The sequence below is a fragment of the Phytophthora cinnamomi genome (assembly GCF_018691715.1).
Source record: "Phytophthora cinnamomi strain GKB4 chromosome Unknown Contig2, whole genome shotgun sequence".
In the NCBI taxonomy this organism is placed as follows: Eukaryota; Oomycota; class Peronosporomycetes; order Peronosporales; family Peronosporaceae; genus Phytophthora; species Phytophthora cinnamomi.
In genome coordinates this window covers 1-105,251 of record NW_027150935.1, presented here as the reverse complement: position 1 = coordinate 105,251, position 105,251 = coordinate 1, and the positions used below count along the sequence as shown (strand labels likewise).

The 105,251-nt window shown below is 53.4% G+C and overlaps 14 protein-coding genes across 14 annotated transcripts; 10 read left to right on the top strand and 4 right to left on the bottom strand.

The window, feature by feature from the left end:
- Nucleotides 1-5,361: 5,361 nt before the first annotated feature.
- Nucleotides 5,362-5,760, bottom strand: IUM83_12187 (uncharacterized protein; the record flags this gene model as incomplete). The annotated part of the gene is made up of 1 exon (XM_067936794.1): nucleotides 5,362-5,760. One exon carries the CDS (start codon nucleotides 5,758-5,760, stop codon nucleotides 5,362-5,364), a length of 399 nt encoding a protein of 132 aa, XP_067800207.1.
- Nucleotides 5,761-6,321: 561 nt separating this feature from the next.
- Nucleotides 6,322-7,164, top strand: IUM83_12186 (uncharacterized protein; the record flags this gene model as incomplete). The annotated part of the gene is made up of 1 exon (XM_067936793.1): nucleotides 6,322-7,164. The coding sequence occupies one exon, from the start codon at nucleotides 6,322-6,324 to the stop codon at nucleotides 7,162-7,164; it is 843 nt and encodes a 280-aa protein (XP_067800205.1).
- A 13,622-nt stretch (nucleotides 7,165-20,786) lies between these two features.
- On the top strand, nucleotides 20,787-21,257 carry IUM83_12185 (Ribosome-binding protein 1; the record flags this gene model as incomplete). Its single annotated transcript, XM_067936792.1, has 1 exon — nucleotides 20,787-21,257. One exon carries the CDS (start codon nucleotides 20,787-20,789, stop codon nucleotides 21,255-21,257), a length of 471 nt encoding a protein of 156 aa, XP_067800115.1.
- An 845-nt stretch (nucleotides 21,258-22,102) lies between these two features.
- IUM83_12184 (uncharacterized protein) lies at nucleotides 22,103-24,088 on the top strand (the record flags this gene model as incomplete). The annotated part of the gene is made up of 1 exon (XM_067936791.1): nucleotides 22,103-24,088. The coding sequence occupies one exon, from the start codon at nucleotides 22,103-22,105 to the stop codon at nucleotides 24,086-24,088; it is 1,986 nt and encodes a 661-aa protein (XP_067800114.1).
- Nucleotides 24,089-24,159: 71 nt separating this feature from the next.
- Nucleotides 24,160-24,813, top strand: IUM83_12183 (Gag-pol fusion protein; the record flags this gene model as incomplete). The annotated part of the gene is made up of 1 exon (XM_067936790.1): nucleotides 24,160-24,813. The coding sequence occupies one exon, from the start codon at nucleotides 24,160-24,162 to the stop codon at nucleotides 24,811-24,813; it is 654 nt and encodes a 217-aa protein (XP_067800118.1).
- A 102-nt stretch (nucleotides 24,814-24,915) lies between these two features.
- IUM83_12182 (Gag-pol fusion protein) lies at nucleotides 24,916-26,640 on the top strand (the record flags this gene model as incomplete). Its single annotated transcript, XM_067936789.1, has 1 exon — nucleotides 24,916-26,640. The coding sequence occupies one exon, from the start codon at nucleotides 24,916-24,918 to the stop codon at nucleotides 26,638-26,640; it is 1,725 nt and encodes a 574-aa protein (XP_067800117.1).
- Nucleotides 26,641-36,433: 9,793 nt separating this feature from the next.
- IUM83_12181 (Exo-beta-1,3-glucanase-like protein) lies at nucleotides 36,434-37,156 on the bottom strand (the record flags this gene model as incomplete). Its single annotated transcript, XM_067936788.1, has 1 exon — nucleotides 36,434-37,156. One exon carries the CDS (start codon nucleotides 37,154-37,156, stop codon nucleotides 36,434-36,436), a length of 723 nt encoding a protein of 240 aa, XP_067800054.1.
- A 1,899-nt stretch (nucleotides 37,157-39,055) lies between these two features.
- Nucleotides 39,056-39,724, top strand: IUM83_12180 (uncharacterized protein; the record flags this gene model as incomplete). Its single annotated transcript, XM_067936787.1, has 1 exon — nucleotides 39,056-39,724. The coding sequence occupies one exon, from the start codon at nucleotides 39,056-39,058 to the stop codon at nucleotides 39,722-39,724; it is 669 nt and encodes a 222-aa protein (XP_067800116.1).
- A 767-nt stretch (nucleotides 39,725-40,491) lies between these two features.
- IUM83_12179 (uncharacterized protein) lies at nucleotides 40,492-41,202 on the top strand (the record flags this gene model as incomplete). The annotated part of the gene is made up of 1 exon (XM_067936786.1): nucleotides 40,492-41,202. One exon carries the CDS (start codon nucleotides 40,492-40,494, stop codon nucleotides 41,200-41,202), a length of 711 nt encoding a protein of 236 aa, XP_067800249.1.
- Nucleotides 41,203-42,390: 1,188 nt separating this feature from the next.
- Nucleotides 42,391-43,080, top strand: IUM83_12178 (60S ribosomal protein L10a-1; the record flags this gene model as incomplete). Its single annotated transcript, XM_067936785.1, has 1 exon — nucleotides 42,391-43,080. One exon carries the CDS (start codon nucleotides 42,391-42,393, stop codon nucleotides 43,078-43,080), a length of 690 nt encoding a protein of 229 aa, XP_067800250.1.
- Nucleotides 43,081-44,564: 1,484 nt separating this feature from the next.
- IUM83_12177 (Dihydrolipoyl dehydrogenase) lies at nucleotides 44,565-46,067 on the bottom strand (the record flags this gene model as incomplete). Its single annotated transcript, XM_067936784.1, has 1 exon — nucleotides 44,565-46,067. One exon carries the CDS (start codon nucleotides 46,065-46,067, stop codon nucleotides 44,565-44,567), a length of 1,503 nt encoding a protein of 500 aa, XP_067800065.1.
- A 10,468-nt stretch (nucleotides 46,068-56,535) lies between these two features.
- IUM83_12176 (putative secreted RxLR effector protein) lies at nucleotides 56,536-57,039 on the bottom strand (the record flags this gene model as incomplete). Its single annotated transcript, XM_067936783.1, has 1 exon — nucleotides 56,536-57,039. One exon carries the CDS (start codon nucleotides 57,037-57,039, stop codon nucleotides 56,536-56,538), a length of 504 nt encoding a protein of 167 aa, XP_067800066.1.
- A 7,666-nt stretch (nucleotides 57,040-64,705) lies between these two features.
- Nucleotides 64,706-65,122, top strand: IUM83_12175 (uncharacterized protein; the record flags this gene model as incomplete). The annotated part of the gene is made up of 1 exon (XM_067936782.1): nucleotides 64,706-65,122. The coding sequence occupies one exon, from the start codon at nucleotides 64,706-64,708 to the stop codon at nucleotides 65,120-65,122; it is 417 nt and encodes a 138-aa protein (XP_067800062.1).
- A 9,125-nt stretch (nucleotides 65,123-74,247) lies between these two features.
- On the top strand, nucleotides 74,248-85,061 carry IUM83_12174 (uncharacterized protein; the record flags this gene model as incomplete). Its single annotated transcript, XM_067936781.1, has 5 exons — nucleotides 74,248-74,454; nucleotides 74,511-74,792; nucleotides 84,818-84,835; nucleotides 84,896-84,964; nucleotides 85,044-85,061. The coding sequence occupies 5 exons, from the start codon at nucleotides 74,248-74,250 to the stop codon at nucleotides 85,059-85,061; spliced, it is 594 nt and encodes a 197-aa protein (XP_067800166.1).
- Between the last annotated feature and the right edge of the window lie 20,190 nt (nucleotides 85,062-105,251).

Sequence of the window (105,251 nt, the reverse complement as noted above, 5' to 3'; positions counted from 1 at the left end):
ATCGTTGTTAGTTCTGCTTTGGGTAGCCATCGCCGTCACAAGCGCTTTGGGCAAGAACAACACCTTGTCGGGGAGGACGTTTCCGACCAAGTCGGGCATCAAGCCGTGGGTCGACCCAGACACGCCGACAGACCGGCGGACGTACACGAGCTCCCGTGGCAGACAATGGGATCTCGTCATGAGTGATGAGTTTAACGTGGCGAACCGCAGTTTCCGACCTGGCGATGACCACATGTGGACGTCGCTGGAAAAACCGACGGGGTCAACGGAGCTTTAGAGCTGTATTCCCACAACATGACCTCCACCAAGTGTGACGACGACGGCACCTGCTACTTCTACATCAAGTCTGTGGACGAAGTCAACGTGATTCACGTCTACAACATGTACACGCACCCTCCCGGCTTCACCGACGCCAACTTCTTCTATCGCTCAGCAATGGTCCAGTCGTGGAATAAATTTTGCTACCAAGGAGGAATGCTTGAGGTGAGGGCTCAGCTCCCTGGGGCCGTGTCAAAGGCGTCGGGCAACCCCGACCTCGCCCTTGGGAAGTCAGGCAAGGTTGCCACCTCCAATTACTATCCGACCTGGCCAGGAATCTGGATGATGGGTAAGTTTTTCTTTTTGTTTGAGATGACAATGCTTGGATTACTTAGCATAATATGTTACCAGGAAACCTAGGGCGCGCTATCTTCTCGGCGTCGACCAACCGCATGTGGCCATTCTCATACAACAAGTGTGATCCTGATGTCTTCAATTCGAGCAACCAACGCATCAGTGCCTGCGATGCAAATCCAGGATACGGCCTCAACCCGAACCAAGGTCGCGGTGCGCCGGAGATCGACGTGCTGGAAGGTGGCGGCCTTGCCATATCCTCTTCCCTCCAGATTGCCCCTGGCATGCCCGACGACTATCGCCTGATTTCAGCGAACACCTCGACGGGGGACTACTACTCTTGCTTTTACAGCTACGGGTGCCAAACCCCTGGCGCGAACAATATCGACGTTCCAACAGCCTACTACCAACGACAGCGCGGTCACAAGTCGTGGTACCAAGGCCTTCGTTACGCTTCCAACAACGAATGCATGCAAAGCAGCAGTTTGAAGCAGAGTTACAACACAATTGCCTCGTCGATGAAGGCTGGCATTACGGAGAATTCGTGCTCTCTCCAGACCTGCCCGGCTTCCTTTGATGTGCACACGGACGTCAGTCTCATCGACGGAACCGAAAATGATCACTGGGGGATCAATTCGAATGGAACTTGCTTCCCTGTGATCAACTCGTACATGGGTGCTTACCTGTGTGACCCCGACAACACGAACTCGAAGTGTGCGAGTCCTCGGAGTTCTTCAACGCCCAAGTCGAGCGCCATGAGCCCATTTAACTACCAGATGGACGCCATCTCGTCCAACTGGCCGATACACCTCGGCGCATACGTGGATTTTGTCGTCTATCAACTTGAATGGGTTACTGGAAAGAAGGGCTATGTGCGTTGGATGCTTCACGGGAGCCCGCTTTTGAGGTTTCGACCACTTCTATCATTGATGTGCCACAGAACGCTGGCAAAACCAATCCGGAAAAGTTGATGCTGGAGGAACCCATGTATGTGATTTTCAACGTGGCGCTCTCTGCTACCTGGGGCGCGAAACCTCCCAACCCTGGACAGGAATGCCGTGGCGACGGCAAAGATGAAGCAGTGAACAAAATTTGTGACTCCTTCCCGATGTTCATGAAAGTTGACTATATCCGACTGTACCAGGATCATGGGGACGGCCTTGACGCGGATAATTACATGCAGGTTGGGTGTGATCCAAAAGTCATCCGACCAAGAAGTGGATCGAAGGGCACATCGACGAGTACGAGGACAACGACAACAAGTGGAAGGAAGTAGCAGGAAAGGCTTTCTGTAACACGAGTGATGACTGCACGATTGGTGGCCATTTTGGAACGACGGCTTTGAAAACGGGCAAATGTCGGAGCTCGCGCTGCGTGTGCTCACACCCGAGTTCATGGGGTGGGCCACGCTGTACCACGGCGGTATCAAGTTCTTCAAACTCTAGCGGAAGTTATTTTCACGCCACTCATACGGTCCGCCGACTGGGCTTTCAATTGCGGTGGCCGTGGTGGTGTTCGTATTGTCCTGTGTTTCTGTATACACCAACATGGCAAGAGAAAAGATGATGGCGGTCGAGAGAGAAAACGCTGTGAAGTCGACTGAGAAATCGGTTGGGGATGCGAGCAGCAATAGCACCGCAGTGCAGCACAGCCAGCACCTAGCGCAAGAATCGCAGAGCCACAATAGCAACGAGTTGCAGCTGAAAGACAACTACCGTCAGAACTTCGTGTAGTTCCCGATAAAATTTTCTGGTCATGGATCGACTTTTTTCCTGTATCAAAGCGGACAATCATTAACAAAGTAGGGTGTCGTACCGTGAACTTCGAGCCAAATGAATGTGGATAGCAAAGCCTGCATGTACAGATTGCACGATGCTAAGGTATGAGTGCGGTTTAATCCTGAGTGCCAAGAAGACGAATCCTGAGTGGATTTCCAATAAGTGTACTTGCACCGAGCTTCCATTAGATTTATGCTCAACTATGTCTTTATTCAAAAGTTGGCCGGGTCAAATTCTAGGTCACACCATTTATTGGTACGCTGCCACAACCCGCTCAAACGTTTGACGTGGGAGGCGGCGAAATGATTTGCACGAAGACGGCAGCGCTCTTATCGAGTTTACAACTTAGAGAGGTCAGTTGAAGCCCTAGCAGTATATCTCCGTGATCACTACCCTCAGCTTTGGATGTAATTCTTCGCGTTTCCACGATAGCTAAACGTGTGATGAACTCCCCGCTCAGAATTCCTCTATTTGAAATGTGTCCACTAAGAATTCATCGAAATCGACGCGGAATTCAACTTGTTCCCTAAGGTGTTACTAATCTAACATCATTCGAATGCTGTTTGTCAATCGTTTTAGGGCGGGTCATACGTCCTAGACACACTAAAGGCTGCACGATCTGCGGGAGCTCCAACTCCAGTGCGGCAAGCGGCGCCTTCACCAACAGCGCCACGCCCGACGAGTACCTGCACTTCAGCGACGCACTACACCAACTAAACCGGCTCAAACTAAACACGCACTGCGTGTCCGTCTTCAGGGTTTCCTGGTCTATTTCAATGCAGTGTTTTTCTGCGTCTCGTGCTATCGCTTCGAGCTCACACTCCTGGTGGCGACTTATAATTTATGAGGCATTATATATTTGATTCACCTTGTGCTAACGCCAAAAATGACAGAACGGTGTGTGTGGGGGGGGGGGGGGCAACGGATTAATTGCGTAATCGTAACACGTAACTCGACTTTCAGCCTGCATGATGCCGACCCAGCAACTTCAACAACATCGGCAGGAAGTTTGCCGGCTGGTGCGGAATAGCTTACATCACCATCCAGCTTCGGACAGCGAGCTGGGGCCATATCGGTCTACACCAAGTTCGCCCGTCACGGACGAGCGACTAAATCCGACTGACGCGTCATGTACTTAACACTAGCAGTTGGCCACGACTGACTGTTTTTTGTTTTTTCTCTGGAATAGCCTTGAGGCTAGCGTTCGCACAGACATTGGCTTTATTGCAACCGCTAGTGTTTGCAAACTGTTTGCTAGTGTGTTGCAAATCTGGCGAACTAGGCCCCGCCACATCTCTCGCTGCCAACACAACCGCTCGTCCCTTGAAGCTTTGTGTCTACGAAGACAGTCTTTCGTGGCGGTGTGCTGCAAGAAACCCGAGAACTCTCGTTGGGGCTGGCGTTCATCCGGCACCGCTTCGACGTGTTTCCGAGCGACAAAGTACACACAAATGTGCAGCAACGGAAGCACATGCATGGCTACTCAGTAGGTAGCGAGTGCGTTCAAATGGGTTCTCGGCGATGCAGATTTCTTGTTATCAAGCTGAATTGGAGCTTTTCAGCGAGGTTGGTCGTCATAGTACTGGCTGGGCCACGGCGACACGGAGTTTCCTCTGTTGGCCCCAATCGGTACTTGTCTTTTCACGGCTCCGACATCACCGGCGACAGCGCAGTGTGTGTGGAGTGCGTTCGCGTTTGTTTGGTCCAATCGACGGAAGCGGTTGTCAACAGGAAAGGTGGAACAACTCGTATTCCCCTACATGGATATCGCTCTCCTGGGCACGAACGATCCCACCGACTACATGCGGCGTATTGGCGAAAACTTGGAAGATGGCGGCGGTTGTCGATAAAGTAGGCTCTTGTCGACTTCAAAATGCTTTTGCGGAGAGGAAAACAAGGAAGGACTTACTGCATGGGGGATGCAGGTGGACTCTCATGTGTCCAAGAAATTCAAGCACGCACGAGTATGAGCTTCAGGGGCGTTATTAACTGAGGCAGATCGTGATACCAAGGCCCAATTGTGCAAGAAACAGACGAGTACATGTGTCCGATCTACAGTTCTGATGAGAATGAAATTCACTGGTTCACCTGATTTTTCAGTTGTCATTTTCCGGTTACTTCTCACCTCTCAAGCCCCCCCCCCCCCCCCCCCCCCCCCCCCTACTTCTCTCCCTCATTGCGCTCGCGCGCGCTCAAGCATGGGCCTGGATAGCGATGCTGCGTCAGATGAGCAGACGCTCTTTGGTGGTGATACCAGTGACCTCGTCAACGAGTGGCGGCATTCAGAGGACGAACTCTTTGCCTGGAGTGACAGCGCTTCGGAAGAAGAGTTCATACTAGATAGCGCGTGAAATGATGGCGGTACTGGGATCTGCATCGAGGGAACTCAACGACACAATTCCGGCTTTGCCTCCGTGATACCGTGAGGCCCTGGTCCAAGTGAAGAAAGTGTTCCAAGCTGGGCAATTTCAAGCCTTTCAATTGGCTAACAGTTTTGGTACACTATACTCATTTGGACCAGGAACACAACTTCCTGGAACGCCAACACGACGTTTGCCAGCCAGAGAATTTTTGTGCTAGCAATATGGATAGTGAAACTGCTGCAACCTAGCAGTTAATGCGCTCCGCGACGAATAGCGTCGACCCTTGCTTGTTGCAGCGTAGCGCCTCGAGGTGTCAGCGAGTAGTGTAGAGTCTTGACTGTCGAGAAGAGGTAGTAGAAAAAGGAGAATGTGCTCTTGTCTTGAGTGAGGCAAATTCCAAAGTGATTCATTCTTTCTCTTAGCCAACCACACTCAACTACATGCAACGTACCACACACTAGGGCACGAGGAGGAAAGCCCCAGGCACAAACTCCCCCTTTGGCCAACTGCCACGTGGACAGCGGGTCGATCCCAGTCAATACTGACGGGCCTTGACATGTACGTGAGTTTCCCGGAACTACCACCGAAAAGCTCATACTCCCCCGAACTCACGTATCCTTGTCATTTTCATCGTCAGCTTGGTGTACGTCCGTCGACGACTTCACTTGCACGATCGTCGCGCCCACACGCCGATCGACTACAGCAACGACGTCTTCAACTCCGAGTAGGCGTCGCAGCTTCTCAAACTGCTCCGGTCCAAGCGCTTTTGTGAACATATCTGCGATGTTCTCTGATGTAGGCACGTATTGCACCTTCAGATTCTTCTTTTCAACAAGTTCTGCAATCTTGCGACTCTTCTTAGCGTAGCGCTTGACACCTTCAAAGTTGCCAGCTTCACTGCATACCTTGATCGTGCTCTGGTTATCAATCTGAAGCACGGGTTTCTGCTGCCACAGCCTAAGTTCCTTCAGTAGCTTTTTGGCCCACAGTAAGTCTTCGATACACATGCTGGCAGCGACTAGCTGCAACAACGCAACTCCGTTTAGCTAAATTGCCCCCAAGCTTGTCGAGACGACGTTCAAAAGCTTTTCGGTGGTAGTTCCGGGAAACTCACGTACATGTCAAGGCCCGTCAGTATTGACTGGGATCGACCCGCTGTCCACGTGGCAGTTGGCCAAAGGGGGTGTTTGTGCCTGGGGCTTTCCTCCTCGTGCCCTAGTGTGTGGTACGTTGCATGTAGTTGAGTGTGGTTGGCTAAGAGAAAGAATGAATCACTTTGGAATTTGCCTCACTCAAGACAAGAGCACATTCTCCTTTTTCTACTACCTCTTCTCGACAGTCAAGACTCTACACTACTCGCTGACACCTCGAGGCGCTACGCTGCAACAAGCAAGGGTCGACGCTATTCGTCTCGGAGCGCATTAACTGCTAGGTTATGAGCCCAAGTTCCTTCTCGTTCTTGGTAGGGCAGTGACGGATCATTCACTTGTTGGTCGCAACAAGTGAATGATCCGTCACTGCCCTTGGTCGCAACAAGTGAATGATCCGTCACTGCCCTACCAAGTGTGATGACCGGCGGTGTGACGAGACACGCCACGGATGTGAATATGCAACGTCAGTATGACGGGTGGGATCGAGTGGCTCGCGCGACCATTCTGCGCGGACTGCGCGGATGCAAAAATGACGATGCTGCCAAGGTGTGTGAAATGACAACGGCTGCGGAAATGTGGAATACACTGGTAGCAGACAACACTCAACGCGACTTCTCCTATGCAGTACTGCTGCGCCGGCAGTTGTATCAAACCTCACATACAGACGGTCAGTCATTGGCCGAGTACATCACAACAATGACACAACTTCGACAAAAGCTGCGCAACATGGGCCCGGAGCATGGTATTACTGACAACGACATGGCCCAGCTGCTCCTGATGGGCGTGGCTGTGACTCATCCTGAATTACTGGACCAGTTTGACCTGCCTACGCACCAGGGAAATCCGCCTACACTACTCCAAGTCACCAATGCCTTGCGATCCAAGGACGAGCGGACACGCATGGCGGAGCAAGTAGGTGGATCGCGAAATGGCAACGGCGTGGTGATGAATACTATGCGAGCTGGAGGGCTCACACAGTCGCCCCAGAATGGTGGTAGTGTTCGTAAGAAGAGGAAATGCTTCCACTGTGGAAAGCCTGGACACTTCAAGCGGGATTGCTGGCACTTTAAGAAAAATTCGAAAATGGTACAAGGGGGTGAAAAGGAGGCGAAGGCAATTACCAAGCTGCCAAAGAAGAATGATGGAGAGAGCGCAGACAAAGGAAACCATGCAGAAAAGAAGGATAAGAAGCCAGAGGTGATCCAGCATATGCTGTGGCTGAACGGCAACGCTCCGGACGCCCCCAGTGATGGATCATGAAGCGATAGCACCAGTGGCAACGACGACGATGATGAACAAGAAATCCCTTCCCTAGGAATGGCTGCTGATCCCACTCGTGAAGGCGCGCCAGACTCCTGGATGCTGGACTGCGGGAGCACTACGCATGTTTGCATTGATCAAGAACGGTTCTCAAGCAGCAAGAAATCTAGGGCAATGTTCAAGGTTTGGACCGGTGAAATTACACGAGGAGTAATGAGTGGATCGGTAATGATCACGACGTGCAATTCTCGCCCAGGTTATGGCAATGGAGATATCGTTCACATCAAGTTGGAGAACGTGGAATATTCCCCCTCGGGATCAGTCAATTTGATCAGTCTCGGCGGAATGGAACAAGCAGGCTGGGTCCCTTCATTTTCTCCTTCCTCGGTGCTGCCTCGCAGATGCTGGCTGGACCGTGGTCAGGAACGATTCGAGTTTGTACAGAAGGGTCATCATTATTGGCTGTACACTACCGAGGTGCCTTCCCAAGGAGACGTGGTGATGACGACTGTTGACAACGATGCTAGTCCCCTTATGCTGTGGCACGAGCGGTTAGGACATTTAAATGTGGCTGCCATCAAAGGAATGTTGGATCGCGGCGTGGTTGCGGGCATGGAGATACCTGTCGAGTTGTTCAAGAAGAAGTTTTCGTGCATGACTTGTATGGGCGTTAAAAGGAAGCGCATGTCGTACAAAGCAAGCGCTGCTAACAAGCGCACTAAGATTAATTATGAGCGCTTGATGTCCGATGTCTGTGATATGCAGAAGTATCTCCCTGGTGTGAGAAACTATCGGTACTTCCAGCTAATCCAGGACGAGGGATCCAGGTGTATCCGCTCAAGAACAAGAGCGACTCTAACGCGAACTCGATCAATCTCATGTCGGAGCTGCTCGCACAATGCCACAAGATCAAGACATTTACAAGTGACGGCGGGGGCGAATTTGTAAACAACGAACTCAAGGCATTCCTAAAACTGTACGGGATCAAGTTCGTACCCACCCACCGACATACGCCTGAAGAGAATGCACTTGTCGAGAAGCTCAATGGAGTATTGGTGAACAAGATGCGCGCCGCGATGCATGCTGCCGACCTGCCGGAAAAACTTTGGCCTGAAGTTGTAACGGGGTTACACGTACAAGTGGCTGCAAGCCACTTGTGAATTTAACAGATAGGTTATCTGTTAAACGTTTTGGATACTTCCTCACATTGGTGTAAGACACACCGATGGATACATTGAAGTGGACCACCACAGTGAGTGGTCCACACATACCCAAAGATCCTATTGGTAGAAAGCAGCATCTTTCTACCAATCAGAGTCATGCATATTAGCGGGGCTCTGACAGCCAGCCGCTATCAACCCTTTCATAGATGATAAACAGTTTTTAGCAGATTTTAGAGGAAGATCAATTTACAAACAATACAGTTCTCATTTTACCTTAAACTAGCTACTTGGAGTCTTGTCTAAGTTAACTTATATTTGTGTATTCAAATATAATTAACCTAAGTAATTACTAAGTACTTACGCTTCCTCATACACGTTGCGCAACGTGTAAGCTAAAGTAGTGAGTCAAGTTAGACCCACTACACCTGGTAGCACTTTGTAGTCCGTCCGACGACCGACTGCTTGACGTTCGTACGCGGTGTACGAACGCGGAGCCGAGAACCACATGAGCACGGAGGTGCCCATGGAGAGCTCCAACACGCCTGCAACGCATGTTGCACGCGCTGACTGCCCCCACCTGTCTGACCCAGAGTGGGAGGCCCTCCAACGACTGTCAACAGTCATTGGAGAAGCGGCGATAGCTACAATGCTGCGTACGCTATCGCCGACGGAGCAACATGGTGTTGCTCTGGGGTTCATCATGAAGGAGCAGCGTGACGCTGCTTCCTCAGTGACGGCGTCGTCAGGGACGACACCGCGTGCTCAACCATTAAGTTGAGCGTAAGCAATTACGTGGGAAGAGAGGGCGAGCCTCTCCTCCGATGGCTTGTCGAACTCGAGACAGCCATAGCGGCTCGACGCATCGTCGACCCGCTGTCGAAGGTCGCGTTCGCCATGTCCTGCCTTGGCGGACGCGCAAGGAGTTGGGCGTATGGACGCCGACTCTCCGATCCTACGTGCTTCAGCACATACGAAGTGTTCAAAGAGGAGCTCAAACAAGCGTTTGAGCCCCCGCAAAACGAGTTCCGGTCGCGGGCGGAGTTCCTCGACCTTCAGCAGGGTAAGCATGACGTCCATGCTTACGCGCAGCGCGCACGATATTTGGTATCAAATATCGTGACTAACCCAATTGACGAGGCGACCAAGGTCGTCACGTTCATGAAAGGGCTTAGAGATGGGCCTGTGAAGACCTATCTCTTCCGAGAGTACCCGAGTACTCTCGAAGCTGCGATCACTCTTGCCATGCAAGAAGAGTTTAGCCTGCGGCAGGCTAAACTCCATGTAAATGTGCCGAGGCCGCAACCGCGCCCGGTAGCGAGGCCGGGAGGTCCAGAACCAATGGACCTCTCGAATGCAACAACTGCTGGTTACCAGCAGCAGGGAGGTAACGTGCGATGCTTCCGTTGCGGAAGGATCGGTCACTTTGCACGGGAGTGCACAGCTCCCATGCCCCCTGGAGGTGGCCGTCGTGGCGATGCTAGGCATCGCCGCGGACCAACAAAAAACGCGAACATCCAGTAGGCGCGGGGCGCCCTACTGGTAATGCAGTCGCGCGTGCCGACATCGGGCACGCGACACTGAGGACTGCAGCCCCCAGTGAGACCAGCTCTCACTGCAAGAAACAAGATGACAGGCCGAACCTAGTCATCTTGAAGGTTTACTCGAAGAGAGCGAGTGACTCTCTTCGAGCTTTGGTGGACTCAGGCGCGTCGAACAACTTTGTTCGACTACGAAGCCTGTCGAGACTTGACTTCGAGGAGGTAGATACACCTCGAAGTCTTCTGGAGGTACGATTGGCAACAGGTGCCATCGTAAAAACCGAGAAGCGCGTCGTGAACGTGCGCTTCTCATACAAACAATAAGTGTTTGTCGAACACTTATCGTCCTGGACCTGGACGATAAGTTCGACGTGGTAATGGGCATGCCGTGGCTTGCACGGCATGATCCGGTGATAGACTGGAAGAAGAGCACGCTCGTGCGCTTCGGTCGCGACTGTGGAACAGAGAGCGATGGCCCTGTTACCGCAGCGCACGCCCCAGCAGGTGCGCGCGGCTCACCAGTCGAGACAGCGCTTAATGCTGCTGTCCCGGAGGGCTCAAGAAGTGCGCGAGGGCGTGCACAAGTGAGACCAACGTCGGCAATGCTGCCGACGTCGGAAGAAAAAGATGTGTTGGTTCCGGGAACCAACACCCACGTTCAAGCGTGTAAGGGACAGTCCCTGACCCGAAGCGGTCAGGTCGACAACGACGCGTCGGCTCCAGGAGCCGACGCACCCTCGGTCATGAGGGGCTCCGCCAATGAATGGCGTCGAGGTGACGAAGGCGTGTCAACTCCGGGAGTTGACGCTGCAAACAGTGCGGACGGTTGCAAACGTACCGCACTGACGCAATTTGCATGCTGTCGTGCAGCCGGGCTGCACGACGAAGCGCCAAGCGATCAAGCCGGGCTTGATATAGCGCGCCCGCAGACAGGGTCTGCCGGCGAAGGGACACATTACCGTGCAGCCGGGCTGCATGAAGGAAAATGCGGTCAAGCCGGGCTTGATACCGCGCGCCCGCGGACAGGGTCCGCCGGCGAACGACTGTCCACGGCCGGGCCTGGACAAGAAGAACGACTGTGCGGAGCCGGGCTCCGCACAACAAGAAGACGGCGCAAGCGGAAAACGCTGCGCAAGTCTCGGTCCGGGACCGAGACGCAACAAGAGCAGTCTGCTGGGCAGACTGCGGCGGTGACGACGGATGTCGAGACGTTAAGCGTCTTGACGCGCACCGATATTGGATTCCAGTATCGTGAGATGGAACTCGCTAGTCCTCCGACGACGGCGTCGGAGTTGACTTCGCTTCCAGCCATGAGCTGGAAGCGCTTCACGCGCGACTTGCACGATGGACGCATCGAGCAAGTCTGCGTTCTTTCGGACAGCGAAAGAACGGCGAGCGAGAGCGAAGAGCTGAGGCAGCTCTTCATGGGAAATACCACTGAGAGTGAAGACACTCTCAGTGCGAAGACGAAGCGAGAGCGCTTCGAGGAACAAGGTTGGGACTCGCTGAAGTCGAGTCCCTATTACGAATTGTTGAGGGAGTACAAAGACGTACTCCCGGAAGACATTCCTGCGGAGCTTCCGCAGGATAAGGGCATTCAGCACGAGATTGATCTCGTGCCGGGCACGAAGTACTGTGTCGCGCGGCAGTGGCCACTGCCGCGAGAACAAGTGAAAGCGATCGACGACTTCTTTGAAAGTCGTCGTAAAGCAGGACAAGTGCGGGAATCAAAGTCCCCGCACAGTGCTCCGACGTTCTGTGTCAAGAAGCCACAGGGCGGATGGCGCATCGTTCATGCCTACAACAAGCTGAACGATGCGACGGTACCGGCGCAGACGCCGATACCACGAAAAGATGTTATCATCGATTCGATGGCCGGGAGCACCGTTTACAGTGCTCTCGCCTTGCGAGATGGATTTTATCAAATCCTAATGCGCGAGAGCGATGTCCCTCTCACGGCAGTGAGCACGCCAAGCGGCATGCTCTGGGAATGGCTAGTAATGCCACAGGGGCTTAAGAACGCCCCTGCGACCTTCAACAGGTGCGTGACGAACTTGTTGCGCTCGGTGCGCGACTTCGCGCCGAGCTACTTCGATGATGTGCTTATCCACAGCCGAGCTGTGGACGTGAAGACCGACGTCGAGATGCACAGGGTGCATCTCCGGAAGCTACTTGAGCTTATGCGAAAGCATAAGCTCTACGCGAACCTGAAGAAGTGTATCTTCGGGGCGAGCGAGATACCCGTCCTCGGGCGTTTCGTAGGGGAAAACGGTCTTCGCCCTGACCCAGAAAAGGTCAGAGTGATAAATGAATGGCCAACGCCTTCAAGCGTCAAGGAACTGAGGCAGTTCCTTGGCTTGGCCACGTACTTTTGCAAGTACGTGGAGGACTATGCGGGCTAGATCCGCCCGCTGTCACAGCTTCTTAAGAAAGAAGCTGTGTGGAATTGGGCACCCGATTGCCAAAAGGCATTCGATGCAGTCAAGCGGGGCTTGACTGAGGCGCCGATCTTGGCAGTGGCTGACCAAGATCGCCCATTTCACGTAGTGTGTGACGCATCCGATTTCGCGATCGGATGCGCGTTAATGCAGCACGATCACGAGGGCCGTGATCGTGTCGTCTACTACCAATCGCGTCAGCTGAAGCCAGCTGAGCGCAACTATCCGGTTCATGACAAGGAACTCCTTGCCATGAAGTATGCACTCGCAAAGTTCCGAGTGTACTTGCTTGGAAGTAGACCATTTGTGGTCTACACCGACCATGCTTCACTGCGCACCGCAGTGAAGTCGCCACACATTTCACAAAGAATGGCGAGATGGCTCTCATTCTTTGCGAAGTATAACTTCCGGGTCGAATACAAACCCGGAAGATTGAACGTGGTGGCCGACGCGTTATCACGTCGGCCGGACTATGCAGAAGCTGTTGACGTCAATGCCATTGACGCCATGCGATCGAGCAAACCCACATCATCTCTGTTGGATGATGTGAAGGCCGCGTACGCGCACGACGCGGACGCGAAGCTCTTGCTGGCCTATGGCACAGCGCCTTCTGACAAGTCCCGTCAGAAGCTGCCCAAGCACCTTCGAGCGCGTGCACACCGCTTTCGTGTGCACGAAGGACTGCTACTTTACAACGCAGTCGACGACAACGCGGATCGCGTTGTCGTGCCAAATGACCATGACCTGCGACTCAGGATCATGTACGAGTATCATGATGCCCCGACTGCGGGACATCTCGGACGTGAGAAGACTTCCGTCCTTCTCACGCGCGACTTCTACTGGCACCACCAGTATAGTGGGTGCGCAAGTACATCCGTGCTTGCGAGGTATGCCAACGCGTAAAGCCTGCGCCATTCGCGCAGGCTCCACTGCAATCACTACCGACTCCGTCGGAGTGTTGGAAGTCCATGTCTTTGGACTTCATCTTTGGTCTTCCCCCGGATAGCGGAGGGAACACCGGTGTTGTGGTCTTTGTAGACCGTTTCAGCAAGATGGTACATCTTGCTGCGGTGCCAGCAGAGGTGACCGCGAAGCAGACGGCCCGTCTGCTCGTCGACATGGTGTTCAAACACCATGGCATGCCGTCCGACATCGTGTCGGACAGAGACCCGCGCTTCACAGCGCACCTATGGCAAGAAGTGTTTACACTTCTTGGGAGCCAGCTTTCCATGTCGACTGCGGATCATCCGCAGACGGACGGTCAAACCGAGCGCGTGAATCGCGTGCTCGTCGATATGTTGAAGAGCTACGCTCACTCGTTCCAATACTGGAGCAAGTGTTTATCGATGGCAGAGTTTGCCATCAACAACTCAGTGCATGCCTCGACCGGGCATACACCGTTCTACGTGAACGCCATGCGGCATCCACGTCTACCGAGTTTACTCGGAGTGATGGCTCCCACTTTAAGTGGGGGAGGATCTACGACTGCAATACAGCAGCCGCAGAAAACCGCTGACACTTGCACAGTGTCAGCTGCAACAATGGACAAACCACATGAGTCTGCGCAGGGCGCAGACTCCCCCAACAACATGGCCAACAACCACGGGTCTGCGCAGGGCGCAGACACCGCAAAGAACCACGCAGAGGCCGGGCCTCTAGCGGAGAGCGAGCTGAATGACTTCAGCTCGGATGCAATCAGTTTCATCACCAAAAGACAAGCCGTGATTCGGTTTGTCCAAGACACTATAGCGGCTTCTGTTGATCAACAGAAGCTGAACGCAGACAATGCGGGCAGAGGCAACACAAATGAATTTAAAGTTGGTTCATTAGTTTTGTTAGCTACACAAAACCTGCCTAGACATGCAGTTTCGGATTTCGGAGCAAGCAAGCTTGCTCCGCGCTTCATCGGGCCGTTCACTGTGTTGGCACGGCACGGCAACGCATACACGCTAGACATACCATCTAGCATGCGCCTCCATCCGACCTTTTACGTCGGACGGCTGAAGCCATACCGGCAGCACGAGCCATCTAGCTCGGCTGACCCGAAGCCTCGGCAGGAGCCGAGGCAGAAGCGGAGGACTTGGCCTCGGCGACGAGCAACCTCTCCTCCAGCGCGCGGAGGCGCTGGAGCAACCCCTTCATCTGGGTCCCCAGCTCGACCTGGATGTTCGAGGCGGTCTGCGAGACCGCCGCGACTTGGGCCTTCTGGTTCGCCAGCTCCTGTTTCAGGGCGGCGAACTCAGCGCCCTACAGACGGTCCACGACGGTGACCCGGTCGTGGAGAGGCGCATACTGATCAGCCCGGGGCTGATCATACCCGGGGCGTGTTCCCACCCCCGCCACCGCCGATCCGTGACGCCCGCGGCTCAACCCGCTGGATTGTTGAGCGGATTGTTGACCATAGTATCCCGAAAACGAACCCTCAAGGGGCTCGTTTTCGTATTCGTTGGAGAGGATTTCCTCCCCATCGAGATACATGGGAGCCGCGGAACGTCTTGCTGGAGGACGTTCCGGAAATGGTGAGGGCGTACGAAGAGCAGTACGCGCTGGCGCAGCGGAAGTAACACGAGCGCTGCGATCATCGCTAGCGCCCGAACCCTCACGTGCTAAGAACTTAGCACGGAGCTCTTTGAGACTCTCGGGCACACGGAACGACGTGTACCCGTTCAGGTCGCGGTCGCTCAAGCGGACCGCGCCTGGAAAGCACTTCGTGCACTGAAAGCCCTCGGGCACAGCGCACGGCACATTTGCCTCCTCAGCAGCAACGTGGAGTTGCTCCAACTTTCCACGCTTCGAGTACGTCTCGAAGCGATCACGCGCTTGCTTAATCCGATCACGGTAAGCACTCGGCCTCTTGTTGAAGTTCTCAACAAAGGCATTCCAGCTTTGACAAAGTGCCTGCCATTCGGGCACTTTGCTGCGAGAAGAGGTCTTCTTGCTTTGAAACCATCGGAGCTCATGAAAGAGTCCGATGTAGTAATCGCGCCTTTGATGCGTTTCCGCATCAAAGTGCAGCTCGGCAGCCACAGCGTCATCTTTGATGGCGCTGCATACGTACAGCGGCACCTCATTCGGAGGTACCGAGTTCCCAAACCGGTCCGCGATCTCGGACGCGGACGGCATCCATGGAGAAAATTGAGCTTTAACATCACGCGCTGCAGGTGCAGCGCGCGGAGTACTGAGAGCCCCAGCTGAAGCGAGTGGGGTATCACTCTCAGTACGCGAACGCTTCGAACTCGAAGCGTCCGATTCGTCCCCTTCACGCGGGCGAACGTTCTTGGCGTGAGGGTCGAGCGATTCGCTCGACACTGAGTCTTTACGCTTTGAGGGCGAGTCCTCCTCGCCCTCCATGTCTTCATCGTCGTCGTCGAAGTCGACGACGTCACCATACTTCGCCTTCTGGCGTTCGAAGTAGTCGTCGATGGAGAGATGACTCCCCATCGACTTTGCGGACTTCTTCTGAGGCGCGCTCATCGTTGAATGAGCGCGGATTTCTTCTCCAAACGCGGAGAATTGACGAATGGTCAATTCCAAAGATTGACGTGCGGGGACCCCGCGCGTCTAACCTTAAGGGGGGGGGGTGTAACGGGGTTACACGTACAAGTGGCTGCAAGCCACTTGTGAATTTAACAGATAGGTTATCTGTTAAACGTTTTGGATACTTCCTCACATTGGTGTAAGACACACCGATGGATACATTGAAGTGGACCACCACAGTGAGTGGTCCACACATACCCAAAGATCCTATTGGTAGAAAGCAGCGTCTTTCTACCAATCAGAGTCATGCATATTAGCGGGGCTCTGACAGCCAGCCGCTGCCAACCCTTTCATAGATGATAAACAGTTTTAGCAGATTTTAGAGGAAGATCAATTTACAAACAATACAGTTCTCATTTTACCTTAAACTAGCTACTTGGAGTCTTGTCTAAGTTAACTTATATTTGTGTATTCAAATATAATTAACCTAAGTAATTACTAAGTGCTTACGCTTCCTCATACACGTTGCGCAACGTGTAAGCTAAAGTAGTGAGTCAAGTTAGACCCACTACAGAAGTGCTGCAGTATGTGGTAGACATTGACAACATGAGTGCAACCCGGGCACTTAACGGGAGGACTCCGTCGGAGAAACTCTTTGGCAAGAAACCCGATATCAGCAAGATTCGAGTATGTGGCTGTATTGGATTCGTATTCGTACCGAAAGCGGTTCGAAAGCACAAGTTGAGCCCGAAAGCAGATCCGGCGCTTTTACTGGGGTTTGCACGCTCAACAACAGGCTACAGACTGTTGCATTTGCGGACGGGGAAGATTGTAGAAGCTCGAGACGTGCAGTTCCGCGAAGATGCAACAGTCAGTAGCAGGTATTTGAGCAAACTCCTGGCGGGCAGATATCAGGGCGAGAAGATTCCGTATGTGCCACTACCGGTGGAATACATTGCAACGGACAGTGAGCGTGATGGTGTTAATCGCGCGGTGGAAGACAGTCTACCAAAGGAAGTGACTTCGAGTCACGGAGGGTCAGCGGGCATGGACGACGCGCACGGACCCGGGGGAGCGACTTCGTCGAGTAGCGACGAGTCGGAAGTGGACGAAGTTCACGACACGCGAGCGACTGGACATGGTGCGGCACAAGCACATGGGTCAGCTCAGCCCCTAGCACCAGGTCGGCGTCAATTGCGGCACCAACGGCAAACAACAGGACCCCCCCCCACCAGCAACTCGAGTGTCTTCCCGTGTGAGAACTCCCAACGTTCGACTTCGAGATTGCCAGCTGATGGTGGAGGAAAAATTTGTCGGAGATCCGGCGACGGTCACAGAAGCTCTCAGCTCGCCTCAGAGAGACGAATGGTGGGCTGCCATACAATCTGAGTATGATGCATTACTTAGAAACAACACCTGGAAGCTGATTGACCCACCGAAGTCATCGCCACGACATCCTATTACGATTCTCACTTCAAAGTGGGTATTACGTGTGAAACGAGACGAGCATGGCAAAATATTGCGGTACAAAGCGCGTCTGGTGATACACGGCTTCAAGCAGCGTTATGGAGTTGAGTATTCCAAGACGTATGCAGCCGTGGTGAGAGTTATCACAATTTTGCTGGTGCTACTTATTGCTCTTATACTGAAACTCGATGCGAGGCATGTCGATTTTGACACTGCGTTCCTGAACACAGTGCTGAAGAAGTTTGTTATCCTGATGCAACGGCCTGATTTCTTTGAAGACGGCACCGGTCGGGTGTGTTGGTTGTTGAAGGGACTTTATGGGCTGAAACAAGCTGCTCGTTTGTGGTATCAAATGCTTCACAAGTCGCTGGTGAAGATCGGCTTTAATCGCAGCAAGTTTGATGTCGGACTCTACTACAAGTACATTGACGGACGGATCACTCTCATCACAGTGTACGTAGATGACATAATTATCGTTGGAAAGCCTCATGACATCGACCAAATAATCGCTGATTTGATGGTTGAATACGCTTTGAAAGATTTGGGTCGTGTGCGTCACTTCCTGGGAATGGAAGTGCATTACGAACCCGGTGAACTACTGTGCATCTCTCAAACCGCGTACATCGACAAAATTCTGCACCGTTTTCATATGACGGAAGCTCGAACGGTGCGATCCCCTCAAATGATGAACGAGAAGGATCCGGCTATTGAAACTGATGAAACAAAAGTGAATGATCCGTCACTGCCCTACCAAGAATTAGTCGGTGCTTTGCAGTATTTGGCCACGTGCAGCAGACCTGATATCGCAAATGCAGTCCGAAGCCTTAGTCGCCATGCCAGTAGCTATACGAAAGAGAACTACGCAAGCGCCAAGCGAGTGCTTCACTACCTTCGTACCACTCGCACATTTGGACTGGTCTACAGGCACAGCAAAGATCGCCCGGAAACGACCTGGCACATGAGTATATTTAGCGATGCAGATCATGCGAATTGCTCGGATTCCTCTCGCTCAGTGACTGGTTTTGTTCTTCAAATGAACGGATACAGCGTTGGCTTCAAGGGCAAGATGCAGAAGAGCGTCACAGATGACACGTGCAAGTCGGAGCTAGTCGCTGCCAGCATGTGTATCGAAGACTTACTGTGGGCCAAAAAGCTACTGAAGGAACTTAGGCTGTGGCAGCAGAAACCCGTACTTCAGATTGATAACCAGAGCACGATCAAGGTATGCAGTGAAGCTGGCAACTTTGAAGGTGTCTAGCGCTACGCTAAGAAGAGTCGCAAGATTGCAGAACTTGTTGAAAAGAAGAATCTGAAGGTGCAATACGTGCCTACATCAGAGAACATCGCAGATATGTTCACAAAAGCGCTTGGACCGGAGCAGTTTGAGAAGCTGCGACGCCTACTCGGAGTTGAAGACGTCGTTGCTGTAGTCGATCGGCGTGTGGGCGCGACGATCGTGCAAGTGAAGTCGTCGACGGACGTACACCAAGCTGACGATGAAAATGACAAGGATACGTGAGTTCGGGGGAGTATGAGCTTTTCGGTGGTAGTTCCGGGAAACTCACGTACATGTCAAGGCCCGTCAGTATTGACTGGGATCGACCCGCTGTCCACGTGGCAGTTGGCCAAAGGGGGTGTTTGTGCCTGGGGCTTTCCTCCTCGTGCCCTAGTGTGTGGTACGTTGCATGTAGTTGAGTGTGGTTGGCTAAGAGAAAGAATGAATCACTTTGGAATTTGCCTCACTCAAGACAAGAGCACATTCTCCTTTTTCTACTACCTCTTCTCGACAGTCAAGACTCTACACTACTCGCTGACACCTCGAGGCGCTACGCTGCAACAAGCAAGGGTCGACGCTATTCGTCTCGGAGCGCATTAACTGCTATCGACCACTTCTATCATTGATGTGCCGCAGAACGCTGGCAAAACCAATTCGGAAAAGTTGATGCTGGAGGAACCCATGTATGTGATTTTCAACGTGGCGCTCTCTGCTACCTGGGGCGCGAAACCTCCCAACCCTGGACAGGAATGCCGTGGCGACGGCAAAGATGAAGCAGTGAACAAAATTTGTGACTCCTTCCCGATGTTCATGAAAGTTGACTATATCCGACTGTACCAGGATCATGGGGACGGCCTTGACGCGGATAATTACATGCAGGTTGGGTGCGATCCAAAAAGTCATCCGACCAAGAAGTGGATCGAAGGGCACATCGACGAGTACGAGGACAACGACAACAAGTGGAAGGAAGTAGCAGGAAAGGCTTTCTGTAACACGAGTGATGACTGCACGATTGGTGGCCATTTTGGAACGACGGCTTTGAAAACGGGCAAATGTCGGAGCTCGCGCTGCGTGTGCTCACACCCGAGTTCATGGGGTGGGCCACGCTGTACCACGGCGGTATCAAGTTCTTCAAACTCTAGCGGAAGTTATTTTTCACGCCACTCATACGGTCCGCCGACTGGGCTTTCAATTGCGGTGGCCGTGGTGGTGTTCGTATTGTCCTGTGTTTCTGTATACACCAACATGACAAGAGAAAAGATGATGGCGGTCGAGAGAGAAAACGCTGTGAAGTCGACTGAGAAATCGGTTGGGGATGCGAGCAGCAATAGCACCGCAGTGCAGCACAGCCAGCACCTAGCGCAAGAATCGCAGAGCCACAATAGCAACGAGTTGCAGCTGAAAGACAACTACCGTCAGAACTTCGTGTAGTTCCCGATAATTTTTTCTGGTCATGGATCGACTTTTTTCCTGTATCAAAGCGGACAATCATTAACAAAGTAGGGTGTCGTACCGTGAACTTCGAGCCAAATGAATGTGGATAGCAAAGCCTGCATGTACAGATTGCACGATGCTAAGGTATGAGTGCGGTTTAATCCTGAGTGCCAAGAAGACGAATCCTGAGTGGATTTCCAATAAGTGTACTTGCACCGAGCTTCCATTAGATTTATGCTCAACTATGTCTTTATTCAAAAGTTGGCCGGGTCAAATTCTAGGTCACACCATTTATTGGTACGCTGCCACAACCCGCTCAAACGTTTGACGTGGGAGGCGGCGAAATGATTTGCACGAAGACGGCAGCGCTCTTATCGAGTTTACAACTTAGAGAGGTCAGTTGAAGCCCTAGCAGTATATCTCCGTGATCACTACCCTCAGCTTTGGATGTAATTCTTCGCGTTTCCACGATAGCTAAACGTGTGATGAACTCCCCGCTCAGAATTCCTCTATTTGAAATGTGTCCACTAAGAATTCATCGAAATCGACGCGGAATTCAACTTCTTCCCTAAGGTGTTACTAATCTAACATCATTCGAATGCTGTTTGTCAATCGTTTTAGGGCGGGTCATACGTCTGTAATGGACTGGTGGCGCAATCCGGCTACTGTGGAGCAGATGCGCTTAGCGGTGAATGCGCAGACGACAGACGTGGACGTGGACGACGGGATGCAGACGTGAGCACGACCGAAGTGAAGTCAGTGTACGCTGGATCCGGCGGGTACGGCACCTTGAAGTACCTCGTGGAGGCCAGATCTGCTGCACGGAACGATGGCGGCGCACGACGGAGAGCCGACGGAATCCAATTTGCGCCGCAAGACGCAAGCAGAACCGAATTTGCGACGGGAGACGCAAGCAGAACCGAATTTGCGACGGGAGACGCAAGCAGAACGCAATTTGCGGCGGAGGACGCAAGGAGAACCGAATTTGCGCCGCAAGACGCAAGCAGAACCGAATTTGCGCCGCAAGACGCAAGCAGAACCGAATTTGCGCCGCAAGACGCAAGCAGAACCGAATTTGCGCCGCAAGACGCAAGCAGAACCGAATTTGCGCCGCAAGACGCAAGCAGAACGTAATTTGCGGCGGAGGACGCACGAAGACCGCGGCAAGACACCGGAACGACAGCGAGCGAGCTGTGACGAGACGAGAACGAGACGAGAACGAGAACGAGACGAGAACGAGAACGAGTACGAGTACGAGTACGAGTTGACCGCAGGAGACGAGCTCCTGAGGACTGCGTGACGAGAACGAGACGAGCGCAACGCGTGAAGTGGTGGCTGAGTCACTGCTGAGCACTGTTGCTGGACGTGTGGCTGGGCGACCGATTGGGTTTCAGGCGGTATCGGACGTGGGTGGGAGCAACGGCGGACGAGTACGGTCCGGGGGTGTTCCAGAAGCGTCTCGGTGCGGGATCTGGGGACAGTTGGTGGTCTAGTTGCTGAGACAGTAAGAGGAGTTGCGAACGAGTAGATTGTTGGCTTAGGCTAGCGTCTATTTACTAACGAGAAATACCAAAATTGGAGCGGACGCGGCGCAGGCGGACGCTCCGGCAGGGGGGAACCAAGTGGTTCCTGACGGCCATCGACGGTGTTAAGTTGAAGCCGCGGCGGACAAACGACCACCGCAGCGTAGCTATACGATCTGCCCCACGACCAGGCAAGATAAGAGGTCCGTTACATGGTGGTCATACAGGGGCCTCAGCCAACGAGAACGAGCACGATGACGACTTTGACGTCCACGAGAACGAAGCCCATGACGAGATCCGGCAAGACGCGCCGATTCCAGCGCACTGTCAGTGACGTGATAGCGCGAAATGATGATGACGGCGACGACAACGCGAACGACGATGAAGAGCAGAAGAGAAACGACCACGACTGGCAGGCGCGGCCACGCCGAGACCCAAGCAATGACGTTGACCAAGCACCGGCAGGCGGCAAGCATCGGCTCCAGCAGCTGACGAGACGGCGCCCACGGTGGAGGATCCTGATGACGAAGAGACGCGCGACGAGTCGTCGCCAGAAGCACCACGGACGACGACAGGCGCAGGTTGCGAAGAAAGTGAAGGACGAGCGGCACCCGCACCAACGATGGAGGTCGCGACCCTCGCGACGGCACTCCAGCAACTAACGGCGGTGGTGGCGGGCTTGCAGGCGCAAGTGATCTCCGTGACGACGCGGGACGAGCCTCTCCAGCCTAGCCAACCAACGAATGACGATCGACGCAGGACTACCGGCAATTCGATGCCTATGGCGGCGGCGGTCACGACGGACGAGCAGACTCTGGTGGGTGTGCACCAGCGTGAGATGAGCAGGCAACCTCCGGTGGCAACGGAGACGACGAGTGAGACGCGAATGACGGCAGCAATGAGTGAACGACGGGGTGAAGCGCCTCGGTCGGCGATGGTGGATGTTACGGCAGCAGCGACGTCTGGCACGACGCCATCCTCCGAGATGACGGCGATGGCTACCGCCGTGCAGCAACTCACAGCGATGGTGGCTCAGCTTCAGCCAACGAGTGGCGGTGGTCAGCAACCCAGCAACCAGCGGACGACACGACGAGTAGCACGGACGACGAGGGCCGCTGCTGGACCCCCTGACGACGAGGGAAGCGAGTCGTCCGAATCAAGTGAAGACCGCCCGAGCAGTGACGACGATGTGAGTGATGATGACGGTGATGGAGACAATGATTCGTCTGATGATGAACCCCGTGGACGGCGTGATCGGAGAGAACGACGCGGTCGACGTGAACGACGCCATGAATCGGTGAAGTGGAGCGTGAAGGACCTGGAACTCCCCACGTTCACCCCTTCGCCGACGGTGTCAGTGTCAACCTGGATTGATCGTGTAGATCTAGCGTTGAAAGGTGCTGAGGAATCGGGCCGAGGCAAGTGGTCTGACCAAGCACTGTATTTCATTATGGGCAACAAGCTAATGGATGACGCAGCTAAGTGGTGGGTGAACATGAATCGACGCTTGTCGCCGCGGAAAAGAACATGGACCAACCTCAAGAAAGCGTTGCTGAGGCGCTACGCTGAGAAACTGGACAAGTCAGCGGCAGAATGGCGAGTGAGTATGCGCCGAATGATGCCAGGAGAGACGTACGCGGATTTTGCAGCTGGGCTTCGAGACGTAGTCGGTCGCAACAGGGTCGGTGAGCGTGTGTTGCTTGCTCAGTTCTACAGATGCCTGGACAAGACCACTAAAAAGCTAGTGAAGCAAGCTCCCAAACCTGCTACGCTTGAAGAAGCAGTCGACAAAGCTACTGACATTGACGATCCGATGGACAATGTAGCTCAAGGGATGATGAATATTGGATTACCGTGGGCCACTGCACCCAGCCCCTATCTGATTCCTATGGCTGGAACTACGGGCCAGACGATGGTGGTCCCCGGTATTGGCGGCACGGGTCTCCCAACGGCGATCACGGGCTCAACTATGGCGACAACGAACAACGGAGTAGTGACGCAGAGCGAAGTGGGCCAGGTGGCGTTGTTCACCAACCCACAGGGCGTCTACAATGCCTGGTCTGGCACGTGGGACCCTCCTCCAGGTCACAAGTGGAACGGCAAATACTGGTACGAGCCTATGAAGACGGAGCGGAAGCGGTCGACGACGGCGGCTAGCAAACCAGCAGCTGCGAAGCCCCAGACGAAGACCAAGTCGAAGCGAGAGCCGATGGTGTCGAGTGGCGACGAGTCGGATACGAGGCCGAGGAGGAAACGGTTCAAAGCGGCGGTGAAACAAGTCGCTGGTGACAAGGACGGCGGAGACGCGCGAACGACGCGCAACATGAGCGGTGGGCAGAACGACGGTGGTCAGCGCGGCAACACCGCGTGTTTTCAGTGCGGCCAGTTGGGTCACTGGTCGACTCGATGCCCGAACGGATCGAAGTGTTTTGCCTGCAATAAATCAGGGCATTATGCGAGGACGTGCCCTGACGCGGAGGCGAAAGCACGCAACGATGCATACCTGCAGTCGCGAGTACGGCAAGTCAAGGCCTCGGCGGAAAACGAGGAGCGGACGCAGTTTATGGGGTTACGGCGTTCGACGCGGAACGAGGATCCCGGCGAATGAGGAACGCGAAGTGTGATGGCGGTACGGCACATGAGCAGTTGATGACCGAGATGCGGAGCGGCCAAGAGGCAATGAACGACGAGCCAGTGGCGACGGTTCGGCGGAAAAATCGCCAACAGGTGTCGAACGAGGGCTTTGCGGCCAAGGTTCGAGGAACGGACGGACTAGGATCGAGAGACGGTGACGACGTGACGGTGGCCTCAGCGCGAACGACGAGGACTACTACGAGCAGTACCAAGATCGGCGTGGACGAGATGGTGGACGAGATGCATGCGTCAGTGGCCGTGCGCGACGAAGAGCGTGCGACACGCTACGTGGATACAGTGAGACCGGCAATGGCAGCAGTACGCATCGTGCGTGGGGAACGTGAGCGTGAGCTACGAGACGACGCCGTTGGTAGTGGCAGTCGTAACCGACGTGATGGTGGTGCACGGAGTGGCGACGGAGACCAACAGCATACTGGAGAAGGTGGCAACCCGTCCAAGACCGGAGAAGGCGGCGACCCTTCTAAAACTGGAGAAGGCGCAGCGGAGCCGACGCGAGTTGGCACCGTGGTGGCGAAGATCAGCACGATAGTGGCGCCGGCCTCAAGACGAGACGTAGAGATGGACGACGAGCGCATGGGTGATGAGTGCAAGCCGCAGCTTGACGCTGGCAAGGCGACGAGCGACGGGTACGAGCAGGAGCTCGACGCGCACACGGCGGTGTGCGACGAGCATGAGTAAAAGCCCGACGCGTGTGAGAGTGCGATCGGCGAGCGCGATGTGGAGAACGGCAACCTGAGCTGCGAAGCGACGGAGCCGAGCGGCAGTAGCACCGACGGAGTAATGGTGGTTGACGAGCACGACGCGATGAGCAACGACTTCGACACGAAGCTCGGCGAGTTGGCGCAGACGACCGACGAGCGCGAGATAGCGCGAGATGAGAGCGAGCATACGATGAACATGGTGGCGGCGGACTCGGACTTGGCATCGGCGACGATGATCGGGTGCACGACTGCGCAGTACGCGGACAGCGAGACCAAAGACATGAGTGCGGCCTCGGCGAGCGACGCTGGCAACGCTGAAACGGCGGGCGACGCGCAGGACGGCAGTGATGCGTCGGGCGGCGAAAGCCTGAAGGAAGCGGTGGCACGAGTACGGCTGGCGAGACGCAAGGTACGCAAGCAAGCCAAGCGTCAGCGGGTCAAGCTCCTGATGGCACGGCGACAGCGTGTCAAGAAAGGAGATGCTGACGAGCAGCAACGAGCGGCTGACGAGCAGCGTGTAGTACGGCAGCGCGTGGCGAAAGATGCCCTGGCGCAACTCGAGGCGAGGCGGTCGCAGCGACTGCACGGCAGCGCGACGAGCAGTAATGGACGGCACAGTGGAGCCGCCAGAGTAAGTTTGGTGAAGCATCGGCGTGAAAGCGCCGTGGCGACGCGGAATGACACGGTGGAGTACGTCGGTGCGGACGACGGACTTCCCACTGCGTTGATGCAAGTGGCTGGTGTGACCCGGCAGGTGAAACTGGACAGCGGAGCACGCTTCACGGTCGCTGGTACTGAGTGGATGCAGTACGGTGATCGCATTGACAAAGCAGCCCCGGTGGAATTTGTGGAAGGCATCGGCGGGTTCTTGCTCGATGTGGTAGGCGTATGGAGGTTTGAACTCCGTAGTGTGTTTGATGAAGTGATCACCATTGAGGCATGCATTGTCTCTGGGTGCACGGACGAGTTCTTGGTAGGCGTCGACTTCATGCGGACGCATGGCGCTACCATGGATTTCGAGCGTAGCGAGGTGAGGTACATCAAGAGCGGCCGGTCGGTGGTGATACCTTTCCGCACGTATGATGGAGAAGGGCGTGGTCGAATCGCTGTAGTGCGCATGGCGAGGAAGACGCAGTTGGACAAGTTTATGGTGGCGCCCGTGGAAGTGGCGGTAACCGCGAAGGACGGTGAGAACGGCATATTCATCCCGACGAAGCATACGGGAGCTGTAATGTTGGCCCCGACGGTGACTACGGTGAGGAACGGCAAGGCCTTGGTGCCCGCGATCAACGCGAACGGTGAAGAGTCGCGACTCCCCACTAAGAAAGAACTCGGTAGATGGATACCGCTCGACCAAGACGTGACGATGCTGCAAATGAACGGTGAACTACGACGAGAGCGAGTCAGTGCTTGGCTCGACGAGCTCGGCAGAGATGGCGGTGGCGAGCCACTCGAGAACGAACAAGATGTGAACGTTGGCGTCGATGATGAAGAAAGCAAGCAGTTGATTATTAAGTTGTTACGAGTCTACCGGCAGCTGACAGCGAGCACTGGTGATTGCCCGCCAGCCACTGCCCTAGCTACTGAACACCATATTAACACGGGTGATGCAGCACCCATAATGTTGAAACGCCGACGGCAGGCACAGTCTGAGGACGAGGTGATTGAGTCGAACGTGAGGAAAATGCTAGCAGCCGGTGTGATTGAAGAAGGTGACGGCGCGTGGGGGTTTCCTGTCGTTCTTGTGAAAAGAAGGATGGAGAAGTTCGATTTTGCGTTGATTATCGAGCACTCAACAAAGTAACACGCAAGGATGTCTATCCCCTACCAAGAATTGATGAAACGCTGGAGGCATTAGGTGGAGCTTTATTGTTTAGCACGCTAGACCTAAAAGCAGGCTACTGGCAAATTCGAATGGCGGCGAGTGACAAGGAGAAGACTGCGTTCACGACCAAGCAAGGCCTGTACCAATTCGTACGGATGCCTTTTGGCCTGACCAACGCACCATCAACGTTCCAACGTATGATGAATAGCGTTCTTCGTGGATTAACATGGATAACATGTTTAGTCTATTTGGATGATATTATTGTCTACACGAGAGGCGGGATTGAGCGTCATGTAGTGGAGCTTGCGTGTGTCTTGGAACGGCTAGCAGAGGCTGGATTGACTTTAAAGCTGAAGAAGTGCATGTTCGCTACGCGTAGGATGGAGTACTTGGGGCATGAACTAAGCTCGGACGGCGTACGGCCGCTCGAACGACTTGTGTCCGCGGTGCGAGAGTTTCCGCAGCCTCAAAATGATGTCGAAGTCAAGCGATTTGTACACTTAGCGGGATATTATCGCCGATTCATCGAAGGGTTCGGTACGATTATGGCACCTATGACGAAGCTACTAAGAAAGAGTGTGGAATGGGAATGGACGGAAGCTCAACAAACAGCTTTTGAGTACGTGAAGGCGATGCTAACTACCCAGCCCTTGCTGATCTATCCCGACTTTAGATTACCGTTTCGCGTAGTGACCGATGCGAGTACGATCGGACTTGGAGCATGTCTGATGCAAGACTGTGGTAATGGATGGCAACCTGTTGCGTACGCTAGCAAAGTCAATAGCGAAACTGAAGCGAAGTATGGCATTACGGAGTTAGAGTGCCTAGCGGTGGTGTGGTCTATTAAGTTATTTCGACCCTACTTGTACGGACGTAGATTCACCATCGTGACCGACCATTCGGCCCTCAAATGGTTGATGTTGAGTCCAAACTTGACTGGAAAACTGCACAGATGGGCGTTAACGCTGCAGGAGTTCGACTTCAGCGTAGAATACCGGCCCGGTAGCACCAATGTAGTTGCAGACGCCCTTTCACGAGCACCGACGACAGTACCAGTATTGGCGGCACTTGGGCGACGACGGAGAACGAAGCAGCATGCGACGGCCCGAGAAAAGACGGCTGGCGACGCGACTCGATGGGGACGAGCGGTGGTGGCCGAGTGTGACACGGTGGCGATGGCGAAGAACGCGAGAGACACCCTGGTGACGGACGATGAGAATGTGAGCAATGGCGACGGCGAGCCATTGACGACAGCGTGGAGTGCTAGGGCGACGGTTTACAACAGCTCGACCAAGTCGAGCACGACGAAGATCATGACGGCGGTCTGCGTAGACGATGAGCACGGCGCCGGTGAGGCGAGCTTGTCCGGAGCAGCTGTGGACGGACTGGCCACGAGCACGAGAGCGGTGCCGCCGGATGAGGACAGGATGGCGACGACGTACGGACGCGCAGCGAAGACGATGGTCGCGGCGCCGAGCGTGAAGAGGTCCACGACAAGAACCATGAGAAGACCGGTGACGGTGCCGAGACGAAGACTAGTGACGGACGAAACGATGGCGGCGATGTCGCGACGAGAGGCGCTACGCAGGACTCCTGCAGAGTCTCGCGAAGTTAGGCTTGACGTAGCATTGGCATGGCAGGAGGACGGCCAAGCCAAGCAATGCCAACAGACGAGAATGAGGTCGGCGAACGCACCGAGAACGAAGGTTGCTATCCCGACGACAACGATGATGACGAGCACGGGCACGGCGAACGCCGCGGACCCTGCGACGATGACGATGATGAGTGCGGGCCCGGCGAACGCCGCGGACCCTGCGACGATGATGATGACGAACGCGGGCACGGCGAAAGCCGTGGAGCCTGTGCTGACGATGACGAGTGTGGGCACGGCGAAAGCCGCAGACCCGACGACGATGATGATGACGAGCGCGGGCACGGCGAACGCCGCGGACCCTGCGATTATGATGATGACGAGTACGGGCACGGCGAAGGCCGCGGACCCGACGACGATGGTGCTGACGAGCGCGGATGCGACGATGACGAAGGTCGCAAACCCGATAACGATGACGAGAATGACGTCGGAGACTGCGATGATGACGAAGGTTGCAACCCCGACAATGACGATGGCGGGAGACACGGACGCGACGAAGACGAAGGTCGCAGTCTCAACAACGCCGATGAGAACGATGACGAGTGCGGTCGCGACGAGAGCAGAGGCAGCGGTGCCATTGAAAATGACAGCAACGCCATGGCGACGTGAGCAACCACCTCGGGCGACGAAGACGCCGAGCAGGCAGCAGCAGGCTGAGCACCACGGCGATGACGATGACCACGAGCGGACAGTAGCCACGACTGGCACGTCGACGAATGGGCGGCGGAGGAACGAAGAGTCGACGGCGAGAAGCGCTATACGGCCGAGAAGACGGGCGAAGACGACACGGGACGACGAACGCCGGACGGCGACACCAAGTGGTGACGCAGCGAGACGAACGCCGACTGCGAGCAGCGAGAAGAAGTCGCGCCTTGCGACGAGCACCACGACGAATAGCACACGCGAGCGGAGCAGGACTACGAGTGCGATGCCGCGTGGGACGACTGGTACGGCGGGTGGCGGATTAGAACCAGCACCGTCGATACGCGGTGGAGATGGCAGCAAGACGATGGCAGACGCGTTGGCCAACAAGGTCACGACGGAACGAGTCGCGCAGCATGCGAACGAGCGCGTGCGGCAGCGAGAGCGAGAGCCTACGCTCCAGCTGACGGATGATGAGATCATGAGGGCGCAAGCCAAGAGTCGGATGGTACAACGAATAGTGAAAGCAGGCGAGCACGGAGGCATGAAGGTCGAGATGCGGCATGGATTGGTGCTAATCGATACGAAGGACGGTCGACGAGTGATATTACCGCCGGAGTTGTGGGCTATAGTGTTCAAAGAAGCACACGATTCCGTGTGGGCGGGGCATCTGCGTGCACCCCATACCCATGCACGAATCGCACGAGTCTATTGGTGGCCGGGCTTACTGCTTGACGTGAAGCAGTGGGTTCGAGGATGTCAAGAATGCGGTAGTCGGAAGGCACGACCACGTGAGGTGGTGCCTCCACTAAGAAGCATTAGAGGAGGTGATGTCGGCGACAGATGGGCCTTAGACGTCGCTGGGCCCTTGCCAGCGAAAGAAGGTGGACCACGGTATGTGATTGCCGCGGTGGAATATGTAACGCGGTATGTAGTGGCAGCGGCGGTGAAGCAGCACGAAGCAGAGCACGTGGCGGAATTTTTGATGCGCCAAGTGGTTCTACGATTCGGCCCGTTCCGTGAATTGCTGACGGATGGAGCGCCGGAATTGACAGGGAAAGTGATTGAAAAGTTGGTCGCCATGCTACAGGCACAGCAGGTGAACCCTGTGCCATACAGACCACAGATGATCGGCTTAGTGGAACGATTTCACAGGACATGGAAGGACTGCGTAGCAACCTACATGCACGAAGACGAGCAGAGAGACTGGGATGTGTGGTTAGATTTTGCGGTTTATGCCTATAACTCGGGGCAGCACACCACCGTGAAGCTATCGCCTAATGAGTTAATGATGGGCCGCAAGTTGAAGAGTCCGAACGACTTGCTACGAGTGACGAGCGTCGCGGAAGCTGGGGAGATGACAACCTACCACCGACGCCTAGTAGCTGCGATGCGAAGAAGCCATGAGATCGCTGAGAAGGCGAGGGTGCGTGAGCAAGCACGTCAAGCGAAGTATTACAACCGCAAAACGAAACAGAGACGGACGTTGAAACCGGGCGACCGGGTTTGGATGTATCGGCCGCCGAGAGGGCCCAAAACATCTAAATTCGTACACCAATGGGTTGGACCGCTACGGGTGATTGAACCAGCGGGGTACGACAATTTTCTGGTTGAGCACGAGGACGTGGAAGGAGAACCTGAGAGGCATATCGCACACGTGTCTTTCCTGGTGACCTATTATTATCCTACAGAGTTGCTAAAACGAGCGGCGACTGACATCGCCGAGCAACTGGAATATGAAGAGCATGTCGAGGCGGAACCGGAGGCTGTACGAGCAGCGGCGGCACCGGTTAACGCAGCAACTGCGCGACGACGCCGAAAACGCAGCCAACGCGCAACGGTCGGCGCGAACGCAACGGAGCGAGCAAGTGAGTGGTTGGTGGAGATACGACGACGCCGACGACGGAACCGAGCAGGGCATTATGTCCTCGAGTACGAGTTACGGCCCGCGAGGAGCGGACCGCGCGTCGCAACGCAGGACGAACGACGATGGGTTTCCGCAGCAGAGTATGATCGGCTTTTCGAGTCCGTCAGACTCTTCCACGACTCTGGGGAGGAAGAAGGCGTGTAATGGACTGGTGGCGCAATCCGGCTACTGTGGAGCAGATGCGCTTAGCGGTGAATGCGCAGACGACAGACGTGGACGTGGACGACGGGATGCAGACGTGAGCACGACCGAAGTGAAGTCAGTGTACGCTGGATCCGGCGGGTACGGCACCTTGAAGTACCTCGTGGAGGCCAGATCTGCTGCACGGAACGATGGCGGCGCACGACGGAGAGCCGACGGAATCCAATTTGCGCCGCAAGACGCAAGCAGAACCGAATTTGCGACGGGAGACGCAAGCAGAACCGAATTTGCGACGGGAGACGCAAGCAGAACGCAATTTGCGGCGGAGGACGCAAGGAGAACCGAATTTGCGCCGCAAGACGCAAGCAGAACCGAATTTGCGCCGCAAGACGCAAGCAGAACCGAATTTGCGCCGCAAGACGCAAGCAGAACCGAATTTGCGCCGCAAGACGCAAGCAGAACGTAATTTGCGGCGGAGGACGCACGAAGACCGCGGCAAGACACCGGAACGACAGCGAGCGAGCTGTGACGAGACGAGAACGAGACGAGAACGAGAACGAGACGAGAACGAGAACGAGTACGAGTACGAGTACGAGTTGACCGCAGGAGACGAGCTCCTGAGGACTGCGTGACGAGAACGAGACGAGCGCAACGCGTGAAGTGGTGGCTGAGTCACTGCTGAGCACTGTTGCTGGACGTGTGGCTGGGCGACCGATTGGGTTTCAGGCGGTATCGGACGTGGGTGGGAGCAACGGCGGACGAGTACGGTCCGGGGGTGTTCCAGAAGCGTCTCGGTGCGGGATCTGGGGACAGTTGGTGGTCTAGTTGCTGAGACAGTAAGAGGAGTTGCGAACGAGTAGATTGTTGGCTTAGGCTAGCGTCTATTTACTAACGAGAAATACCAAAATTGGAGCGGACGCGGCGCAGGCGGACGCTCCGGCAGGGGGGAACCAAGTGGTTCCTGACGGCCATCGACGGTGTTAAGTTGAAGCCGCGGCGGACAAACGACCACCGCAGCGTAGCTATACGATCTGCCCCACGACCAGGCAAGATAAGAGGTCCGTTACACGTCCTAGACACACTAAAGGCTGCACGATCTGCGGGAGCTCCAACTCCAGTGCGGCAAGCGGCGCCTCCACCAACAGCGCCACGCCCGACGAGTACCTGCACTTCAGCGACGCACTACACCAACTAAACCGGCTCAAACTAAACACGCACTGCGTGTCCGTCTTCAGGGTTTCCTGGTCTATTTCAATGCAGTGTTTTTCTGCGTCTCGTGCTATCGCTTCGAGCTCACACTCCTGGTGGCGACTTATAATTTATGAGGCATTATATATTTGATTCACCTTGTGCTAACGCCAAAAATGACAGAACGGTGTGTGTGTGTGGGGGGGGGGGGGGGGGGGGGGGGGGCAACGGATTAATTGCGTAATCGTAACACGTAACTCGACTTTCAGCCTGCATGATGTCGACCCAGCAACTTCAACAACCTCGGCAGGAAGTTTGCCGGCTGGTGCGGAATAGCTTACATCACCATCCAGCTTCGGACAGCGAGCTGGGGCCATATCGGTCTACACCAAGTTCGCCCGTCACGGACGAGCGACTAAATCCGACTGACGCGTCATGTACTTAACACTAGCAGTTGGCCACGACTGACTGTTTTTTTTTGTTTGTTTTTTCTCTGGAATAGCCTTGAGGCTAGCGTTCGCACAGACATTGGCTTTATTGCAACCGCTAGTGTTTGCAAACTGTTTGCTAGTGTGTTGCAAATCTGGCGAACTAGGCCCCGCCACATCTCTCGCTGCCAACACAACCGCTCGTCCCTTGAAGCTTTGTGTCTACGAAGACAGTCTTTCGTGGCGGTGTGCTGCAAGAAACCCGAGAACTCTCGTTGGGGCTGGCGTTCATCCGGCACCGCTTCGACGTGTTTCCGAGCGACAAAGTACAGACAAATGTGCAGCAACGGAAGCACATGTATGACTACTCAGTAGGTAGCGAGTGCGTTCAAATGGGTTCTCGGCGATGCAGATTTCTTGTTATCAAGCTGAATTGGAGCTTTTCAGCGAAGTTGGTCGTCATAGTACTGGCTGGGCCACGGCGACACGGAGTTTCCTCTGTTGGTCCCAATCGGTACTTGTCTTTTCACGGCTCCGACATCACCGGCGACAGCGCAGTGTGTGTGGAGTGCGTTCGCGTTTGTTTGGTCCAATCGACGGAAGCGGTTGTCAACAGGAAAGGTGGAACAACTCGTATTCCCCTACATGGATATCGCTCTCCTGGGCACGAATGATTCCGTTTACGTCGAAAGGTGAGGTTTCATTTCAGTCTGTGAGGCTAGCTAACGACCAGGAAAAAGGCACGAACGACCCCACCGACTACGTGCAGCATATTGGCGAAAACTTGGTAGATGGCGACGGTTGTCGATGAAGTAGGCTCTTGTCGACTTCAAAATGCTTTTGCGGAGAGGAAAACAAGGAAGGACTTACTGCATGGGGGATGCAGGTGGACTCTCATGTGTCCAAGAAATTCAAGCACGCACTAGTACGAGCTCCAGGGGCGTTATTAACTGAGGCAGATCGTGATACCAAGGCCCAATTGTGCAAGAAACAGACGAGTACATGTGTCCGATCTACAGTTCTGATGAGAATGAAATTCACTGGTTCACCTGATTTTTTCAGTTGTCATTTTCCGGTTACTTCTCACCTCTCAAGCCCCCCCCCCCCCCCTACTTCTCTCCCTCATTGCGCTCGCGCGCGCTCAAGCATGGGCCTGGATAGCGATGCTGCGTCAGATGAGCAGACGCTCTTTGGTGGTGATACCAGTGACCTCGTCAACGAGTGGCGGCATTCAGAGGACGAACTCTTTGCCTGGAGTGACAGCGCTTCGGAAGAAGAGTTCATACTAGATAGCGCGTGAAATGATGGCGGTACTGGGATCTGCATCGAGGGAACTCAACGACACAATTCCGGCTTTGCCTCCGTGATACCGTGAGGCCCTGGTCCAAGTCGATAGATTTTGGTACAGTATCATCCGTGATACATACCTGCGAGCATAATCGTTGCGGACAGGGCCAGGCGCAGAATAGCCAGTCACGAGGTGTCGCACGAGAGGAGCTTATGCGAGGAATTTTATCAAAAGTATCACTACAGTCACGTGTTTTTGAGTTTGTTTTTGTAATTGGCCTTAAAGTTGGTAAGTGTTGAGGTGTGCGTTAGATCCCACGAAGGCTGCGCTGGTCCGCAACCGAGATGGTAGCAGCAGCGGCACAGGCAATAACAATTGCACATATTGCAGCAGTTTCACTATCCACATTGCTAGCACAAAAATTCTCTGGCTGGCAAACGTTTGTGTTCCTGGTACAGTGTACCAAAACTGTTAGCCAATTGAAAGGCTTGAAATTGCCCAGCTTGGAACACTTTCTTCAGAAGCTGCCCGTGAACTAGGTGGGTTGTATTTTTGAGCCACCTCATTGGTAAAAAAAGTTAGAAAAGTTGCAGCACTGTGGTCATCAATAAACGGAATACGCCAATACATGCGTTTATATATCTTGGGATCTGCTTCCACGTCCATGCCCGCCGGATGGAAATCGGTGCCGCCCTTCTCCATTCAGCGCAATTTGACTCGTCAGTTCTCAAATTCTCCGTACGTGCCACCGACAGGAAGCATGACAAGGTTGCGCGCTTTGCTTGTGACTGCTGTTGCCCTTCTGGCAACCACCGGCGCGCATTTGACCAAGGCCGCCGATCAAGTTGAGGGCACTGAACTAGCTTCGCTTCATGCTGCACCCTGGTCTCGCTCTCTCAAGCTCGATAACAGCGACAACTTGGCCAAACGCTCGCTGAGGACTGTCGACAGGACTGATGCTGCGGGCGAAGAAAGAGGAATTCCGCCTGCTCTTTCCTCCGCTCTCACCAAGTTTAAAGAAAGAGGAATTCAGTCTACTCTTTACTCCGCTCTCAGCAAGTTGATGAAGACGGTCAAACTGAAAAGCTTCTCCAACAAACTGCAGATCAAGGCGTGGCTAAAGGCAGGGATGAACCCCAAGGACGTGTACAAGGAGCTCGGGTACACAGGAAAAGAGCTAGCGCTAGTTGAGTCGCAACCGGGGTACAAGTTATACCTTGACTTCAGCAAAGCCTGGAGAGAGAAATGAGGTCGTTATCAGTGAGGTTCCACAAAAGCAAATGAAGACTAAATTCATTTGTTGCGACGAATATCTGCTACGCGCTGCACTCGTTGAGCATGTTTTATCAACTGAGAAGAAGAAGAGGTAAGAAGGTAGAGTTCCTCAGAATTGTACTGCGTACAGTACGATGCTGTCGAACTTGTGGGATGCAGTAGTTTTGATGCTGGAGAAATTCCCCCATGATCGAAGGGCCTTTTGATTTTTCTTTCGGCGCAATGCCAGGTGGGTACTATGAATAGTGATTTGGCATCGCTCAGTACAGTGACGTCGTCCGACTCGATGCAACCAGCTCTGCGTGTACTAAGCACTTTTAAGTAAGTAATTGTTTTGAGGATGGCACGGAGCTGGGTTCACTCTGACCTCCGCTCCCAGGGGTGCGTCTGATTTATCATGCAAAGACGCCTGCGCATTCGGGGTAAGTGTATCGGAAAATAAAAATAATACTAGTAGTACTAGTTCTCTTATAAGCGGTTGCAACAGGAAAAATGTCCTTCCTTGGCCCGACAGTCTTTATCGGGAACTACACCAAGTTTTGGGTATAGTTTTCCTTCAGCTGCAACTCGCTGCTTTTGATGTTCCGCGATATTGTGTGCTTGCTGTGTTGCTCCGACTTGTTACTGCTGTTCGCTTCCTCAACCAATATTGCAGTTGATTTCCCCTCTCAATTGCCAGCATTTCTTTTCTCTTACCATTCCAACATATTCAGAAACACTCGACAAACCAACACTGGCTGTATAACAATTGCAATATATTTGTTAGTGTATAGTAAAAAATACTAACGTGTTGGTGGTTAGACAATTTTATGTTTAGTAGTATTGCGCGATCTCATGCTTGTATATCAGCTTCACAATATTTTCCACGAGCACGGGTTTCGATTGACGAAGTAGTGACCTCAATTCGGAGGTTATGACTTGGTGCAAACGGACAAAGTCGTGCCTCCGGCCCGAAGAAGCTCTGAAAATTGAGGTTTCATTGGAGGTCAGAACGTCCTGCGCCCGCTCTGTCGTTGACGTCCCTGTGTAATGTACAATACCGACATCTAATACTTCGCTTCTCGAATAGAAGGAACACGGCCTGAATCTACACTGTAGAAGCGCACAAATGTCCGCCGCCTCAGCAAGTCCGAAAACTTGAACTAAAAATGTGATCACCGAACTGCTGTAACATCTATTTCAATTACAGGAGCAGCCTTCGACCTCGGGAGCCTACACCGTTGCCTATTCCCTTACGGCATGCTGATGTGCCTCGACTTGTCAGTGCCGAAAAGACCGAAATGCTTCTCGTACTCCGCTCCAGTGTAGCTCACGGTCGTGTCATACATCATGAACCAGTATGACTGACCCTTGCCACCAGCAAACCCGTACACGTAGTCGTAAAAATACTGAGTCATTGCACCGACCGAAGGAACGTTACCAGCGTAGCTCTCTCCCGCGTACGGAAACCCCGTCTCCGTGAGGCGGGTTTTGTTTGATCCGAACTTGGACGTCATTTGGCCCCACTGAGCCTCCAACTTCTTCAGAGAGGACTGCGAACCGGGCGTAAAGAATGGGTAAATGTTCACACCGATGACGTCGCAGGCGTTTGCAAGTGTCCATGCACCCGAAGCACCAAGCCACTCGTTGATACGCTGCACGGAACCAACTGGCGTCTTTCCCACGCAATTCTTCACCCGCGTGATGTATCCAGCAAGTTGCTCGGCTGAGTATGCGCCGAAGCCTCCATTGCGTAGGTTTTCGTTGCCGACGTAGACTGCCTCGACCGCCCAGCCATTCCGCTTGTAACCATCGCAAACTGCTTGTATTTCTGCGTCAATCCGCTGCGGGTCTCCCATTTGCACGCCGACGGCAACGCGTAGACCGGCCGCTGCAGCTATGTCGACAACATTGACTCCGCTCATTAACGCTTCAAACGTGCGGATGCTGGAGAAGTACTGGGAGATGTGAGCCATGTCGCTTGTGAGCACGTTCCAATTGACTGTGGAGTGGTGCCATGGGGCGTAGCAGACACCAGTAGAGAGCTTCCTTCCCCCCGCAACGCCCGCTGCGAGGGTGGAGGCTACGGCGAAGGTAACAAGCTGCAGCAAAGACACCATTGATAGTCGACTTGAGGGTGCCGATTCCTGGTCCTGTTCTGAGCGAGGGTTGTTTCGGAATGAACTCGATGTGAGCCCCTTGGCTGCAGACAGACCAAGCGATCGCCAGACTGAGCAGATGTGTTGTACTGTCCGCATCGTTTAAGCGGCAGCTCGACTCCGCATAGCTCTCAGCCACCCTACGGTTATTATTAATATAAGCACCGTATCATCTACAAGCAGTCAAGAATCAACTCTGCATCATAGAGTGTAGCATGTGGCAGTCTCAATTTTCCGGTCAAAATTAGATCGACGTTGTCTTGAGTAAAGAAGTGGAGGCGAACGACGGCTATCGTTTCTGGGCAGCACCAGGAAAGCCCTCAATTTCGACAACGATCGCATGAAACGTTCACTAAAAGGAGAGGTAATGATAAGGCACGAGAACGCGTCGAGAACGGCACGACCGTATGCCCGCCTGAACATTGCCCAGGCAGCCAAACATGATTACAGTACCAGTCTCAACTGCTAGGGGCTCTACCGCTCTACCGCTCGACGTTAAATAATAGTAGCGCTGAATGTACGAGGACACATGGAAAAATAAGCACCAACGAAATCACTCTATGGATCCACCTAACTGCAAACGCTCACTCTCTCGGGTCTTTGAAAATGGCCTTCCTTGGAAATGGCCCCCGTTAGACATTCCCAGTCACTCGATATGCTATGGAATGCAACAGGGGGATATTGGCGCGATCCACCTCGCTATTGATAATTGCTGACCGAGGTTTTCGAAAACGCAAGAAACGTCGATGTAGTTGGTCGACTGCATACTTTTAGGAAGTAAAGGCAGTGGATCGCCAGCAACGGATCAGAGGCGAACATCCCACGTCTACTCCTAGGTAATTCCGCTTTCGAGTAGTGATTCAACCGCTCAAGCTGGGCTGCTTTCGGCGAGCAACGAATCTTTTGCTGGTAGCGGAGCTAGAATGGCCACGCACATGTGTTTGCTGACAGAACGTGGCGAGCATTGGCATGAACTTGACCCCACCCTTTCGAATTTCGTGACCGCCTCGGGTTGTGCAAACGGCTGCACTTTGTCGCTGCCGATTGAAGCTGCACCCGTAGAGAAGACCACGGCTGCAAGAGCGACGAGGACTACTGAGATATTGATCGGCGCGTACACTAGTGCTACTTAGCAAATGAGCTGCTGAGCGTGGTCTCAATTACAGTACCTCTTCATCACGCTCGCGAATGCTGCAACGATGTTGTTTCATCAAATCTGAAGTTCTTGAGCTAATACGCTCAACTCCCGGGCCGGGCGAGAAGTCGTGGTGCACACTGCATTAGTCCTTCCTGCAGGTTCAAGTTAACTGTTCGATCGCTTTGGACGGAGTCGATATAAGGAGACCGCACTGTCGAAATTGCCCCGCATAATACGACGCGATTACGTTCGCAGCCTGCAGTCTTCGACAGCGTCCTGTAATATGGCATCAGCATGCAGTTCACGCTTCCGAACAAGCATGAAAGCCCAGTCCTCAATAATCTAACTCCTCGCAAGCCCATCGACCTACAAGCGGCACCAACACGGCCCTCATCACTGCGTACATACATATATCGGATTCTAAAGTACCAGGTATTTTATAGTTGCAACCAAAAACCGCAGCCATGCCGTCTGTCGTTGCACTGAACCGGCGACAGAAAAACTGGCCCCTTCGCCGTCAGCACAGCGCGCCGCAGCTCTCGCTCTCTGATCCCTCCGGCACCTCCGCGTCGACCGCCATGGGCTCCCCGAGCGCCTGCGACGAGTGCGGCAAGAAGTTCAAGGTCTTCGGCTCCAAGAAGAAGTGCAAGCACTGCATGGACGTGGTGTGCAAGGCCTGCCTCCCCGCGCACCTGGAGCTCAAGCACACGCACCTGAACGACCTGAACGCGCGCCGCGGGCTGCGCCGCCGCAAGTCGCTCGAGCTGTTCGACGCCGCAGGCCGCGAGCAGGAGGAGCTGCAGTTCCTGTCGCCCGTCGGCTCGCCCGACCTCGAGCTCGAGTACGCCGACCCGGGCTCGCCCGACGTGCTGGAGGGCGTGGACGGCGTCGAGAACGTGAGCGACGAGGAGGACGAGGCCGAGTGCGACCACGACGACGACGAGGACGACGACGAGCTGCTCATGACGTCGCTGGCTCGCCAGTCCTCCATCGAGGAGGAGGAGCTGCAGTACCGGGAGATGCAGAAGATCCAGGGCGCCGTGGCCACCTGGGCGCTCAAGGAGAAGCAAGCCAAGCGCGCACTGCTGCACCAGAAACGGAAGGACAAGCGCTACTCGTACTGCTGCTCCATGGGCGCGCCCGTGTTCCCCGAGGTCTGCGACTACGAGACCTGCAGCGCCTTTCGGCGAGCAACGAATCTTTTGCTGGTAGCGGAGCTAGAATGGCCACGCACATGTGTTTGCTGACAGAACGTGGCGAGCATTGGCATGAACTTGACCCCACCCTTTCGAATTTCGTGACCGCCTCGGGTTGTGCAAACGGCTGCACTTTGTCGCTGCCGATTGAAGCTGCACCCGTAGAGAAGACCACGGCTGCAAGAGCGACGAGGACTACTGAGATATTGATCGGCGCGTACACTAGTGCTACTTAGCAAATGAGCTGCTGAGCGTGGTCTCAATTACAGTACCTCTTCATCACGCTCGCGAATGCTGCAACGATGTTGTTTCATCAAATCTGAAGTTCTTGAGCTAATACGCTCAACTCCCGGGCCGGGCGAGAAGTCGTGGTGCACACTGCATTAGTCCTTCCTGCAGGTTCAAGTTAACTGTTCGATCGCTTTGGACGGAGTCGATATAAGGAGACCGCACTGTCGAAATTGCCCCGCATAATACGACGCGATTACGTTCGCAGCCTGCAGTCTTCGACAGCGTCCTGTAATATGGCATCAGCATGCAGTTCACGCTTCCGAACAAGCATGAAAGCCCAGTCCTCAATAATCTAACTCCTCGCAAGCCCATCGACCTACAAGCGGCACCAACACGGCCCTCATCACTGCGTACATACATATATCGGATTCTAAAGTACCAGGTATTTTATAGTTGCAACCAAAACCGCAGCCATGCCGTCTGTCGTTGCACTGAACCGGCGACAGAAAAACTGGCCCCTTCGCCGTCAGCACAGCGCGCCGCAGCTCTCGCTCTCTGATCCCTCCGGCACCTCCGCGTCGACCGCCATGGGCTCCCCGAGCGCCTGCGACGAGTGCGGCAAGAAGTTCAAGGTCTTCGGCTCCAAGAAGAAGTGCAAGCACTGCATGGACGTGGTGTGCAAGGCCTGCCTCCCCGCGCACCTGGAGCTCAAGCACACGCACCTGAACGACCTGAACGCGCGCCGCGGGCTGCGCCGCCGCAAGTCGCTCGAGCTGTTCGACGCCGCAGGCCGCGAGCAGGAGGAGCTGCAGTTCCTGTCGCCCGTCGGCTCGCCCGACCTCGAGCTCGAGTACGCCGACCCGGGCTCGCCCGACGTGCTGGAGGGCGTGGACGGCGTCGAGAACGTGAGCGACGAGGAGGACGAGGCCGAGTGCGACCACGACGACGACGAGGACGACGACGAGCTGCTCATGACGTCGCTGGCTCGCCAGTCCTCCATCGAGGAGGAGGAGCTGCAGTACCGGGAGATGCAGAAGATCCAGGGCGCCGTGGCCACCTGGGCGCTCAAGGAGAAGCAAGCCAAGCGCGCACTGCTGCACCAGAAACGGAAGGACAAGCGCTACTCGTACTGCTGCTCCATGGGCGCGCCCGTGTTCCCCGAGGTCTGCGACTACGAGACCTGCAGCGCCTTCGCCGTGAGCTACGCCGTGCTGGCCACGGTGGCCGTCTGGGCGGTCTACGGCGCTCTACTCGCACTCTACCTGCACGCCAGAGCGCTGCCGCTGCTTGGGCTCTAAGCCTCTTGAAACCCGTGTTAATGCTGGCAGGCGCCACTTTGTGCCATATTCGCTTCAGCTCGGCGGCTTCTTCGAGAGGTGCAAGGTCAAAGCCACCTTTTCCGAGTTTATTTGCTCTCCAATGACTAATGAAGTTTACTCAATTCGATGTTACTCCTTTTTTTATTTTAGAGCTACTCCTTTGGACTTGAAACATGCCGCGTTCCTAGCTCGAAACGACAGACTGGACGCTGCTAAAGGCTCACCTTTATCGATCCTTCGGAGTGGCGACTCTGGTTTCGACAATCCTCAGCCTTATTTTCTTAACACGACTCGATATTCATGCTCCACAGCGTTTAATTCGTCATTGAATGACCGAAGCTCTTTCGTTTTGGTTTGGTTTTTCAATAATATACTTGAAGTACATTCGTTTAGGCTACCGAGCGCAGGGAGAAAACAACCAAAGGGTAACAAAACGTAATGCGCAGTTATGACCACGAAAAAGCAAACCTTTCGGAACTTTGCGCGAGTTCTCAGACGTGGATGAGCGAGATGTTCGGCGTTGCTGCCGTGTATGTTGTGCTTGTTTTTCGTCTCCGCGAGTTGTACAGCGGCGAATAATACTCTTTCGCAGTTAATCTTCGGCAGTGGGCTTAATAAATTCCGCCTCCAGTCTGGTTCTCGACACTAAAGTACTTGTCTGTCGTCAAGGCAGTATCAGCAACCTCCGCCAGTGTGTTGAGCCACGACACGCCAAAATCTTCCGTAGGGATCAAAATGCTTGCAGTGGACGTTCAAAAGCCTCGAATCTAGGCCCTCGATCAATTAACTGCACGTCGAGCTCTTCGACCTGGCTATTTTACCAGTAATTTCTGACGTCTTTTGTGCCATACTCCGACGCCTTTCACCTACGACCCCTTTTGCCCCAGGTGAAGTAACCGCAGTCGCCTCTAACTTCCGTCCGCCCAACACACACTAACTTCTGTCATCCCGAAGACGTACACTAACTTCCGTCTGGCCCTCATCATTCATCCAAAAAGTCTCACGATCCGTTTCTGACTACCTGGTCGTCCATCCATAGTGACTCCCCGGTCACCCTGTTTTCCAGCCAACCAAACTCGCCCCCCTTTTTGCGCCGATACAGCAGCCGTCCAAGTCATTCTCCCTTTGAATCGCCCGTCGAAGAAGCGCCCGACCCGAAAGGAAAGCATGAGCAAGTTGAACAGCGAGCTGCTGTCGCAGGCCGTGGACGACATCCTGGCCTTCTCGGCCGGCGAGACCGTGACCATCAACGGCACGGAGCTCAAGGGCAAGAAGCGCAACTTCAACGAGACCATCGAGCTGCAGATCGCGCTCAAGAACTACGACCCGCAGAAGGACAAGCGTTTCAGCGGCACGTTCAAGCTGCCCACCGTGCCGCGCCCCAACATGAAGATCTGCGTGCTCGGTAACGCCGTGCACTGCGAGATGGCCGAGAAGGAGGGCTTCGAGTACATGACGGTGGACGACCTGAAGAAGTTCAACAAGAACAAGAAGGTCATCAAGAAGTTCGCCAAGAAGTACGACGCCTTCCTGGCCTCGGACACGCTGATCAAGCAGATCCCGCGTCTGTTAGGCCCCGGCCTGAACAAGGCCGGCAAGTTCCCCACGCTGGTCACGGGCAACGACTCGCTCACGGAGAAGGCCGACCAGGTGCGCGCCACCATCAAGTTCCAGATGAAGAAGGTCATGTGCCTGAACGTCGCCATCGGCCACGTGGGCCTGGACAAGAACCAGATCGTGGTGAACACGCAGCTGGCCGCCAACTTCCTGGCCTCGCTGCTGAAGAAGCACTGGCAGAACATCAAGGTGCTGTACCTCAAGTCCACCATGGGCCCCCCGGTGCAGATCTTCTTCTAAGTTGCTGCCGCCACGCTACTGCTTTTGACGCGCGCGGCTTGAGAGAGCCGCGCGCCGACAATGACGTCTCACCATTGCGCCGCTCACGCGGCGCTATGGAAGCTACTTCGACACCTAACTCGGATAACAATTTGAAGGGATTCGTTATCGGACACAAATGCGCTTTTTGTTGTTGCCTCTTGTGTATCGTCGGTTTGGCGTGTGCTGCAGAGCTACGTGTAGATTAAACAAGAAGTCCAGTACGCGAGCGGATACGACAAGCGTTGGGAGGGAACATTCAGCTGGAGTATCATGGCTTACACGGGCGCTCAGTTGTACTTGGAGTATGGCCGAAGCTGTGGATACTGCTGAAACAGAGGCTGTAAAGCGAGACAGCACTAGCGAGATGCCGTCGTCGATAGCCGGCTAGCGAATGGCTGCACGATGATCCCACATCCGATCCGAGTGAAGCATGCCTCCATTTGCGGCGAAAACAACGAGCAAGCGATGAATCTGCGTTGGTGGCACGACTGCATTGGGACTAGAAGTCTAAAGACATCATGAGCTCCATGCTGTGAGTCACAGCATGGAGCACCTGTGAGTCACTGTGCGACCGCGACCTAAGCTGTCCATCTCAGCAGAATACTCCTCTCTCTTGTAGTATCCCTGTAGACCGCATCGGCCTGTAACACTCTCACTCTCCAACTTCCCCCGCCGCTGGAATCGACTGATGAATCTGATGAAGACTATTGCCGCGTTCCTTGCCAGCATTGTGGTGGGGTCTGAATTGGCAGATGCCTCGACCTCGGCGCACGAGTGCCGAGGTATCACGTACTCCGACTCTGATGATTACGACCAAGCCACCACCCAGCTTCCAGCTACTACAAGTCCTCCTTCGACCACAAGTCCGCCGGCGACTACGGAGCCTCCAGTTACTACAGAACCCCCTTCGACCACGAACCCGCCGGCGACAACGCAGCCTCCAGTCGACTACGTTTGTTATATCAACGGGGATCCAATTCAGGGTACGAATGGAGTTCGCTATTCACCTGGCGTCTATGGGATTTTCAGTGCAATCACCTACCAGGAATGCTGCGAGCTCTGTTTCGACGACGACAACTGCAACACCTTCAACTTCGAATCCACAAGCACCAATACGACGTGCGAGCTGTTCAACGGAGCGGATTTCTGGTCGTCGGATTCAGATTTGGTGACGGACGAAGGGTGGATAGCAACGTTCATGGGAACTGACCAAAAGTGATCCAAGTACCTGGTAGAAGCAGTTTGAGTTTGACGTGCGAACACAGCAGATAACTTCTTCACAATGATACCAACGAACGAGGATGCATAAGAGCCACGTATATAACCATTGCATACGCGATAAGCACTCTGCCACACGCATACCGGGCGCGTGCTAGAGCCAGTAGTTCTTGGTCCGCACTATCCTAATGCCCGCTCGTCGCATCTCACTCAATCTACGAGGCAGTTTCCACCGACCCGACTGCTTAGAAGTTGATCGGCTTGTCGAAGGCGTCCAGGCAGGCCTCCTTGAACGCCTCGCTCAGCGTCGGGTGGGCGTGGCACGTGCGCGCCAGGTCCTCGCTGGCAGCGCCGTACTCAATGCCGATCACGCCCTCGGCGATCATCTCGCCGGCGTTGCTGGCGATGATGTGCACGCCCAGCAGCTTGTCCGTCTTCTTGTCGGCGAGCACCTTCACCAGACCGTCAGCCTCGGCCACCGTGCGGGCACGGCTGTTGGCCATCATGGGGAACTTGCCCACGTTGTACTCAATACCCTCGGCCTTGAGCTCCTCCTCCGTCTTGCCCACCGAGGCGAACTCCGGGAACGTGTAGATGACGCCGGGGATGGCGCCGTAGTTGACGTGGCCGTGCTTGCCGGCGATGTTCTCCACGCAGGCAATGCCCTCCTCCTCAGCCTTATGCGCCAGCATGGCGCCCTTGATCACGTCGCCGATGGCGAAGATGCCGGGCACCTGCGTGCGGAAGGCGTCGTCCACCTCGACGCGGCCGAGCTTGTCGGTCTGGATGCCCATCTGCTCCAGGCCCAGGCCGGCCGTGTAGGCGCGACGGCCCGTGGCCACGAGCACGGTGTCGCACTCAATGGTGGAGGCGTCGCCGCCCTTGGAGGGCTCCGTGGTGAGCTTCACCACGTCGCCGTTGACCTCCGAGGCCGTGACCTTGGTGCCGAACTGGAACTCGAGGCCCTGCTTCTTGAGCAGCTTGGTGAACTCCTTGACGGCCTCCTTGTCCATGCCGGGGCAGGCGGCGTCCTGGAACTCGACGACCGTGACCTTGGCGCCCAGGCGCTTGTACACGGAGCCGAGCTCGAGGCCGATGACGCCGGCGCCGACCACCACGAGGTGCTCGGGCACGCGCGTGAGCGACAGGGCGCCGGTCGAGTCGATGATCTTGCCGGCCTCGTTGTCCACGGGGACGGGGGGCAGCGGCGTGACCTCGGAGCCCGTGGCGATGATGATGTTCTTGGCCTTGACCGTCTCGTTGCCCTTGCCGTCGTTGAGCGCGACCGAGACCTCGCCCTGGGCCGAGATCTTGCCGAAGCCCTTGATGTACGTGACCTTGTTCTTCTTGAAGAGGCTCTCGATGCCGCCGGTCAGCGTCTTCACGGCCTTCTCCTTGGCCTTCATCATCTGCGGGAAGTTGGCCGTCACCTGCGGCGCGTCGATGCCGTAGCTCTGGAAGTCGTGCTGCGCCGTGTGCAGCAGGTGCGTCGAGTGCAGCAGCGCCTTGGACGGGATGCAGCCCACGTTCAGGCACGTGCCGCCCAGCTTGCCGCGGGACTCGACGCACGCCGTCTTGAGCCCCAGCTGCGCGGCCTTGATGGCGGCCACGTAGCCGCCCGGGCCGCCGCCGATCACCACCACGTCGTAGTCCGACGCGGCCGACGAGAAGGCGCGCGCCTGGAGGGGCGACGCGGACGCGCGCAGCGCCACGGAGCGGCGCGAGAGCGAGGCCAGGTTGCGCAGCATGGTAAAGAGGATCTGTCTGAGCTGGTGGGTGCGGGGGAGCCGGCGGAAACGGGAATGGACCAAGCAGCGATTTAGGTCCCGGCAGGCCACGTTTTAGATCGCACTTAGCTGGATTGTTGGATAAGGCTGGGGCGAGGATATGACGGAGGATGGTGTTTTGTGGCGGAGATTGGGACGGACGGGGGTTGGATCGACCCCTGGATTTGGTGGGTGAGAGTACCAACCTCGTGGCGGCAAAGCGCGACGTGCGTCGACCCGCTGATAGGATGCAAGCACACTTGGCGTGGAACACACAACACGAGCGTGCATAGGATAAATACGCAGTGGCCGCGAATCGGGCGCGCTCCCCTGCGATGGGAAGGGAGGATTGACGGCGGAAAGATGGTGGTGGCGTTGAAGGTGGCGCTGCTTGGAGCAGCCATCCGCGGCGCGTGTTTATCTATCGCTTGGCGCGTCACAGGCGTGGTGTGCAACACACAAGCCTGATCAGATCCGATTCTGGTGTGCAACACAATGCTGACGTGGACCACATTTTATTTTTTATTTTTTTATTTTTAATATAAAATAATTACATCTGACTCAACTGTGATACTACAATGAATATCATAAATGCCGTGAATGGGTATGACCCTAGTGGAAATATACTTGGGCTCAATATGGCGCGAACTTAATATGGCAGAGTCACGGCAAGTGTGATAGTGATCTTATCACGCCCTCTCTGCGACCTTTGGCATGACTTCAGAGCGAAAATGGCGCGCGGCAAGAAGAGACGCAGAAGACTTCGCAGATGGAGCCGTCGTGGCGAAGTCGCTTCAGTCCAAGCGGACGAAGACTAGCACTAAACGCACTTATCAGTCAAAGGTGGGCATCATGGCAGCTTGGCTCGCTACACACTTCTCCGAAACTATCGATGCCAACACGAAGGAAATGCAAATCCCACTGCCTAATGATGCTGTTCTCGCCTTTTTTGGACATATCTGTAGCCCGGCCCACTTGTGTGATCGTGATAACTTGGATCGGCGATGGCGCACAAGGACAACAAAACCTGCATCCAGTCGGTGCTGGCGAAAATCGCGAGCCACTGGACGGTGTCGAGGAAATCCTGTTTTCCAGAACAATACGATGCCGAGGAGTGACTGTTCACCTTCTACCTGGGCAAAGACCGCTACTACTCGGCACAGTGTTTGCGGTTCTCTCGATGGTATCTCTTCTTTGCAAGTTTTCTGGTTCAGTTCTGCATCGGCTCGCTCTACTCCTGGTCGGTGTTCAACAAACCCATCGACAACCACGTGTACAACAGCCCACAACGCGGATTATGCCGTCAACGCGTTCTACACCGCGGTGGGCGTGTTCGGTACGACAACGGCGATCATGTGCCCCTGGATTGAACGCAACGGTCCGCGGTACGGCGTGGTGCTAGGAACGACCTTGTTTCTTCTGGGTCACGTGATCGTCTGGCGCACAAAACGATTGCAGCTGTCTACGTTGGTTATGGCTTGTTCTGTGGGTTTGGCATGGATCTGTGCTACATCGCTCCGGTGTCGGCTCTTCAGAACTGATTCCCCGACTATCGAGGCACAGCCACGGGTTTTGCTGTCGCGGGGTACGGTGCTGGCGCTGTTGTGTGGGCCAAGGTCTACCGACCGTGCATCGAAGCAGTGGGTGTCTCCTCGATCTGCTTGGTCGTTGGTAGTGCGATGGCCACTACGATCCTCGTGGCGCGAAATTTCAAAATCGAGCACGCGTTTGCGCGCAAGTGCGTGTTCGACACGACACTGGTGCTACAGGTGGTGTCGCGTTGGGCCCGAAGAGTGTTTGTCGTTGAAATGGGTGCGAGTGTTGGTCCTGTCGAGAAGCGCGGTAGTTGTGGTCGATGTGCGGGGTAGACGGTTTATTTAATACTGAATTGCTACTGCTAGCCTAACATGCATGCCTCGCTGAGCTCCTACGCGAGCACAGGGCTCTCTTTGCGTATTTCTGGGGTTTTCCTTGACTATGTGCTACCCTGCGTCTTTTCATTTCTTTTCTACTAAATGCATGTTCCATGTTTCTTTTTCATGTTTTCCCTACAAAATGCATGTTCACTGTGACGGCTGACCCTCTCGGGTAGCTGCCGCAGGAACTTCAAACCTCTGGCCGCGAGCAAGCAAGCCAGAGCTTTTGCGCCGCATCGCTCTGGCTTGCTTGCTCAGCAGGCCAGAGGTGGGCCTGACATCTCCCCCTGGTTGACTTCGCGTTGGCGGAGTCGATACTCATCCAGGAGTTGACGCCAATGCGAAACGTGCGTGATCTGCGCTTCGCTTTCCCAGGTTGCCTCATGCTCCGGCAACCCATGCCACTTCACGAGCCATTGACGTTTGCGACGTCTAGTTCGTTTCTTGAGCAGCTTCTCCACAATGTAGAGTTCTTCTCCAGTGTCCTCGTCCAAGATTAGAGGTACAGCCTTCGGAATCGGTCGATTCGGAAAATCCTCACGATTCGTGTGGTAATGGGTCAGCAACTCCACGTTGAATGTCGGATTAAGACGTTTCATCGTGCGCGGAAGTATAAACTTCGCCACGTTGTCGTTCACCATACGTTCAATCACGAACGGTCCAACCTTCTTAGCCGCTAATTTCGCTTTCTTCAATTCCGTGTTCTTGTTTACGGTTTTCAGCGGTAAGTTCTTCGTGTCGAGCAGCACTAAGTCACCTCTTTTAAAGACAACTTGTCTGCGCTTGCGATCGTAGAACTCCTTTTGTCTTGCTTGAGCTTCTTCCAAATTCTTCTGAGCACGTTCTACGATCTCCTGTCGCTCCTTCGCAAAGTTCTTCGCGAACTCCGCGAGCGTCACATCATTCTCCGATTGCAGCAGGTCTTTCATCTCCTCTGCCACAATGTTTGACACCTTACGTCCTGTGTCAAGTTCGAATGGCGCGAACTTCGTAGACGCGTTGACGAGGGTAGAATGCGCATATTCGATAGTCCCTAGGTGCTTAACCCAATCGTCACCGTGATACGAGATCATACATCTCAATTCATCTTCGAGCACGAGGTTCTAGCGCTCTGTCTGGCCATCTGCCTGAGCTCGGTGCGCAGTTGTCATGCTGAGTTTGATACCCATCAACTTCATCAATGACTTCCAAAAGTCCGAGATGAACTTCGAGTCGCGATCACTGATGATGACCTTCGGCAATCCGTGATGCCGAACAACTGCATCAAAGAACACTTTAGCCGTGTCCTTCGCGTCAGCTGTCGAATACGTTGGTGCATACTTCGCTCCCTTGGACAACTTGTCCACTGCAACTAGTATTGCATCAAACCCTTCCGACACTGGCAAACCCGTGATGAAATCCATTGACACCACTTCCCAGCATTCCTTTGGCACTGGTATCGGCATCAGTAGTCCTTTTTCTTCTGGCTACTGGACTTCCATCGTGCACAAGTCTCACATGTGCGAACGTATTCCCTTACGTCGCGGTCCATAGTCGGTCAGTAGTACCATTGCGCTACTTTCAGGTACGTATGTCGACTTCCAGGATGCGCGGACGCCTTTCCATCATGAAATTCGATCATAACATTTGTGCGAAGCTCTTTTACCTTCGGCACACAAAGTCGGTAGACAGTTTCGCCTTTCGTCTGTTTGAAAAACAGAAGCCCATTGTGCTTGACGAACTTCTCCTTTCCTGCTCCATCAGACCACTGTTGCTTGAAAGCAGGGTCTGTTTCGTATCCTTCCTGAAACGCTCTTTTCGTCTCAGGGGCCAAGTGCGGACTTACAAAATGATAGTCGACGCTGCTGACTTGCTGCTGTGCTACGCCAATCGGGCGACCCTCCCCTCGTAAGTCGACATCGTCGAGTAACAGGTGAGTATCATCCGTTGACAAGTTGCGCAACACTGCAGACTTAATACGGTGGTCATGAACTGGTGCGGCATTCTTCGCGCATTCGTCGTCGCAGTCATGAACCGTATACGTCACATCCGGAAGAGGTGCTTCTTTCTCCTCTTCGTCTTCCAGTCCATCCGGTGGAGGCCGTGAGAGCGCATCCGCTACAACGTTCATCTTACCTCGCACATGATGCAAAGTAAACGTGTATTGCGAAAAGTGCGTCAAAAAGCGAGCCATCTTTGGTGACACTCGTGGGTGATGCAACATCCACGACCACGCTGCGTTATCCGTGTAGACGTCGAATGGGCGTCCATGCAGATAGTGTCTCCACTTCTCCGTAGCCACTTTGATAGCTAGTAGCTCCTTCTCATGCGTAGGCCATCCACGCTCATGTTTATCCAACTTCTTCGAATAGAAGGCACGGATGATCTGCTCCGTCATACTTCTGTGACAGAACTCCACCAACACAATGTCCTGACGCGTCCGTCGTCACGATAAACGGTCGCTCAAAGTCCGGCAACTTCAGCGTAGGCGCTTGCTGAAGAGCGAGCTTGAGATGCAAATACGCGTCCTCCACAGACTTCGTCCAATTCCATGGGACATCTCCCTTCGTCAAATCCCTCAACGGACGAGCAATCTCGGCAAAATCACAGATAAATCTGTGATAATATCCTGCCAAACCCAATAAACTCAACAACTCCTTTCGATTCGTCGGAGTCGGATACTTGGCTATCGCTTCCGTTTTACGCGGATCAACGCTTACTCCTGCCTGCGAGACAACATGTCCAAGGAAAGCCACTTCGGACTGACCAAACGAACACTTTGCCATGTGCGCAATAAGCTTCTCGCGACGCAGTACCATACAAACTGCACGCAGATGCTCCACACGCTCCTCCATACTCTTCGAGAAGACGCAGATGTCATCGAGATACACGACGACAAATTCGTACTTGTCGAACAGCTTGCGCATGAGCCTGGACCATGTCCCTGGCATTCCAGCCACTCCCATGGGCGCTACACACCACTGATACGTTTCCTTGTGTGTTCGAAACGCAGTGTACGGACGACTTGACTTCACCACCAGCATTTGATGATATCCCTGCGCAAGGTCGATCAACGTGTAGATGACACAACCTACCATCTTATCGAACAACTCCTTGATTAATGGCAACGGGATCTTGGCAATGACAGTCGCGCTGTTGAGATAGCGGTAGTCGAACACCCAACACAACGGAATCTTCAAATTGCCGCTACGCAACCATTCAGCCCTTTTCGGCATTTGACCTGTATCTGGGTCCTTCTTCGGAATAGCGAAGATGTTCGAAACCCACGGCGAGTTCGACACTTCAATCCATCCTTTCTTCAACTTGTCTTTGACAAATTCTTCGAAAGCATCCTGTTCCATCTTCGACATGCGGAACGGTGCACGAGAGCTTGGCTGAGCTCCCTTCTTCAACGTCACTTCAAAGTTGACTTCACGCATCGGAGGCAATCCGTCTGGTAATTGCTCCGGATACACATCCTTGAACTCCTTACCGACTACGTTGAAGATCGGTTCTGGAATTCCTTCCACTTCGGGCACAAGTTGTATCTTCACCCGAAACACCTGCTCATACTCGCCTTCCTTCAAGTTGTGCGAGAACGACGGTGCATCGACGTCGATGAATTGCATCCGGTCGGGTATGACAACCTCCTCCTTTTGCCAATCCACTGGAGGGTTGTAGTCCTTAAACCACGGTTTCCCCAAAATGACGTCGTGCGACTCCGGCAACTTCCATTCCACGAACTCGATCGCTGGAAAGAAGTACCCATCCATGCTCACTGGCGCTTCCACGTGTTTGACATCCGTCGCCGGTGTTAACGTGCCATCAAAGCGCTGAGCTTGAAGTCGTCTTGACAGAAGCACATTACTAGCCAAACCTGGCATAATCATGTTCGTGCTTGCACCCGTGTCCAACAGAATTCGTACATCTCTGCCATTGATGCGACCCTTCCTGACGAAAAGGTTACTCGTACGTTCGGACTTCACTGCGTTCACCTTCAAGGTCTCCGTTGTACTTGTTGGTTGCGATCCTTGCTGAACCAACTTCACTGGCTGCTTCTCATGCAACTCAGCTTCCTGCTCTGGCGGCGATCCGCACACACCAGACTCCAATTCCGGTTGCATCGCATGCAAACTCTGTAACGGGGTTACACACACAAGTGACAACAGTCACTTGTGCATGGCAATTGCCGCTTATGGTTTAACAGATTCAATATCTGTTAAAGGTTTTTTGATACTCCCTCACATTGGTGTAAGACACACCAATGGATACATTGAAGTGGGCCACCACAATGAGTGGTCCACACATACCCAAAAGATCCTATTGGTAGAAAGCAGCATCTTTCTACCAATCAGAGACATGCATATTAGCGGGGCTCTGACAGCCAGCCGCTGCCAACCCTTTCATAGATGATAAACAGTTTTAGCAGATTTTAGAGGAAGATCAATTTACAAACAATACAGTTCTCATTTTACCTTAAACTAGCTACTTGGTGTTTTTATTTGATTTATATTATACTTGTGGACTCAAGTATAATTAATTCAAATTGTTAATAAACTCCTACGCTTCCTCATACACGTAGCGCGACGTGTAAGCTAAAGTAGTGAGTCAAGTTAGACCCACTACAAACTCGGTTCTTCAACTGGCTGTTGTCCACACGAGCCAGCATCTTCCGTCATTTCTGACGCTCCAGTGACAGTATCTTCCACTTGTACACGTGCCTTGTCCATGAATGCCTGCAACTCATCCGCTTGTTCCTGGATGTCAGCCACACTCATAGTCACGCGATCCATGACGACAGTATCCACCTGTTCGTCATCCTCGAGGACCATGTTCATCCTCGGCTTACGCCCTTGATTACTGCCCGAGTTGTTGTACTTCGGCGCATTCCGCTGAGCCATTTGCGTCTGCTGCGGCTGTATCGGACATTGGCGAGCCCGATGGGCGCTACTCCCGCACCGGAAACACAGGTTTCGGCGCATACATTCCTCCTTCGACGGTACCCTTACGTTGTCGATCTCCATCGGCACTGGTCTATCGTTGTTACTCTTCGATCGTCTGTTGTCGTACGATCGGTACCTCGGTCTGTCGCGTGCTCCATCCGAGCGTCCACGATGCGCGTGAGACTGGTCATAGTCGAGCGCTACGGTAATAGCGTCGGTCAACGTTGCACTCCTGCGATACTGGACTTCCTCCCGAATACTTGACGGCAGACCACGCAAGAAATACATGATCTTGTCCAGTTCGCTCATCTCCTTGACTTGAGTAATCAAGTACCTGAACTTGCTGATATAATCGGGCAAGTCTCGACACTGACGCTCGTTCAAGTCTTTCATCTGGTCCCGAAGACGTTCTTGCAGATCCGGAGGCACGAACTCTTCCTCCAGCTTCAAAAAGAAGTCTTCCACACTCTTCATATCGTCCTTCTTGACGATGTACCACTGCGCGGCTCCATACTTCAGCGATCCCGCTAACAGAGCCAAAATACGTCCACTCAACTTACTATCCTTCCAGTCTATGCCCTTAGCTAAAAAGTACTGATACACCTGCTCCCGGTATAGTTGGAACGATTCATTGAGCGTCCCCCGTAGCTGGGCATTTTTATCCCATCCAGCTTTAGTTGCGACAGCTGCCTTGACTTGCGCAGCTCGTCGATCAATTCTGTCTGCTTCTCCATGGCCGCCAACATACTATGCATTAGTTGGGCCGGATCCGCCATCTTGAACACGCGAAAACTTCGTACTTTGTGTGTTCACCCTTGAAACTTGATACCGGTGGTAGCAATCTACTTTTAGGGGCACTGACTAAAAGAAAGTAAAAGAGAAAACCTGTTAAAGAAAATAGCCTATGCTACTTCCTAAAATTGGCCGAGTTATGCGCTGTGGGAGGTCTTGGCCTTCTTCGATGCCTTTGAAGAGGTCGATGATACGTGAGAGGTCGATGACGCGTGAGAGGTCGAGCGGTGACGGTTGTCGTCCCGGTCTTCGCTTCGCCAAATTTTGCTGTGCCGGGATACCAAGAACAAAAACTGACTAACCGGCTTCGAGAATTATAGTGCTCGACTTAGGTGCGGTGCAGTCTTTTGAGAACAGTAGCTACTTGGGCAAATGGGCTGTCACCGGGGTCAGATGCAAAACAAATTTGCACCACGGCTGCCCTCCAGTTATTTCCCACGGTCAGCGTACAATAATAGGTTCCCCTATTAATGTACCAAAATCTCCCCAACAGCTGGGTTGGTCACGCTGACGTGACACTTACACCTCAAGCTGAAAAAGCCTCCCCTTGAGTGCCGTGCAGCAGCGAGCCTTCCCCCTGCAAGTGCTACCAGATGTCGCGTTGGGCCCGAAGAGTGTTTGTCGTTGAAGTGGGTGCGAGTGTTGGTCCTGTCGAGAAGCGCGGTAGTTGTGGTCGATGTGCGGGGTAGACGGTTTATTTAATACTGAATTGCTACTGCTAGCCTAACATGCATGCCTCGCTGAGCTCCTACGCGAGCACAGGACTCTCTTTGCGTATTTCTGGGGTTTTCCTTGACTATGTGCTACCCTGCGTCTTTTCATTTCTTTTCTACTAAATGCATGTTCCATGTTTCTTTTTCATGTTTTTCCTACAAAATGCATGTTCACTGTGACGGCTGACCCTCTCGGGTAGCTGCCGCAGGAACTTCAAGCCTCTGGCCGCGAGCAAGCAAGCCAGAGCTTTTGCACCGCATCGCTCTGGCTTGCTTGCTCAGCAGGCCAGAGGTGGGCCTGACAGGTGGTCATCGTCGGCACGACCCCCAAGCTGATCCGCAAAAACCAGTACACGGCCTTCGTGGCCGAGATCTTCGTACTGACGGCGAGCTACGGCGGTGGCTTCGGAACGATCCCAGTGCTCTTGGCGGACATGTTTGGCGCATTCAACAAACAATACGACATACAACCATCTCACCGAATGCGGCACTCTCGTGCTAGTGTTGCGATGACGTACTTGGAGCAACTTGCTCATAAAGCTAATGTCTTACCAGCTGGGGTGACGCGAATATCCGCTCTACCTATTACTACTGCCGATGAAATGTTCGACATCATTCTCTCGAAGATGCTGGAGCACGTTTACAAAACAAAACCAAAAAGGGCCGATGAGTTGTCTTGTGGCACGCTATACAATTGGCTGTATCAGTATCGTAAAACTCAGCAGCGTAGTGCGTGAATAGCAGCAAAACATTGTAGTTCGCAGGAGTGTAAGGCATGAATAACAGCAACACTGAATCCGTTCGAAGTACACTTCAACCGTATCAGATCTGACCAATCAGAACACTCTATCACATCGTGATTCACAAACGCCGTCATTATATACATTTCGGAGGGCGAGGTCCTACTTCTTTCTCTAAGCTGGCGATAACTCCCGTTCCACTGCTCCAATATAGGTGTAGTTGACTTGCGGCGTTGTTTTGTTGTCAAAATGCTATCCGACACTTTTGGAAGAGTGTTTGATAACCTAGGGAAATTAGAGACACTAACGGTTAGTAGGAATGGCAACGCGGATCCGTGTTAACAAAACAGGAAATGACTCAAGATTTTGCTACGCGACTCCTTCAGCGGTATCTTGAAGCACCGCCGCGTTTGTTTCAGGTTCTAAGCTGATAATTGAATCTAAAATAGCTATATCAATCTATGTACAGTACATAATGTACTAGCCTAAACATGCAATCAAGCCCATGGTGACGTTTGCGAGCCAACTAACGTCCAAGGTCAACTCATCAACCTGCTCAAGTCGGTTTATATTGGTTTTAGTATGACTTGAAAATCGCTTTCACTAGGGTGTACGCTGCACTCGTCCCAAGAGTACCAAAGACCTACCTACCGTAATCAAGACGTTTAGAGTATTCTCAGACTAATACAGAAGCTCTCCCAGCGCGTTATTTTATATTAAGAAACGTTTTTGAGCTACAGAGTCCCGGAGAAACAAGGTGGGTCGTATTTTTGAGCCAATAACTGTTTAGTATATGCAGGCCATGAAGTCGTATCGCTAGCTCGCACCTTTATAGTAGTGAGTCTCGAGTTGAACTATCGTCTACTCTGTTCTACCTGAAGAGTACATGTAGAAGAGATAGGTGCATGGCCGAAGAACGTATTAGCACAAGCTTAATTTATGCGCAGGCCTCTTTGCATGATACGTTAGACGCACCGCTGGCAGCGGAGGTCAGAGTGAATTCAGCTCCGTGCCATCCTCGAAACAATTACTTCCTTAAAAGTGCTTAGTACACGCAGAGCTGATTGCATCGAGTCGGACGACGTCACTGGACTGAGCGATGCAAATTCATTATTCGTAGTACCCACCTGGCATTGCGCCGATCGCAAATCAATAGGCCCTTCGATCATGGGGGGATTTCTCCAGCATCAACATTACTGCGCCCCACAAGTTCGACAGCATCGTACTGTACGCAATACAATTCTGAGGAGCTCTACCTTCTTACCTCTTCTCCTTCTCAGTTGATAAAACATGCTCAACGAGTGCAGCGCGTGGCGGATATTCGTCGCAACAAATGAATTTTAGTCTTCATTTGCTTTTGTGGAACCTCACTGATAACGACCTCCTTTCTCTCTCCAGGCTTTGCCGAAGTCAAGGTATAACTTGAACCCCGGTTGCGACTCAACTAGCGCTAGCTCTTTTCCTGTGTACCCGAGCTCCTTGTACACGTCCTTGGGGTCCATCCCTGCCTTTAGCCAGGCCTTGATCTGCAGTTTGTTGGAGAAGCTTTTCAGTTTGACCGTCTTCATCAACTTGCTGAGAGCGTAGTAAAGAGAAGACTGAATTCCTCTTTCTTTAAACTTGGTGAAAGCGGAGGAAAGAGCAGGCGGAATTCCTCTTTCTTCGCCCGCAGCATCAGTCGTGTCGACAGTCCTCAGCGAGCGTTTAGCCAAGTTGTCGCCGTTATCGAGCTTGAGAGAGCGATACGAGGGTGCAGCACGAAGTGAAGCTAGTTCAGTGCCCTCAACTTGGTTGGAGACCTTGGTCAAATGCGCGCCGGTGGTTGCCAGAAGGGCAACAGCAGTCACAAGCAAAGCGCACAACCTTGTCATACTTCCTGTCGGTGGCACGTACGGAGAATTTGAGAACTGACGAGTCAAATTGCGCTGAATGGAGAAGGGAGGTGGCGTCGACTTTCTTTCATCCGGCAGACGAAATCCGCGTATGGACGTGAAAAGCAAATCCCAAGATAAAACGCATGCATTAGCGTATTCCGTTTGTTGATTACTACAGGAGGACGTGAATAGTAAAGTATTGATAAAATGTCGCCCTGTTTTATGGCGTAGAACGAGGTCGACCGCTCCATAATATCATGGTACAAAAAAAGTCCTCAGCATCGATATACTTTGATCGACCTTGATTAGCGCTCTCAAAACGCAAAAAGGATCGTTTTATCTTAGATCGCCTTAGTTATAATCAAATCCACGAAAAGACCGATCGCTAGCTCCGCCTGACTAAATACATCGATCTGTCCTTTTTAATGACCTCGTTTTATTAAATTGACCTTGATTTATTATAACTGTAGAAGAGCGCCAAGTGAAACGACAAAACGTTTGCAAAGCACAATACGATGTACAGTTGGCACAGCTCCAGCGGGACCGGACTCAATTGCAGCTTGCTTCTTCAATTACAGCTGGCGAGTGAGGCCCGTTCCATCCTGAAAAATCAGGACGTGGGCGTCACGCCAACCATGGCAAGCAGCTTAACACGATTAGCGTGTGTTGTGAAATTTACAAACATGTTGGCGGAGTATACTACCTGAGGAATGACACCTAATTGTTATGGGGTTTGACGCCCGGAGCTTGAGGGCCGTTCTTAACAGAGCTAGTTTGATAGATTTTGGTACAGCATCATCCCTGCCAGCATACAGTAATCATCCGTAATACACGTTCGTAATACCTGAGAGCAATCGTTGAGGACAGAGCCAGGCGCAGAAGGTCACGAGATACCAGTATTATAAGAACAAAGGCGTAAAATACAGATAGATAGTGCTAGCGGCGTTGTTTTGTTGTCAAAATGCTATCAGACACTTTTGGAAGAATGTTTGATAACCTAGGGAAATTAGAGACACTAAAGGTTAGTAGGAATGGCAACGCGGATCCTGTTGACAAAACAGGAAAGGACTCAAGATTTTGCTACGCGACTCCTTCAGCGGTATCTTGAAGCACCGCCGCGTTTGTTTCAGGTTCTAAGCTGATAATGAGAGGTTATCTCCCTAGGGTTAGGTGCCACTGTACTTGATTGCACTATAGAATGGGGACGGTGTACCTCCCTCTTCGGTGATAGCAAAAAACAGTCCATCACGTAAATTGTGCTGGAACGACGCAATGGAGCCACCAGGGTTGCAAGTTGAGCTCGAAGAGGACGGTAACGCAACGCTAGATCGCTGTCGCGAGGCAAGGCGTGATGACACGACACGCGCATACGCGCCTAAGGAAGCTGTTCCTAATTTTCTAGAGCTTGCACTGTCGTATAATTTTAAGTTCTCAAGGCAGGAAGAAAAATCAACAAAAAGCGATGACATACTGAGCACATTACGCCGCTACCTTAAAAGCTTTCTCTGCTCTTAGTATGTACTCGAAAGCTAGCCACACGCTGTCCAATGATCTGGATCCCGAATGGCTGAACTAGTAGGAGCAACAGAGCCACATAACATGCTTACACTCCATCCGTTGAGCGGTAGTTTGAATGGCAATTCCTAGTTCACATTTAAAGCAAATTTTACAACGAGTTAGTACATCACTCCATGTAATCAGCCCCCTCCCATGCCACACGTATCATTTACAACCTGGTTCCACTGCCGCTCTTTAGCACTGGCATTACCGCGCCATCACCAGCCTATTTGGCTTTCACCCCCGCCCCGCCCATGAAGGCATTACCCACTCCGGCGCCGACGCGGTCGTCGTCTGTGCGCTAGTCATGGCCACGCTGGCCACGCTGCTCTTCTACCCCCTCCGGCACCGGCGCGGACGTCGTCTGCGTGCTGGTCGTGGCCGCGCTGGTCCTGCTGCTCTTCTTCGCCACCCCGCCCTTCAGGTCGCCACCTCCTCCAGCGCCGACGCGGTCGTCGTTTGCGTGCGTCCCGCTGACGCCTCTCCGTTCTGTCAAATGTGTTTTGTATAATTATGCTTTGCAAATGTCTTTTTGTTTTGAGTACGTGGATATGTGCTGTTATCCGGAAGTCGTCGCTTCAGATATTCGACATATCAGAGGGACGGGTGGGGACGAGGTGGGGACTGCGTCTTCCTAACACTTCCGATAATTGTATCTAAAATAGCTATATCAATCTAGGTACAGTACATAATGTACTAGCCTAAACATGCAATCAAGTCCATGATGACGTTTTGAGCCAACCAACGTCCAAGGTCAACTCATCAACATGCTCAAGTCGGTTTATATTGGTTTTAGTCTCAAAGTTGCCATCACTAGGGTGCACACCAAGGGAAGCAAGGCTTAGCTTTCGTAATCAAGACGTCTAGGGTATTCTCAGACTAGTACAAAAGCTTTTATAACTCTGTAGCACGCTGTATTTTTTTCAAATGCATTTTCACGCCAATTGTGGGGGCGTGAGGTCTAAATTTGCTGCGCGAGAAAGCGAAAAGGGAGCTTATTCGTTTCATATATTTCAAACGATAATGATATGTTGTATTCTTAAGGGTAGGAATCACTGTATTTGGATGCACCATTCCATGAGGCCGACGTCCCTCTCTTATGTCTGCCGACTGCGATAACTTTTTTAAAACAAAATCGTTGTTCTCAAAGTTCGTAAAAATAGTCAAACATCGCTACGGCGCCATGGAATCGCTAGCACTGCAAGTCGAGCTCGAGGTGAGCGCCCACGCAACTTTGGATCGCATGTCCAGCCAACACAACTGGTGCTTACACGCCAATGCAAAAGAGAGTTTAAAGTATGGTGTGATCACAGGGGCTTCCATGAAGCTACTCGCTACCAGGTTACCGCGGCAAAGATGCACTTGTTCCTACAAGAATAAGCCGTCTATCGAAAGTTAGGATCAAGGAACATCAGCGCTGCTACAGTTGAAATGTATGTTACCGCTATATCAGATTTGTGCAAAGATCAGCAAAGCCCTGGGGCGAACGCACACTCACATCACCGAAACAGCCTATCCAAGGTGCTGTTGACGCCGATGATGCGCGAAAAGCACGAAAACAAAATAAACGCGGGGTACATTAATCGAGGCGTTGGGCCCCTGTTGGATGGTTACTCTACAACGAGCTCTCCAAGAATTGCAACAGCTTGTGTGTGCGCTCGTTTGGATGCCTCAATGAGAGTGTCTAAAGTTACCATCTAGAGATCTGGTCTGGAGCACATCTATATTCAAGGGGAAGGTGACTGAAATCAGGGTGCGCTAGCCCAACCGGATGTCTCTCCCCATAAATAACGCTCTGAATAAACAACGTTATTAACCACCGCGATTGTTGGCAGCCGACCATTCAGAAATTCCCCTCCGTTGGACAAGAGTAGGCAGGATGGGACGCGAAAAGCGTCGAGCCCGCGATGAATCCGACGAATCCGCCTCCACCGACGCGGACCATGTCAGTGAGCGTTCGGATACCTCCGATCATGACAGTCTTCGTATCCACGCCGATTTCTGCCGACGGACACACCAGGTGCACTCGCCTATCGCTTTCTGCTCGTTATAACGATCTAACGCCCGTTTGTCGTAGCACTTCACAACAAGCGCACACCAACTACGCGGCAGCAGCGGAACAAGCAAATACAAGCTACGTACGCCAAGACCGGCAGCGAGGCCCCCGGTTCGGAGCTTTTGCGGAACCCGGCGTTTCCGTTTTACCTGACTTCGTACCTTTGCTTCCGCGCTGGGGAGCTGAGAGATCGTGACATCCACGCAATGCTCTCTCAGTTGACTGCAATGCTAAGATACACGAATTTTGCATTATAATTTTCATTTTGACAGTACTAACGTCGTGTAGGAACACGCGCTAAGTTATATATTGGCACACACACACACCACCAACACTCACTGAGTCACGAAGACTCAATGGGCTTGTTAGGGTTAGAACCTGAAGGTCCAGAAACTTTCCCTTACACCGGGTTGGTGTTTCCCCTGTGTACCGAGCTTCGGCTAGTCGACCGACGGAAATTCAGCGTCACTAGCCACGAGCAAAGTTTAGCACGCTCGCACACACAAACGACTCATACCGAAAGGCCACCGACGACTGGGGACAGACGCCGTCGACTCATAGGTTCGGATCTTGCCAGTAGGTTTGCACTCTTACTTAGTGAACTGCAACCGCCCGCGCTTGACTTGGACCGCCGACGTGTCACCGTCACCGATCTATTTAGTCTTCTCCGCACGCTTCGGGGGGGGAGGGGGGGGGGCTTCATTTCCCGATACTACACTAACGTTACGCTATGATCGGCTTCGCGTACTGCAGCGCTGTGAACGTGACCGCTACGTCCTTGTTGTATCTCATCACCACTTGGACCACAACCACCGTGTCGGAAAAGCCGAGTATGAACAGATACCGCCGAACCGCGTGCGGTTGGACACCAGCGACTTGTTGGATGTGAATGCGTTGCCTCAGCTCGTGGTGACACGAAAGAAGATCTTGAAGTGCATCTGGGAAATTACGGAGTCCGAACCGTGCATGCTGGACGTTCCCAAGCTCATCGCGAAGCTCAAACGGGAGGGGGAGGCTGGAGCGACAGTTTCAGGCCGATTGTCTGAAACGTTGAACAGGTTTTTGCGAGGAAGAAAAGTATGGTTTCGTCCACGTCGGCATCGACAGAGTTGTTAGGGAGGTACACCGAGGCTGGCGTTCACATTCTTGCCAAGGATCAATTAACGATTAAAATGTATTGTTGCGTAGGCAATTGCACGGTGTATCGTATTGTAAACGTTTCTAGATTTCATGAAATGATTCTTGTGGACGGTACACATTGGACTACACATTGGACGAATGCGTATCGGTACCAACTGTTCTCTTTATGATTCATAATTCTTTTGGCCATGGACAGAATGTCAAGGTAAGCCCATCCGACCCGGGGAGCGACACGATACTAGACATGCTCTATCTGGAGTTCTTAACGTCGGTTGGAACTTAGATTCTGGCGGCTAGTTTCATATAGTATTGGATTGTAAATGAGATTGTATCAGATTGTACCTGTTTGCGCTAGATATCTTCTTAACTTTATATCGCTGCGGCGCGTGATGCCATTTCCGTTTGAAGCCAACGCCCGTAGATACTTCTTACCCACGTTTACGTTTTCGCCTCAGTTAATTGCCACGGATATTGACAATGAAAGCGTTTCTTGGATGGAGAGCAATCGCACATTACAGAAGCGAAGAACAACATCGCAGGTGCCGTTCTTCTCGACGGATATCACTGGTGTGCGTTGTGCATTAGCTTGGAGAGATGGACGTATACGGCGATGGATCCTCGAAACGACAGAAAAGCTGTCGACACTGTTGATACGTTGTTCAAGAACGTCTTCCGTCCGCTACTCAACCATGACAAGAGATGGACACGCGTTGTCAGCAGGGATTACCAGCAAATGGACGGTGTTAGTTGCGGAATATGGGTTCTTACTTTCATTGAAAGCTACTTAACAAAATCCTACGACGCTCCGATGGATGTTGATTATCTTAGGTACAGATAGTTGCTTAAGGTCCTGTTATCGTAACGCCATAATACATAACTTCATTGCAGGATATGCCCCAACGATCTAAGTCCCAGAGAACGTGTGTGTGGTACACAAATTAACGCCAATTAAAACGTCCTGTTACGTGCTTCGAATATACCACCTACCAGACATTCGGGTGTCGTCTCCTCAAAATGCTTTGTCGTTAAATGCCGTCTGATCAAAATGCTTTGCCTTTAGCTATCATCTCCTTGATGCGCGTGCAGAATTGGCGATAAGATTGTATTTATTGGTACAAATTGCTTGTAGTAGATTATGGTAGATAGGACGAGATTGTACAGATTGTCAGACAATATTGAGATTGTGGTAGAATGGATTGTGTCAACATTCTCTGCCGTGGGTCAATCTATTCCGCGGTAAACAAGTTGGTGCAGCCGCTCGTGGATTTGTTGGAAACGGTGTTCCAGGCTGTGGGTGGACGGACTCGGCGCCTGGTTGCTAATGCTAGGCTGTCGTCGTTGGGCTGGAACGCGGATCACCAAACGTGCCTCAACGATTGCAAACCTGCGATCGGTAACGCCCTCCAACTCGCTCATCCCGACGGCACTTGTCGTTTGTGCGTGTTTGCGGATGCCTCAGACCTATACTGGTGTGTGGTGATCACTACGAGCATTTGACAAGGGATTTGACCGAACAACACCACATACCTGTCATGTTTCTAAGCGGCACGTTTCCAGGTGCGGCGCACCAGTGGGCGATTGTGGAAAACAAAGCTTAGGCCAATGTGGAGACATGCCGCGGAGCAGACTATCTCCTACATCGTCCGGGCGGCTTCTAGCTGTACACGGATCACAGATATTTGCGGTTCATATTCATTCCTGCTAGCGCCTTGGCACCGGTGCCAAAGTGCACGACGGGCAAGCTGGATCGTTGGGCATTGCTGCTCATGGCGTGTGACTACGAAATTCGGGGTATCAGTGGTGAACCTGATGTCTGGGCAGATCAACTTTCACGATGGGACTCCACTTTGGGGAAGGTGATCAAGTCCCCGAGGCGTTGGCTCCTATGCTGGATGGCAGGTCAAGTACGGCAGGTATTATCGAGGCTCAATGCGCTGCGATGAGGCCGACTTGGCTCTGACCGACTCAAAGGTTTGATGGCTGGAGGATATGGCGTCTATCGCACTAGTGCAGACATCACTTGGATTCCACCTGGTACAGGGCAGCTACAGATGCGTCGCTGAATCGTTGGTCATTTTGCTGCGGCGGTCCATCGGGGCCTGCAAGCAACACATGCGGCTCTCATGAGTCACTATCTCTAGACGGACATTGAGAAGGATGTGGCATGTTTCGTCCAAAATGTCTTTATTTTTATTGTGCGAGTACACGGGACTTTCCTCCTACGACTCGGCCTGTTGGTGAAGCGCTCCACGTAGAGATACCCAATGAAGGACTTCATTGGGATTTTTTGTACATGAGCCCGGCTTCCACGGAAGACTCTACATCCTGGTTCTGAAAGCCGATGTCTCTAAGTTTGTATGGTTGTTTCCTGTGTCGACGCAACGGCTGCGACGACGTAGGAAGCGTTGCTACAGTGATTTGCAATGTTCGGGGTGCTCATTTCAAAATGAGGTAATCAAATCGTTGAAACATGGATTCGGCGCCATCACCACTTTACGATGGCTAGATCTTCGTGGGTAATGCGCGACGCACTTCGATGCTTTCGAGGATTGCTGTCGGAGTGGCGCCTACTTGTCGCAGATTGGCCTCAGATTCACCAACGGTCGTAATGATGGTCTTTACCCCCCCCCCCCCGCACACACGCTCTTAAATGTTGTATATAACAACATGCGAGGTTCTGCACCGTTTCACAGCATGTAGTATATACTACATGTGTTAAAGACATCGAAATGCACGCGGTTAGGCTTCAATCCTACAGAAGGGGGCAATAAAAAGTACGGAAAAGACACAGTTTTCAAAAACGGCACACACAAAAACATCAATGTGGTTGCTAATTTGCGACCAGATTGATAGGTGCGAGCCCACCACTCAATCATTTTCCAACAAGAAGAGATCCGCACACTCCCCACCATGGCCATACGTCGCGAGAATCGCAGCGACCACGAAGGGCTCCTGTCCCTCCTGCAAGGAAGGAGCGCCGCGGAGAGGCAGCGGCTAATGACGGAGCACCGCGCGTATGTGAGCGGCGAGAGCAACATGGATGTTGACTTCGGGCCAAGCGCACAGACCATCGGTGCTGCAGCTTACGCAGCCATGGAGCCAGCGGTCAGGCCGGCTGCAGCACTTCGCCCTCGTCCTATCCCAGCCCCACCACAGGGGAAGAATGCTAGCTACTTGGCCAATGCCAATAGGCCCAAGGACACAGATTTTGCAGCAGAGGCCGCCCCGCAGAAGAAAGCGCTGGGCAAGTCGAAGATAACCAAGCGTCAGAAGGCAACGATTCAGCGGGTCGCGATGAAAGCAAAGGAGACCAGAGCGCTTGCGTGAGCTGTGGGTGCTGCTGCAGCATACGCGACAGCAAAGGAGATCAGTCGTGCGCGCATGTCGGAGGAGGAGTAGCGTACGCGGAAAGCCGCGCTTTCGTCGCTGCAGTAAAAGAAGACCACGGTCAAGCGGAAGGCGGTGCCAAAGCCAAGTCCGAAAGCAAAGTAGAAACCGAAGAAGACAAGCCCCACGTTCCAGACCCTTACGGCGAAGGTGATGGCGACGACGAGAGCGTGGCATCGTCAATCAAAGCGATTAGGTATGGAATTGCGGCCATAGTGTATATGCAACATCTACTGATAAGGTCATGTCGTATATGATGTTCTGGTTGTTGCGGTGAACATCCAGCAAGCAACGCGTGGGCGCGCATGAATTTGGATCCAGTCCGCCGCGGCAAACCGTCCGGTAAGCTGTTGAAGTCATGGTGTATATACAACGTGTCTATTGATTGATATGTTGTATATCTACATATACTACCTGACTGCTTCGTAGGGCGCTCAGTACGGCTTCAGATGGCGATGGAGTAACTGGTCACGATGTTAAGGCGAGGGAAGCGCCAACCCCCCCCCCCCCCCCCATGCAGCTCTGGCCACTCGATCGCTAGGCGGCGACGTGTTGGATTCTGACGTAGATCGGTCATGAGGGGCTCCGCCAATGAAAGGCGTCGAGGTGACGAGGGCGTGTCGACCGCGGGGGTTGACGCTGCCAACAGTGCGGACGGTTGCAAACGTACCGCACTGACGCAATTTGCATGCTGTCGTGCAGCCGGGCTGCACGACGAAGCGCCATGCGATCAAGTCGGGCTTGATACCGCGCGCCCGCAGACAGTGTCCGCCGGTGAACAATTGTCCACGGCCCGGCCTGGACCAGAAGAGCAACTGTGCGGAGCCGGGCTCCGCACAACAAGAAGACGGCGCATGAGGAGAACGCCGCGCAAGTCTCGGTCCGGGACCGAGACGCCACGAGAACCGTCTGCTGGGCTGGCTGAGGCGGTGACGCCGGACGTCGAGACGCTAAGCGTCTTGACACGCACCGATACTGGATTCCAGTATCGCGAAATGGAACTCGCTAATCCTCCGACGACGGCGTCGGAGTTGACTTCGCTTCCAGTCATGAGCTGGAAGCGCTTCACGTGCAACTTACACGATGGACGCATCGAGCAGGTCTGCGTTCTTTCGAACAGCGAAAGAATGGAGAGCGAGAGCGAAGAGCTGAGACAGCTCTTCATGGGAAGTACCACTGAGAGTGAAGACACTCTCAGTGCGAAGACGAAGCGAGAGCGCTTCGAGGAACAAGGTTGGGACTCGCTGAAGTCGAGTCCCTATTACGAATTATTGAGGGAGTACAAAGACGTACTCCCGGAAGACATTCCTGCGGAGCTTCCGCAGGATAAGGGCACTCAGCACGAGATTGATCTCGTGCCGGGCACAACGTACTGTGTCACGCGGCAGTGGCCACTGCCGCGAGAGCAAGTAAAAGCAATCGACGACTTCTTTGAAAGTCGTCGCAAAGCAGGACAAGTGCGGGAATCAAAGTCCCCGCACAATGCTCCGACGTTCTGTGTCAACAAGTCACAGGGTGGATGGCGCATCGTTCATGCGTATAACAAGCTGAACGATGCGACGGTACCGGCGCAGACGCCGATACCACGAAAAGATGTTATCATCGATTCGATGGCCGGGAGCACCGCTTACAGTGCTCTCGACTTGCGAGATGGATTTTATCAAATCCTAATGCGTGAGAGCGATATCCCTCTCACGGCAGTGAGCACGCCAAGTGGCATGCTCTGGGAATGGCTAGTAATGCCACAGGGGCTTAAGAATGCCCCTGCGACTTTCAACAGGTGCGTGACGCACTTGTTGCGCTCGGTGGCGATTTCGCACCGAGCTACTTCGATGATGTATTCATCCACAGCCGGGCTGTGGACGGAAAGACCGACGTAGAGATGCACAGGGTGCATCTCCGGAAGCTACTTGAGCTTATGCGAAAGCATAAGCTCTACGCGAACCTGAAGAAGTGTATCTTCGGGGCGAGCGAGATACCCGTCCTCGGGTGTCTGGTAGGGAAGAATGGTGTTCGCCCTGACCCGGAAAAGGTCAGAGTGATCAATGAATGGCCAACGCCTTCAAGTGGCAAGGAACTGAGGCAGTTCCTTGGCTTGGCCACGTACTTGTGCAAGTACGTGGAGGACTATGCGGGCAAGATCCGCCCGCTGTCACAGCTTCTTAAGAAAGAAGCTGTGTGGAATTGGAAACCCGATTGCCAAAAGGCATTCGATGCAGTCAAGCGGGGCTTGACTGAGGCGCCGATCTTGGCAGTGGCTGACCAAGATCGCCCATTTCACGTAGTGTGTGACGCATCCGATTTCGCGATCGGATGCGCGTTGATGCAGCACGATCACGAGGGCCGTGATCGTGTTGTCTACTACCAATCGCGTCAGCTGAAGCCAGCTGAGCGCAACTATCCGGTGCATGACAAGGAACTCCTTGCCATGAAGTATGCACTCGCAAAGTTCCGAGTGTATTTGCTTGGGAGTAGACCATTTGTGGTCTACACCGACCATGCTTCACTGCGTACCGCAGTGAAGTCGCCACACATTTCACAAAGAATGGCGAGATGGCTCTCATTCTTTGCGGAGTATAACTTCCGGGTCGAATACAAACCCGGAAGATTGAATGTGGTGGCCGACGCGTTATCACGTCGGCCGGACTACGCGGAAGCTGCTGACGTCAATGCCATTGACGTCATGCGATCAAGCAAACCCACATCGTCCCTGTTGGATGATGTGAATGCCACGTACGCGCACGACGCGGACGCGAAACTCTTGTTGGCCTATGGCACAACACCTTCTGACAAGGCTCGTCAGAAGTTGCCCAAACACCTTCGTGCGCGTGCACACCGCTTTCGTGTGCACGATGAACTACTGCTTTACAATGCAGTCGACGACAACGCGGATCGCGTTGTCGTGCCAAATGACCATGACCTGCGACTCAGGATCATGTATGAATATCATGATGCCCCGACTGCGGGACATCTCGGACGTGAGAAGACTTACGTCCTTCTCACGCGCGACTTCTACTGGCGCCACCAGTATAAGTGGGTGCGCAAGTACATCCGTGCTTGCGAGGTATGTCAACGCGTAAAGCCTGCGCCATTCGCGCAGGCTCCACTGCAATCACTACTGACTCCGTCGGAGTGTTGGAAGTCCATGTCTTTGGACTTCATCTTTGGTCTTCCCCCGGATAACGGAGGGAACACCGGTGTTGTGGTCTTCGTTGACCGCTTCAGCAAGATGGTACATCTTGCTGCGGTGCCGGCAGAAGTGACCGCGAAGCAGACGGCCCGTCTGTTCGTCGACATGGTGTTCAAACACCATGGCATGCCGACCGACATCGTGTCGGACAGAGACCCGCGCTTCACAGCGCACTTGTGGCAAGAAGTGTTTACACTTCTTGGGAGCCAGCTTTCCATGTCGACTGCGGATCATCCGCAGACGGACGGTCAAACCGAGCGCGTGAATCGCGTGCTCGTCGATATGTTGAAGGGCTACGCTCACTCGTTCCAATATTGGAGCGAGTGTTTAGCGATGGCAGAGTTTGCCATCAATAACGCAGTGCATGCCTCGACCGGGCATACACCGTTCTACGTGAACGCCATGCGGCACCCACGTCTACCGAGTTTACTCGGAGTGATGGCTCCCACTTTAAGTGGGGGAGGATCTACGACTGCAATACAGCAGCCGCAGAAAACCGCTGACACTTGCACAGTGTCAGCTGCAACAATGGACAAACCACATGAGTCTGCGCAGGGCGCAGACTCCCCCAACAACAAGGCCAACGACCACGGGTCTGCGCAGGGCGCAGACACCGCGAAGAACCACGCAGAGGCCGGGCCTCTAGCAGAGAGTGAACTGAATGACTTCAGCTCGGATGCAATCAGTTTCATCACCAAAAGACAAGCCGTAATTCGGTTTGTCCAAGACACAATAGCAGCTTCTGTTGACCAACAGAAGCTGAACGCAGACAATGAGGGCAGAGGCAACACAAATGAATTCAAGGTTAGTTCATTGGTTTTGTTAGCTGCCTAAACATGCAGTTTCGGATTTCGGAGCAAGTAAGCTTGCTCCGCGCTTCATCGGGCCGTTCACCGTGTTGGCACGGCACGGCAACGCTTATACGCTAGCCATACCGTCTAGCATGCGCCTCCATCCGACTTTTACGTCGGACAGCTGAAGCCGTACCTGCGGCACGCACCACCTAGCTCGGCTGACCCGAAGCCTCGGCAGGAGCCGAGGCAGAAGCGGAGGACTTGGCCTCGGCGACGAGCAGCCTCTCCTCCAGCGCGCGGACGCGCTGGAGCAACCCCTTCATCTGGGTCCCCAGCTCGACCTGGATATTCGAGGCGGTCTGCGAGACCGCCGCGACTTGGGCCTTCTGGTTCGCCAGCTCCTGTTTCAGGGCGGCACCTGCAGACGCTCCACGGCGGTCACCCGGTCGTGGAGAGGGGCATACTGATCAGCCCGGGGCTGATCATACCCGGGGCGTGTTCCCACCCCCGCCACCGCCGATCCGTGACGCCCGCGGCTCAACCCGCTGGATTGTTGAGCGGATTGTTGACCATAGTATCCCGAAAACGAACCCTCAAGGGGCTCGTTTTCGTATTCGTTGGAGAGGATTTCCTCCCCATCGAGATACATGGGAGCCGCGGAACGTCTTGCTGGAGGACGTTCCGGAAATGGTGAGGGCGTACGAGGAGCAGTACGCGCTGGCGCAGCGGAAGTAATACGAGCGCTGGGATCATCGCTAGCGCCCGAACCCTCACGTGCTAAGAACTTAGCACGGAGCTCTTTGAGACTCTCGGGCACACGGAACGACGTGTACCCGTTCAGGTCGCGGTCGCTCAAGCGGACCGCGCCTGGGAAGCACTTCGTGCACTGAAAGCCCTCGGGCACAGCGCACGGCACATTTGCCTCCTCCGCAGCAACGTGGAGTTGCTCCAGCTTTCCACGCTTCGAGTACGTCTCGAAGCGATCACGCGCTTGCTTAATCCGATCACGGTAAGCACTCGGCCTCTTGTTGAAGTTTTCAACAAAGGCGTTCCAGCTTTGACAAAGTGCCTGCCACTCGGGCACTTTGCTGCGAGAAGATGTCTTCTTGCTTTGAAACCATCGGAGCTCATGAAAGAGTCCGATGTAGTAATCGCGCCTTTGATGCGTTTCCGCATCAAAGTGCAGCTCGGCAGCCACAGCGTCACCTTTGATGGCGCTGCATACGTACAGCGGCACCTCATTCGGAGGTACCGAGTTCTCATACCGGTCCGTGATCTCGGACGCGGACGGCATCCGCGGATCGCGCGCTGCAGTTGCCGCGCGCGGAGTACTGAGAGCCCCAGCGAAAGCGAGTGGGGTATCACTCTCAGTCCGCGAACGCTTCGAACTTGAAGCGTCCGATTCGTCCCCTTCACGCGGGCGAATGTTCTTGGCATGAGGGTCGAGCGATTCGCTCGACACTGAGTCTTCGTGCTTTGAGGGCGAGTCTTCCTCGCCCTCCATATCTTCATCGTCGTCGTCGAAGTCGACGACGTCGCCGTACTTCGCCTTCTGGCGTTCGAAGTAGTCATCGATGGAGAGATGACTCTCCACCGACTTTGAAGACTTCTTCTCTTGAGGCGCCCTCATCGTTGAATGAGCGCGGATTTCTTCTCCAAACGCGTAGAATTGACGAATGGTCAATTCCGAAGATTGACGTGCGGAGACCCCGCGCGTCTAGCCTTAAGGGGGGATGGTGTAACGGGGTTACACGTATTTAACAGATAGGTTATCTGTTAAAAGTTTTAGATACTTCCTCACCTTGGTGTAAGACACACCAATGGATACATTGAAGTGGACCACCACAATGAGTGGTCCACACCTACCCAAAGATCCTATTGGTAGAAAGCAGCATCTTTCTACCAATTAGAGACATGCATATTAGCGGGGCTCTGACAGCCAGCCGCTGTCAACCCTTTCATAGACAGGTTTTAGCAGATTTAGGAGGAAGATCAACTTACAAACAATACAGTTCTCATTTTACCTTAAACTAGCTACTTGGAGTCTTATCTAAGTTAACTTATATTTGTGTATTCAAATATAATTAACCGAAGTATTTCCTAAGTACTTACGCTTCCTCATACACGTTGCGCAACGTGTAAGCTAAAGTAGTGAGTCAAGTTAGACCCACTACAAAGACCAAAGCCGCTTATGGTGGTCATGAAGACGTTTGAGGGCAAGGAAGGAGGGTCTCCTGTTGTGGACCGGAAAGGTCGAAATGACTATGAGCTCAGCCATGCTCCGGACAGAGCAGTAGCGCTAGATATCTCGAAAATCGGTGGACGAGCGAGGGTACTAACGTGCGGGATGTCAGGCGACGTGGCCTTTCCGACGTGGGACCTGCTCAAGCAGCAGCTGTCCCGAGTGTTCGTCCCGCCTAACCAGGCATATCGCGTGCGGTCACGTTTCCTGGCTACTCGATAGAGTAACAAGGATTTGGAGGACTATTTCCAGGATTGAGAACTCTTATTGGAGGCATGTCTGCTAATCCGCTATACGAGGCAGTCACCGTAACGGCGTTCATGGAGGGCTTGCGCACCGGCGGAGCCAGGACGGAGGTATTCCGTGTACATCGCACCTCTTTTGAAGAGGCTGTGAACATCGCGTTGAATGCTGAGTTCAATTTTCAGTCGTCACAACTTGGGTGGAATGTGTCGTACGCTAGCTCTTCGAGTGGACGGGAACCCATGGAACTCAGCTACGATGAAGATGAGTGAACTGGGCTTCGGGCTACTGAACAGCGGCGGATATCCACTGATGTTTCATCTGTGGTGACACTCGTCACCTACTGGGGAAGAAATAAGTTTTGTTGAGCCTCGGTGAGGTGGAGGTCCACAGGACTTAGCCCCGAAGAGAGCCTTACTCTCTAACACGGAACGCGTGTGCAGGCCGGACTTGCTAGTTATCCAGGCGACTGCGAAGGGCTTTAAGAAGCCGTGGACGATTTTGATCGATTCGGGAATGTAGGGTAACTACGCCCGGCCCTCTGCGATGTAAGATAGTTCGCTGTATGCTGAGGCACTGGCAGCGCGTATTGGTGACATCGCCACTGCTTGTCTCGCGACGGTCACTTGTGTCACGATACCGAAGGTCCCTGTGGACCTCGGCGTGAAGGTTTTGGACTTAGATAACGTGGAACGCTGTTTGGTCTTGTACCTGAATTCGATATACGATATCATCCTTGGCATGGCGTGACTGGAGCGTCACGAACCTTGGATAGATTGGCGGTCCAAGCCCGTGGTGCTACGGACTTCTCTCCTGGTGGAGCTTTGGCGAGTCGTGAACCCACCTCTGCTAGGAAGCAGAAGCGCTTTTGGCGCGAGCACTGAACCGAGGCGATCCACGTACTAGATGTCGGGGTTTCCGAGTTGGTGGACACTGAGCGTGTCAAGAATGAGTGGCTCGGTCACTATACGTGGAGTGGCACTAATTACGCTGAGCGGGAGCGTGCCTGGGGGCGGCGCCTCGCTGCGTGCCAGCGACGGCACGGTCGGCATGACGACGAGGAACTGTGAAGTAGCACATAATCCATTGAGTGAAGGCTGTGGATCGTGCATCTCTTCGCTGGGTGTCGGTCGAGACACAGTAGCTTTTTTAGAGCTGAATGAGGTGGTAACGCCTGGTGCCGGTAGGGGCGCGAAGTCGAAGGTCTCTTCGAAACGGACCACGTCTGCGATGAGGAAGGCAGCGGCGCCGTGCGCTGGCCGTGAAGCGCAAGGCGTCTGAACTCGCACGAGTCGAGAACACCGTGTCGAGCGGGGGTGCTCCACGCGAGAGTGAACAGCTCTACACACTCGTGAACGGAGTAGCACAAACACAGCAGCTAGTAGCTCACTTCTGATTCAGCACCAATAAACACAAGGGATCCTAGGAAGCCATCGTCTTCCCTAATACGTGTTTCGTGGACCGGCTACATTGATATGCAAGCATGAAACAACGCATTACTACTTAAATATAAAATGGTATAACTCCACCAACGTGATCGTATCCTTCGTCATAACTTAAAGCTAATTCCACCAAAATCTTAGTACATTTTTGCTATACACTAACAAGCAGGTTGCAAACGCTAGCGTTGACTATACAAGTACGAAGATAATGGTACTAAGTGGGAGCAAGTAATTCCGGTAGTACGAGCGATGACTGTAGGATTGGGGGGGCGTTTTCGAACAACGTCTTTGGGAACGGGGAAATATTAGAATTCGCTCTATGTGTGCTCACACCCGAGTAAGTTCTTCATACCAAGCAGGTTATTTTTCCAACAATCACCGACTGGACTTGCGATTATGTCGATCGTGGTGGTGCTGTTTCGTCGAGTGTTTCTATACATGTTGGAATGGTAGGAGAAAAGAGGTGCTGGCAATTGTGAGGGGAAATGGTGTGAAGGCAACTGGAAGATTGGTTGAGGAAGCAAACAGCAGTAACAACTCGGAGCAACACAGCAATCACACAACATCGCGGAGCATCAAAAGCAGCGAGTTGCAGCTAAGGAAAACTACACCCAAAACTTCGTGTAGTTCCCGATAAAGACTGTCGGGCCAAGGAACGACAATTTATGTGGCGAGGCCACACGAACACCTTGCACAGAGGAAGTGTGCTAACGAGAGTATACAAACTCTCACTGAACGGCAGTTCACGTGTCCCTGGCCTAAGAAGACTGATTGATCAGAAGTACGGTAGATTTGAGAGTGAGTGTATTTATATGTTAGTACAGATTTGGCCTGCGTACAAATCCGAAGTTCCCTATAGTTTATCCTATATAAAATGTATCGGTTGGCTCTCAAGCCTATTGTGTCACTACTCAGGGGAGTGACCTTTCGTAGCCATCCCTGAATAGTGTCAGGGTCACTATTCCATGTAACCCCGTTACATCCTCCCCCACTTAGATTTGATCATATCGACCTATCAGAGCGAGGGTACGGTAGCGACTCGCACAGTCGAAATTCATCGACAACGGCGAGCTCCTGCGCCTCGGCTTTCGGGCCACAGAAAGGAACTGGCGCATCGCCGAGCATGCCCCACGGTCTCCACGTCGACCGGAAGCATGCCTCCCAAGCGCAGCTCGCGCGGTGCGAAAGCACCTTCGAAACCCCGGGCCGAGAGGCCGAAGGCCAAAGCCATGAACGAATCGGCCGCGCTGAAGGAGGCCATGCGCGCGGCCTCCAAGGAGGTACGCTCTCCGAGCAGATCTCCAGAGGAGTCGCACGGCGAACATGCGTCTCGCAAGTCGCCCGATGCTCCACCGGATGAGGTGAACCTGAGTTCGGCTGCACCAAAGTGGTATACTCCGGTGAGAGCTCACAAGAGGAGGAGGACACCTCCGAAGGCAGCGCGCAGGCCACCAACGACAAGAATCAGGCTGAGGGCGACGTCCCCAACGCCCCGGCTGACCCGGACACCCAGGCCGAGGAGCCGTCGAGCGGCAAGACGGGCACTGAGCCTATGGCAGCACCGCCGGTCAAGATCCTGACCCTGGCGGAAGGCATCGCGCGTGCCCAACTGTCAAGGCCGCCGCTGCTTTGGAGGGCGACGCGCCTGATGGGAAGAAGCGTGCCGCCTCTAGGTCGCCGCCTCGTGACGACTACAGGGGTCTGTTCGATGACTCCGAGTCTGAAGAAGTGACTGTTGACGAGCCCTGTGAAGTCTCTAAGTGTAGTGGGTCTAACTTGACTCACTATTTTTGCTTATACGTCGCGCTACGTGTATGATGAAGCGTAAGTACTTAGTGATAACTTGAGTTAATTATACTTGAGTACACAAGTATAATATAAAGTGACTTAGATTAGGTAAAATGAGAACTGTATTGTTTGTAAGTTGATCTTCCTCCTAAATCTGCTAAAACTGTTTATCGTCTATGAAAGGGGTTGACAGTGGCTGGCCCGCCAATATACATGTCTCTAATTGGTAGAAATATGCTGCTTTCTACCAATAGGATCTTTGGGTAGGTGTGGACCACTCATTGTGGTGGTCCACTTCAATGTATCCATTGGTGTGTCTTACACCAAGGTGAGGAAGTATCTAAAACTTTTAACAGATAACCTATCTGTTAAATACGTGTAACCCCGTTACATCATCCCCCCTTAAGGCTAGACGCGCGGGGTCTCCGCACGTCAATCTTCGGAATTGACCATTCGTCAATTCTACGCGTTTGGAGAAGAAATCCGCGCTTATTCAACGATGAGGGCGCCTCAAGAGAAGAAGTCTTCAAAGTCGGTGGAGAGTCATCTCTCCATCGATGACTACTTCGAACGCCAGAAGGCGAAGTACGGCGACGTCGTCGACTTCGACGACGACGATGAAGATATGGAGGGCGAGGAAGACTCGCCCTCAAAGCACGAAGACTCAGTGTCGAGCGAATCGCTCGACCCTCATGCCAAGAACATTCGCCCGCGTGAAGGGGACGAATCGGACGCTTCAAGTTCGAAGCGTTCGCGGACTGAGAGTGATACCCCACTCGCTTTCGCTGGGGCTCTCAGTACTCCGCGCGCGGCAACTGCAGCGCGCGATCCGCGGATGCCGTCCGCGTCCGAGATCACGGACCGGTATGAGAACTCGGTACCTCCGAATGAGGTGCCGCTGTACGTATGCAGCGCCATCAAAGATGACGCTGTGGCTGCTGAGCTGCACTTTGATGCGGAAACGCATCAAAGGCGCGATTACTACATCGGACTCTTTCATGAGCTCCGATGGTTTCAAAGCAAGAAGACATCTTCTCGCAGCAAAGTGCCCGAGTGGCAGGCACTTTGTCAAAGCTGGAACGCCTTTGTTGAAAACTTCAACAAGAGGCCGAGTGCTTACCGTGATCGGATTAAGCAAGCGCGTGATCGCTTCGAGACGTACTCGAAGCGTGGAAAGCTGGAGCAACTCCACGTTGCTGCGGAGGAGGCAAATGTGCCGTGCGCTGTGCCCGAGGGCTTTCAGTGCACGAAGTGCTTCCGAGGCGCGGTCCGCTTGAGCGACCGCGACCTGAACGGGTACACGTCGTTCCGTGTGCCCGAGAGTCTCAAAGAGCTCCGTGCTAAGTTCTTAGCACGTGAGGGTTCGGGCGCTAGCGATGATCCCAGCGCTCGTATTACTTCCGCTGCGCCAGCGCGTACTGCTCCTCGTACGCCCTCACCATTTCCGGAACGTCCTCCAGCAAGACGTTCCGCGGCTCCCATGTATCTCGATGGGGAGGAAATCCTCTCCAACGAATACGAAAACGAGCCCCTTGAGGGTTCTGTTTTCGGGATACTATGGTCAACAATCCGCTCAACAATCCAGCGGGTTGAGCCGCGGGCGTCACGGATCGGCGGTGGCGGGGTGGGAACACGCCCGGGTATGATCAGCCCCGGGCTGATCAGTATGCCCTCTCCACGACCGGGTGACCGCCGTGGAGCGTTCGCAGGCGCCGCCCTGAAACAGGAGCTGGCGAACCAGAAGGCCCAAGTCGCGGCGGTCTCGCAGACCGCCTCGAATATCCAGGTCGAGCTGGGGACCCAGATGAGAAGTTGCTCCAGCGCGTCCGCGCGCTGGAGGAGAGGCTGCTCGTCGCCGAGGCCAAGGCTTCGCTTCTGCCTCGGCTCCTGCCGAGGCTTCGGGTCAGTCGAGCTAGATGGCTCGTTCTGCAGGTATGGCTTCAGCCGTCCGACGTAAAAGTCGGATGGAGGCGCATGCTAGACGGTATGTCTAGCGTGTATGCGTTGCCGTGCCGTGCCAACACAGTGAACGGCCCGATGAAGCGCGGAGCAAGCTTGCTTGCTCCGACATCCGAAACTGCATGTCTAGGCAGGTTTTGTGTAGCTAACAAAACCAATGAACTAACCTTGAATTCATTTGTGTTGCCTCTGCCCTCATTGTCTGCGTTCAGCTTCTGTTGGTCAACAGAAGCTGCTATTGTGTCTTGGACAAACCGAATTACGGCTTGTCTTTTGGTGATGAAACTGATTGCATCCGAGCTGAAGTCATTCAGTTCACTCTCTGCTAGAGGCCCGGCCTCTGCGTGGTTCTTCGCGGTGTCTGCGCCCTACGCAGACCCGTGGTCGTTGGCCTTGTTGTTGGGGGAGTCTGCGCCCTGCGCAGACTCATGTGGTTTGTCCATTGTTGCAGCTGACACTGTGCAAGTGTCAGCGGTTTTCTGCGGCTGCTGTATTGCAGTCGTAGATCCTCCCCCACTTAAAGTGGGAGCCATCACTCCGAGTAAACTCGGTAGACGTGGGTGCCGCATGGCGTTCACGTAGAACGGTGTATGCCCGGTCGAGGCATGCACTGCGTTATTGATGGCAAACTCTGCCATCATAAACACTCGCTCCAATATTGGAACGAGTGAGCGTAGCCCTTCAACATATCGACGAGCACGCGATTCACGCGCTCGGTTTGACCGTCCGTCTGCGGATGATCCGCAGTCGACATGGAAAGCTGGCTCCCAAGAAGTGTAAACACTTCTTGCCACAAGTGCGCTGTGAAGCGCGGGTCTCTGTCCGACACGATGTCGGACGGCATGCCATGGTGTTTGAACACCATGTCGACGAGCAGACGGGCCGTCTGCTTCGCGGTCACCTCTGCTGGCACCGCAGCAAGATGTACCATCTTGCTGAAACGGTCTACAAAGACCACAACACCGGTGTTCCCTCCGCTATCCGGGGGAAGACCAAAGATGAAGTCCAAAGACATGGACTTCCAACACTCCGACGGAGTCAGTAGTGATTGCAGTGGAGCCTGCGCGAATGGCGCAGGCTTTACGCGTTGACATACCTCGCAAGCACGGATGTACTTGCGCACCCACTTATACTGGTGGCGCCAGTAGAAGTCGCGCGTGAGAAGGACGTAAGTCTTCTCACGTCCGAGATGTCCCGCAGTCGGGGCATCATGATATTCATACATGATCCTGAGTCGCAGGTCATGGTCATTTGGCACGACAACGCGATCCGCGTTGTCGTCGACTGCATTGTAAAGCAGTAGTTCATCGTGCACACGAAAGCGGTGTGCACGCGCACGAAGGTGTTTGGGCAACTTCTGACGAGCCTTGTCAGAAGGTGTTGTGCCATAGGCCAACAGAGTTTCGCGTCCGCGTCGTGCGCGTACGTGGCATTCACATCATCCAACAGGGACGATGTGGGTTTGCTTGATCGCATGACGTCAATGGCATTGACGTCAGCAGCTTCCGCGTAGTCCGGCCGACGTGATAACGCGTCGGCCACCACATTCAATCTTCCGGGTTTGTATTCGACCCGGAAGTTATACTCCGCAAAGAATGAGAGCCATCTCGCCATTCTTTGTGAATGTGGCGACTTCACTGCGGTACGCAGTGAAGCATGGTCGGTGTAGACCACAAATGGTCTACTCCCAAGCAAATACACTCGGAACTTTGCGAGTGCATACTTCATGGCAAGGAGTTCCTTGTCATGCACCGGATAGTTGCGCTCAGCTGGCTTCAGCTGACGCGATTGGTAGACAACACGATCACGGCCCTCGTGATCGTGCTGCTATCAACGCGCATCCGATCGCGAAATCGGATGCGTCACACACTACGTGAAATGGGCGATCTTGGTCAGCCACTGCCAAGATCGGCGCCTCAGTCAAGCCCCGCTTGACTGCATCGAATGCCTTTGGCAATCGGGTTTAATTCCACACAGCTTCTTTCTTAAGAAGCTGTGACAGCGGGCGGATCTTGCCCGCATAGTCCTCCACGTACTTGCACAAGTACGTGGCTGCCAAGGAACTGCCTCAGTTCCTTGCCACTTGAAGGCGTTGGCCATTCATTGATCACTCTGACCTTTTCCGGGTCAGGGCGAACACCATTCTTCCCTACCAGACACCCGAGGACGGGTATCTCGCTCGCCCCGAAGATACACTTCTTCAGGTTCGCGTAGAGCTTATGCTTTCGCATAAGCTCAGAAGCTTCCGGAGATGCACCCTGTGCATCTCTACGTCGGTCTTCCCGTCCACAGCCCGGCTGTGGATGAATACATCATCGAAGTAGCTCGGTGCGAAATCGCCACCGAGCGCAACAAGTGCGTCACGCACCTGTTGAAGGTCGCAGGGCATTCTTAAGCCCCTGTGGCATTACTAGCCATTCCCAGAGCATGCCGCTTGGCGTGCTCACTGCCGTGAGAGGGATATCGCTCTCACGCATTAGGATTTGATAAAATCCATCTCGCAAGTCGAGAGCACTGTAAACGGTGCTCCCGGCCATCGAATCGATGATAACATCTTTCGCGGTATCGGTGTTCGCGCCGGTACCGTCGCATCGTTCAGCTTGTTATACGCATGAACGATGCGCCATCCGCCCTGTGACTTGTTGACACAGAACGTCGGAGCATTGTGCGGGGACTTTGATTCCCGCACTTGTTCCTGTTTTGCGACGACTTTCAAAGAAGTCGTCGATTGCTTTTACTTGCTCTCGCGGCAGTGGCCACTGCCGCGTGACACAGTACGTTGTGCCCGGCACGAGATCAATCTCGTCCTGAATGCCCTTATCCTGCGGAAGCTCCGCAGGAATGTCTTCCGGGAGTACGTCTTTGTACTCCCTCAATAATTCGTAATAGGGACTCGACTTCAGCGAGTCCCAACCTTGTTCCTCGAAGCGCTCTCGCTTCGTCTTCGCACTGAGAGTGAAGACACTCTCAGTGGTACTTCCCATGAAGAGCTGCCTCAGCTCTTCGCTCTCGCTCTCCGTTCTTTCGCTGTCCGAAAGTACGCAGACCTGCTCGATGCGCCCATCGTGCAAGTTGCGCGCGAAGCGCTTCCATTTCATGACTGGAAGCGAAGTCAACTCCGACGCCGTCGTCGTCCGAGAATTAGCGAGTTCCATTTCGCGATACTGGAATCCAGTATCGGTGCGTGTCAAGACGCTTAGCGTCTCGACGTCCGGCGTCACCGCCTCAGCCAGCCCAGCAGACGGTTCTCGTGGCGTCTCGGTCCCGGACCGAGACTTGCGCGGCGTTCTCCGCATGCGCCGTCTTCTTGTTGTGCGGAGCCCGGCTCCGCACAGTTGTTCTTCTGGTCCAGGCCCGGCCGTGGACAGTTGTTCGCCGGCGGACCCTGTCCGCGGGCGCGCGGTATCAAGCCCGGCTTGACCGCATGTTCCTTCGTGCAGCCCGGCTGCACGGTAATGTGTCCCTTCGCCGGCAGACCCTGTCTGCGGGCGCGCGATATCAAGCCCGGCTTGATCGCATGGCGCTTCGTCGTGCAGCCCGGCTGCACGACAGCATGCAAATTGCGCCAGTGCGGTACGTTTGCAACCGTCCGCACTGTTTCAGCGTCAACTCCCGGAGCCGACGCGCCGTTGTCGACCTGACCTCTTCGGGTCAGGGACTGTCCCTCACACGTTTGAATGTGGGTGTTGGTTCCCGGAACCAACACATCTTTTTCTTCCGACGTCGGCAGCATTGCCGACGCTGGTTTCACTTGTGCGCGCCCTCGCGCACTCCTTGGGCACTCCGGGACAGCGGCATAAAGTGGTGTCTTGACTGGTGAGCCGCACGCACCTGCTGGTGCGTGCGCTGCGGTAACAGGGCCATCGCTCTCTGTTCCGCTGTCGCGGCCGAAGCGCACGAGCGTGCGATTCTTCCAGTCTATCATCGGATCATGCCGTGCAAGCCACGGCATGCCCATTACCACGTCGAACTTATCGTCCAGGTCCAGGACGATAAAGTGTTCGTCAAACACTCGTTGTTTGTACGAGAAGCGCACGTTCACGACGCGCTTCTCGGTCTTCACGATGGCACCAGTTGCCAGTCGTACCTCCAGCAGACTTCGAGGTGTATCTACCTCCTCGAAGTCAAGTCTCGGCAGGCTTCGTAATCGAACAAAGTTGGTCGACGCGCCTAAATCTACCAATGCTCGAAGGGAGTCGCTCGCTCTCGAGTAAACCTTCAAGATGACTAGGTTGGCCCTGTCATCTTGCTTCTTGCAGCGAGAGCTAGTCTCGCTGGGGGCTGGAGTCCTCAGTGTCGCGTGCCCGATGTCGGCACGCGTGACTGCATTACAGTAGGGCGCCCCGCGCCTACTGGATGTTCGCGTTTTTTGTTAGTCCGTGGCGATGCCTAGCATCGCCACGACGGCCACCTCCAGGGGGCATGGGAGCTGTACACTCCCGTGCAAAGTGACCGATCCTTCCGCAACGGAAGCATCGCAAGTTACCTCCCTGCTACTGGTAACCAGCAGTTGTTGCGCTCGAGAGGTCCATTGGTTCCGGACCTCCCGTCCTCGCTACCGGGCGTGGTTGCGGCCTCGGCACGTTCACATGCAGTTTAGTCTGCCGCAGGCTAAACTCTTCTTGCATGGCAAGAGTAATCGCAGCTTCGAGAGTACTCGGGTACTCTCGGAAGAGATAGGTCTTCACGGTCCCATCTCTAAGTCCCTTCATGAACGTGACGACCTTGGTCGCCTCGTCAATTGGATTGGTCACGATATTTGAGACCAAGTATCGTGCGCGCTGCGCGTAAGCATGAACATCATGCTTACCCTGCTGAAGGTCGAGGAACTCCGCCCTCGACCGGAACTCGTTTTGCGGGGGCTCAAACGCTTGTCTGAGCTCCTCTTTGAATACTTCGTACGTGCTGAAGCACGTAGGATCGGAGAGTCGGTGCCCATACGCCCAATTCCTTGCGCGTCCGCCAAGGCAGGACATGGCGAACGCGACCTTCGACAGCGGGTCGACGATGCGTCGAGCCGCTATGGCTGTGTCGAGCTCGACAAGCCATCGGAGGAGAGGCTCGCCCTCTCTTCCCACGTAATTGCTTACGCTCAACTTTAATGGTTGAGCACGCGGTGTCGTCCCTGACGACGCCGTCACTGAGGAAGCAGCATCACGCTGCTCCTTCATGATGAACCCCAGAGCAACACCATGTTGCTCCGTCGGCGATAGCGTACGCAGCATCGTAGCTATCGCCGCTTCTCCAATGACTGTTGACAGTCGTTGGAGGGCCTCCCACTCTGGGTCAGACAGGTGGGGGCAGTCAGCGCGTGCAACATGCGTTGCAGGCGTGTTGGAGCTCTCCATGGGAACCTCCGTGCTCATGGGGTTCTCGGCTCCGCGTTCGTACACCGCGTACGAACGTCAAGCAGTCGGTCGTTGGACGGACTACAAAGTGCTACCAGGTGTAGTGGGTCTAACTTGACTCACTACTTTTGCTTACACGTTGCGCTACGTGTATGAGGAAGCGTAAGTACTTAGTAATTACTTAGGTTAATTATATTTGAGTACACAAATATAAGTTAACTTAGACAAGACTCCAAGTAGCTAGTTTAAGGTAAAATGAGAACTGTATTGTTTGTAAGTTGATCTTCCTCCTAAATCTGCTAAAACCTGTCTATGAAAGGGTTGACAGCGGCTGGCTGTCAGAGCCCCGCTAATATGCATGTCTCTAATTGGTAGAAAGATGCTGCTTTCTACCAATAGGATCTTTGGGTATGTGTGGACCACTCACTGTGGTGGTCCACTTCAATGTATCCATCGGTGTGTCTTACACCAATGTGAGGAAGTATCCAAAACGTTTAACAGATAACCTATCTGTTAAATTCACAAGTGGCTTGCAGCCACTTGTACGTGTAACCCCGTTACAGTCTTGGTCCAGCGTCGCGGCCATCCTTTGTTGAAGGTGATCCAGCAGAGTATTTCATAGCTTGACATTGCCTCGAGACGTGCGTTCGCCGCGTCGGGGCCTAGCTGTACAAGTTGCGTCACGCCCTCCAGGCCGAGCAAGGACATAAGTGCTTCCTGCTGGTTCGGGGGCTAGTGGGCAAACTGCTCCATCCTCACAGAGGGTCAGTCTTTCCAGACTCAGGTGTCGAATTGGCTATAAGTGCTACCAAGTGCAGCGGGACTACCGTAGCTTTGCGTCAGAGGAAGGCGGATTAGACTCACCGAGTCTTAGCTAAGGATAGCGGCCGTTCTAATACGTACGAGTCCGTACACCCTACGGACTCCAAGAGCCAACACAAGACTCTTTGACTGTTAATTCCAAACTGAATATATATATATATATATCTTTGTCTTGGTGTAAATGTATGGCGCTCACTATCTATAGTGAGCCCTAGTCTCTTGGTTGCACGAATCTCCGTGGTTTCCTGACCGTGTGTTGCCGGATCCGCCCGTTGCTGGTTATCGGACTGATGGGGGTCCAGTTCGTTTTCCGTTCGTGACCGATCGCCATCGAAGCTCTTTGTGGTATCATTACTTATGCGGCACGGGCCCCGTTGTGTCAGATGCGTGAGTGTCCGCGGCAACTTCCACAGTCCTCCGAGCGCGTAGTCGTGCTGTACTTGTCGACACCGTCCTGTTCCCAGCCATTGTGGATGTATTGCGTTTGCTACCCCCCCCCCCCCCCCCCTGAAAGTCCAAAGTCACGGAGATCCTTGGAGGGAACCCCCGACTTTTTCTCTTTCACTCGTCGACTTGCGGAATCGTAGCCAATATTTTAGTGTCACATATTATGTATGGAAGCCAGTGACGCAAGGTTGCCGCACGGCAATGCTGGACAGCATGCGAGTGGACTAGGTGATGAGACATAATCGAGCCCGCGCAGATACTTACCGAACAGTGTACGTTTGTCTTGGATTTAGAGATTCTGCTCTATTTGTTTGTTATCTCTCTGAAGAGCCGCGGGGCTCTATCTACTTTCACCGCACTCGTCCAGGCTGCAGTCATCGGAAGTCGGTGTCAGTTCACACAGTGGTCACCTAATTTTGATGTGACACTTCACCACACAACTACATGCGCATTACGTTGTGCGAAATTACTGGGGAACAATTTTGTAGGGACCTGTATCATGAGTGGCACATGGGTCACGAAATTGCTAGCAACACCAGCAGAGCGACATGTGCCGGCGCCTTTCATTATTGGTAGGGCGTGGGAAATGGTGGGTAGTGGCGCCACCATTAGCATCTTAAGAAACGCAAACCGTATTCCGATGGGCCCGTGCGACGTGAACGATAATTCAAGACGTATTTGCTGTCTCCTCTGTAAGATGGTGTGGTTCCCGAGTAAATTCATAATACATATGTGTGCATCATTTTTATTGCTTTATAGAGGTTTATGCGTTCATCAGATGGTGTGTCACCCCTATGTTGCTGGTGTATCACTCGAGGCGTATGTCTCCCTCGATCCGACAAGTGCGGCAAGGCGTCTAATCTCAGCTTGCTCTTGGGGCGCTGCGCCAAGCCTCTGGAGGGGATGGTTGAGAAGTACCGAGTCGGGGGGGCGCACGTTTCTGCCTTTGTATCCTGAACACACACCTCGAGCAGCGAGCCTTCATCGCGTGCATCAGTGTCGTCGTCTTTGCCCATAGCGTGCACGGGCTGACAGTAGCCGACTCGCAAGTGATTGGAAGAAATGAAACATAATTTTAATTGGCGAAAACTGACAGGCCAGATTGGAAGAAATAAAAGATAATTTTAATTGGCGAAAACTGACAGGCCAGACTGGAAGAAATACAAAATAATTTTAATTGTCTAAAACTGGCAGGCCAGATGTTGAGGGTGACCTCTCACGGAGAGAGTCCGTGGAGGATCTGGTCACAAAAGCGCGTGCGTGCGTGGGCGGCCGTGGGTGGGGGAAGGCGGGCCCCCTTGCCAGATGCAGACACACGCAGCATCAGCAGCAGCAGCCGACACACGAAGCCAAGCGGTAGCGGCGCACGTGGAGTAAGGTATGATGCGTTAACTGTTGAATTACGAACTGATGAAGCGTTAACGTTTTCTGTTTGCAGAAATATATATTATGTAGCAGGATGAACTATGGTGTACTGCATACAGCGGATCTTAACTGCGTTCCAAGTGTAAGTCTATGTAGACCGCGACGAGTTGGTGTGCTGTGTACACAGCTAAACCTTGTTGTACGACGTCGTATTGTCGAAGGTAATACACACAAGTTGAGAAGAAATGGTGTTTTTCAGTTGTCTGCAGCCGGACGCAGGCGACGAAGCGGGCGGTGTTGTCGCCTGGTGCACATCCTACTCGTTCTGTCCCGACCATGACCTGCGTCGTCTTCAATGTAAGCTCGACGCACCTCTTCTCGGCGACAACGGTTGTACACGGCAACCATTGCGATCGCGACAGGAGCAACGGCTGCAGCTGCCCAGCGGAAGTGCAACCACCGACAGAAGCACGAACAACATCGTTGCCGGTGGACGCACTGGCAGGAACAGCGGAGGGAGCGTCACCAACTGCTGCAGGTTCAGCTTCTTGAAACCGAAGCGTCTCTCGCAAAGCACAAACGTGGTGTCCCTCAGCGCGGGGGCCTGCTTGCACCGTTAATGTCGAGAGTGACTGAAACAAAAACATATCCAGGCAGGCCCCTTGTTGGTCACGACCGCGCATTTCCGCGCGCAGGTAGCTTAAGGTTTCGTTTGATACTCTTGCACAAGGAATATTCTGACTAATATATGCCTGTGCAGCAACATTGAATAGGGATCTGCTACTGTGCGTCATCTTCACGTTTTATAAATAATTTAAAGGTGCGCCGCTTTGTGTGGGCATTTCATTGTAACGAATGTAAGAGCTAAATATATGTTTTGTGTTGATAGGCTAAATCAATCTGACGCATCACACACTGCACAATCTCAAACATTGTATTTGTTTGCGTTAAAAATACTCCTTCGTCGTTTCCGGCGCAGGATCTATGATCCGACAAACATTCAAGCGTACATGGTACTCTGTAATTAACTCTTTCAGATGACTCGTTGAATACCTCGAAGTTGCTTCAGCAGACCGGACTCGAATTTTTGTCTGATGCCTCTCCCACGAAGAAAATTGTTCATGTTTGTCTGCGCCAAGTCACCAAATCTCTCTACTTCTGACGAAGAATATTCGCTGGAGGAGTCAAGTTTAATTGCAAGAGAAAGAACAGTTTCCTGAAAGCAACAATTCGATTGGACTGAGAACTTGTACTGACGATCACTGCATCATTCCCAAAGTCGAGGAGTCTTGATATACCATTGAGCCAAATAACTGATGCTGTTTTTGAAATTAAACGCTTCTTTATAGTAGAAATTTTCACCATCTCAAGTTCTTGTGTGGGAGCTTCAGACATTTCTCCGCTGGTGGCGCATTCACAACTGGCAGCACTGCTACTAAAGCACAAAACATATTTTTCTACCTGAGCTATGATGCCGGTCTAAGCTTTGTTTGCATCTACAAGTTGGGCAATCACATCATTCTGTTGGTTTATCGACTGATACTCACGGAGTACTGGTATTTTTTCACTACCTCTCCTCACTTGTGGTGTTGAACACATATGTAGTAGCCCTTCTTTGGCTCACTACTACAGCTTACACATTCGCCACCTGTATGAGGAAGCGTAGGAGTTATTAATAACTTGAGTTAATTACACATGAGTACACAAGTATAATATAAATCAAATAAAGACACCAAGTAGCTTAGTTAAGGTAAAATGAGAAATGTATTGTTTGTAAATTAATCTTCCTCCTAAATCTGCTAAAAACTGTTTATCATCTATGAAAGGGGTTGACAGCGGCTGGCTGTCAGGGCCCCGCCAATGTGCACGTCTCTAATTGGTAGAAAGATGTTGCTTTCTACCAATAGAATTTTTGGGTATGTGTGGACCACTCATTGTGGTGGCCCACTTCAATGCAGCCATTGGTGTAACTTACACCAACGTGAGGAAGTATCCAAACTTCTTACAGACGCGTATTATATCTGTTAGAACCACGAGTGACTCTTACCACGCACAAGCGACAGTTGTCAATTGTGTGTAACCCGCTACAATATAGGCGAAAGCATTATTCGTAGCTGCCATATTCCAGCTACCACGGTGGAAAATCCTTTGCGAGCTTAAGGACGAATCAACATTAGTGCATTGAGCTGCCTGCACCTAGACGAAATGAATGAGATGAGCGTCCAGCTGGCACACCCGCCTTCGCTTGCCATTCACTTGTCGCCTCAACAAAGCGATGAACATATCCCTGTATTTTAAGCGGGCCGATATTGCGCGTTTGGTGGCTGCCTTTGAAGTCGTTCGTGTAGGTTCATCTTCTTCGTCACAATACAAGAGTGCCTCCATTAGGGGAGGTTCGTCCAAATTCGGTGGCTGGGCTTCGTCGTCATCACAACTGAATTGCTCTAGGTCCAGTAGCAACGATATTGGATATGATTGGATCGCTAACGCCATTCCAACGATGTGCAGCGGACAAGTGATAACAGAATGTTTGTCTGGGAATAGCGAGGGCACTTGTTCTTCCGGTTTTTCGAGCGGATTAAACGGATGAAGAGTACATTCTCCATAGATACCGACAGGTTGCATTTTTGAACAAAAGCAAGATCCGAAGCCCGCCCCAATGCTTGCCACAATATAGTGAGCAGCGCCGCATCCTGATACCCTCCCGCGGAGCTGGTATCATAATACAGGCCGTCGATCAAGACGCGTAAGTCGTTTCTTGTACAAGGTGTAGCCTTACTGTCGATTCAAACAGTAGCGTTCCAGAATTTGGTCCATCTTGAGGAGACGCTGTTCAATAACACGGCGATGCTGAGGAAACTCGTCCAACAGCCGGTTCTTGGCGTTGCGGTAGTAGCTCATCACGGTATTCCGACTCCGCAGTTCTCAACCACGACCTCGAGTAAACGCGAGTTACATTGCGAACCGATCCAGTAGCTTGATGAAGACGAAGTCCTTCTTGTCTGTCAGCAGAGTAGTGCGGTCAAAGTTCAAAGTAGTGTTCTCCAACGCGATAAGCGTTGATAGCTGTTGTTTTAGCTCTCTTGTGTTTTCAGGAGCAAGATCTTGGAGGCTCATTTCCTTCAAGTTAAATGTCAACTGGCCGCTTGATATCCAGCAAATGTGCGAATGACTTAAACTTTGTAACAGCGGCAAACATATATCGTTGTCGTTGCTGACATGATGTGTCCGCCACGTGTCCGTCGTCATTTACCCTAGCCCCAATGGTAGCTATCGGTTGAAAAGTAGCACGCATCGCATCGAATTCGCTCAAATATGAAGAGAGCCGTTTGGTTGGCTGGTATGCTACATGCTTAAATGAAGTGTGTGTCGGTCAAAACACGATATTCATCCATATCATCAGGTCTCCGACCGTGAATGCAACTCTGACCAGAATCCGACCATATCACAGAACTTTATATCGAACTAATTTGGGAAGGGTTTCGTAAATAGGATGACAGCAGGTAATTACGGGCGGAAATAACCTAACAAATGAGTGGTGCACGCGTAAGTTTGACTGCACCGTTTGCCCTGCGCCCTCAGGGCTCGATTGACCACCCGGGAGGGTGAATCGAGGTGGTTGTGCCGCGCATCGGTGCACCTAAAAGGGTTGTGGCTCCCACGAAGAACTGTGGTAGCTAATTCCCCGTCGAGCACTCCAGTGTAAAGTACCCTGCGATGTTGTTGTCTAACCCCCACCGATGTAGCTCAATGGAAGAGCTCCCGAAAGGGATGAAGGTGGTTCGATTCCACCCATCGGTAAAATTTCTATGATTGAATGAACGATGCAGACCTCCACGCTAGCGGGCGGCATCAACGGAAGCAAGAACAACTAACACGAGGAACAATGACTGTGCTATTGTGTTGGACTATGGGACTTGTTTGAGTGTGTTTTGATGGTGTACTGGTGCAGGATCTACAACTCTTCCGATGGCAAGGCGCTTCCGATAGTCTCCGATGAGAACGTTCAGGCTTCCTTCGCGATGCAGCTGCCGAAGCGCTTTCAGCACAGCGCAGGATCCTGATGAGGGTACGTTTCGCAACCGCAAGAACGCCATGACCTTGCCTAACTCCCCAAGCTGACGAACATCGTCCTTGTAGCTGGGTGATGATTCGTCGAGCACGTATCCATCTTCGATAAAGAGCTTCAAGTAGGCTACAAGCTGCTTGGCTTCTGATTTTTTGTGCTTGTCGTTGCATCTCCAGCCGCGCGGATCTCCTGCATACCACGCAAACCAGGTGTCGGTTAGCGGTGGCAACTTCGAACGGCGTCTGCGCTTCTGGGGTACGTTTGTTTCTTCTTCTCGCAGTCGCTTCGATCCTTGCTCACCTCGTCGTGCGATTATATCGTCTTTTTTACTGTCGTTTGCAGATTCTAACGAGTTTACGCGTGCTTCCAGTTGTCGATTTAGCTCGATTAATCGTTCAATCAAGGCCGTTTGATGATCGAATGCAGCTTTCGCTCCTTTACTTCCTTCGATCATGTCTTCAGTGACTCCGTTTGCTTGGTTTGATGATCTTGCGAGCTGTTGTGACCAAGTGAGCAGGTTGGTCGTCGTCACTCCGGATTCCTCGGCGCATTGCTCAATCTTCGCGACTACTTTACCGCGTGGGTTAATCTTCAACAACGACGGATTGTGGAGGATCAGCGTCGCAGTCAGCACTTCTCACACAGCAGCGCTGATGTTGAAGGCCGGATTTCCCAGTGAGTGGCTTGCACTGAATATGTTATGGTTGATTTCATGGATCTGATCTTGCGTAGTCGAGTCGAAGGCTTCCAGGGACGGCAGTACAGAGGTTTGCTTTGGTGCCATACCACTGAGCACCTTCGCAACTTGGTGATCCTCCTTCGGTGTATTGAAGACGTATGTAAATGCCTTGTTTGTCGTAGTCATGTTCCAGGCTCCGCGGTCGAAGATCCACTGCGCTGTCAAGTCCGAGCAAACTTTTGCATGCTGAGCTGCTCCTCGGCGAAAGGAGTGCGAGCTCAGCGGTTCTTCCATTCCAGCTGGACCCGCAACTCAATCGAGGAGACGGTTAACTTGAGCGTGGATCCCAAGAGGTGATGGTGCCCTGGATGAATTCGACTGAGCTGGTACACTTAAAGGAGTTTGGTCGTCGCAGCCCTCAAGCATCTCCAGGAGGGGGACAGAGGCAGCCAGCTCAACTGGCACGTGGGCCGTTAGCGCTGGAAGATGGTTCAACAGCGCAGTCGATGGAGCTTCCTGAGATGCCACCGCAAGCGCAAGAGCCAGCAACGGACACGACCGGAAGTCAGAGTCGGGGAAAAGCGACAGCGCTTGCTCATCAGACGTCTTCATTCCGAATGAAGCGGATGAAGAAAACCCCTCCAGCACCGATGGAGAGCTGCTGTTTGCGGACGAATGTCAAGTCCGAAGCGCGGCCAAACTTATAGTGGGTCTAACTTGACTCACTATTTTTGCTTACACGTTGCGCAACGTGTATGAGGAAGCGTAAGTACTTAGTAATTACTTCGGTTAATTATATTTGAATACACAAATATAAGTTAAATCAGATAAGACTCCAAGTGACTTAGATTAGGTAAAATGAGAACTGTATTGTTTATAAATTGATCTTCCTCCTAAATCTGCTAAAACTGTTTATCATCTATGAAAGGGGTTAGTAGCGGCTGGCTGTCAGAGCCCCGCTAATATGCATGTCTCTGATTGGTAGAAAGATGCTGCTTTCTACCAATAGGATCTTTGGGTATGTGTGGCCCACTTCAATGTATCCATTGGTGTGTCTTACGCCAAGGTGAGGAAGCATCTAAAACTTTAACAGATATCCTATCTGTTAAATTCACAAGTGGCTTGCAGCAACTTGTACGTGTAACCCCGTTACACCATCCCCCCCTTAGGGTTAGACGCGCGGGGTCTCCGCACGTCAATCTTCGGAATTGACCATTCGTCAATTCTACGCGTTTGGAGAAGAAATCCGCGCTCATTCAACGATGAGCGCGCCTCAAAAGAAGTCCGCAAAGTCGGTGGAGAGTCATCTCTCCATCGATGACTACTTCGAACGCCAGAAGGCGAAGTACGGCGACGTCGTCGACTTCGACGACGACGATGGAGACATGGAGGACGAGGAGGACTCGTCCTCAAAGCGCAAAGACTCAGTGTCGAGCGAATCGCTCGACCCTCACGCCAAGAACATTCGCCCGCGTGAAGGGGACGATCGGACGCTTCGAGTTCGAAGCGTTCGCGTACTGAGAGCGATACCCCACTCGCTTCCGCTGGGGCTCTCAGTACTCCGCGCGCTGCGCCTGCAGCGTGCGATCCATGGATGCCGTCCGCGTCCGAGATCGCGGACCGGTATGGGAACTCGGTACCTCCGAATGAGGTGCCGCTGTACGTATGCAGCGTCATCAAAGATGACGCTGTGGCTGCCGAGCTGCACTATGATGTGGAAACGCATCAAAGGCGCGATTACTACATCGGACTCTTTCATGAGCTCCGATGGTTTCAAAGCAAGAAGACATCTTCTCGCAGCAAAGTGCCCGAGTGGCAGGCACTTTGTCAAAGCTGGAACGCCTTTGTTGAAAACGTCAACAAGAGGCCGAGTGCTTACCGTGATCGGATTAAGCAAGCGCGTGATCGCTTCGAGACGTATTCGAAGCGTGGAAAGCTGGAGCAACTTCATGTTGCTGCGGAGGAGGCAAATGTGCCGTGCGCTGTGCCCGAGGGCTTTCAGTGCACGAAGTGCTTCCGAGGCGCGGTCCGCTTGAGCGACCGCGACCTGAACGGGTACACGTCGTTCCGTGTGCCCGAGAGTCTCAAAGAGCTCCGTGCTAAGTTATTAGCACGTGAGGGTTCGGGCGCTAGCGATGATCCCAGCGCTCGTATTACTTCCGCTGCGCCAGCGCGTACTGCTCCTCGTACGCCCTCACCATTTCCGGAACGTCCTCCAGCAAGACGTTCCGCGGCTCCCATGTATCCCGATGGGGAGGAAATCCTCTCCAACGAATACGAAAACGAGCCCCTTGAGGGTTCGTTTTCGGGATACTATGGTCAACAATCCGCTCAACAATCCAGCGGGTTGAGCCGCGGGCGTCACGGATCGGCGGTGGCGGGGGTGGGAACACGCCCCGGGTATGATCAGCCCCGGGCTGATCAGTATGCGCCTCTCCACGACCGGGTGACCGCCGTGGAGCGTCTGCAGGGCGCTGAGTTCGCCGCCCTATAGCAGGAGCTGGCGAACCAGAAGGCCCAAGTCGCGGCGGTCTCGCAGACCGCCTCGAATATCCAGGTCGAGTTGGGGACCCAGATGAAGGAGTTGCTCCAGCGCGTCCGCGCGCTGGAGGAGAGGCTGCTCGTCGCCGAGGCCAAGGCTTCCGCTTCTGCCTCGGCTCCTGCCGAGGCTTCGGGTCAGCCGAGCTAGATGGCTCGTGCTGCAGGTATGGCTTCAGCCGTCCGACGTAAAAGGTCGGATGGAGGCGCATGCTAGACGGTATGTCTAGCGTGTAAGCGTTGCCGTGCCGTGCCAACACAGTGAACGGCCCGATGAAGCGCGGAGCAAGCTTGCTTGCTCCGAAATCCGAAACTGCATGTTTAGGCAGCTAACAAAACCAATGAACTAACCTTGAATTCATTTGTGTTGCCTCTGCCCTCATTGTCTGCGTTCAGCTTCTGTTGATCAACAGAAGATGCTATTGTGTCTTGGACAAGCCGAATTACGGCTTGTCTTTTGGTGATGAAGTGGATTGCGTCCGAGCTGAAGTCATTCAGCTCGCTCTCCGCTAGAGGCCCTGCATCTGCGTGGTTCTTCGCGGTGTCTGCGCCCTGCGCAGACCCGTGGTCTTTGTCTTTGTTGATGGGGGGAGTCTGCGCCCTGCGCAGACTCATGTGGTTTGTCCATTGTTGCAGCTGACACTGTGCAAGTGTCAGCGGTTTTCTGCGGCTGCTGTATTGCAGTCGTAGATCCTCCCCCACTTAAAGTGGGAGCCATCACTCCGAGTAAACTCGGTAGACGTGGGTGCCGCATGGCGTTCACGTAGAACGGTGTATGCCCGGTCGAGGCATGCACTGCGTTATTGATGGCAAACTCTGCCATCGCTAAACACTCGCTCCAATATTGGAACGAGTGAGCGTAGCCCTTCAACATATCGACGAGCACGCGATTCACGCGCTCGGTTTGACCGTCCGTCTGCGGATGATCCGCAGTCGACATGGAAAGCTGGCTCCCAAGAAGTGTAAACACTTCTTGCCACAAGTGCGCTGTGAAGCGCGGGTCTCTGTCCGACACGATGTCGGTCGGCATGCCATGGTGTTTGAACACCATGTCGACGAGCAGACGGGCCGTCTGCTTCGCGGTCACTTCTGCCGGCACCGCAGCAAGATGGTACATCTTGCTGAAGCTGTCAACGAAGACCACAACACCGGTATTCCCTCCGCTGTCCGGGGGAAGACCAAAGATGAAGTCCAATGACATGGACTTCCAACACTCCGACGGAGTCGGTAGTGATTGTAACGGAGCCTGCGCGAATGGCGCAGGCTTTACGCGTTGGCACACCTCGCAAGCACGGGTGTACTTGCGCACCCACTTATACTGGTGGTGCCAGTAGAAGTCGCGCGTGAGAAGGACGTATGTCTTCTCACGTCCGAGATGTCCCGCAGTCGGGGCATCATGATAATCGTACATGATCCTGAGTCGCAGGTCATCATCATTCGGCACGACAACGCGATCCGCGTTGTCGTCTCCTGCATTATAAAATAGTAATCCGTCGTGCACTCGAAAGCGGTGTGCACGCGCTCGTAGGTGTTTGGGCAGCTTCTGACGGGACTTGTCAGAAGGCGCTGTGCCGTGGGCCAGCAAGAGCTTCGTGTCCGCGTCGTGCGCGTACGCGGCCTTCACATCGTCCAACAGAGACGATGTGGATTTGCTCAATCGCATGACGTCAATGGCATTGACGTCAGCAGCTTCCGCGTAGTCCGGCCGACGTGATAACGCGTCGGTCACCACATTCAATCTTCCGGGTTTGTATTTGACCCGGAAGTTATACTCCGCAAAGAATGAGAGCCATCTCGCCATTCTTTGTGATATGTGTGGTGACTTCACTGCGGTGCGCAGTGATGCATGATCGGTGTAGACCACAAATGGTCTACTCCCAAGCAAGTACACTCGGAACTTTGCGAGTGCATACTTCATGGCAAGGAGTTCCTTGTCATGCACCGGATAGTTGCGCTCAGCTGGCTTCAGCTGACGCGATTGGTAGTAGACGACACGATCACGGCCCTCGTGATCGCGCTGCATCAACGCGCATCCGATCGCGAAATCGGATGCGTCACACACTACGTGAAATGGGCGATCTTGGTCAGCCACTGCCAAGATCGGCGCCTCAGTCAAGCCCCGCTTGACGGCATCGAATGCCTTTTGGCAATCGGGTGTCCAATTCCACACAGCTTCTTTCTTAAGAAGTTGTGACAGCGGGCGGATCTTGCCCGCGTAATCCTCCACGTACTTGCACAAGTATGTGGCCAAGCCAAGGAACTGCCTCCGTTCCTTGCCACTTGAAGGCGTTGACCATTCATTAATCACTCTGACCTTTTCTGGGTCAAGGCGAACGCCATTCTTCCCTACCAGACACCCGAGGACGGGTATCTCGCTCGCCCCGAAGATACACTTCTTCAGGTTCGCGTAGAGCTTATGCTTTCGCATAAGCTCAAGTAACTTCCGGAGATGCACCCTGTGCATCTCTACGTCGGTCTTCCCGTCCACAGCCCGGCTGTGGATGAACACATCATCGAAGTAGCTCGGTGCGAAATCGCCACCGAGCGCAACAAGTGCGTCACGCACCTGTTGAAAGTTGCAGGGGCGTTCTTAAGCCCCGGTGGCATTACTAGCCATTCCCAGAGCATGCCGCTTGGCGTCCTCACTGCCGTGAGAGGGATACCGCTCTCACGCATTAGGATTTGATAAAATCCATCTCGCAAGTCGAGAGCACTGTAAACGGTGCTCCCGGCCATCGAATCGATGATAACATCTTTTCGCGGTATCGGCGTCTGCGCCGGTACCGTCGCATCGTTCAGCTTGTTATACGCATGAACGATGCGCCATCCGCCCTGTGACTTGTTGACACAGAACGTCGGAGCACTGTGCGGGGACTTTGATTCCCGCACTTGTCCTGCTTTGCGACGACTTTCAAAGAAGTCGTCGATTGCTTTTACTTGCTCTCGCGGCAGTGGCCACTGCCTCGTGACACAGTACTTCGTGCCCGGCACGAGATCAATCTCGTGCTGAATGACCTTATCCTGCGGAAGCTCAGCAGGAATCTCTTCCGGGAGTACGTCTTTGTACTCCCTCAATAATTCGTAATAGGGACTCGACTTTAGCGAGTCTCAACCTTGTTCCTCGAAGCGCTCTCGCTTCGTCTTCGCACTGAGAGTGTCTTCACTCTCAGTGGTATGTGGTGGAGCGGGAATTAAATTATACCGCGATCTCAACCCATCGATCAAGGGCAAGGGATGTAATACCTCGGAAGAGTGTCAAGGTCACAAGGGAGGTGCCACGGGAGCCGGAAACCAATACCTGGCATATTCGATCGGAATCGACGATATCGATCTCGAAGGGGATGACGCTGATCTTGAAGATAGACACTAAATCTCAGTCCCACTGATGACGCAAACACCGTAGAGAGAGTCAGCGAGGGCCAATGAGCCAGTAATAACGCGCCAAGATTAGTGGTGTAGGAGAACAAGCAGGGGCAGTACTAGGACATGGTAACACATTAAACAGAGTTGATTTTTCCTTCTTCATCACAAGTGGTCTTCGCCTTCGCGCTACCGGGCACGGGATATACTTTGGCCCACCCGACGTTCCGCCAAGTCAGCGACGCCACCAAGATCGAATCACCCCGGACGCCAGGATTGCTTGGCCCAGCGTCCGTCAACCCTCGTTTCAACCCACCGCTAGAGGAAGCGGCAAGCAAGGAAAGGCAAGACAAGGTCACACACCGACCACAAGGCAACCCCAGGCCAAGATCAACATCGGCCTACGAGTCTCGATCCAAGTAACCCAAGATCAACGACTCGAACCCATACCGGCGCAGCGCGTAGAAGTATCCCCGCTGCTGCCACAAGTTCCCGCTGTCCGCCAGATAGTCCAAGTCTCGGCCGCAAGCGCGTCTTCCGAGATCACCCGAAGAGCGATCCAGCCCACCGACGGGTACGCAAGGTGAGGATCAGCAACTTCACGGAAGATCGGAGTACCCCCTCCGTTAGTCGGCAGTTCGGGCGCCGTGTGCAAGAGGAACCCCGCGAACTGCAAATTTCGCGGAGCCACTTCGCCACAATGGTGCGCGTGCCCGGAGCTTTGGGTGACTCGGAATTTCACCGTGAGCCCCCTCAAGAGGATGTGCAAGGCGAATTTGGACAAGGGAATGAGGTGTCGACGGAGATCGGATCACCGACGACACCGCCGAATCAAGATCGATCCGCGGAGCGGCAGAGTTTTGGGAGGAGCTCTACCGACGTAACAGAGGGAGGTCCCGCTACGGACCTCGAAGACAAACCTCAACCTCCTCCCCAGGTCCCCTCGGGGACCCCTGCGGGCCTAGATTCACATCTAGACCCGCCGGACGAAAGTCCACCGGCGAAAGCCGGAGTACGATCGTCCACTCAACCACCTAGTGCGAAATCGGCAGCAAAGAAGAAGACCGCAAGACCGAAGTCCTCGCGGAAGAAGATCAAGGCACCAGACTCGGAAACAGAAGATCATGGTGATCTCACGTCGATCGTGTCCGAAGATCAGTTGGCGGTCGCGTACTACAAGAAGGAACTGCATGGCTTCTTGGTCCAGGACACCGTGATGCGTGGCCTTCGACCGAAGATTTTTGGCGAGCTCCGAGGACCCGTGTCGCTACCAGTGCCTGGATCGAACAAGCTTACGGCAGCCAAGGCAATGATGCATCTCCTAAACGAAGGTGGAATAGTTGCCGGATCATTCGCAGCGGAAGATCTATTCGATTTGGAACTCAGCGAGATCGAACACACCATGCAGAGTCTGTTCACCCTGCTGACACCTCTAGTGGGAGAAACAAAGCGACCGCAGGAGCAATCGGCCCGGTCAAAGCAGATTACAACCGACGTAGTGCTGACGCCTGCAAAATCGACCCCGGTTACACCCGGGGAACGGACCGCAACGTCATCGCCTTACGTGTCCGCCACCGAAGATATCGAATCAGACAATTCGGAAGACTCGCCGCGCATAACACTAGGACCTTCTGGTGCAGCCATGCTACGAGATCTGGCTGACCGTGCAGACCGAGCGGCGCCTACTCCCAACAGAACACTCAGGAAGGCATCGACAAATTCAGATCGTCACTCGCCAGAGAAACTGGAGTCGTTCTTCCAGGCAGCAATGGAAAAGTTCCTGAAGGAACAGCGTGTGTCCCACGGGCAGCCGAAGTCAAGATCGACAGTGGATCAAGATGTCGAAATGGAGTCGGTTGGGTCCCCAAACCAACCCGCCTCGTACGGGGAATACGACCCCGACGACCTTGATCTCAGCCAACCAGCCCGAGCGGCAGTCGCTACTGCGACGACCACTACAAGCGGACAGACACTGTCCACACCACGTATTCGAGTGTCAGCGATGTCCGAACTGAAGGAGTTTTCTGGGAAAGACGGCGATGAAGATCGAGCCCGATCTTGGATAAGCAAGGTAAAATCGGCATTTGTCCGCGACCAAGCACCAAATGAAGAAAAATGCCTGGTAATCGGAAATCTTCTCACGGGGCCAGCACGAAACTGGTACCGCCAGCTGAGCCGCACTACCCGTAGCTCGTGGAAGGATCTACATCAAAGCTTTCAGATCCAATATTGTGGTCGAGGAGTCTCGGTGGCACGACAATACTACCATGCCCGAAAACGATCCGATGAGTCGCCCCTGGAGTATCTGCACCGCCTTAACGTCGCTGACCTTCGTGCTCGTCTGCAAGTCAAGGATGGTTTGCCCGATGTGAGGCGCGAGCACGTCGAGCATTTTATCGAAATGCTCGACGACCGCGACCTGGCCGACCAGTTAGCCCTGCTGCGAATCCCTGACGCCGACACGCTGGAAGAAGTCTTGCGATCTCGCCAGCGCGCGAAAGCCAGGCAGAGTAAGACCGTGTATGGATCGATCAAGCCCCGCCAGAAGACTGCAGCTGCAGCCGCTGGTACGCGGGCGGTACGAGCGATCCACGTACCGAGTGACAGCAGCGATTCTGATGAAGAGTCAGGTGAATCGGCGGACGAGAACTTGCACCGAGTATATCTGGCGGCGACTACGCAACAAGAAAGATCACACGATCAACGTCTATGTGACCAAGCCCAAGATCCATTAAAGCAAGATCGTCGGACGGAACGAAACATTAGATCGACGGACGAGGGGACACCGCCTCCGCGGTGTTCGCATTGTGGGTCAAGGAAACATGACGATCTCGGATGTTGGAAACGACTGACCTGTGACAAGTGTGGGAGGAGAGGCCATCCATCAGATCGATGCCTATTCGTATGCAAGGCGTGTGGTGAGATTCACGAAGCCGGCGAATGCCCAATGGAAGAATTTTACAACTTGATCCGTCAATGGTATAATCCTACCAAACACGGGGGAATGCTGCCGGAGTCGGCGGAAAAGATGTTAAACTAGGACGCTCGCCGGGTTGGAATCCGGTACGAGCCGAGCGTTCTAAGTTGTGCATCTATGCGTATGTCGAGAGGCAGTCGGAAGCGACGGTAAATGAGGTGATCGACAATACATATGAACTTCATGGGAAATCTACTGCTGCGATGGCAAGCCTTCACAAGATCGATGAATACTCCAGATCAAACGTGAAAATGGCGCTGGATATCGCGCACGGAGAATCACGAGGATATTGGAAATACCATGTCCCTGACAAGAAGTTCAAGCAGGCCAAAGCAATGGGGAAGATCAACAATGAGAAAGCGACTTTGTTGTTTGATAGTGGTGCCGAGGTGTCTATTCTAGATGCCGCCTTTGCGCGTAAGGTGGGGTGCTACGTGGGCAATAGTCGAACATTGGAATGTGAGGGAGTGGGAAAATCGCCGTACATGGCTGAAGGACGTGGGTGTCTCAAGATCACTTGGATCGTTAGTTTACTTTTTTGATGCGTGGGTGGGTCCCCCGACTGGCGGCCAAGACCTGATCTTAGGCATGGACTTCATGGTTCCGGCCGGTATCCGTCTCGATTTGGTGGATGGATCGGTTTGTCTGCCAGATGAAGTCCGAATTCAACTCGCTGGACGACGTCCTCTGTATGGGGACAAAGTGGAACAAGTAACCTTGGGTAGACACTGTGAGATCGATGTTGGCGGATCAACAGAGGTGAAGCTACATACCGTGCCGTCGGATCGCCGGAAACTATGGGTCACTCGTGGAGATCGCTGGGTGCCTACTGTCGCTGCTGGTCCCGGTAAGATCCGCTACCTGCAAATAGTTAATGTGAGTGACCACAAGCTAGTGCTCCAGCGGGATACAAGGATCGCAATGTGGCTAACTGGGGATCGCATACCCCGCATACCTGGATATATCTCGGTCGGGTCGCGACGTTACGCTGAGTGGCAGAACTTGGCCTACCAGGCGACTACCGACGCAAATGGCGCCACCCCAGATCTAAACGTTGTGCACGTACCGGCCGTGGATCGTCCACTGTACAAGTTACCAACCGCGATTTTGAAGCGCCCACCGAGTCGATCTGGAGAGGTGGCGATCGTTACCCCAGACGATATAATTAATGACTCCACCGCAAGCGATTTCCATGGCACCGACACGCGGAAAGGTGATTCCGCCACGCCGACGAACAAGAAGTGCGCTCGAGCACTGATATCGCAAGTGTGCGGTGCTGCCCATCCGGTATGTGACACCGCGTGTCGCAAATAAAATTCGGCCGACGGTTCAGAGGGGCGTAAACGTGCACCCACCGATGATTACGATCTGAACAAACATTCAGCACCCACCGCACATGTGGACGAACAAGTCTGCATCAAGGAAGGCGGCGATCTCTACGCGGAAGATGTCGAAGGGCACCTAGCGGTACTTCCGGAAGTCACACCCACAACAGAAGATGTCAAGATTGAACATCTTCAGGTGGGAGACTCAAGAGACAACACTCAGGAAGAGATCGACCAGCTACGGAGCATCATCTGGCGCCGGCGGCATTTGCTGATAGGCAAAGGCAACGCCTTACCACCAGCCGCAAAAGGGGCGATCTGCGACATAGATGTGGGGAACGCCAAGCCTATCGCTCAACGGGTCAGGAAAGTCGCACCGCAGTTTCCCGATAAGCTCTTTCAATTGATCAAGGGCCTTTTGTCAGCCAAGATCATCAAGCATTCTACTTCACCGTGGGCATCACCTATTGTGGTGATCATCAAGAAGAATGGGATCGACATCAGACTTTGCATCGATTATCGCGTGGTCAACAGCTTGATACGCCTGATGATCTATCCCATGCCATTGATCAATGACCTACTCGACGATCTCGACAAAGTACTATGGTATTGCTCACTGGATATGGCAAGCGGGTTCTGGGTCGTATCTATGACAGACCGAGCCCGTGCGATATCAGCATTTATCACACCATTTGGACTGTTCGAATGGAGCCGAATGCCCTTTGGATTGAAGAATTCACCTCAAATCTATCAGCGACTACTTGATAACGCGCTGTATGGCTTCTTGAAGATCACAAACGGCCAAGATCAACAGACCCAAGACTTGGGAGATCAGGACCAACCCAACCCGGTAGATCTTTTTCGCGAAGGTGAACCCGACGTGGGGAAGAAGACCTCAGTACTAGGTCGTCGATCTTATATCGACGATACCTTGGTCACGGCAGGGTCGTGGGATGCACTGTGTAACCGAGTGGAAAACTTCTGGATGCCTGTGAGGAGTGGACTCTGTCTATTAGTGTGGCGAAGAGCTTTTGGGGGTTGAGGAAAGTTGATTACCTGGGACATAAGGTCTCTGCGAAAGGGATGGAGGTTCAGCCTAAAGACTTGTCGTCCCTTGCTGGCTTGCCCTTCCCAACGACTCTGAGATCGATGCAATCATTCCTGGGTAGCCTCAACTACTATAGCAGGTTCATCGAAGATTTCGCGATCTACGCGTCAATCTTGTACGAACTCCGGGAGGCTGACTTTTTCGAAGTGAGTAAGGTGTCTCAGATCAATACCGCAGTCAACCCGACAGGGGACGATGACGAGGAGCAAGATAAGTGGGTCCGAGCAACCGAAACATTCGCGGTACTGAAGAGCAAGATCATCAACGCACCCATCCTACGACATTTCGATCCCGATCGAGAACCGGTGGTGATAGTGTATGCTAGCAAGTGGGCGATCTCGGCTGCATTGGTGCAAGAACATGATGGCATTTATTACCCGGTGACCTTCACCAGCCGCACGCTCAAGGTAAACGAGATTAACTACGGTATTGTGGATAAGGAAGTGTTGGCACTGCTCAGAATGTTGGATATTTGCTACACGCAACTCGTGACAAGATCGATCAAGGTGTTGACACGTCACTCGACGTTGGCGTGGCTGATGAATTCTGCAGGGTTGCAAGGCCGGTTAGGTAGATGGGCGGCATTGCCTTCGAGCTGGACGTTGGAGATTGTGAAATGTACAAAAGGTGAAGATGAGATTTTGGGTGTGATGGCTGCAAGCATCACGCCCCGAGAGGAAGTCGATTCGATCATGACCTCGATAGCACCCAGGAAGCAGCCTCGACAAATCATCTCGATGACCCCACCCACAGTGGAACCGGACGAGGAACTGTTAGTGGTTAGTTTCGATGGATCGGCTCGGGTGAAACGCAACGGCGGAGCCTTCAGCGCGATTGTGTGGAGTCTGCCCGGGTGGCAAGTAATTTCGGCCGCCTCGGAATATAAGATTGATCTTACGGTGAATGAGGCAGAATATCACGGCCTGCTCCTATGTTTCGATCTGCTGGCCGATCTACATGTAGACCGGGGACGACTGATAATCTGCGGTGATTCCAATCTGGTTATCAGGCAGATGCGAGGAGAGATCGAATGCAAATCCCCTGCCTCAAAGATATTACGCCAAACAGTCATGGGGCGACTACGATCTTGGTCTAATCGCGAGTTCCTGCATATGAAGCGAGATTGGAATCAGAGTGCGGATCGACTGGCAAGCGTAGCTTTACAACGGGAAGCGGGTGTGGTTGTCACTTCAGAATCTGAACGCAGCGATTTGGTAACGCTCAACCGGCACAACGAACTGTTAGTTCCGCGATCTCAGGCGTCAGTAGTCCAGGTCACGACTGTAACGCGACCACGACGACGACGAAGCCCAAAAGTATTGCAGGAGCCACTGGTGCAACGAATGCGAATGGAGCGGATGTGCCGAGCACAGGACGAAGAAAAATGGATCGTCGATCTGAAGAAGTATCTCGCTGGGGACGTGCAGGAACTCTCCGCAGCAGACGCCAAGTCATGCGCCAAGATCGCAGAAGACTATGAAGTAGACGAGGCGGGATTATTATTCTATTGCCCCCCCCCCCCCCCCCCCATCTAAGCAGTCCTCCGAAGATCGCGATCTCGTGACCAAGCTGGTGATCCCCGAAACCCTGCAGAAAGATTTCCTTCACCACTATCATGTGAGTCTCGAAGGTGGACATCAAGGCATTGGAAGAACGTACCAGCGTATCAGAGCTCATTTTCATTGGCGAGGGCTCTACAAGAGCGTACAACGCTATGTTGGTCAGTGTGTGGATTGTGAAACGGGAAAAGGCAGACCGACCATGGAAGGAGAGTCACCTGGCAATCTACAGGCCACTTATCCATTCCAGATCATTGCCATGGATCACATTCCGTCCTTGCCGAAGTCCTATAAAGGCCATACCGAGTTGTTGATCTGGATCGATCTTTTCACCGGTTATGTGATAGCCAAGGCAAGCGCGTCTCGAACCGCTCAAACCATCGCTGAGAGTTACGAAGAATGTGTGTTTCGTCGATTTGGCGCTAGCGAAGCCATACGTCACGACAGAGAGCCTGGGTTCATGGCGGATTTTTTCAGATCGTTCAACAAGGTCGTCGGTCAGAAGCAACGTGCGACGATGGCCTACCGGCCACAAACGAATGGTACAGCTGAGCGTATGGTACAGACGTTAACTCGGTCTGTAAAGATGTACGTCTCAGATGTCAATCAACGAGACTGGGATGAATATGCGGAACGGTTGACGTTCGCGCTCAATACGGCTCAAGATCGAATACGCGGCGACACACCCTTTTATTTGGTGCATGGGTGGGACCCACGGACTACGTTGGAAGCGATGATTCCCCTTGGATCAACACGCCGACGAGACTGTGAGCCGCGCCGTTGGCGATATCACGTCCAGCGGCACTATCAACAGGCCCGAGAAGAAGTCAATGGGCGCATACGTGCCGCGATTCAAAGTCGCGCAGATAGACATAATGAGTCAGTTCGTCCCCATGAAATCGAAGCCGGTATGCAGGTGTGGCTGTATCTCGACAGGGTCAGGGATGGTTACGCGCGCAAGTTGGCACACATGTGGCATGGGCCATTCAGGGTGGCCGAAGTGATCAATACCTACGCTGTGCGTCTCGAGATTGCCGGTACCGAGTATCGGCTGTTTCCCATTTTACATTTTGCCAAACTAAAGCCGGTCCGCAGCTTCCCAGACCGCCCAAGCATTCGCCTCACGATTGAAGACCAAGATCGACTCGATTTCGACGAAGGGTTACTCCCAGAAGATAGCTGGGATGCTGTTTTGGCTGACGACGAATATGAGGTGGAGCGTATAGCCGATATGCGATCTGGGCGGCGGACCCGCTATGGACGCACGTTGAGAATTTTTGGTGTACTAGAAAAGGTATGACGAACCTACCTGGGTTGATGAAGCTGATTTGAATTGCGGAACATTACTACATGACTACCTACGAGGGCAGAATAACCGGCATCGATTTGAGGTTATGCAGTCACATGAAGATCACTAGGCGTGACGGCGCGAATATAGTTGGGATAAATGGCTTGTAGGAGGACTGCAAGTCAGTTGAGTCGGTGGTGTATGTACATGTTTGTATATGGTCAATCTGGGTGTCACCTAAGCTCGACGTGACGACTACGGTCGCCTGAGAAGGAACTTGATGCAAAGAATATGTGCATTACTATGGAGAAGAACGCAAGTCGATCGCATCGGACTAGTGGAATGGAGATGGTCAATTAGAGATCGACGACAGCACTGCCCTGAGCATGCCGAGGGTCGAGGAACTTGTCACGAAGACGGGCGATTCTCATGGCTGGATGAGTCTGCGGGCTCTGCCGGTATTGGAGTCGCCATGGTTCGGCGAGATCTACGATCTTGAGCGCGTCAGCGAGCGTTGACTACCCATCAGCAAATTGCGGGAACCAGTGCTTCGGGACGCGCGACTTCGGGAAATGCAAAAAGAGGGGATCGAGCAGAATGTCGAGATCACACTGGCGCTGTCGCAAAGCTGGTATGACATGTTTCAAGAGAAATCTGCGCCAGGCAGCACCCGCCCTGCTTCGCCTCTGACGCCGCTGCTCGTGATAAGCTGCCAAGATCGAATCAGTCTCGCACATTGTATCCGTGATCGGCAGGAAGTGTGTCGATTCTCAATATGACTGCAGATGCCGTTCTTCAAGCTCCAGATATGCTTGAGCGAAATCAGGAGGTAGCCGTCGACCAAAGAGATGGGGGATGAAAGTCAATGGAGCCTCGTTGTTGTCCAGGTCCGCCCACGGTGGGAAGGAGTATCCATCAGCGCGATCACAGTTGCTCCAGTTATCAGTGGTTCGTATGTACGTGGGGAAGGATGAGACTCAGGATCGATCTCTGGAAATAGCTACTCGGAAACGTTCACCAAAGCGTATTCAAAACACGGAGGTCGATCTGGGCCACATGCAGGTGACTCACGAGATCAACATCCCAGGGCGTAACGTCTGAGGCGCGGAACAGTCGTTCCCGACGAAACCCCGGAATCCACAATCTTCGGGGCACCACAGTGGGTGGTAAGGTCGCATCATCAACTCCACCGATCTCGCGAGTAGCCTCCGTCAGATCACGCTCGGCACCTACATCAAACTCTGTGGCTTGATCTTGCCTGGGAGCTGGTTGTCTCGCTGCGCCAGGTCCACCTACGGTCTCTCGCCAGGAGCAGAAGCAGGAGGTACATCATCGCCGGGATCAACGCTGCCGGAATTGCACGAGGATGCCTCGAGGACTGTCTGCGTTCCACCAGCGCCGCCCACAATCCTGTAACGGCACCAGTTTCGCCACGCCTATGGCTTTACGACCAAAACATTCATCATCGTAACCTCCTTCATCAGGCCTCCTTCCTCGCTCTGACAAGCAATGCAACTGAACGGTTT